The sequence below is a fragment of the Sinohyriopsis cumingii genome, chromosome 14, assembly GCF_028554795.1.
Source record: "Sinohyriopsis cumingii isolate HCF-2022 chromosome 14, ASM2855479v2, whole genome shotgun sequence".
Taxonomy (NCBI): domain Eukaryota; kingdom Metazoa; phylum Mollusca; class Bivalvia; order Unionida; family Unionidae; genus Sinohyriopsis; species Sinohyriopsis cumingii.
In genome coordinates this window covers 51,704,938-51,849,116 of record NC_142974.1, presented here as the reverse complement: position 1 = coordinate 51,849,116, position 144,179 = coordinate 51,704,938, and the positions used below count along the sequence as shown (strand labels likewise).

Sequence of the window (144,179 nt, the reverse complement as noted above, 5' to 3'; positions counted from 1 at the left end):
AATATATCTTCCTTCAAAACAGTATAATCACCAACTGATCGCCAATAGCTCCCCTTGTAACAATACAATTCAATGCTATATGTGAATATTTTAGCATTTTTTTCAAAAGAAGAAAAGTATTTATCTAATTCTTTATCATAGAAAAAGGGTACAAACCATATAATTCCTCTACCATCAAAATCTGAACTTTTTTCAAGAGGACTTGCTGCTTATTATTTAAATGTATATTAAATTGTCCTTTCCTCATTCTTGCTCTCGTGTTGTCTTCTTTTTCTTTTATAGTTAGCTTTCTTCTGTTCTCGCTACGTCTATGTCTCTCCCTTTCCTATCTTAACATTTGCATCCACCGCTTCTGTTCTTCGTTCATCATTTTTTATTACTCCACTTTCTGTATTTATCTTCAATCTTTAATAATCACACATTGGAGCGATTAGCTGTGCGTACATCCGTGCTTAAGGTTCTTACACACACACTAACACGTATATATATATATATATATATATATATATATATATATATATATATATATATATATATATATATATATATATATATATATATATATATATATATATATATATATTTCATAGCCTTGAAAAATGTCTGCCCGAAAAAGCCCAAGACATGCCGGACTATTGGCCCACAAGCTTGCTGAGAGTGCCCTGTTCCGGGACCTCGCTGATCGAGCGTCTCAACTTAGGCTGAAGGCTGAAGTTGAGCCTCTTTCAGAATGTCTTTGGCAGTCAACAAAATCCGAGCAAGAAGATGCGCTTAAGTCCAAATTTATCCAGGGACTTCAATACGGTAAACTTGATCCAGCTGATTTCGGTAAGTAACATAGTAATATCTCGTCCTTTACAATGCGTATTCACTTTTGAAAGCGCTGAACGTACGATAGGTGTACTGATTCGCGTTGAATAAGATATTCTTCTTTTATCTAACTTTGGAAACGTTTCGTTCTAGTCGACTTTTTAAAACTGAACGTGTCTTCATATTTACGTCCGGTAAAACTTAATACATTTTGCGTTTCGGAAATGTATAATGATATATATATATATATATATATATATATATATATATATATATATATATATATATATATATATATATATATATATATATATATATATATATATATATATATATATATATATATATATATATATATATGTTTTCCTGTGTAACTTTACCATTTAACAAAAGATACGTCAATTACTTTTTTAAAGAATAGTTCAGTTTTGAAAAATGTCTTTCATTGAACAGTTCATAACATTTGAGAGCAACTTGATTTATTATAAGAAAAACGCTCAATGACAGATGAGTCAGAATGTTTGTGTAATTTACACGTAATTGGGTCATTCGGTTCGATTAAAACAAGGTTTTGACTTTCAGATATTTAAACATGTACGCCTGCATTTAAGGGGACACTTATGTTTCACTTTTGTTTTCAGGTTACAGAAGTTTGTGGATATAAAATCAATTAGTCACATCAAGGTTTGAATGCATATTTTAGACCAATGAGTATCTACAATAGAAAATTGTATTTTTATGAAAGCAAATAAGCACACGCCATATAGTGTAACGAGTTATCAAATATTGTACATTGTCTCTCCATGTTTTCAAATTGTGTGTTGTACATATGACGAACTTTAGAACTGGTGCACAAACAACGGTGAATGAGTATCTTTGCGACAGTTGATTCTCCTAGGATACAGAGAACACACAATTGCATTTTTCTCGTAATTACTTTTCAGTTATATGCATTCATTCGATCCTTTCTGTTTTAGGCGGTTACATGGTGCAGGATTCTGTTTATTGCTACTACAGTAAGGAATCCATTGACACAGCAGCGGATAAAGCAACCGATCCGAACTTGAAAGATTTTCTGGAGAAACGATCAGACTCATACAAGAAGTAAAGAATAATTAAGAACCATAAAAGGGATTAAATCAATGTCAACGGAAGAAGAAAAAAAGAATATTTAACAAAAAATGGAATTCGAACACCAAATTTTAAAAACGAATTCTCAATGAGACTATATTTGTTTACTTTTAAAAAATTATAGCCAGGATGGATAAGGATAGATTGTCTTATCTTATAAAATACCAAATTATAACACTAGATAACTTTCGGCTAACTATGTTATTAATATAAATACTTATTTGAAAACGCATTTGAATGGTAAGAAATACTTTAATGGTGAGAAACCTCAAGCAGTCCTATTGTTTCTATTTTTGTGAAAGAAAAAGAAAACGAACAAGAATGTATACCCTGGTTTCTTGGTTTAGAAATGCCTTCTTAACTGTATATAATCTAATGAAAAACTTTACTTATCAAAGACTTTAGAGGACGCCCCTTTTTCTCATTCATCAGTTTGGTGCATACACAAACACACAGTGACACACATAAAGATACACATGATCACTGTTTATCAAAATAGTCAAGAGTTATTCCAACTGCAAACAAGAATATATTGCATCTTAGGAACAAGGACTATGTGTTTGAGTGTATGTGTGTGTATGGCTGAAGGTGACAGAAGAATAGTGAATTATTCCATGACATATGTATTCAAACATATGACTGATTTTTTCTAGGTATTATGAAGAGCTGTTCACAACCTGGCATATAAGAGATCCTAAAGGTATTGACCTGAATAAAGCATGCGCGGATTATGCTGCTCTGGAAAAAGAAGTTGCCGAGACGATGGACTCTCTGTATCTAGTAGTAGCTTTAATACCATGTCCCAAACTTTGGCCATGGCTTGGAAAGCAAATATCAGATCCACCGGTAAGCATTTTCTGTAACATCGTTAGCTGATATTACAGAGGAATAGTAATACTCTCAGTACCAAATGTCGACTAGAAATGCAATTTCTCTCCACTTATATAAATAATATGATCTTATTTTTTGATGCTGAGCTTGGGATAAAACTTTGTAAGAAGAAATATCAGTTGTGTTATCGGACATATCGGTAACGAATATTAGGGTACATATTAACATCGATGATGATGGTGAATCGAAATGGTTTTGATAGTAATGGTGTGCCACTTAGATTGTATGTATTGCCTCCAATTATGCCTGTGCCCAGTCTTGCGCAATAAAACTGAAGTATATGCAACATTAAAAGACTAGTAGTTATAGGAGTATTAGTAGTAAAAGTATCAGCAAACCAAAGTTGACTTCAATATGGGTCAGCTGGCAACAATTATCTTGTTACAAGGTGGACTATAATTGTAAAGTGTTTCCTATGTGGTGTCACGTGATGTAAGATGTAAGGGAGGAATCCAATTACAACTTTGGATACCATTTTACACATTCTGATTTGGAAATTATAGAACATCATGTGGAGGACATCTTTATATATATATATTTAAGCTGGTTGGAACAATCAGTTTTGTTATTGTACTTACTTAATTGTAAAACTTGATACAATTGATAAAAACTATGGTAGTTTGGATTGAAAATGCACACTGAACATATCTAAGATTTGGATTACTGTGATTTTAATTTGGACTGTATATTTGTTTTCTGAATTCTCCTAACTTTAAACGAAACTGGCAATATAAGGGAAAACAACTGAAATATAATCAAGCATTGCACATTTTTATGATACATGTCAGATCGAAGCATATGCAAAGTATGAAAACAAAATCCTCGAATACAAGACACCCTACTTCTATAGTGTTTATTTCAGTTGAGCAGATGAATATGCAAGCTATATATTATAATAGTCAACAGCATGGGATCTCGCAAAAAATCATAGATCATCAACGCCTCCATTGATATGCACTAAATACATCAAACAAATACCCATGTTCAAACATCAGAGACAGAAAGGATAGTTGAGAGAATGATATTAATAAAGACAGATTGTGTTTAGATCATTACAGAAGTTAATAGAGCACTCTATGAACTTACAGAACATATATGCACCGATGCAAAACAGACTTGGTCATGCTATTTTGGGGATGACTGATTGGTCCATAAACTGAAGTTAGGTATTGAGGGTCATGCAATGTGCATTATATTACACGAAATATACAATATACCTGCAATGGACCTATGTCCATTTAACTGTACTCATGTCAACCATCTATTGGACGCGTTGCATGATAGGACAAGTTACAAGGATATGATATTAATGATTTGATCTGATATTGTTTTGTATCAGACAAGTTCGAGGTCAAAAATGTCGAGTTCTCGGTATTAAAATTAATATCTCATCTATCGACTGGAGAGAAATTTCCTCTAATGGAAAGGAAAGTATATCCATTGGCAATTTGTTTTTATTTACTTAATGATAGTAAGACGTTTTTTATTTATTTTACGGAAAACCATAAACAAAAATCTCAGTAACAAACGATCATTTATTAGAGGCAAAACAAAGCTTTAATCGTGTATTTGGCCTTGTACTTTGTCCAATGGGATTAACATAATTTATATACAAATACATATCAATTAGGGTTTGGTGTTTGTTTAAATATATGTACATTTACCTCCATCTTGGAAATCTCCCGATGCTTTAATCCCTCATCATTGCCAGCCATACCCCAATATCTCCATACGTTATATGACCTGTACAGTTACAAACAAAAGAAATGAAGTTAGGTGTGTGTTTGTGTGTGTAAATGTTTATACGTATAATATCACCTATCCAACATACTGTTATTAGTTTTACTTTTTCAGCACAATTTTGGTGTATATGAAAGCTGGGTTCAGTCCAATCTTGATCCCAGCTACGACGGTTACAAGAAGCTGGACAAAATTATAGATGATGCATTTCTGATAGGAGCCATTGATAAAGAGAAAGCACTCTGGGTCTACAAAGGGTGCATGACTGGAGAGGCGAATTTTTTCAGCTCTGTCTAATTATAAAAACCTTTTTGCTTTGAACGGTACCTGTTATTGTAATATTTTAGAAATCATTTGAACCAAAAATGACGTGTAACAAACAACTGATATGATACAAAACAAACACATTTCAAATTAAAAAATAAAGGTATATACTTATCATGACCGCAATCTAACATATTACATGCATATAATTATATTCAGTTCATCATGGCAATACCGAAATAATTAATATAGTAACTCATCGCATCTCCCCTTCTGAAAAGAACAAATAATAAATTGCGACTGAAAACGTTGAATGACGACCGTAGTCCTAAGAGTTTGGTTTCAAGTTTGTCTTCAAATGTAAAGATATGTTTATATATTTTACAATTATGGCAATACCGAGAAAACCCTCGATAATATATATATATATATATATATATATATATATATATATATATATATATATATATATATATATATATATATATATATATATATATATATATATATATATATATATATATATATATATTATGTCTGTTTTACTAATGTAAATACATTGCTGTTCGTTGCTGTTTCCTATTTCGCAATTGTTGCCATATTTCTTCTCCGTTCAGATGTGAAATGTATAATGTTTTAGATTTTAGATTGTACTTAATTCGAGTATAAAATTAGCAAAGATGATGTTTAATAATCCCGCCAAATGACACATAGTTTTATTAGTGATATTACTTCTTACTAGATGTCAAGAGATGTGTTCATTCATTATAAATGTTGTAGTGCTTCGTACTCAAGAACAGATTCAGGTACACCTAAAGTGTTCGGCAGATGGTCAGTGCATTAAATTGGTCAAGAATGTTAAGAACGGCAATTGTGCTACATGTACCTGCTTTTTGTGAACCATTATAGCAAACTACGGCAGTATTAGTTATTATTATTGTACCAATATTTCAAGTAGCCCATTCCACTATATTGTAACGTTATATATTGAAATTATACTTAATTTTTATTTTAAAATGTTCACAAACGGATTTGAAATTAGTTGTTTTAAATTCATGCAAAAGAAGGTTTCTTGTAATATAATTCTTAAATTTAATACAATTTTGCAATTTTTTTACGATCGAAAAGCAGTTCAAAATTTCTGCTGATAATATTAATTTTCGAAGTGTTGTACTTTTCATTTACTTGTTTGTAAAAATGCAACCGAAAAACACTATTTGGCTCATATACATTTACTAATAAGTTTAATTATCATTGAATTGCAGCTTATTTACATTATCAAATACTTGCTCTCAATATTGCTTGGAGACTATGTATACATAAAGTCACCATCGATACTACAGATAATTGCCACATGCGTCATGTAACTTCAATAAGATTTGTCAACAGTTTATGTTTACCATCCTGCACGTGCATGAGATCCCGGACCTTGACTAACATGTATATCCTGTACTAAAATAAACCTAAGTTGTTTGTTTGTAAACAGAGGAAAGAATCTGGCATCTTTATTACATCATCAAAGAAATTAAATTGATCGGTTAAAATCTTGATATGATAACAATCATTAAAATAATGTACATGCGCAGTTGTTCGTATACCTGTTATCTTATCAATATTAAAGGAACTGTTCACGCACATTCACTGACTTCTGGAATAGAAAGTTCAATGACATTTTCAAGTTATATGTATCCTGTACTCATTATTATTGTTCGTTTGTACAATGTGTCATACCGATAAGATTTATTCATTTACTCGTTTTTGCTGGAAGAATATCTCATATTTATCTGGCCTTTAAGTGAATTTCAATTTAGGATGCATGCGTATATCTTTGAGAAGGAAGAGGAGGGGATTTCACCTGGTTAGAAGTGAATTCTCCCAATATGTACCTCGTGCAACGTTGAGATCAACATGTTAAACATTTACCTGTTTAGTACAAAAGACTGCATTATTCATGGAGTTACGTTTTTATTTCTCCACGTGGCAACATTAATTTATATGCTTCTAACTGACGTAAAAGGCCATATAGTTTGCTTTTGAAGTGCACATAATCTGGTGATAATTACCTTCTCGCACACATGTATATTTGTATAAAAACATGGACTTCATATGTTGGAATCTTGCCTGTATATGCATTTTTCGTTTCATTATGTTTTTAGTTGAACCTGTGCCTGTAAAATTTAATGATCTGGACAAATCGTGTGGTTTTTAGTGTTGTTAGCACGTTGTAATGGACATATACTGTATCGACTGAATCTAGATCGATATGCGTCAGCTGATTTACTACATATTTATAAGTACATCCTAAAGTACTACATATTTATAAATACATCCTAAAGTACTACATATTTATAAATACATCTTAAAGTGCTACATATTTATATGTAGATCCTAAAGTACTATATATATATATATATATATATATATATATATATATATATATATATATATATATATATATATATATATATATATATATATATATATATATATATATATATATATATATATATATATATATATATATATATATATATATAACACTGGTCAAAATCTAACTCACATAAAACATCGAAAACATGTTTTGTAAGATTAAACAAATAATAATAATAATAATAACAAGAACAAGAAGAAAAAACAATTGTTAGCAATTTTCAGAGAGAAATTATTTGTACTAAGAAACTGTACAATATTTTTGCAACATTTTACATCTTGAAAATGTTAATGGATTCATCATTTCTAAATTCAGAGTAATAGCTTTTTAAAACGGGCAGCTTTTTCTCAGGAAATCCTATTCGCACATATTAATGCCTTGAACTCTAAACGGTAGATGCCTGTACAAAAATAAGAAAAGATCTGATAATTAGTATTACAGATTGAAACTATATAAGAAAACCCCTAATATACACTTACTTAAATCTTGAACAAAATCAGACAGCGTTCTATAATGGTTACCAGTGATGTAATTCATGTCATGATATCAAACTGAGATCCCAGTTGAACTAGATACTAAAAATATATATGTCATATAACCCATTTTAATTCTAAATTATCTGCATGTGACAAAACATGCGAATTTGCAAGTTGCATGGCCTTTAGAACTACCTGCTCGTGAATGAATCTGTCAACACGCTTGTATTATATGTATAAATATGAATCACCTCACCAGCTAGGTTGGTACTGCAATCAGAGTAACACCATACACACTTATACACACACATACCAAGGTTTTATTGTATAATTTTTAACATGAAATCATTCAGAAGATAACGTAATAATCCTTTGTACATATTAGTATCATCACCTACAAAAAACAACCACTGTTCGACTTTGTACCCTGTGCTACTTTATGGATTGCTCCAATCTGAATTAAGTATTGAACTCTATTTGGCAGCCTTTTTCAAGGGCAGCACTTGCATCACTGATGGCAGTTTCTTCCTCAGTAAGTTACTCAGCTTTGTATCTCAATGGCTGAAATCAAGTTGATGTTTGTACTGAATGCACGAAGTGGTCCACCACAATTGTGTTCGATGCAATTGTACTGACACATGGATGTCTCTCTGAAAAAAAAAATTTAAAAAAAATGTCGTCTAGGCTAATGACAGAAAGAGAAGCTGTATTTTGAAACTTTTATAATAAAGTCTTTTACCTCTACCGACCAATAAGAATTTCCAAGAATCTAAGATAAAACCATTTATTATATTTCTCTGCTGAATGCTGAAACAATTTATGATATGCTAGAATATTATGATTATCAAGATGGTCACTGTAGCCATATAATTCACAAGTGTTAAGTGGTGTATTTTGGTGTTTTATTGCACATATTATTTAGTAATTTAGCACTATGGCATTTAAATATAATGCTTTTCCCATGTTGCCATTGATTGGAAATTTGTGGTGGAGGAAATTTTTTTAATTTCAGCTCGTGTTGTGTGCATGTATATATATATATATATATATATATATATATATATATATATATATATATATATATATATATATATATATATGTTGACCTTGTCCAAAATTGAGTTTATTTCTGCTTGACCCAAATTTACTTTTTTTAATTCCGTGTAAGCAACTAATACATAGCTAAATTATTATCTATGTGTATAGGTTTAACATCAGTATTATTATTAATAGAACAAGTATATATGTTTATTTGGGTCTAGGTGTTGGAATTTCCTAAGTGAATTATACATCAACCAGGTTTTTATTTTGTAGACATCAGGATCATTCTAGAAGGTTAATTTCCATTTGGTAATGTGTTTTATTTTTTGTTATAGAAGATGGTAATTGTGACCAAAGGTCAAATAGAGAACTATATAATCTTTTCCATCCGTGATTAATATCTAACACTTTCAAATTGTAGTAATGTTGTGTCCATAACTTCAGTTTTAGACTGGAATCTATTTTGTTCAAATTACTGAATTCAAGTGATTGTTTTCCTTGGAAATACAAATATGCTCTGATATAAATTATTGAATAGATACATTCACTATAATTTATAGTGTATGCAGACCAAGAATTATATTTCTGTGATTCAGTGGCAGACTGTTGACACATGAACACTTTATATGCTACCACAGGGCTTAAATTACTAGGACTTGATTATTATTTGGGGATTTAAAATCGTAATAACGTAGTTATTTTTTCTCATTTTCACTTTGTTTTCTTGCAAATAAAAATATTTTTGAATTTGCAAGGCATGTTGTCTTTCACTCTTTCACTCTTTAATGTTCCTTATTTTAAGATCATAGACTGGTAACAATTAAATATGATGCAGGGGATATAACAGCTTAGCGTGAAGACAACAATTGACTAAATATCTCAGTTGCAATTACGTACTTTCTGACCGCCTTGAAAATCAACTAATTTATATTGAGCAACTGCAAGAGATTATCCATTATCAAGTTTATATTGTTAACACTGGGCAAAGGTCCTATTCAGTTTCAGGCAGTAAAATGTTTTACTATCTAAAACAAAATAAGTTGTAGAAATAGAATTTCATCCAGATATTCCGATATTTTCATTAAACAAGAAAACCAAAAGACGCTGAAACTATTTTGTCTCTTTATTATTACTATTCTAATAAATGGTATTATTCCAGGCTATCTATTTGGAATATATGCAGTCCTTTTTGACCACCTCCCATCTGTTGCATAGTTTACTTTTTTTGCCCGTCCCAGGTGTGTATGTATGCCTTTGATTAATCCCCTTCCCTTTCAAACACTGTCAATTTGTTTTTGCATTTCATATGAAATGTGAGTTTCCTTAATACATATTTGCATGAGTGAGTCTCTGTTTTAATGTAACCGATGTGATCTTTCACTGCACTGTATTTGATGATCTGATTCCGTACATTGGAATTAGATCTCTTTGATCAAATACATACACTAATTCCTCCTTTTCATTTCTTCAACTTTTTTAGAAATATTAAACTGTACATTGCAAATAGTGCAGACAACAGTTTGGACTGTAAAACATCATCTAGGAAACCCAAAAAGGGCACATGGGGTCTTCTCATTGCTTACAATATACCTATCATGTATGTACTATAACAAAAATACAAGGGAGGACAACTCTCTCCATTCTTACAAAAACTTGTATGGTCATGACCGCGCCCACTGAATGAGGAATGATAATGTCGGGGACATGCTGCCAAGCGAAGTGGGCGATTAAATCACCTAAAAAATGAAATATTCGCCTTGTCCTGTAGGGAAAACAAAAATACCTTCGCCCTGACATTTTTTAGATGTGCATTAAGTGACTGTTCGTTTTGAGATGCTCCCTCGCCATAGCTAGTTAATTCCGATGTTGTATGTAGGCGTCAAACATCACATAGCTTGTGTTGACTTCATCTGCACCGACAAACTCTTGCACATTCACAGGCATGCAGTTTTGATGATAAAAACATGCAATGTTTTGTTTCGAAATTTAAACATGCAAATAGCAATTTGTGTTGTAAGAACAGAATTGTTGACCTGCAGATTTTAATTGCAGTGTGTCCTTCATTTTCTTCATAAAATCAGATTGAAACCATAAATGAATATGGCAGTTGGGTTTAACGGTATACATCGCTTAGGCAGATAAAGCAGCCACTCCCTCGTGGTGATAGTATCGTCCATCAGTATCAACAGAGTGTGTGTGTGGGGGGGGGGGAGTATTGTATCACATCGCTGTGCCCGGGAATAACCACTTTGTTAGATTGTATTCATAAACATTTGGGCAAATTTATTAAGGAAAATACTGAACTCAAAAAGCAGAGGCTATTCAAGTTTAGCATTAGGACCCGTGATATTAACAAAGCCATGTTTTAGAATTCGAGAAGCAGCGTAAGGTCAAAACTGTTTTCACTCATTTTTTATTAAATTAAGGGGGAAAAAATCCAGCTAAGCAAACACTGTTATCCAATGCATGTTGTCACTACAAGTAGCAGAGAAATAATAAAACTATAAATTTGCAATCCTATCAATGGACTGTTGCAACAAATGTAGAGTGTTACTGGTAACATCAAGAAATCCCGTTTCTAAAAACAAATGCACTCCGATGTTTGGCTGTTTCATTTCGGTTGGAAAGAAGGTTTTCACTTCATTCATATAGCGATTTTAATGCTTGATTGTATTATCAATGAATAGTTAAGGTAATGTTTTGTATGCAACAAGAAAATTGCGACGAACAAAATGGTACGAAGACAACTGTGCATTTGCTCATGTACATGTCACAGGGTTTTTACAAACAAGTTTACAAATTATTTTCAACTGCCATTTTATAGTGAACTTTCATGAAGTAAACAAAATATGATTAAAGGGTAGATGGTAAAATATTTTTGCTAACTTGCAACTAGAATGCTGTAATCTAGTTACTCCTAAAAGTTACAATTCACTAAAAAGTATATTTTCTACAGTGCTCATAAGTCATGTGGCCAAACTACACTGCATATATAAATATATTCATTTTTATACGAGTACAAAATGTGTTTATAATATACATACAATTCGGAAAGTTTCTACTTGAAAATAAAATATTGCTCATAACCGAAACGAAATGCAGATATGCATAACGATACACAGAGAGCATAATTCAAATAAGAGAATGAAAACACACACACACACACACACACACACACACATATATATATATATATATATATATATATATATATATATATATATATATATATATATATATATATATATATATATATGAGAAACCTATATTGAAGCCAGTGAGTAGGTGGGTGACAGATCATTATTCACTCAATCTTATAGTTATTTATACATAGCAATAAAGCTATCCATACCTAAATAAAAGTAACTTTTAACGTGATCTAAGTGAAAATGTGTTTTTTCATTGAAGTTTCACAGTCTTAAAAGGTAAGTTATTAACAATATGGTGGTCAGTTATAGCTTCTATACTAGCTGATTCTTTTTACAGCTTTCTGCTTAGTATCCTGCCATCTTATTTTCTCTATAAAATTTAAGCACAACAGTCCCATACTACAGAATCAAGTTGAATTAAACATTGTTGACTTGATATGTTTAGATTTTGACTATATAGATGTCAGGTTCTAAACTTGTAGACAGTACACCACTGTTTTGTCATGTTCATAATCTCCAAAATAAAGATGGCCTATTGCATAACTGCTGCTGTACATGCAAGTTTTATTCACTTAACTAATATACATAACGAATGCACTAGACCCTTTGTGAGATGATATGTGTTAGCTTCTGTGTGAATTTTATGCTAGCTTTGGATTAAACTTTGCATTGTTAGGGTCTGTCCATTTAGTACTGTGTGTACACAAGGAAGGGGGAAGGGGTTTGAAGTTTACATATGCGTGCGTGGGTGATGTCTCCAATGTAGCAGTTTATAGTGATGTCTAGCACTGGGGCATCATGCCACAGACATGTAGCATGATGTCACACCCAGTCAGCCCTGCCCATGAAAAATAATTTAATCTGGAGAACACATAGTCTTAGGAAACCTGCAATTTAGATATACTTGGTGACTATTTTGTTTATTTCTGCAATGACACTGACGAAAACATCTAGAAATACACCAATTTAACCAGATAAATATCTCACAGTAAACCTACTGCGGGTAATGTTGGTATATGTATTTGCTTAAGTAAATGCTCATTCATCATTTACAAATACTACAATATTGTTTCCAATAATTGAAATAATTAAATATCACAAGGAAAATATTTATTTTACATCTGAGTTATATATTGACTGGTTATATTGTCATGATTTACATGCCAGATTCTTTCTACCAGGTAACCTTCAGTACAGCGTTGCATGGATGCTGAGTCTCAAAATATGGTTTCTGGTCCAAATGGAGCGAACTAGTATGTTCGACCATAAAAGCAATGTTTTACAATGAGAATACTTCATCTACTTATTTAAGTTAGTATAATGGGACTGTAAACTCTACTTAAATTAACCCAGAAAAAATGACTAAATATACAAACCCATAGAAAATGATCATAATTTATTTTCAAATAAGCCAAAAGAAAGGGACAGGAAATTCTTCTTAGGTCTGTTCTCTTAAAACAGTCATGGTAAGCCAGATTTTGAAAACATATATGACAGTGTAGTTTGGTTTATAAATTGCTTCTCTCCCCGGTTGTCTGTTCAATGGAATCACCCTTATAGGTGGTTGAAATAACTAGCTTTGAAGGCATGTCTGAAAGTGCGAACTAAACGTAATCAAAAACTTCCACTTCACACATCGAATCATCAAATTCGTATTTAATTTGATGCATGTTGTATTGGATTGAAGAGTACTGCCGCTGATCAAGGGTATATCTGTTTCAGTCACTTGCATAGCACATACATTCAGTGACCATACACACTGTGAGGATAGTTATGGTTGGGGAATCGAGGTCAATGACAACCAATGGCAACGAGTCACGAGCGCATTTCCCGTACTGGACCTCAATTACCTCCTCTGCATAGTCCTCATGCTTCACATATGTCTTGTCGACGAAAGCGGGAACGCTAAATCCGTGTCTTACAAGAAGATGGCACCTTCTCCATTGACAGTTGTGGACGCGAGGTTTGCTGGTCTACATGCTTCCTCCGTCTTAGCGACGTCACTCACCTGGGTCTGCCTGCTCTTGGGACAATCTCTTGCAAAATTCCTCGGGTGCTTGCAGTTATAGCGCGTCGAAATCCTGCGCCGTCCTGCAAGGCCTGTTTTCGTGGGTGAGGCCTGTCCGGATCTATGGGTAGCATTCTCACCTGTGTATCCCCTTCTGACAGTAACGGACACCCGGCTCTCCCTCGACCACACGGTGCGACTCAATGAGACGGGGTCGGTCTGTACTCCCGGAAACTCCACCCTTTGAGTGTGCCTGCTCGTATCTCTCAGCCATGCTAGCGATCTCTTCGAGAGTCATATGCTCTGTCTCCGAATGGAATACTGTCAACTTCCGTACGGTAAGTACTCAGGACATGCTCCTTGAGTATAACCTCGCGTAACCCGTCATGTGATCGTTCACTTCTGCCATCTTTAACCACCTCTCAAAATCTGCTCGATCTCGGGTGTAGAAATTGAGAGTGGGTTTCTGTTGTCTTTTCATCGAGTCCCGAAAAAAATTTGCGGTACGTTTCGAAGGTCAGCCGAAAATGGCTAAGAAGGGACTTCTCGATCGCGTTGTAGTTGTAGCTTCTTCTGCGGATAAGTTATGGTAAACTGCACATAGCAAACCTGCCGAGACATTAATCGCTTAATGTTGCTCGGGAAGTTTATGACCGCACGCGAGTTTGTCAAAGTGCGCTAGGATATCGTCATTGGACTCGTCTTTTTGTCGTTGAATCGCGGCATACTTATCTATACCATTCGGTGGTCGATAATCGGTCGTACGTTCCCTCCAGAACTCGTACTGGAGTCGTCTCTATTAGTGGTCCTAGGTTCTCCCCTTACATTCTCCATTTCGAGAGTGTGGGCGAGCTCTCTTTCGCTATTCTGGCCAGCTTTAGCTCTCTTTCGCGGAAGCTGCTATTCTGGCCAGCTTTAGCTCTCTTTCGCCTTCTGTGTCTCTCTGTCCCCTGATATCCGGCCAGTTCTAGCTCTCTTTCGGCTGCTTTTCCGCCCTATGATTCTTTGATTCTCTTCTCTATGAACGCTACTAAGCGATATCCATTGAACCCTAGATCTTAAGTGCCCATGGCGTGAAACTCTTTGATCAATTGTCTTTCTGTAGCCATTTTACGAAAATACTAACAGTATGTGATACGTTGTCTCGACTTACTAAGCAATTGACAGATGTTACAAGCTTCTAACCCAATACTTACATATTGACAATAACTAAGTTCGCTCAGGTAAGATATTTTGCCCGATATTTGCTTCACTATTACTTTAATCTACCAAGCATGCAAATATCAAAACTTAACAAAGACAAGTTGGACAATTATAAAATTCAAAATACACAAGATGGAACATATATCACAAGTGTTCACTAATACTTTCTGATAATTAATACTTTAGGTCGTAAAGATAATATTGATGTCTAATTCAGAACCCCGCCGCTGCCGCCACTGTGAGGATTGTTATGGTTGGGGTGGGGTGCTCCCAGTATTTTATAGAAGTCCCACCCAGGCTCGATTTTGGTTGGAAGTTAAATTATTGAAAGATAGATGTAAAGATCTGATCACCCAGTCAGCAAAGCCGAAGGTTAAATGGTTAAATATACAAAAAGGTTGAAGTTCAATGAATAGCAATTTAATAACAATTCACTAATCAAATGATTGAAATTCACGATTACACTTCTTCAGATCGACCCTTTAATAGCATATTGAGCCAGTTGATTAGCAGTGTGAGATCGATTTCCACCTGTCCTTGTATTCCACTCATCGGTGTTATTCTTCTCTCTCCTATTTCTCCCAATTCCGTCTCCTCTTCCTCACCGACTTTGTCCAAATTCCTTCTCATCCTCCTGGACTTCGCTATACTCCTCCTCGTCCTCCACTCTCACCTCCAGACAACTTTTCCTCCTCATCCACCTTCTCTCCACCGACTAGACTTTCGTCGACTTCGATTGTTTCAGCTGCTCTCACTTCCGTCTCGATCCAACTCATAAAGACTCGGGACTCAATCGAACCCGAAGTTCTGTGTTCTCTGAAAAGCTATTGAATTTTTAGAAGTTTTTCTTTCCTTAGAATTGACCTCTAGAATTTTCCGCCAAATTACGAGTGGCTGTCTCAGAGTAACCCTATCGCTCAGCAATCTTCCCAGGCGAATACATTTCGTTTACAAGTTCTGAAAGTTATTATTCGGACTGGATATGTAATCACACCTTATATATCCATTCCGATTGGAAATCGCTGTGAACTGATCCAATCAAACTTAGACAATGTCCCTCTCGCTGTCAACGTGGGTACGGATAAGAACATGCCTCATTCACCCCGCGGACTTCCACCTGATCTTAGGATTAAACTGTAACATATAGGTGTGATATAGTAAGCCTTTGTCAAATGATGCGAGCGATCGCCTTTCCCAACTCAAGTTTACAGTCTCTGGCGTGTCACGGTAACATTGCATAATAGTTTATTACTAGCCTGCGACAATCTTTAGACATCAAACACGTATCCACATTCATTTTTCCAAGACAGTAAATTATAGCTTATACATGACTTTATAGCTGGGGCTTAGCAAACGTGACACACATGTTTATATATTTGAATAGGTGTTATGATGAGTTAATGTATATAACTGAATAGGTGTGATATGAGGAGATAGTTATGTTCATCCAATGATCACACAATCTTTACTAGTAAACGCGTGTTATGTGAAGAGAAACTACGCTCATTCAATGACCATGAACAATTGATCTTAGTAAAAGTGTGGTAGGTGAAGAGAAATCGGACTAATTTAATGGCTATACACGATTAATAAGGAATGGACGATATGTATAGAGAAAAGGTCACCTATGATCACCCAAACAGTTTTATAGCTGCAACGTATCCCCACATAAAGGCGAACTCTTTTACATTTGTACAGCTGGAACGTGCAAACAAATCTTAAAGAACAGGAACTATATGGCACATACAAAATAACTCAAACTCACTGAAATGGATCCTGGATTAAATATCAGAAGTGAAGAAATCGTTATTTTAGAAATATACGAGATATTGAAGTTCTACTTTAAATACTGAAATTACAGCATCAGCAGTGTTTATCTTAAAATCATTTAACTAGAGAAATTGTTAATGTGATAAAAATAACTGCAAAATAATTACTAAATAAATTACAAAAGTAACTAAAATAAATTCAAATATACACCCATGTCTTGCTATATTGACTCACAAACCTGGCTATTACGTGCTGCTGTACATAACCAACGAATTTGGGATTCGTCGGATGGTCTCTTGCCTCCTTGCTGGTGCACCTGCGTTCTGGCTAACGATTCGAAATTTCCAGGGCCTCAGATACCATATAGTTGGAAATTTACTGGAAAACTTGAAAGTTGGAAACGTGTTGGCTGTTGGAGAAGTTGGAAAAATGGTTGGAAAATCCTAACCAGTCTTGAGGATTTAAATCTGAGCAAAATATAATTATTATTTCCAACTAAAATATATATTGATTGAAATTATCACCAGGAAAAATAATTTATTGATAATTTATCCAAAAACCATTGCTAAACCGCAATTTTGGTGACTTATACCGCCCTCGGTACGGGCATACTATACTCGACCTATCTCGCGCATGCTCAGTGAGCTATCGACAGCAATGACAGCGATCTTCGGAGGTTACACTCTGTGATGGTAAAAAAGAAGTCAGATATCTTCTATAAGGCTCGATGACATTTATTAAGTATCATCTCCCATCATCAAATACGATCTCCGCAATCGCTCCCAATCTTTCAAATGTCTCCTTATCATGTCAAATTTGCAATAGCATCATTCAAAACGTTAGTATGTCAGACTTGCATGTATAAATTGAATGTACCGTAATCAGACGGAAGTTCCAGCAACCATTATAATTTTAAAAGTAACTAATTTTCTTTCTATTTGGAAAATGTACCTGCTGAAAAACAAGAACCAGTTGTGTCGTTTAGTAATTCTGGTGATCTTATATGTCGTTGAATATAGTGTTTCCTGAACTTTCAACAATTACCGTAAAAACTACCAACAAGTACTTGTTCCTTACCATAGATGAATAATTGCGATATTAGGTCGCTGTTTGCTAAAATGGATGACAAACCTCACTAACGGGTACCTACTCCCTTCAATATATCACTAGCCTCCCTAGTAGGTATCTGTTCTTTAATATAGATGACTAATACTTATCACAGATAAATCATTATACCTCAAATATTTTCAGGTATCACAAATGTATTAGTCGCTTCATAACATACCTGTCAACTCTCCTGGCAGGAGGAAAAACTCCTGATGGCTTTGATTAGAGAAAGGCGTGCTAAGATGGTGCAGACTTAGGCATGTCCATGTAGCATAATGGTACATTCAGTCATCATAAGCTATGCTACTGCTTCAAGTTCCAAATGAACCGCTCCGGTGGCCTAGTGGTTAGAGCATCCACCTCGGATGTGGGAGGTCATGGGTTCGATCCCCGGCCGAGTCATACCAAAGACTTACAAAAATGGTACTAACAGCTGCCTCGCTTGGCGCTCAGCATTAAGAGGTTAATGTTAGGACTGGTCGGCGCGGTGTCAGGATAATGTGACTGGGTGTGACATCATGCTACATGTCTGTGGCATGATGCCCCAGTGCTAGACATCACTATAAACTGCCACATTGCAGACATCGTAGCGATATGACTGAAAAATTGTTAAAGCTACGTTAAAAATCCAAATCACATCACATCAAGTTCCAAATGTACATAGCTTGTGTTAAATTAAATTGCCTTATTAATGTGAGATTACTCACTTAAATAGAGCCATATAATCAAATGCACCTTGAACTAATCTTGGTCATTAAGGCGTTTGATGTATTTAAAAAGGCAAGATTAACATCTTGATGTGTATGATTCTGTACCATAGCGTAAGTGTTGTGTTTTGCTACAAGGTAAAAACTATCCAGTTTGTTAAATTCTGCACTAGAGTTCTGACACAGTCTAATTGCCATTGTCTTAATATATAATTACTACTTCTGGTAATGGTGATATAAGGTGGAAAGTTGTATTTTCAGTCATCACATAAGACATAATCACTGCTGCTATACCGGTAATTGGTATATTTTGTTGTATGAATATATTTGTCAGGACACAATCATTTCTACTGTGCCAATAATGGGGGTGTATGACTATTGATACCTTTGTCATATTGCACAATTGCAGCTTCTTTGCAAGTATTGGGAATATTTGGTTGTTAGCTGTGTTTTAAGTCAGTAAAAATTGTAGGACATGCCTTTTTTTACATTTTGTTCTGGTTTACAAACTTAAATTTCTTTTAAAACATAGGAATGGTACTGAATCTCACTCATTGTTAAGGGTTCCCCTGGTCCAAGCTATCCTGGAAAAGTTGTAAATTACAGGAATTCATTTAAAGGGCCTTGGAAAGTTTGAAATTTGTATATGTCTTTTAAAGTTTTGGAAAAAGTCATGGAATTTGTTTATTGTGCGTTATCCGGTTGCATTTTGTGACACAAACATTATACTAATCTACCTAACTTTGATACCGTAATTGATTTCTTAGAGTAGGTCCCCTTGAAACTTTTCAATTGAATCATGTCCAGGTATCAAACTGCCATTCAAAATCATTGCATTTACTAAAAATAGAAGTATGACAACAGATGATGAAACTGGTTTTGCGAAGTAAAATGTTTAAAAGTTTTTGTGTTAAATTTACATTGTAAGTAAGCATTAATAGTTGTATATTTATGGTCTAAGGTAATCTTATAATTGGTAAAAAGGTTTTGGAAAAGTCGTAGAATTAAATTTTGTAAAGGCTGCATTAGGAACCCTAATTGATTGAATTGTATTTTGTCATTACTACTTGTCTTGAATTATGTCAGTTGATATCAGTTCCTGGCTAATAAGAACAAGTTATAATATGATTCACGTTACTAAATACCCAATGACTTGATTTTGAAGGACTTTGATTTCCATCTATATAAGAAATTTACTGGCCTTAAATGTTAGTTTTGTGTGTCAAGTGATACTGCTCAAATGTAGTAAAATCACTAGATCTGGCAATATGTATCTCCCCTGCATGCTTGTTTCACTGATGATTATAATTGAAGTAATAGTAAAAATGATTTTAAATGGTTACCACAAAACCATTATATGTGTTTTTTCAAACATATAAAGAAAATAAACTTTGGAAAATATGAAGATTATTTAAAGCAGTATGTACATCATCGTAATAAGAAAAGCAAAGAGTAATATTTCTAAATGTGTGTTCTTCCATCTAATCGGATGAAAATTAGTATCACTTGCACCATTAGGTACATTTGTGACCATTGGAACTTATATCAATATAATCTTGCTTGTAATTTGGGTCAATTTACCAGAGTTCTGTTGTAAAAAGAAAATATCAGTTTTTATCCTGGTGTTCTTAGAATTTAATATGATGCTCTGATAACACAAAATCTTGTCCTCAAAGTTGTTTTGATAATGATATGGGAAAACAAAATGTCAGATGTGGTCCATAAATATGCCTTGATAATGTTCTGATAGCACACAATCTTGCCCAGAAAGTAGCCTTCCTAATTCAACAACCACGGTGCAAGTTAAACCACTGTTATAATTAATTTCTTTTAAAAAATATATATATTTAAGTGGTATCGAACATTTTTCTTTAAGAAAAATAGATAGAATTTGTTCAGAAGGGTGAGAAAAAGTTTCAGCAGGGTTTTAATTACTGCTAAGGCAGTATTGAAAGTGAGCAGTTCAGAAGCATGTTCCATTTACAACTCAACCATAAGCATTTTTGCACTTGAAAATGCCCTGATTGAAAAACTATCCAAAAATATTCATGGATCATGCAGCAATATATTCAAGAAATTGACACATCCACAATTTAATCAAATAATGAGCTAAAATGACAGATAATCAGAGAAGTTATCTGCTGTATAATGCAAATCTGTTTAAACTAATCAAGGATCAACTACCATATCTACATGGAACAAGTTTGACTACAACTCCAGTATTATTACATAATTGTGCTTTAAAAAAAATAAATTTGCATTAATCTTTGTTGATATTTTACCTTACAAAGTGAAATGTTTTTGCATATTCCACTGCATGTGACCAGTTACTACATACCGTAAGTTACTACGTACTGTATTTATCTTGCAAAACAGATAAAATGCAAAATTGGTGGTATTGTTGAGTGTAGTGTATTGTAGTTCAGATTTAATTGGTTATTTCATTTATTACATTCAACAGACTAGTGTTATCATGGCATTTTGCCTCCACTCCTGTGAATATCAGGCCTGCCAGTAGGTGGATGTGGTGGAGACAATGTTGTTATTTACAACCCGCTATATGCAGTTAGGAGTGACTGTAATACAAAAATCTAAATTATGACCAATCTAATAACCAATATTCACATATACCTATTTTTCTACCATGGTACCCTTGGTAGGCAGAACAGAAAAGTCACTTCACCCTAGAATCTGATTTTACAATGAACTCCATGTCACTGCAACTATTGTATCTATTTAGGAGACATATCTATAACTAGATGGCTGTCATATCCATCAAACTGTATGCATGATTTGCTGCCATTTTCATTAGGAGCAGCATTACATTATAATTAACCTTTTAGTAAAGGACTATTAGATTTAGAAATGTATTAGTGTTACAAAATCTTCACTTGTTCCCACAAAATTGCTGCATGGAGACAACTGAAACTTTACTTACTTTATTAATTTTAAAATAGTGAAACTTATAGTCCTACAAGAAATTTGTTAACGTCAAGCTTGTGGACCTCACCCATCTGGGGCAGACACTCTAACCACTTGGCCACTGAAGCGGTCTGAGAGCATTTTGTGGACTTTTGAAAGTGGATTAACGTAATTCATTGTAAGTGTTTAAGAAGATGAATGGTAATAATAAATGATGCCAGTGAAATTGAAAAAAGAAATGCTTTTATTAGATCTCATTTTTATTTTTTTCATTACCTAGGCTGATGCAAAGAATGTGAACAGCCACCAGAATTTTGTTACGATGGTTTTATGAGGTGATAGAGTGGAATGGAATGGTGATTTTGTTTTATGCATTTCATAGTCATCCCTCCTTAATAAGCCATTTCTGTCAAACATTTCACAATTTAATAAAAACCTTTATTCAGTAAAACTGCTACTAATTATACTTCTCCGGCTTTTCTTAAGTGAATTGATTTCGTGCCCCATGAGTTAGTGTTTTAGTCAGGATGTGTCCTTGCAGGGTTTACATAAAGTAGACACCAAGAATGTGTGACATTACCTTAAATCAAATATTACTGCAGCAGGCAATCATTTAATCTCCATATGCTTAATTGTTGTTTTTATGCATATAAACACAATCCATCATTTTTTTATTGCACTGGTTGGCAGGTTCTGAATATTTTCCCATTTTCCCAATACAATACTAATAACATAAATAATCCTGTCCTATTTCAGATCATAAATCTTGGTATGGGGCTGCATCTTGACGAGTACTACACTCTGGTTTGAATAGTAGGTTACAAGGTGATTACAGATATATATATATATATATATATATATATATATATATATATATATATATATATATATATATATATATATATATATATATATATATATATATATATATATATATATATGAATGTGAGGAAGAAAAACAAAATGTCAACAAGGGGAAGCAACTCTTACAAGTTAGCTCCCCTATCTGCATGATAAGTGACTACCAGTATGTCCATTTTAAACAGATTTTTCACTTTCACTCAAACTACTAGATATTGTTTGGAATATCTTCCAGACAATTCAGATAGTGTTAGGTCTTCAAGTATGTAAAAATCATTTTTCGTATATGTCATATAAAACACCTTTATAAAAACTGGTGAAATTATTTTTGTTTTAAATTATCATGCAGTTCATTTTTATTACATTGAACTTGAAACTGCAACATATATATATATAGTTATTATATGCACTTGCTTGTTTATTATATTCATTACAAAAATGACAACATAATGTAACCAATACAAAAAATTCCAAGCTGCAGAGGATATTGCTCTGCTCTGTACAATTTGCTCTTAATTAAACACTAGTAGAGTGTACACATTGTGAACAGACATGGTCAAATGTTAGAAAATAGCTCTGAAGAGAAAAAGAGAGCAACATATATTTCATGTCAGCATGTTACACTGTGCCATCATCCACTTCAGAATCTCTAAACTGTCCTGGGAGAATTCTCCTCTCCACATGAAGTATCATCTCTTCATGACGAATCAAAAGACAATGCCAGATCTTAATGCGGTTAGAATGGCTGACAATTGTAATCACGTTTCAGAATCATGTATGGTCACTCTAATAAATAAGCTATATTGTCAAGCTCTTTGATGATGTATCAAAGAAATAATAATATTGAGATGTGGAAAATAGTAAATAACAATCGTGTACAACAATTTCCCAACTTGTTGAAACTGGCTAAGCTTGCTATACATATGCCCCTTCAGACAGCGGACTGTGAAAGGGGGTTACGCATACAGTTTAGGAACATATCAAGCTCAGAAGCAATACATACATTGATGCTTATACAACTGGAGGGGACATTGTTTGAAGATTTTGACTTTGATAAAGCCCTAACAGAGTGGAACAGGAAGGAAGAGACAGATATTTTATTGTTAGGAAAATTTTTGTTTCTCTCCATCCAACCCCTTTTGTCAACTCTGTCCATTATTTTGGTGAGGATGTGGAAATCACCCTTTATGATATAATGCTGGGAGCATCTCTGCTACACCACTTTGTTATAAAGTGGATCAGCAAGTCTTCAGGGCTGCATGGAGTATTATAACACGTACCCCTCCCCTTAACTTAGTCTCCTTGTTGATTTTTCCCTTGATGAGAAGGCTGAATGCGATCACATCTGGGATTCATTGAGCTGTATCGCCAAGATCGTAAGTAGGGCTTCTCACTACATCATGACACTAATGTTTTGATGGCCTCCTGCAACATGGACTTAGATGTGAAACACTGTTGTAATCATCCTTCTGCAGTCACACCATGTTGCAGCCTCGCACACCCTCCCATTCAGCTCTTTCTTTTCAGTGATTGAATTGAGAAGGTCAGAAAGTATGCAACACGTGTTGCCACTACATCTGTCAGTACACACACCCTTGTCTGAATGTCCTTCTCAATGATCCTTCCAAAGAAAGGACAGTCATCAACAGGGCTACAGTAAAGGCAATTCCCAAGGATGACAGACTAGCTGTGGCCATGTTCTGTCGGAATGCCTAAGAATCTCATGTATTGGGCCTTGACATAATTTTAGTTCCTTCAATATCCTCCTTCATGAAATAAACTCAAAGTGGTCCCGTGAATATAAACTTACTACAGAAGGAAATAACGTCCAAGATATGAAACTCATTCTTACCCTCTTGCACAATCTAGGGCAGATAACACTCATTGAAATGTTGGACCTTATTCCACCTCAACATTGTATTCATCAAATTTGAAAAAGAAATTTAACAAGGAAAGATGTGGAAAGAAGTTATAAATTTTGCCCAAAATAAACAGTAAAATTACAGCTATCAGAAACAGGTAATATAAATGCTGCTGAAAATCATTTGAATTGTACAAGAAAAAATAAATGTTATTATATCTTATTGATATTTTTATTGAAATGTCAGTGATATTATAATCACAAAATATCACTATATTTTCAGTCATTTAACTTTACAGACACACAGAAGCCAAGTCCTAATTATGCCCTATTTAACTGATGTAAATGACTAAGTTCTTCATTCCACCTAGATGTTGGTTAGAAAATAAACTAAGTCCAGATTCCTCCTTTCATATATTAGATGCCAGTGACTAAGTTCCTAATTCCAACTAGATGGTGGGTGGAAAATCAAAATACAAAATTATGCCTAAAGATTTATTATATAGCAGGAATTTGACAAAAGTCCATCTTAGAGTTAGACGGACTCTAGATGGATTCATCTTTGACTTCTCAAATTTTCCATGCCCGCGTTTGTATTAACCAGACTTTTAACATTTTAGGCAGATTCCGTCTGGAATCTTCTTAAGTTCCAGGTGGAATCCACCTAATTATTTCGTACATGACACGAGCTTCTCAGAAACAGGTCAATCTCATGAGAATCTCGCTGGTGGAAATTCATGTACACTTTCTTTATGCATTTACTCAAATTATAAGTTGTTTTAATATGTGTTTTTCATATGCTTAAATTTCCATAAACATTGTGTTTGAATGTAATGTTTATGTTCTAGACTTAGTTGGATGGCATGACCAGACAACTTTCTCCAACTTTTATCTGTACTGAAACATGGCCTCATAGAAGACAGAACAGAACCTCATTGGGCCAGTGTTAGCTTCACAAACAGTAACCAATCCACACTTTTGTAAGCACAACTTTGTGCCCAGGAAGGATTGGCAACTTGGGATAAATGTTAAAGGTGTGACCAATTGAATGCAGAATCACACAGGGTTCGGCTCATATGTATATAACTTGGGTCTCCGGTTGTGCTAAACTAACATTAGGATAATTTCATTCATTGATAGATTGTGAGTACTCCTCCTGGGTCAAACAGGTATGATGCTCAGAATTTCTTCCTCATATTATTCTCCTGATGTAATGTGATCAGATAGTGCATTTGCAGTAGAAATAAAAAATTTAGTAAATTGTTTCTTACCTGGTCAAATTACAGATATTCCATCTCACCAGTCCCTACAATCCGAGCATCCTATATGGTCTTGTTCAAGCAAAAAAAAAAAGATTTAAAATGGATATACAAGTAACTATCTTGCTGGAATAAAGAGGAGTGAACCTGTGCAAGCAGCTTCCCTTTGTCTATATACCATTCACTATGATCATTTAATGGCTCACTGTGCTCTTTTTGGTTGATACACTCCCCCTAGAACACTGGCCAAGTTAAACTTAGTCCTAAATTCCAATAGGTATATGCGATTCGCAGATAAAGTGGGCAAAACCTTACTATCAGAATGGGACTAGTTATTAAACAGACTTAAATTTATGATTCATGTGGTTTATTAACAGTCACAAAATCATACGGCAGCAATAAAATTCAAAACTCGAATATCAAGTGTGTAACTTCTGATTAATAACGGATTTATTTAATATCATATTGGTACTGTGGCATTGGAAGAAACATGGTTAAATAACTAAAAATTTATTATAATATAAGTTTGCATAAACACTTAAACACATCATTGTTATTGTTCAGATTTATATTTATTAGCAATATATTTAGACACATTTGCTAACATTTAATTATATACTTATGGGTTAACTTCAAACAGAGCTTTGAGAAAAACTCAGTGACTCTAATATTAATAACTAACTAACAACTTATGTATAAAGCCTTGAAAAACACATAGCTTTTACAATATTTTTGAGAATCAAACAACAAATGACTTGCAAAAAAGTCTTGAAAAACTATTAGTGGTTTCTTACTCCAACTTGCTCCTATTTTTCATTATTATTATTATCATTATTATTATTATTATTATTATTGTTATTATTATTATTTGATTTTCTATTTGTTGTTGTTGTTGTAGAGTTTAACGTCATTTCTCAGCACACGATAGGCTATACATGGCGACTAGTATTAATGGTGGAGAAAGAACCTGGAAAAACCTCGGAAAGAACCACCGACCCACAGAAAACTACTGGCAAGCTTTCTCACGTACCCACATTAGCCGAATCCGAGACTCAAACCCACACAGAGGTGCGATGACAGTGATCCATAACGTAGAGCGCTTTCAGCCACTCAGGGCCTTTCGATTTTCTGTATGTCTTGAACAGTAATATATATATTGAACACTAATAGGTATTAATTTTTTTCATAAGGTCTTTAAGAAGCACATGATATGACCTCACAAGATCATGACTAAAATAATGTTTGATTATAGCTTTACTAATTAGGCATATATTTCAGATAATGTTGCTTAAACAAATGAATAAATATTTTGAAAGATAAATGTTATAGGAAGCATATTTCAGAACTTACTTTTAGATTTGTCCCAAATTTACTATTAAAAAGCAAGTATTTATAATGACATTGTGGAATAACTGTAAATTGCTGATTCATGGACAAATAATAAACAAGAGTTACCTTTTCTTTGTGCACTGCCATAACTAGACTCTGGAGTAAAATATCCTCTTGGTATTGGTTTCGGCAGCCCTTAAGATGAAATTGTGTAATAATTCATAAACATTATAAGTTTTGTTAAAAGTTCATTTGCATCTTGAATCATCAGTATACATGCACTGAAATTCAAAACTTAACACTATACATAGCTGCATATATTTATTCCATGACAGTTTATTTATGAGTGCCACCCTTTGATTTTTTCTTTGTAACGATATCTGTTTTGGAACGATTGATCAAAGTGCCACTTGCAGCCATTATTGATATGAGAAAAGAAGTATCAGATTACAGGAAATGGCAAGAATGGCAAATATAACAATAATTAGTCTTAATAAGGATCAATATTTTGTTCTCTTTAACATATATTTACGCTTTTGTTTCAGCTTCTTGGTCATAACAATGATGCAGTTTTCCACCATTATGAGACTGTTCCAGTGGCTTTGTGGTTAGAGCATCCACCTCAAATGTGGGAGGTCACAGGTTTGAACCCCGGCTGAGTGATACCAAAGACTTATACAAATTATACTAGCAGCTGCCACACTCAGTACTCAGTATTAAGAGATTAATGTTAGGACTGTTGGTTAGTGTGGTGTTAGGATACTGTGACTAGGTGTGACATTATGCTCCATGTCTGCAGCATGATGGCCCAGTGCTAGACATCACTGTAAACTGCCACAAAACAGACATCATAGTGATATGACTGAAACATTGGTAAAGCTACATTAAAAATCCTAATCACACACACACACAAATAAGAAATAGAAATAAGTTGTGTTCTGTCTTTCAAGGAGGGCTGTATTTTTTGAGGCAGACAAAAATGTTATGTAATGTGATCTGTTAATAATTATATAAGCAACACAATTTACCAAAATAATTGCTTTCTAAATAACAGTTTAACAGTACTTACAACAGTTTGAGGTGAGGTTTAATCAGCTATCTTTTAATTTCCAAAGATGATAGCATTGTAGGCATAATTTTTAAATATATTTACTCCTGATCCTGCACACCATGCATAACATTGACTTCTCTGACTAGTTTCAGCATGTCTTCCATATCCATTTTATTTAGCTGTACAGTAGCTTTACTTACAATGTTCAAAGTCCCTTCCAAAGATGTTAAAATAGGTGGAGGAATCTCAGTTGCTGCAAGCAGATATCATGCCCAGTTGTTGCCCTCATTATATCCTATAATGCAGCTTGAAACATTATATTTACAGCTGCAGGATTTCGTCCAGGATTATTCCCTTTTATCTCCTCATACGACATATACTCTGGTAACTTAACGCTGCAGCTTTTATCGATAATTGTATGCTTCCAAGCATGTCCCCATTTCTTTTTCATTAGCAATTTGGAAGTCAGTCTCTCACATACCTTGATTGGATTACCTTTGCAATGGATATCATTCCATATTTCAACTTTTTTTGTCATAAAGATCACATGTATTCCATTGTGCTGATTCACTTCTTTCTCTTTCAGTGTCAGTCTTGCATTGGATGATTGATTTAGACTTATTGCAGACAAGGGTGCTCCATTACAGTCTGGAGCCACAACTGACTGGAGCCCCACATTTGTCTGATTCATTACTGCCATGAGAGAGAACTATTCTGTATCTATTCTTTTGGTTACTTGAACAGATGCAGTACTGGAACTTGGTAGAGTATTGTTAGTCAGAAATCTGGCTTATTTGTTAAGTGGAATATTTCCAGGTATAAAAAAGTTTCCTTCTTGGTGAATCCTGCCTTAGTTACTCCCCCTTATTAGTGTGTTCATCAGATGCTGCCAGATTTCATATGCTACCTATTAATGACAGTTCCACGTTTAATTACTTGTATAGGAGTTACATTTAGGTATTCTTGGTATTCGTTTAAAGTTAATTTTCTGGGGGGTGTTATACAGATATTATGAACTTAAGAGAAAGTGACAGGTGCAAGGTGAAGTTGTTTGCATTTACAAGATGCACAATGGAGAGAATGTTGGTATACCTCTTTGTTACTTTAATTCCTTGCAGCTGAAATTTCTTTGGGTATTGTACTTGTTTTTTGGGGAAATTATACATGTTCTAAATACACATCTAACCAATATGACTGATTCCAGGTGCTCGAAAACTTGGCCTAAATTAGTCGAAGGTGCACTATATTTAGCAGTTATTAAAATAGGGAAAAACAATTTTGCCAGACTAGACAATACGAGGTTCTGAAAGTGCAATGAATAAATTACAAAATATATAAAGTTTATTAAATGGTGTCAGCTTATTTTTAATATTACTGCTGAATTTCAGGAAGTGAAAATGATCAAGCAGAGGTTGCAGTTTTTTGATAGGTGCACATCGAAAGTAAAATTAATATTGTATAACCCATGCTATACTCATCAATCTATTTTATATATGTTTTACTGGAACATCAGTCATCAAACATACTCCATAATAAATGGAATTCAATATTTTATTTCAATACCTATGACATACAAGGGCTTTTTAAATAGCCAGTACTAACATGGAGGAAAACTGGTGAAATTCCGTTTCTTTAAAAAATTAAAAGAATAGAAAAGTGTGGAGAGCCAACATATTATATAGAATATAAGCATTATGCTGTGATTGTCTGTGTTTGTTAGTTTGGTAGCAGTGCATGGTGAATAATAAGGCATTGAAGCAGATACAGAAGACAAATATGTGACCTAATGCACATTGTTTTGTTTACAGTCCACCCTGTATGCCTAATGACCAACGACAAGATCTTTTAACATATTTCAGATTAAGATATGACGTATTTTCATTTGGACACAGTGGAAAGTTTCAGTAATGTAGATGCCATATAGAATAAATAATTGTGAGCAAAATTTTATTGAATTTTGTAAAAATGGATTACAACAATCGATATACTTTCAAAATAAAATGGGGCAATATTCCTATTAGAAAGTGTTAATAGCGAGTACAAAACAATAAAGAGGAATACTCAGAGTCTTGGTGAAAAAAGCAAGAGGAGCTCAGTTTATTGGATATGTGTTGATTTGAGTACACCTCAGGATGGAAGATATGATTGCTATCTTCATGTGAAATTTAAAAACACAACAAATAATCGTGTCAAGTTGAGAGATAGCAAGAAGCCATAAGGGTTTGGACTGGATGTAAATATGGTATAAATGTACTTTACAAATTGTACAGTTGAAGGCAATGTTTAATGTCACTGCATTAGTCTCAGATATAACTTATGCACTTTTTATATGTGTTTTCCAACATGGCACTTAATTATACGTTTCTGAAAACAGGCCTAACTTATGCAATACATAGACTGCCTTACTGACCTACTGAGAAGATCTTATTAGAGTTGGCAGGTCTATAGTCTGAATTCATTTTCTGAAGGATAATGTTTACAACCCGTACAGAAATATCTTATGGATTCTGTATGGAATACTTATGGAATCCGTATGGAATAGATATGGACTGAAAAACTTATGGAATCAGACAATTTATTCCATACAATTGCATAAGTACTTCACAGCAAGTGAAAATTCCATATGGAATAAAGTTGCAACTTTAATCCATAAGCTCTTTTTTCCATATTGGAATTCAGGCTCGTGTGTTATAGCATCATGGAAAATACTCTCTGAAGACTTAATAACTAAACTATCTGATTAAAATAGAAATGTTGGTGGGAGTTTGTGTACCTGTATATGTCAGTGTAGCTGATGTGGAAGGATGAATATATACTCATAAATTTTAAGAAACACATGTATGTCAGTTTTCTTTAATTTATTTCCACAGATGTTTAAAAACAAAGACATGACCAAAAAAGTAGGGAAAATGTAAACATGATCGAAATTTATATTAAAATACAAGCATAGATGAATCTTTGGTGCAAGGTGGATTTTGGGCTTGATCTAATGTTTATTCTGAAAAGTAATTTTTTGGGCTTCCTATTAAAATATGCTTTCCAAAAATCATGCCCCAGTGAAAATGTGACTTAAATTTCAGCAAAATCAATGAACATTTCTTGACATTCACTCAAATGTCCGTTTTCACTAAAATCATGGTATTTTAGGAAATTTTACCAAAATTTAAGAAAATATCATTGCAATTTTGTGATTGAAATTTCACTGATTCTGCCAACATTTCTGAAAATATTAGTGGGAATTTTATATTGAAATTTCACTGAGAGTTTGTCAAAAATTCTAAAAAATATAGTGATATTTTGTGATTGCAAAATCACTGAAATTTTAGTTTAGAAAAATATAAATAAGATATAATAAAATGTATTTTTGTTTCTTGTACAAGTTGGTTGATTTTCAGCAGCATTTATATTCCCTGTTTCTAATAGCTGTAATTGTATTGTTTATTTTGGGAACAATAACTTCTTTCCACATCTTTCTGTATTATATTTCTTTATCAAATTTTGTTATTGTTGTTGTTGTATTTTTTTAAACTTAAACTGGATTTAACTGCCCTCAAACAAGTTTTCTTGTTTTCTGTTTTGAATCAGAATTTCGCTTTTCTCCTGACCTGAATCTGATTTTCCTAGATATGGACCCTTTTTTTAATATAGTCTCCGAAACTTTTTTTTAAATAATGCTCTATCCTGTCCCATTCCACAACGGGCTTTCTAACAAGTATTTGTTCCGTTTATTATTTAAAGGATGATCAATGTAAAGAGCTTTCTGATTGGTCAAAATTTTGTATTTGCCCAATAAGTCGTTGCGTAACGGAAACTGACGGGAATGCTAAACATGGCGATTCGAGCGGGTTACGAGTTTGAATAACCATTTGAAAAATGTGCGGCAAAGAGAATAGCTTGAATCAAAGTCAATGGGAGTGTAATTGGTCAGTGTGTATGAAAACTGAACGCCAGGATTAGCATTTCGCTTTCTGTGCCATAACAGATCTACAGTAGCGGCTAACGTGCTAAATCGGACAAGGAATTGAACCAAGATGATTTCGAAGTTATATAACTCAAAACTGATTAACTTCCAGGATGAATTTAAGGAGGACAAAGTATAGATCACTGGTGGAATTCTTGCAAAATACCCATGTCTATGTAAAGATGGTCATATCTTTGCAGAATTTTCTTGGCCCACGTAGAATCATCGTTCAATATCGTGAGGCATTATTGTGTATATTATCTAAATATTCAAGGTGTGTTGGAATTCAATGTAAAATAAGAGTACTTCTATCATGATAAACGTTTGTCACGCTGCTTATTGAACAAGGACTAATTCAAGAGACCACAACAGCATCATAGTTTGTACATTAATCAAAAATCAAGTTGCAGTACAAGTGACATAGCAGGCTTTTAGCATTTCTTTTCATGTCTCAAATGGATGCTTTTCTGTATTATTTTGCATTATTTTCACAGTTGAATTTTTCAATGCAGATTAATATTTTATATATGTTTATGTGTTCACAGATGCCTGTGCTTATATTCTAGGCTTGATACTTTGATTTTTAAAATCACTTAATTATTTAGTGTCAAGCCCGATTCTTCACATCATGTTGTATATACTATAAATATTGTACATAACAGATAGGCCTCAAGGTAGATTAGTTCTGCAGTTAAGTTACCTTCTCTAAATAAAGTCATTATTATTATTAATTTTATTATTATTATTAACTCCCATATATCTTGCCTTGGATGTCATATAATTGCAACATCTGTAAAAGAAATCATGCAAACTTAATATCACCTTGGTTAATAAAGTCCTGTTTAAGTCATATTCATTATTAATATGAAACCTTCTGACATGTATGAAAAACTTCTGAAACTTCAGTAAAATACTATACAATGATCAAAATTGTAGTGAAATATCACAAACGTTTTAGTTAAATATTTGTGAAATCTCACCAGACTTTTCAGTGAAATCAAAAAGACTTAAGTGATGCCATCATGGATTAGGCTTTGTGTGCGAGAAAGAAAATGAGGACAAGAAAAACCTAAATCTTATTTGATAATGTCTGTCAAAATAAAATGTATATCCATTTTAAAAATTATGGTGAAATATTCATCATTGATTCCCAATAATGTCTAAGAATCATTAGGCAGTCTAATAGAAATCTGAAGCCGATTTTTTTTATGGTTTAGACATAAAGTACTTAAAAAAACCTGTCTGAAATCTGCCTTAAGTATGCCTGGAAATTTTTGTACGGGAAGAACTATTACCAAATTCCATATGAACTATTTACAAATTCCATATGGAACATTTACAAATTCCATATGGTATATTTGCCAACTCCATATGGACTATTCACAAATTCCATATGGAGTATTGCCAAATTCCATATGGATTATTGCCAAATTCCATATGGAATTTTAATTTTATTCCATACGGACAACCTACAGATCTCATGGACTAATTAGCATATTCCATAAGATTTTCCATACGGAGTACATACGGAGTCCATAACATTTCCATATGGATACACTGAAATCCATAAGAGTGCTTTAACTATAGAATAGAAATGTCCATATGGATATTTCTGTAAAAGTACGTATGGATTCCATATCCATTCCATGTGGAAAATTTCGTATGGGTAATCATGCTTACTAGGCTATGAACAGATTTGTAATGCACACAAGGTAATTATTGATTACATTCTGGTTAATTTACATTGTAAACTATTCTAGAGTTCTGTTAGTTCCCTTAATGTGAGTGACATAGTCTTCTTCCAATAATTGAGAAGTAGTTTGTAGGCTGGTAAGAAATGAACATAGACCAGATTTAGCTCGTCAGTCTGTCACTATTTTCATAAAAAAGATTTGCATGCTTCAGTATCGTGAATAAATATGGTGTCTTGAAAAAAATGGAATAGGTCTGATCAGTTTTTATTTCCAGTTTCATTACAAATTGATTCTCCCCATCCATCTGTTGCACTCTTATCTATTTAATATTTCCAGAGGCATGTTTGCTATATCTTCGTTACACTTATGCATTCAGGACTGAACACAGTGCCTTGTGTATAAGTGGAGTCTGTCGGATTATCATTTCGGAATATGTCCATCTGTCACACTTTTTTGTAGCTTTTATCTTCATGACTGACCAAGATGTTTGTATGAAACATTGGTATATTTTTGTTGTTGTTACTTTGGGTATAATGGCATTTGTCCAGCTCTTGTTGGCTATACAAAGCGGCCAGTGTGTGTGATGGATGGAGAACCCCTAAAAACTCGGGATAAACCACTGACTCAAATGAAGAGCTGGCAAGCTATCTCATTTGCCCACATTGTCTGAGTCTGTGATCCAAACACATACAGACATAGTTGAAATTTTAATTATCTATAAAGGTGAGTGCCTTGGACCACACGGTTACAGGACCAATGTTATGGGTAGGAGTTTCTTCCAATGGTCTATATATAGATGGGAAAGACAACATTTTCATCTTTTCAGGAGGGCTAAATTTAGGAAAGTAGTGGATTATTTACTTCTAACATTAATGTGATCAGGTGAGTATTCTCGAAGAAACACGATTTACTAACATATTTGCTTTCTTCTGTGTGTACATTATCTGATCACATTATTCAACTCCTCTGTCTGCTCAAAGTAGTTAATAGACTTCCACTGTCTTAGTTTCATGATCTTGACCAAATCAAAGTTATTATACTCCAATATGGTGACATGAGTTTGGATGATCCATTTTCTCATTCTGCTAGTTCTGGTAATGGTGTTGTGATCAGATAATTTACTCAAAAAAGAAAGGAAATTTGATATTAAATTATTTTTCTCATAGATTCATGTTGCCATCAGTTTCTCACATCTATTTTCATATCCTATTTAAGTTTCACTGAAGCTTAAACGGGTAATATTTGGTGTTTTGGGTGACCTTATGTAGATTAGGGGAAATAACCTGTAAGAGTTATGTCCCCTGATATGCAATGTATAGATAGTATCACCTTTTTGTAACATTCAAGGATGGCTCCAATGAAGCGGTGGTTGTTTCTTAATATTTATGTGATTGGATAAGTATTCTCATAATTTACTTTTTTTCTTTTCCAGGTTTCTTTTTAACAATGCTTCAAAATGTTATCTGTGTTCTGATATTGAAAGATCTTAACTTAATGCAACCAATTTGCATCGAAGGCGAAGCTTAAAATTAAACTATATCTCACACCAAAACTGGTATTGATGTGTCCTACTTTCTTATGGCTTTTTAAACACTCTTGACTCATGCCACAATCATGATGATATTTTGCCAGCTCCTACACACTAACTAAAAATAATGAATAATCATTTCAAAGTTACAATTTCAGATAAACCGTGTAGCCTCCATATCTGCCCTGATGAATAAATGAAGCCTTTTAACAGCATATCTGGAATATGATCAGCTGGAAGTACTGAAGTCATGAGACAGATTCAGATGGCGATTACCAATCTCATGTCCATTTGAGACTTTTGACTTCTACTGACCTTAATCAGAGAGGTGCATACAACACTCGCTCTCTGTTTTCAACAATATTGTTCAGATGGTTTCTTAGCTACTGGCATGAAAAGTGGTGGTACATTTGATTGGTCATCTTACAGCTTATTCTTTGTCAGGTATTATCATTACTCTGATTCTGATAGATTTTGGTTTTGCTTTGGGGAGATCAAAAAGCACCAAGACTAACATAAGATGTATTGAATAAAAAATAAAGTAGATTCTACCTTATGTTACACCTGACAACAAATACTGAAATCAGTATCAAAACAAACATCTTTCTGTTGAAAATACCCTACCATTGATTTTAACATGAAAAAATTGAATTTTAAAAAATTTAAATTGCTAACCAAGATTTAATAGCATGTAGCTGTGAATACCACGTCATGCGGATAATTGCTTGTGGTTAACATTACACCAGACTACTTAAAATGATAAATACGTACCTGTCTATACATTATTTAGAGGACAAAATCAATGTATGTCATATATTTTATATGACTAGTTAGATATTTTGCATCCGTTGCAGACTGATAGTCGACTTTCTTTCTCGTTTTTCTTATTTATGTGCATGTGACATGAACATAATACTGGTCTTATTGCACAGGATAAAATAAGTAAGTGCTTCTTACTAAACTTGTTATATGCCCATGGATACCTCACATACCATTACAATCAGTTTTGCTTTTGACTCTGTAAAAGTTCCAAACTGTAAGAGGTCAATCACAATTAAAGACAGTCTCCATATTGTGGAATTGATTGTGGTAATTACCTGTTAAAATATAATGAAGTTTTGGTCTGCCGAGTCATGCAGTTTTCACTTTTATGGCGAGTCAGGGAATTTTAACTTTACTGGAATGTCATAGAATTTTACGAAAAGTTAGGAAAAAATCGAAAGTCAGATGAAGTCGAAGAAATTTGTCAATCCCATTCAGTGAAATATTAATATTAACAGGCATGCAAGAAATTGTATCATGTAAGGTAAAATTTGCTTCAAAGCAAAATGTTTGGAATAACTCATGTTGAATTTCAATTACTTGCAGTTGATTCAAAGTCGGCATTTCTCAGGAAACTAAGAATCATATTGCCCCATGCTCAATGATGAAGGACAGTACATAATGAATTAACAGATTTGCTGTATGGTTATATAATTACCATTGATTAATCCTGGGTATACTCTGATAGTTAATAAACGTTTGCTATATTCATGCTGTGTGTGTGTTACATAAACTAATATGTATGGTGTGATTTATGTTGACTATATGGGAGCTGGAGGACAACTTTATGACAACATTTCCCCCAAGAAAATCCCAGGGGTAAGTCACATACATGATTTTTAAAAGTTTGTGTGGGCTTATCATAGAACAGTACAGTTATGACATAATGATTTATTAAACTTTGTTAAACATGTTAAATTTGAGGCTCAAAAAACAGGCTAATCTTTGGAGATATATGCTCAATTATTGTGCACGATATGTTTAATGATGATAATGTGTCTGCATTTGACATGAAGCTTGTGGACAGGTATAGATTTTGACATGAATCATGTGAACCGTTGAACTTTGCCTTTAGTCAGTTGCTGTTGGTACAGAGTTTAATGCCATATTTAGCACAATATAGGCTACACATGGCGGTCAGTATAAATGGTGGAGGAGGAACCAGGAAAACCACCAAAAAGAACCACCGATCCACATGATGCTTATGGCAACCTTTCTCACATATATCACACTGGCCGATCCTGAGATTCAGTTCCACACAGGCAGAGGTGAGATGTCAGTGATCCATAACGGTGAGCTATTTAGACCACCTGGCCACTCAGGGCCCTGTCTTTATACAGAATACGTAAAGGAGTTTGAAAATGTTGGTTCAAGTACTCGGTGGATACTTTGTGTTGTTAAAATTAATTTGTGCTGCAACTTCATGCCACATTTTGATATATTATGTAGTTCATATGTGTGTGCCATGTTGAATTCGAATGAAGTAAGAAGTAGTTGTTTTATTGAAGCATGTAACTTATATCTCTCATCTGAGAAAGATTAGTCTATATTACATATCACCACACAAGAGATTCTGTCCTTGATTTAGTTATGTATGTGTCATAATAGTTTGTAGTGGTTCCAGACAGTGGGTCTGATTGTTTGATTGCTTATGATAACATAATAGAAAAACAAGATTTCAGACAACAGGTTTGATTGGTTGATTTCACAGGATGGGATAATGGAAAAACAAGTGATATCAGACAGTGGTTCTGATTAGCTGATTGCTCGTGATGGTATAATGTAAGACATAATCTGAGGCAGTGTCTTTGATTGGTTGATTGTCTGTTATAGCATAATGGCAAAACCAGTGATTTCAGGTAGCTGTTTTGATTGGTTGATTTTCTTATGATGACACTATAGTAAAACTGCATGGGTAAAGTGCATTTGCTTAAAATAATATAGGCTGAAGGCCATCCATAATTATCGAATGTTTAATACTAACCTTTGATGATATAAAGAAATGTCATCTGACTTTTTATCATATAATGAAACCATGATTACACGTTAATGAAAGACGTGACTCACAATACCCTGTCTAACAGTAGTAGGATGAACATGAGAAACTCATTTAGTGTTAAGGTTATTTATTAAAAATGACTGTTCAGTTAAAGTACAGATCATTACGGATCACTGCCATGTCAACTTTTGTCTGCGTGGGTTCGAGTCTCAGATTCAGCCAATGTAGGTATGCGAGAAAGCGTGTCATTAGCTTCTCGTGGGTCGGTGGTTATTTCCGTGGTTTTCCTGGGTTCTTCTTCCACAATTAACATTTACCGCCATATGTATCCAATCGTGTGCTGAAAAATGGCATTAAACCACACAACAACAAATCCAAATTGTCTAATAGGAATCCCCTTTACAGACCATATACATCTAACTTCAGTCCACATTTTTTCTACTCCCAACATGAGTAATATGGGTATGTGAGAAACATTGTGGTAGTTTTCTGTGAGACAGTGATTGATCGTGTCGTCTTCCTGGACTTTTCGTTCACCCAACAATTTGACACCATGTATGTCCTATCAAAACAGCAATAAGGCCAAATAGTCTCAAATTAAAAAGAAAGAAGTTACACGGAGTTTACTGCTCGGGTAATAATATAAGAAAAAAGTAATGGAAAAAGTCAAGCGTTGCACATATTTATTTTTTACTACTATGTGAATTGCTGTCTTTTGCCTAGATAATAACTGCACATGTTTATGTGCATATTTACCTTGAATTAAGAACAACAATTGTGTTGCTAGCTATATGTTTCGGTGAAAATACACGCAAAACACAACATATAATGCAAACATTACAGTGCACCATATTTTAAGAAATATTTTGCTTCAGTCTAATATATATATATATATATTGCTATACAATACATATGAATGTGCAAACAATAAAAATTGCTTATTCAATGTCATTAAAACTTGAATAGTCTGTTCATCACTCACATAAATATGCTTATTGTAAGAAATAAAAATTATATGTTCAATTATGTAGTAAAATTTTAACCTGTGATTAAAAGTTCGGTAAAGATATGATGAAATTTCACGGGTCCTGCTTGAGTGGAGTTGAATAAGTACAAGAACCTCATATGGCTTATTAAAATCATTATTTTAGGTTAATGCAATGTAAAAGTAACCATTTAATTAAATGGCAAATCAAATGAGCATGATTTCAGTACTGAATATAATTTTGTTTTTAAATGCAAAACATACAAGCAAAAAGACTAATGTAGTTGATGAAAAAATGATTGGAGATTTGTCCAACAGCTTTGTTGGGAAGGGGCATTTGGGACATAATACAGTGTCCATGCATTCTGGACACACCATCTCTCTACTTGAGACTGACTAAAGGAAATTGATCGCAAACTTAAAAGTATACATAATTAGAAAATATTATATAAGTATTTAATAATAAGTAATTGAAAATAAGTTGAAGAGCCACCCAATGTTCATATTATAATAATAAGTCGAAGAGCCACAAAGTGTTCACACTATAATAATAAGTGACGGAAAATGAGTTAAAGAGCCACACAATTTTCACACAATGAAAATAAATGAAGGAAAATAAATCAAAGAGCACACAATGTTCATATTATAACACTAAGAGTTTTTCCCTCCAGTGGAACTAAAATGAATGCTTACTTGTAGTAAAGTATTGGTTTCAGAGACTTGCATATATGCTTGTCTTTTCTGATGGAAAACCTTATAGCAGGGACTCTGGTATCCATTTTAGGCTCATCATAATCCCTTGATTTGTATACTTTGTCTTTTGCATTAACCATGTCTTGTTTTGTTTGTCTTGTTGTGAGGAGATATGTATTGATCTCTGAAGAAAATACAAATTACTTATGACTCGGACATTGTACATGATAAACATTAGTGTTCCCGAGACGGGATCCCCTGCCTATGCTTTGCTGCTCTCCACAATTCATTTCACCAGCGTATTAACTTACAAGGTATCTACATTATATCAAATATGGCTGCAAAAGCGGCAAATTAGACAGTATTGTACAATTTTCAAGCATATACAGTGCCGTTTAAGCAGTTTAAAAAGAAGACATGGACCTTCTTGAATTGCTGTAAATAATGTGTTAGTTTGAGGGATTTTTGTCTTTTACCAGCTTATCAGAGTGGTAGCCTACAGGTTGAAATAAATCCGTACGTTCATGAAACGAGTAAGGATGATATTGTTTTTCAAATAAAGTAATAGAAGTTCACGAGTGGTAATATAATAATTATAATATATAATAATTATAATACCATTAATATCATGTCATGGAACAAAATTGAGCGTGTGCTGTACATACGTAGCATAACAAATCTCGAATCACATTTGTATTTATTTCATAGTAAACGCTTTGTCCATTTGTGAATACAACTAATATTATTGTCACAGTATATCGAAAATAATACACTGATAAATGCAACTACTTCACAATATATGGATATGTGGGAAACCTCACCTAGTTTTCTTCTTGACAATAAATGAGGTATGATGAGATTCCTAATCAGGGTATAGTATTGGAAAAAAAGTGTTTGAAAACTTCCAAAGATCCTCAAATTTATTGCATGCTTCCCTGTAAAATATAGCCGTTTTACTCCAGTCAAATATTCATATTGCTATCAAAGATGTTGGAATATAAACTTAAACAAATGTGCTTGGTCTGAGTAAAGTAAGGATTGAAAGATAGATAGATGTGTGTGTGTTTGTGTGTGTGTGTGTGTGTGTGTGTGTGTGTGTGTGTGTGTGTTTGTGTGTGTGTGTGTGTGTGTACATCATGTTGGTTATGTTGAAAACATTGATTAGGAATGCTTACTTAGTGGGCAGGATCAATTGGGTATGGGTGCAAATAAAACTTTGATCAAGATTGCTTGGATGTAACATACGTAATATATACGTACATTTCCATATATGTGTATATGCACAGACACACACACACACTGTTTATATTGGAGCATGAACAAATATTACCATGTTTATGTCCTGAAACAAATATTGCTATCATTAATGCAAATCAATGTTATTAATGCATACTGCTTGAACCATTCATTCTAAGCTACTGAAATTTGCATACTGAATAAATATGATGACACTATGCTGGAATATAATAACTAGGTCCTGAGATTTATTTAAGTTCCGGGTACTCTGTCCTTATCTTATAACTTATTTAAAATCTGAAAAAGGACCTAGTTTTTGAGTAAAAGATGCAGGTATAGTAAGCGAGCAATCACGTATCGTTCACATATAACATGTATTAATAATGTTTAGTAGTAATATTTAAATGAACTGAATAGTTTTATGACCATAACAGCGATGATCCCAATTTATACAGATTTGGTAATGTATAGCGTTTGGCTTTGTTTGAAGAGAAATAAATACCAAATACGTTTCCAAAAAAAAGTATTTGATGCAGACAAGATATACATTTTTTCATATGTATGTATGTGGTTTCATTACGTGCATTGTTATTATGTTTTTATACTTTACGTTTCCATCTATGCACCAAGGGATTGACCAGCAAAATCATGGAATTTGTATGCTACACTACAAACAATATTCACTTTACCTTTCTTTCTTAGACTTTACCTTCTCATTTGTCAAGTATGAATTTAACATTATATGGTACATCTTGGGCAACGGAGACACGTTTTTCTTTCATTGAAAATTACTTTTATTATACCAATTGTAAGCACGATGCAATGAATACACTTCAAGTTGAAAATGCATTCCAATACCACGTTTAGATGTGAAACATGTATCTGGATTATACAAGTGATCGTACTGCAAAAAAATGGCATGGGGCAACAAGACCTAACACTTTTATATTATACATTTAGCGGGTGTCAGTGACCCCTGTTCAATCTCCTGCTATATACGCCTTTGATTATCTCAAATGATTTGGTGGTAAACAATATTATAAGACTATTAAAATACACTAATGAGTATTGACTTTCACTCCCCCTTTCTTGATATGTATGAACATAGTGTTGATAAATTTAAATTTCATCCCATGTTCAAGGGAATACAAATGTGCCATCACAAATGTACATGAGAATGTTTCCTAAATTGATGTTTGCAGTTATTTATTGTGTTCCTACGAACTTACATAGTTCGAGGAGATTGGATTTACATTCTAATATTATCCCAAATCATTGGCAATGAACCCGCATTATACATATGTCCCCGATTGCATGAGCCTAACGTTTGTCGGCATTTTGGATGCCAGATGAACCTCTTGAAAGAAGATAAACATACGAGTACAGTCTGATATATATATGTGTGTGTATAGATATGTCTCATTGGGATTTGAATAAAACTTGTTAATGTCTTCCTCTTGAAATCAGCGTCACAATACTCTATGAAAATCGATACTATTAAGGTGCACTGCTCGAACTATTCAGTCTAAGAAACTGAAATTTTGCATACTGTATAAATTTGACGAGAGTATGCTTGACATACATTGCTCAGTTGCTGTAATGATTGTCAATGTTTGTATTCTTACGTCCGTCAATCGACAAAATTATATCGACAAATGATGTGTAAAACCGAAAAAGAAATCACTTAGTTTATAGCCATAGACAAAAGCAAAATTATTTTTTTCGGTTTCATTTCTCGTGTATTGGAGGTCAGGATATGACGCTTTGCATCAATAACTATTGTCTACAGAGCGTAATTCCTTTAGAAAATGGCAATGCGGATGTGTTTCGTTCCATATTAAGTTAGTCCTTTTTAGGAGAGTGGGGGTAAGCATGTTGTTGGATGCATTAAGGAAAATGTATTCTAAGTGAAACATGTTGTGTGCTTCAATTTATAATACCTGAAATGTAGCACTTTCAACGTCTGAACAAGCTACACTATTCCCGTAAATTTGTTTTCATTTCAAAACGATTAATTTGGGGGAATTGTTCAAGGAAAGTATGTCCTTTTCAAAACATTATTTTAGATTGGTGGTGCAAAGTATTCACCTACTAAATCATGGATTTGCAAGCTTCACTGCTAAGAATATTTCCTATCCATAACCGTCTTAGAATTTCCTTTTTGATGTGTCAGGATTGAATATAAAACAATATATAATATAGTGGATGATGGTGATCTGTTTTATAGTTCAACAAAATTGCATTAAATTTGGCCGATGTTTATATATTATGCAATGAATGCACTTCAAGACGAATGCATTCCAATGCCATGGGTAAGTGTGATGCATGTTTCTGGATTGAACAAGTGGTCATCTTTCAAAAATGGATATGGACACGCCCTAACCAAGTACTGTTCTCATATGCTCCTAGTAGGTGCCAGTGACCCCTGTTAAATACGCATTTGTTTATGTTGAATTGTCTGGTTGGAACATTTTTATCAAACTGTTTAAAATATTAGCGTGTATTTAGCGTCATGATCCCAATCTGAAAAGGTTTGAACAGAGTGGTGATTCATTGAAACGTGATCCCACTTCCCAGGGAGTACAAATATATCATCTGAAGTGTGCATAGCTATGTTTCCTGAATTGAAGTTTGCAGAAAACTATTGTGCCCATACGAACATGTAGAGCTCGAGAAGATTACTTTCTAATATTATAACCTTTGAATTTGGAATGCACCGGCATAATGCCTGGGGCCCGATCTGTATTTTGGTGCCAGATTGACTTCATTAAAGAAGACAAATTTAAGATTACAGTCTGATATAGATGTGTCTATATAATTATATATAGCTATCGATCTATATAAATATTGTCTCATTGGGATTTGAAAAAATATGTACCTGCTTTCTTCTTGAAATCAGCTCCCCAATAATCTATTCAAATTTATGTTTCTAACACATTAACGCCTAGTGACGACTTTACGGAGCAGGAGGTAGTAGGCTACTGACGAGCTCTGTAGCGTTATGGTCATATATGATACACTAATGTGAGTGGTATTATTAGAAAGGTAGACAGTTTTAGCTCTATAATGATACCAAATAATCTGGAATATATAGTTGCACTACAAAATACAGATAGAAGAACCCCATTTTTCGGACCCGACTTTTTTTGCCCGAAATTCGCCCGTGGTCGGAATCCGATTTTGTATCCGGATGTTAGACTTTTTGGTCTCAGCTCTAAAGTAAACCGGTATGAACTGCAAACATACATATGAACCTTTGCAAAAAGTAGGATAAGACGGGTATTTGGAATAAAGAATGGTCTCCACACAAAAATAGTGGCTCCGTTTAGCACAAAAAAGAAAGGAAAATTCATCTTTAACCTTTCTGCTCATACGCGAGTCAAATAGCCAATAAAAAAACGATGGTTCTAACACAACTAGGCAGTATGTTATTGAACGATGACCGGGCATTTTGGTGTTTTCGAGTCTATTCAGAAATAGCTTTCAAAATGTGTCTCCTACTCGATTTTCAGTCAAAAATGACAAATAGCTCCACGGGTTAGTGTGCACTGGTCGAACTGTTCATTTTACGTAACAGAAATTTGCATACTGAATATTTGTTTAGATTATGCTAGATATAATTATTGTCAATGTTTGTATTCACATGTTCATCAATCAATAAAAATAACAGACAATTGATATATGAAAATGAGAAAGAAATCATTCAGTGTAAGGCCAGAGACCAAATCAAAGTAAATTCGTTTTTTTCCTTCCGTTACATGTCTATTAGAGGCTATGATATTGATCTCGTGCTTTGCATAGATAACTGTTGTCTACAGTTCGTTGTTCCTTTAGTGAAAGGCTATGCAGACGTGTTTTCGCCTATATGATGTTGTACATGAACTGTATTAAAGCAATATTAAAAAAGATCTATAAACAATTTAAATAAATGTGTTATGCACGGTATTTTCTTTTAGCTGATCGATTTTTGTCCACATTATTGTAACAATGTGACATGCCCATTCATACTAATCAACGTATATATTCAGTATTTGCATATTTGGGACAAGGGTTGCTTTGGATACATCAAAAAGCTGGAATGCATCTCTTTCATCTTCTAAATATGTTACTGTCAGTTGGTAAATTTGTTCTCCTTTCAAAACGCCTAGTTTTGTGCAATTTTTGACAGTGATGTATACCCTTTTCAACACGTTCCGTCAGGAAAAAATTAAAATAGGAAACGGTGGAACATTATTTCTAAATTTCTGCTCATCATTTCTCCAAATAATGCATTTGATATTTATCGGCCATTGTGTTCACATTGGCTACTATATTGTTGGTTTACAAACGTCAATACCTGTCGTAATCATATGTATAAATACGAATGTGGCGCAGTCTAGTAAGGTTCGTTGCTACTTATGCATGTCACGAAGTAGGACGAGACCCAGGCTAGTGTGAAAATCGATATTTGTTGCCACATCAAAAGACGACGAGGCAAATAGATGACATTTTGAGTCTCTGTTGAAACACGAATGCATAACATATCTTACAAAAGAAAAACATAAAAGCTAGTACAAGGACATCTAGGAATAGGAACAGGAAGTGATTGGTAAGTTATGAACATTAATTAAAATAATAGCAGTATAAAGAAGACTTTATTTCAGAAACTGGTGGAACACGCCCTGACCAAACAATTTCCACAAAGAGAAAGTTCATAGTCCTTGTTAATATACAGTTCAGTACAAGGTGGGGAATGGTACTTAGCGGAGAACTGGCTAAAACAAATGGTATTGTTGATATATTATGTCTTTCAGTTAAGCTTCTTTCAACATTTAGCAGTCAGATTGAGAAATAATACATTATAATGCCAAATACTCTCATCTCTTTTTTCCTCAGCTGTTGCTGCAGTGAACACGAATAATGACTTTAGTATGAAACGAAAATGTACAACTACTGACAAATATGAATTTTGTGGCTATGAGAAGTCGAATTTATACTGAGCATGATAAAAAATGTTCATGTTAGTTTCTATCTTCAACCATGTCTTACACATATTCAGCTTTCCAATCTTCTCATACATGGTTATAATTTTGCTAACTGCTGTGCTTTGTTTTCCTTTCTTTCACGATCATGGTATATTACTCATACCAATTTCTTTCAGTTTCCAAGTATGCATTCGTTAGTAGTTAAGTGGGTCACCCTAGGGCAATGGGACTTAGCATTAAAAAAACCCCTGGGTCACTCTAGGGACAATGGAAATTTAACATGGAGGAAAATCGTGGGTCACTCTAGGGACAATGGGAATTTAACATAGAGTTTGGGTCTGTCTAGGGACAAGGGAAATTAACATGGGAATAGAGTTTGGGCTTGTCTAGGGACAAGGGGAATTGAATATGGTTTTTTTTTTTTTTTTTAAATTTTTTTAAAAAAAGGGGTAGGCAATTAAAAGGCTATCTCTTTTCGAGAAATATGGCTGGCCCTGAAAAAGGCCTTTGGGTTTATGTTAATGTATTCATTAACATAAAGGGCACCGCATTGGTCTTCTTGTCCTTAGGCTGCGTCTCACTGTTGGCCCGTAAATCAGCACTCTTTTCAGGCATCCTTGTCTTTCAACGTAGATCCTACGTATCCACAGGCTGGTGTTTGTCCTGTGGACAACGGTCCACTTGGATCGGACATACATGAGCATGTCCGTCCTGAACATCATGGAAGACACAAGCGTAGAAGATTGCACATCGGTCCACATCTTGAAGCGACGAGAACAGGTGAATCAATGCAGTGAACTGCGCTTATTTATAGGTAGAGGTAGGATTGAAACGGATTGAGTTCATTCACCAATCCGAACACGCGTTACAAAATTCAGTCAGCCCGCATCCAATCCGAAGAGAGCAGTCTGTGACGTCAGTTGGTCTATATAGATTCGCTAGACCTTGTGTGCAGTCAATCTATGCGACAGTGATTCAACATGATGGAAACTCAGAAAACGATCCATTGGGGTGCACCAACAGGGGAAACTGCCCAAGGGAACCCGGACTTACTTTCAGAAGAGGTGAATTGGGATTTTATGGATTTTCTCTCCTCGCAAGAATTTGTTCCGGAACCTTCGTTACCTTCTTCATTACCGCAAGTGGAGAATTTTAGACAGAGACAGAAAGAAGAATTGAAGAAATTTATACAACGACAAAAGGAAGCGGAACAAGCTTTTCTCCTACAGCAACAGCAGCAAGAAGAAGAGGTAAGAAAAAAACAACAGCAGCAACAGCAAGAAGAAGTAGCAGCAAAGAAACAAGAGGGTGAAAATCAAACGGTCACGGTACTGTTGGACATTTTAGCGGAGTTAAGAAGTCTGAAACAAATGTATCAGACTTCTTTATTACGACCGAAGAGAATACGACCTTCCCGATCTAAACACGTCAACCCTGTGACTAAGTCTACCATACCACCCTTAGTGATTTCAACCCAATCATCATCAACAGTATGCAGTCCAGAAGTAGGCCTTGGCCGTGCCAAAGGCTTAAGGCAGTTAAAGTTGATTGCTTAAACTCACCCCTACACCATAAAGAAATAAAGGCCATAAAACACCCCCTACCCAGCTGTTTTATACATGTGATGGCATTATCATTGCCTTCGTAATGTACTGCTGATTGTTGAGTTGGAATTCTATCGTACGGAAATGGTTTGGTACGAAAAAGCCCTGCAAAGCGACCCGGTGCCAATTCTTTCATTATCATTTCTTCAGTAATCTGGGCATTAGTTTGAGCTGATTTTAGAGTATGACATACGTGTGTATGTAATGTCCCCTTAAAATCCACATCAAAACCCATCTGAAAACCTAAAAGCAGGTATTCCTTTGTGGTAGGGTCGAAATCGTGGAGCCAATATTGCAAGCGGTAAATTCTGACCGGGGTAGGCAAAAATGTACTACGTGTTAGCGTTATTAGATATCATTTACATCTCTCTGAAATATATTTCTCGTTTATATTTAAGAACATCATATTTAAGTTTACATTACAAAATGCCTAGTGCTTCTGCTCGATAAAGACAAGAGGCGAACTGGCTCTGTGCTGTATGTGGACTTAACTGTGGTGTTGGATTCTTTGCTTGCGATTATTGCAAGAATTGCAAGTGTTGGATGCACGCAAAGTGTGACAGGTTGACATCTGATGATTTAAAAACTATTTCTGGACAATACCCTTATGAGTATCGTGTGTGCATTTGTACAGCCGACGGGTGGAGTGTACAACTATGAAAGTGCAATGAACAGGCTGAATAGGGTCATTCTTCTTCTTTTTCTTCTTCTTCTTCTTCTTCTTCTTCTTCTTCTTCCTCTTCTTCTTCTTCTTCTTCTTCTTCTTCTTCTTCTTCTTCTTCTTATTATTATTATTATTATTATTAACATTATTATTCGGATTATAAAAATCGTTTGACCGCACTGACAGAAACACACTGATTATAAATTAGTAATTGAAAATAGTAGTAAAATGCTTATTATATTAAAACCCATATATGCAAATGTGAAAGTTTATGTGAAAACGCGAAATTGCTCGAGAAACATATTTACCTGCCAGGCCCGGGTGTTTTGTCACCTATTTTATTTTCATTATTTCTAAACTATTTAAAGGCACATATTTCTGACCAGATTAACGGTGTATCGGTTCAGTGAACTATTAAAGAAACGAATATACTGTTTTCATACGGAATGGGAGAAGTTTGAGTTAATTATGCCGTGGGTGATGAGAAACGCTTTTTCATGGACGTTGTATTTTGTTTAATATAGTACGTGATTTCTGTCACGCCCTTTATGCTAACTAACTTCCAAATCCTTTTAGACCAATGAACTGTGTGAAAAATAACCATTTATGTTTATAGTTTATCATATACAGACATTTTAAATCAGTAAACATTGCAATTAATACTGTCAGGCTTTGTATGCCTTTTTTGAGATGCAGTGTATTTGGAATTTGTCTCCCAATTACCGGTCATTCATTATGGCGTGCGTAGTAGATTCAAATAATTTCTTGGAAACTTATGCGGCAAAAAGCACCATACAAAAATACTACAGTTGTATTATCACTTTGTATGACTTGTCAGGGTGTGAATGCCTTTCTTGTGAAACATCGAAAGGTTTGTTGAGTTTGTCAACCTATGTTTCGACAACCAGTGAAGTGAACAGTTTATAAAATAACAAATATTTCAAATATTTTTTCTATGCCTTTATCTGCACTTTATCACTAACTATAATTATGTTGAAAACTAGTCCTTCCGTTTGGTTAAATTATTCGTCAACATAATTTACGATATACATATTTCTAATATGACTTCTCTAGACTTTATTAGGCTTTTTTAGGCTTTGTCGAGGTTTGTATTATTATTAGTAGTTGTAGTATCTGCTGCCAGAAAAACAAATCATTGGCAGTGCTTTTCATACTAAATAAAAACTTAAAATGAAAATAATTATTGTTTACGGAGAGAGAGAGCGAGAGAGAGAGAGATCCATCCCATTCTGCCAGCATTCTATGAAACATTAAGGCTCACGTGTTTTACATTTTTAAAAAAACGAAATCAAATAATAAATTCACGAAAGATGAAATGGTGTTTTCCGCGAAAGAGACCTAATTCGGCATCGTGACGTCAACGGCGGTTACTTCTCTTGTTTTCAGTCTCTAGACTTGTTTACAAATTCAAATCTGCATATAATATACTCAGGCAAGCAAAAGGCAGCCATGGTTTCTAAGAGGTTCCATTTTCAACATTGGACCATCATAATTTGGCTCGTTAATTTTAGAAATTGTTTTGCAAGCAGTATAAATACATGAGCAGAAATATATCATGGAATCCCAAAGACAATTTTGAATTACTGACTTAGCATGTTGGTGAGTAAAATCAAACATTATTGTTTGCATTTTGCCTATCTACTTCACAGGTGCTTGACTCGAACATGATGTTGAGAAGAAAAAAAAACTCCCTTATGACCTGTTCTGACATAGGACCCTCTCTTTATAGTCCTACAACGTAAGACACATCACCAGATATTTTGCTCTGGGCCCCAGTGGCTGTGCTAGCATTAAAATAAAAACAACATGTGCAATGTCTTACATTTTAGAACTAACTCTCTATCGCACTATTTAAGACATATTATGATAGAGAGGGTCCTATGTCAAAACGGGTTAAGGGGGTAATCTAAGGTAGTTTTGTCACTCTTTGTGATCTTTTTTTTCCTTCATATTATTGTGGGTTTTTTTTTTTTTTTTTTTTTTTTTCTTCTTCTCAACATCAAGCTTGCGTCGGGCTCCAGTGGATTATAAGGTGTTATAGTGTTATTGATGCGCAGTGTTCAATAAAATTAATGTAGCATAATTTGAAACAGAACATAGTAGATTCATTCCGCTTCTCAGTGAAGTCACATGACTGATTTATGTTACTAGCCAGTGATGGAATGTGTAGTATGTATATGATGACCTAATGAAAGTTGTATTGCTCTGAGAAAAACGTCTGGGTTTATCAGCTTCTTAAGCAACTGACTAGTATGTCCCCTTCTAGTGGACAATATATCAACAAGCAGTGTTTGCTTAGAATACATTAAATGTCAAAAAGTGACTTTTTAATCTTCCTCCACATAATCATTGAAACGACAACTTTGTAGATCATTATTATTTACTGATGCACTTGTCAAACTGCATATTTCAATGCATTCTTTTCAGTTATCTAAAATACGTTGATGAATTATGAAATTGCATGCAAATATCTTAATCTCATTTCTGTTTTTTAGGGACCTTTTCTTCTTCCATGTCGAATTCGTCAATTGCCTGATTGCAATTAACTTTAAATGAGACAAGTTCAGATGTCACTGCACTGATGTAAATGTTTTAGTTTTTAATTTTCAAAAAAGATGGTAGAGAACCTATTTCAAAGATCCCAAAGTATCAACTGAAAAATTTCATTGATTTTCTATGTTTAAAGATGTCAGGTACCAATCATATGGCAGATGTCATATCCCTTTTAAAATGGATAGTACAACAACTAATATTTATGGATATCTTGAAAGGATGGCCAATTTTTGTATAACACTTATAGAAGTTTCTATACCATGTGATTTAATTTTCTAATCTTGAACGTAAACGTCATTCCTTCGCCAAACAGTTAAATAGTCAAATATTTTGATCAGGTTACATAGGACATGTTGCCTGAATCTATTTCACCTGACTCTTCCGAGAGTATTTATATAGAATACGTGGTTCAGTGTATTCAAATGGCTAACATTTTCGTGTTTCACCTAATATCGTACATTTTTAACAGAAGGCAGGGGAATGTAACCATTTGACAGCATCCTTCCCCAAATGAATTTCTATATAGATATGAAGTAAAAGCGTTCCTGAAGCAATGCAGATATTAGAAAACGGCCGTGAGTGATTCCTCAGACTGAAGAGCTTGCCTATCTGTGTATCAGTCATAATTTCTGGAATGTTCCCGTAATACATTTGATATGATCCTGCTCATGTAATTTTCAGATTTTGTTAGATATTCTTGCTCTTACGAGTTCTACCTAATTTGCGTGTTAAAATGCACACACGACTGACATTTGAGAATCATGTGCAAAAAAGGTAGCCCATTTGGTGTAGCTGTAATTGTATCTAACAATAAAAGTACCCGAGAGTAATTTCTTGTTTAATATGATCTTTATAAACTAGTAATTTAAACCATGCTGATACCACATTTGCAATCTGTACACCAGGATTTTGCATTTCATAAAGTATTATAATTGTATCATTTATGCATTCAAATACAAAACATGAACACACCCATGCTGTTTTAATGTGTCTGGTAAATGCAGTATCTGATGAAAATTTGCTGACATGTACTTTTCATCATATAGTACAGAGAATTAGCAAAACAATTTTATAAGAAGTTCATGTATTCTTAACAACATTTTAAAACTTACTACTTGAAATAAGGCTGTTTTAAAATATCACTATATTTTTGTAAATAAATCTACTTCAGAAATAGTTGAACTTTTTCCATTTATTTCAGATTTATTTTATATATAATCTCTTTTCTAATATAACTAACAATTTTATCATGAACAGTATTTTGAATGTCTGTAATGTCATTGTTACATGCAACATTTTACACCAATGAACTTTGTATAAGCTTCCGCAAACATTTTTGTCTACGCAAGCTTGTTGTTTTTTCATGCAAGCTTGCACACGTTTGTGTTTTGTCCACACACGATTGCACTAGCTTGCTGTTAATCATGCAAGCTTGCACTCACTTGTGTATATTTAGGATTGTGCAAGCTTGCAGCAATATTTTGCAAGCTTGCGAAAGCTTACAATATCTCTTTCATGTGGATTTTGCATGCCTGATGTTTCTTTCAGTACAAACTTCCACAAGCTTGCTGCAATGTTCCAAATACTAACTTGCACGATATAGTTTATGCAAGCATGTGACAAGATTGCATGAAGACCTTGTAATTTCGGTTTGTGATACAAGGTAAAAAACGAAAACAAATTCTAAGTTTCTTGTATTTTTCCTTGAAAACAGCATTATTACAAAAGCATTTGTTGATTAGCAATGTAGAAATGCTATATTAACAAATACTATTATGACAAAGCAGTACATTTTGGACTTGTAGTAATACATGCAGTACCAACTAATGATTATGAAGATCAAAACAATGGTACTGAACTATTACGTTGGAAATATGGAAATATTAATGCAAGTGTTTGATATTAACAAAGATGTAAAGCATCATCAACATGAAATATCACTACAAAATGGGTTTCAGGAGTAACAATGTCATCATGCTACTATATTTACCAGAATATTTAATGTATATCATTAAACGTATCCTTGTAGCAAAGTTATTCCATCAGGTTTATAAAAAGACAAAATCTTTGTTCTGCTCTCGCCTCGAAAATTTTAGGGCAATGCTACTACACTGATGTAATTGTAATTGAGGCAATGAAATATTAATAGTATATCTAGTTTTGGAGATCACATACTCAGTGATACACTGTTAGCATGGAAACACGGTAATCTTACTACATGGGTTATGTGATTACCAATGTAGTGATGTTACTACATCCGGGTTTTGAGCCCACACAATGAGTGATACACGTCCACATAGAAAAAAAGAACTATTACTGCATGATTTTCTTGTTTGCCAATGTAGTATTCTTACTACAGCCTTGTTTAGATGTCACAAAATCAATGTAGCACTATTCCCTGGGAATATATACCCTTTTTGCATGGGTTTCGTAATTAGCAATATAGTATTGTTACTAAGTCAGGTTTTGGTGATCAGAAAAGCATTTTAACACTGTCACCTGGAAATATAGTAATATTACTACATGGGGTTTGGAGATAGCAACATAGTTGTTTTACTTGAGCAGATTTGGGTGATCGCAAATGATATTTTCACTGTCACTTGGAAATAACACGGGAATAGCTATGTAGTATTCAGGTTTTAGTGGTCATAAAATCAGTTTTGCAATGTCATCTGGAAATTGGGTGATGTTACTATAATTGTTTGGAGAATAGCTATATAGTATTGTTACTGCATCAGGTTGTAGTGATTATAAAATCAATTTTACACTGTCATCTGGAAATAGGGTATTATTACTAGATGAGTTTAGGGATCAATTTAACATTACTACTACAACAGGTTTTGAAGATCATAAAATAGCCACTATTTTGGAAAAGAGCAATGTTACTACTGGTACATTGGTTTGGCGATAGACAATGTAGTATTGTTACTATATCATAGTTTAGAGACCACAAAACTAGTGCCTGGAAATAGGGTAATGTTACTTCATGGATTTTGGAGGATGGTTTAGAGTATTGTTACTACATCAGTTGCAATGATCACAAATCAGCGCTTGGAAAAAGAGCAATGTTATTACATGGGTTTGGGGAATAGCTATGTAGTATTGTTACTACATTATGTTGTGAACATTACAAATTCAGTGTTTGGAAATAAGGTAATGTTACTACATGGGATATAGGGATGATTATGTAGTACTGTTACTACATCAAGTTTTGGAGGTCACAAATCAGTGTCTTGAAATAGGGTCATGTTACTACATGGATTTGGGGGATATCATTAGAGCTGTGTAGTATTGTTACTACATCAGTTGTAATATTATTACTACATCAGGTTTTCAAGATTAAAAACTCAATGACTTGAGATAGGGTAATATTACTACATGGCTTCAGGGGATGCTATGTAGTATTGTTGCTTCATCAGGTTTTTGGAAAACACAAAACTTCTGTGCTTGGAAATATAGTAATGTTACTATTTGGGTTTTGAACTATCCATGTAGTAGTGTTACTAGTAAAATTCCTTTAAAATGGACAATCAAGTAATTCCATGGTTTATACTGACAACCATTATATGTTGAATGGTACTAAATTATATCGGTTTCCGCTATCGCCTGTCACTTTGAGTTTGCGATCAGGACATAGATTATACCCTCGGTAAATTATGGCGTGCCTGATATGTTCCATGTTCTTTACCAAACCTTTTGTAATAGAACATATATTGATGAAAACTTAGAATGTTCCAAGATTTAACTTTGCACAGTCATCCTGTTCCTCACCATGTGGCTTAAGTTTAATATAAAGGATAGTTAAATATAAATTCTGTATTGCTATCATATCATTTCGGATTAAATGAATATTTGTAATTATGGTGAATTCATTCAAGGACATTCTGGATTATATCATTGTGATACATCGCAATTTTCGCAAATCAAAACCATTCCATGATGTTAGTACATCAACCCATTTAAATATCGAATTCTTTCGGAAAACCATACAAATTAATTGAGAATACTTTATATGTTAGGACATGTGACATAACTTTCAATAGTATTTAGAATCTAATTGATAATATTGTTAAACTTCCACGATGTATTGTTGGAAAAACAATTCTTCTCGTTTAAATTTTCCTACACTTGAAGGGTTTCGCTCTATTATATTACTTAGTTTCTGAATATATGACGATAATTCTTTTACTTGCTGACCTAATATTTACTGACTTAAATAGAAAGCCTCTGTTGTTATCTTGTGTCGCTTTGGAGAAAGGAGGACTAAAGACTTCATACCTGATCCTCTTTGTGATTTTCACAATTAAAAATCTGGTATATGTGTGTTGTCGTAACGTACTTGTTTTCCAATCACCAATAAGCACTGCTCACCCGTACTGAACAAATATAATGAAACAGAATGAATCTCTAGAGGTATTATTTTACAAGCACATAAGTTCATTGAGTAGTAGACGGTTAATCGGTAAGAGTTGTCACAAATATTCCGTGTTGGCCCAAACCGTTTTGATAATGAATACCTAACCTACCTACATTTTCGTAGCGTCTAACTAACTGTCATTTGTTTTCGTAGCGTCTACTTAAACTGGTCACATTTTGATTTCGACAACCTAACTGTCGTAGATTTTAATAGCATCTATAATAAAGTCCACAATGGACGATTGTCGTACAATAACTGATAAGGCTAGAAGAGCTGAGAAAATATTGAGAAAAGGTTCCCATCATAAACATGTTTTATGAGGCTGTAATTATAATAATAAAAATGTAAATCATTTCAGCACTAAACAAGTTACAATATTTTAATGTATTATGGAATACCTTTATAAAGAATTATTTGATACATTATAACAGTTCTAGCTTATGTGAATTAAAGAAACCATATATTGACAGTGAATAAATCTTTTCGCTGGTTTCACTGTAATTATTGATACCGAATCCTAAGGATTGTATTAGGCAATTATGCTGCCTGCTCAATTACCTTATTTAGATGCATCGCAATATATCGCGATGTATATAACCAATATAAACTAGAGGTTAAGTTATTTCTATGGTAGATATGAATATTAATGTCTTGAAATGAAAATGAATGTATTCAAATAACAGTCTGGTCAACTCGTGACCAGAACAAATCAATATTTGACTCATGTGATGTCACTAAAAATAATTTTAAAGTCAGGAAATACTGAAACAGTCCATGCAACCGATTCCAACAACTTATCGACTACCCATATATATGTTCTTTAACTTTTATACTTGTTCAATGTTACTTACGTTTTTGTGTGTGCATTGCGGTGACTGGTAATCAGATTTTCTTTGTGAATTGCGGTAAGTGGATATGGAGTCAGGAAGTGACACAGTCCTTTATGTGATATGTTTCCTTTGCGGTTTGAGACAATTATTGTGTACATGCACACAATGGGAGGTCCATGTACACTTAAAAGGCGAATTGTTATTAAAATATACTAACTTACAAACACAGAGCGAATAAATTAATCAGAAAAATGTACTTATAACAGACTGCATAAAAGCTAGCATGTATCAAAATTGTAACATGTCAGGTATTTTCAATAGTCCGGATGTTATAAATCATATTTAACGCTAAGAGAAATATAAAATGTCTCAAAGGAAATTAAACCCTCCAAATAAATTTATAAAATGAGATCCGGAATGTAAAACACATAAACGTGATCCACTCTAGCGGTCTAGATATGGATCAAGGATGTCAACATGGCCTCTCGATTATATTTCATCTACAGGAGTGTGTGTGTCGCTCCTAACGCAACATAAAATACAAGATAATGTTGATTTAGGAAAACGAGTATTGCACTGAATAGCACTCCTGAAATATATGCCACACCCATCACGTGATGGCAATATATCTTTGCTTTAAAAAAATGGTCATTTACGCTATTACGATAAATTCAATATATACTATACAGTTGCCTTTCAAATGTATAACAGCAATAATGATCATGTTGGCTTAAACACCTGTTTTATAAATAAAAATATGCTCCGTTGATGTCAATGAAACCATGTAACATTTTTGGCAAATATTTAGTCTCTCTCTCTCTCTCTCTCGTTCTCTCTCTCTCTCTCTCTCTCTCTCTCTCTCTCTCTCTCTCTCGCTAATCTATCTCTTCCTTTAGAATTTCTGAGCATACAATTTAATAGTCATCATGCATCTCTGTTTTTGTTTTTGTTTCAGTTTTGGGTACATTTTTCGCTTTGTTCTCATTTTCTGCAAACGCTATTGACATGTAACATTGATTAATTCAAATGTTCTATCATGTTTCAGTTGACTTAAATCTTCTAAAGCGTGATGCATGTTAAAGTCACAAAAAGCATGAGAATCATATCCCTAATTATTTTTGACAAAGTGTACCCATCATCTTAGTTTTTAGTTTCGTTTAAAAAAAAATTCAAATATTTTGAATAATAAACTCACGGACAAACTAAAGGACGTACTGGAAGAAAGATATATATTCATTACTGAAACCGAGATAGTTGGCGGCAGCTTGACGAGCAGTTCATTGCGAATATGTTTACATCTGTCTTCTATCGTGGGAACACGAGGAAAAGAAAACCCTTGTCAGACAGTTGTCTGTTTGGATTTATTAAAATAATTTTAACAGTTGCACTCTTATGCTTGACTTCAAATTAGTATGACTTAATTACACTTGACATAATTCGCATACATTTTTGTACTTACACATGATCCACAACTCACTTTAAAAATATTGCACTCCCACGGCTAGGTGAAGTGTGTCGAACAGGATGTAGTTAATATTACATGTGTTTATGAGAACAAGTATTATACGCTACTGTCAGTTGGTCCTTTTGCCTTGAGGGATAAACTATATTTTACTGAAGTCAGAAAGGTAAGAGTACACTTTAAAGTATTATCCGACGAAATAATGATGCAGTACAAAATATTCGGTCAAATACGAGTGATTTTGCATGCTAATAATTTTACAAAAGGAATTGTTCGTATTATAGGGAACAGTCATTAACGTTATAGCTATACACATTTTATATGCACAAATTAATATTAGATTCTATACTAATGAAATCACAATATAATTGATAAAGATTTTATAGATTATTAATTAATGCCTTAACACAAACAGGTCATTTGGATACACGACATTTAACTGATGCATTTCCTTGATCAGCCAACTCGTCTCCCATTCACGAAATGGACATACGTGAAACAATAAACGTCATAAAAAGTGAATATTTATATTAGATTGTGTTTAAAGAATTTTTATTGTACTTAAACAATTTTTGAGTCATATGGTTACGACGTCTGCGGTGTTGCAGTTGTTAGTGATGTATAACAGACATGTAGCATCATGTTCCACCCAGACACATTATGATGATACCAAGCCGACCAGTCCGAACACAAACTTCTTCATGCTGAGCGCCTAGTGAAGCAGCTGCTTGTACCATTTTTATAAGTCTTTGTTGTGACTCGGCCGGAGTTTGAACGCACGACCTTTAGCATCTGAGGCAGTCGTTCTCATCACTTGGCCACCGGAGCTTTCAAAACAATTTTAAACATTTTGCATGTATCCTATGTTCTCCGGAAACAATTTTTAAACATTTTCGGCGGAGAACATAGGATCCATACAAAGTGTACGTTAAAACGGTGATTATTAATTGTTGTAGAAACATGATGAAGTGTTTGTCTAGCATATACCATGTTATGGATGTTATCAAATGTATGACATCATTTGCTATTGTTACAACCCACGGTCTTAAAATATGCAACACCAATTGTTAAACCAACAAGTTTAATATAATTAACAAGTTATTTATGACTAAGTTATCGATTTAAGAAACACTTACAATATTGTGGAATAATTAGAAATAATCCTAAATATTCTATCATAAGTCGAAACGTACATAATATTCCAAATAAATTATAATTCTTGAATGTTCATGATGTACCAATAGTTTTGACTATCTTGATATGCTAAAAATATGGAATGTGTTCACAAGTATCCCCAAAAATATGTTGGTGCAAATGTCAATATGCCTTTTATAATTCTAACGAATAATTAAAAAACAAACAGTTCATCTCATATTGTATAAGAATAAATTGGTAAATTATATCACAGACTGATATTAAAACAAACAAATATAAACAATTGATTACAATGACACCTTGATATTCAAAACCCCACTTGATATACGACGCAAATCAGCTCTGGAAAACGAACCAATCAAAAGTAAATTGTGCGGGCCTTCTCTTTTTGTACACAGGAATGACCTTGACCACCTTCCTACTTAATTATCTTGTTTACAAAAATCATGACAAATGTCAACTCATGAAGAAGAAAAAAAATATTATACAATTTACATATATTTTACATATAAGACAAGCATACATAAGATCCGATACTAATTAGGGTTACACATCAAGATGTGTTATAATGTCTCAATAAGGATATAAACTAGCATAGCCATCAGAATGATGTAAAGCTAAGTTGACAGCCAAAAACATTTTTCTACTCTATTGTTTATCTGGTGCTTGTCACTATTTTGTTTAATAACACTATGGATGATCAACACCATTTTTTTCTTTTTGAATCAATACTCGACCTATGCATACATCACTTGCTTCAACACGCACTTGAAACGATTTACTGAAATCTGCAGCTAATAAAATCGAGGCACCTTTAAATATGACCTCTGATTTGTAAAACATATTCCAAATACATGGCAGACTAATAACATACCACACAAAATATACTCGTCAATTATGGGGCAGTTTGTACAAAATGTGCGATATGATCCGGCCATACATCCATTTCCCCTCAAAAATAGGTACTGATAATTCAGAGAAAGTCTTGTCCTTAAATTATACGGCTAATTAATAATAATTAGGACTTTGTATATAGCCTAATCTTTAGAAGCTATAAGCCCTTTACAACATTAGACAACATCTTTAAGATAATAAACATACTAATATTTTTACAAAAACAAACAACATGAAATTATAAAAATATTAAAAAAGGTAGGAAATATTATTAGGTCTTTAAGCTTGTTCTTGCGGTCAAAATACTTTAGTTTTGAGAGCCCTCTTGAATGTGATCACTGTGTCTTTGTGTCTACGTTCAGTGGGCAATTCATTCCACGTTACTGGGCCCTGGTATGCAAAAGAACGCTGTCCATATGACTTTGTTTTCATAGTGGAAATAATGAGTATACGATTGTCAGAAGAGGAGCGTAAGTATCTTGCTGGCGTGTACACATGGGATAGGTCAGATAGGTATGTAGGAATAGAGTCCGACAGTGAAATTATGATCTTGTCCGACACAATGTCCTATAAATTTGACAGAAGTAGGTAGAAGTGTACATCTATTTATACTAACGGTCAGATCTACATCATTGACACGATTAAATAAAGATGAAATGGTTCAGATTCATATGTTCAGATATGTATAGCTATGGATATTGATGATGACATCTTCGATGAATAATTTGTCACAATTATCTAGACAAGATATTATCTTGGTCAGTAAATGCTTAAACGATAACGGATAAATGGCATCACATTATACTAATACAGTCTGGAGTCACAAATGCCGAAAACTCTCCTTTTCGTCTTTAATTGGAATTAGGCAGGATACGTTGAAAAAGTTAAACTTGGTAATCTGCTTTTTAAATTGTGTCGATAAAGTTATTGATTTTTGGCAATGGAATATAATCCATTTTGGTGATACTGTCGACGTTTCGATAATCCGTACACTTGCGGAATGATAATATTAGCTTTAGGCAGAAACATACGCGGTGAACACGAATTGCTTTTACTCCATTATATAAAATAATCCTCCATCAAATAGTGAATTTCTTTTTCCAAATTAATCGTGAAATTTCCATTTAAAAAGTTTATATTTCAATACGTTCAATGGTTCACGGACATTATGTCTGCAAAGGAATTGAAAATGGCCAAAACACAGTTATGTTTCTCGTGATGCACTAACCGCAACCAGCAGTAAATGAATACCATTATCCCAATATTTTCCTTATCTCAACACATATAATGATATTGGTACATCCACACATTTGCGGAGCTGGAATTCGTTCAGAATACTCTATTATTTTAGACTTGTGCTAGCATTATCTACAAGTATTTTGGATATAATGCATCATACTCCAAATTCCTCTTAAATATTCAATTAATGACTTAGACAATTATATTACTTGTTACGTTTTACACAGCGTTTTGGTTTTTGTATATTTCTGTTCATTTGCCTTAGAGTCGTAACTTCTGTGAAAAAAAGAACATTACTTAAATTGTAACCTCTATCAGTCAGGAATGTGATGCGCTTTCCATTTACGTTAAGTGAACATATAAAGAATAACGATTTCTAATGAGTCTCATCAGATATGATATTTCTGAAATTTGTGCCAGGTTGATATTTTGAAAAGACATAAGAGACTGAGATAACGTTTTTCTACCAAACAAAACTGACGAGAGGAAGTCATATTGATCAATGAAACTTGTTCAATCAAGAAAGACTGGTCACCTGTGAGAGGTCTCATATCACTATGCATGCATTACTTAAACTCATCAAATAATGTGAGCTTTCTGGAGCTATCATAATCTTGTTCAACCTTTATTGCTAAGCGCCACCTTTCAAACAGTTGTTCTTTTCTTTACTCCTCATTCTACATGGGTCCTACCAGTTTCTTTTCTGCAGGTCAAAAATCTTAATCATTATAATTCAGACACCAACTCATAGAGTTTAATATATCTTCCTTCAAAACAGTATAATCACCAACTGATCGCCAATAGCTCCCCTTGTAACAATACAATTCAATGCTATATGTGAATATTTTAGCATTTTTTTCAAAAGAAGAAAAGTATTTATCTAATTCTTTATCATAGAAAAAGGGTACAAACCATATAATTCCTCTACCATCAAAATCTGAACTTTTTTCAAGAGGACTTGCTGCTTATTATTTAAATGTATATTAAATTGTCCTTTCCTCATTCTTGCTCTCGTGTTGTCTTCTTTTTCTTTTATAGTTAGCTTTCTTCTGTTCTCGCTACGTCTATGTCTCTCCCTTTCCTATCTTAACATTTGCATCCACCGCTTCTGTTCTTCGTTCATCATTTTTTATTACTCCACTTTCTGTATTTATCTTCAATCTTTAATAATCACACATTGGAGCGATTAGCTGTGCGTACATCCGTGCTTAAGGTTCTTACACACACACTAACACGTATATATATATATATATATATATATATATATATATATATATATATATATATATATATATATATATATATATATATATATATATATATATATTTCATAGCCTTGAAAAATGTCTGCCCGAAAAAGCCCAAGACATGCCGGACTATTGGCCCACAAGCTTGCTGAGAGTGCCCTGTTCCGGGACCTCGCTGATCGAGCGTCTCAACTTAGGCTGAAGGCTGAAGTTGAGCCTCTTTCAGAATGTCTTTGGCAGTCAACAAAATCCGAGCAAGAAGATGCGCTTAAGTCCAAATTTATCCAGGGACTTCAATACGGTAAACTTGATCCAGCTGATTTCGGTAAGTAACATAGTAATATCTCGTCCTTTACAATGCGTATTCACTTTTGAAAGCGCTGAACGTACGATAGGTGTACTGATTCGCGTTGAATAAGATATTCTTCTTTTATCTAACTTTGGAAACGTTTCGTTCTAGTCGACTTTTTAAAACTGAACGTGTCTTCATATTTACGTCCGGTAAAACTTAATACATTTTGCGTTTCGGAAATGTATAATGATATATATATATATATATATATATATATATATATATATATATATATATATATATATATATATATATATGTTTTCCTGTGTAACTTTACCATTTAACAAAAGATACGTCAATTACTTTTTTTAAGAATAGTTCAGTTTTGAAAAATGTCTTTCATTGAACAGTTCATAACATTTGAGAGCAACTTGATTTATTATAAGAAAAACGCTCAATGACAGATGAGTCAGAATGTTTGTGTAATTTACACGTAATTGGGTCATTCGGTTCGATTAAAACAAGGTTTTGACTTTCAGATATTTAAACATGTACGCCTGCATTTAAGGGGACACTTATGTTTCACTTTTGTTTTCAGGTTACAGAAGTTTGTGGATATAAAATCAATTAGTCACATCAAGGTTTGAATGCATATTTTAGACCAATGAGTATCTACAATAGAAAATTGTATTTTTATGAAAGCAAATAAGCACACGCCATATAGTGTAACGAGTTATCAAATATTGTACATTGTCTCTCCATGTTTTCAAATTGTGTGTTGTACATATGACGAACTTTAGAACTGGTGCACAAACAACGGTGAATGAGTATCTTTGCGACAGTTGATTCTCCTAGGATACAGAGAACACACAATTGCATTTTTCTCGTAATTACTTTTCAGTTATATGCATTCATTCGATCCTTTCTGTTTTAGGCGGTTACATGGTGCAGGATTCTGTTTATTGCTACTACAGTAAGGAATCCATTGACACAGCAGCGGATAAAGCAACCGATCCGAACTTGAAAGATTTTCTGGAGAAACGATCAGACTCATACAAGAAGTAAAGAATAATTAAGAACCATAAAAGGGATTAAATCAATGTCAACGGAAGAAGAAAAAAAGAATATTTAACAAAAAATGGAATTCGAACACCAAATTTTAAAAACGAATTCTCAATGAGACTATATTTGTTTACTTTTAAAAAATTATAGCCAGGATGGATAAGGATAGATTGTCTTATCTTATAAAATACCAAATTATAACACTAGATAACTTTCGGCTAACTATGTTATTAATATAAATACTTATTTGAAAACGCATTTGAATGGTAAGAAATACTTTAATGGTGAGAAACCTCAAGCAGTCCTATTGTTTCTATTTTTGTGAAAGAAAAAGAAAACGAACAAGAATGTATACCCTGGTTTCTTGGTTTAGAAATGCCTTCTTAACTGTATATAATCTAATGAAAAACTTTACTTATCAAAGACTTTAGAGGACGCCCCTTTTTCTCATTCATCAGTTTGGTGCATACACAAACACACAGTGACACACATAAAGATACACATGATCACTGTTTATCAAAATAGTCAAGAGTTATTCCAACTGCAAACAAGAATATATTGCATCTTAGGAACAAGGACTATGTGTTTGAGTGTATGTGTGTGTATGGCTGAAGGTGACAGAAGAATAGTGAATTATTCCATGACATATGTATTCAAACATATGACTGATTTTTTCTAGGTATTATGAAGAGCTGTTCACAACCTGGCATATAAGAGATCCTAAAGGTATTGACCTGAATAAAGCATGCGCGGATTATGCTGCTCTGGAAAAAGAAGTTGCCGAGACGATGGACTCTCTGTATCTAGTAGTAGCTTTAATACCATGTTCCAAACTTTGGCCATGGCTTGGAAAGCAAATATCAGATCCACCGGTAAGCATTTTCTGTAACATCGTTAGCTGATATTACAGAGGAATAGTAATACTCTCAGTACCAAATGTCGACTAGAAATGCAATTTCTCTCCACTTATATAAATAATATGATCTTATTTTTTGATGCTGAGCTTGGGATAAAACTTTGTAAGAAGAAATATCAGTTGTGTTATCGGACATATCGGTAACGAATATTAGGGTACATATTAACATCGATGATGATGGTGAATCGAAATGGTTTTGATAGTAATGGTGTGCCACTTAGATTGTATGTATTGCCTCCAATTATGCCTGTGCCCAGTCTTGCGCAATAAAACTGAAGTATATGCAACATTAAAAGACTAGTAGTTATAGGAGTATTAGTAGTAAAAGTATCAGCAAACCAAAGTTGACTTCAATATGGGTCAGCTGGCAACAATTATCTTGTTACAAGGTGGACTATAATTGTAAAGTGTTTCCTATGTGGTGTCACGTGATGTAAGATGTAAGGGAGGAATCCAATTACAACTTTGGATACCATTTTACACATTCTGATTTGGAAATTATAGAACATCATGTGGAGGACATCTTTATATATATATATTTAAGCTGGTTGGAACAATCAGTTTTGTTATTGTACTTACTTAATTGTAAAACTTGATACAATTGATAAAAACTATGGTAGTTTGGATTGAAAATGCACACTGAACATATCTAAGATTTGGATTACTGTGATTTTAATTTGGACTGTATATTTGTTTTCTGAATTCTCCTAACTTTAAACGAAACTGGCAATATAAGGGAAAACAACTGAAATATAATCAAGCATTGCACATTTTTATGATACATGTCAGATCGAAGCATATGCAAAGTATGAAAACAAAATCCTCGAATACAAGACACCCTACTTCTATAGTGTTTATTTCAGTTGAGCAGATGAATATGCAAGCTATATATTATAATAGTCAACAGCATGGGATCTCGCAAAAAATCATAGATCATCAACGCCTCCATTGATATGCACTAAATACATCAAACAAATACCCATGTTCAAACATCAGAGACAGAAAGGATAGTTGAGAGAATGATATTAATAAAGACAGATTGTGTTTAGATCATTACAGAAGTTAATAGAGCACTCTATGAACTTACAGAACATATATGCACCGATGCAAAACAGACTTGGTCATGCTAATTTGGGGATGACTGATTGGTCCATAAACTGAAGTTAGGTATTGAGGGTCATGCAATGTGCATTATATTACACGAAATATACAATATACCTGCAATGGACCTATGTCCATTTAACTGTACTCATGTCAACCATCTATTGGACGCGTTGCATGATAGGACAAGTTACAAGGATATGATATTAATGATTTGATCTGATATTGTTTTGTATCAGACAAGTTCGAGGTCAAAAATGTCGAGTTCTCGGTATTAAAATTAATATCTCATCTATCGACTGGAGAGAAATTTCCTCTAATGGAAAGGAAAGTATATCCATTGGCAATTTGTTTTTATTTACTTAATGATAGTAAGACGTTTTTTATTTATTTTACGGAAAACCATAAACAAAAATCTCAGTAACAAACGATCATTTATTAGAGGCAAAACAAAGCTTTAATCGTGTATTTGGCCTTGTACTTTGTCCAATGGGATTAACATAATTTATATACAAATACATATCAATTAGGGTTTGGTGTTTGTTTAAATATATGTACATTTACCTCCATCTTGGAAATCTCCCGATGCTTTAATCCCTCATCATTGCCAGCCATACCCCAATATCTCCATACGTTATATGACCTGTACAGTTACAAACAAAAGAAATGAAGTTAGGTGTGTGTTTGTGTGTGTAAATGTTTATACGTATAATATCACCTATCCAACATACTGTTATTAGTTTTACTTTTTCAGCACAATTTTGGTGTATATGAAAGCTGGGTTCAGTCCAATCTTGATCCCAGCTACGACGGTTACAAGAAGCTGGACAAAATTATAGATGATGCATTTCTGATAGGAGCCATTGATAAAGAGAAAGCACTCTGGGTCTACAAAGGGTGCATGACTGGAGAGGCGAATTTTTTCAGCTCTGTCTAATTATAAAAACCTTTTTGCTTTGAACGGTACCTGTTATTGTAATATTTTAGAAATCATTTGAACCAAAAATGACGTGTAACAAACAACTGATATGATACAAAACAAACACATTTCAAATTAAAAAATAAAGGTATATACTTATCATGACCGCAATCTAACATATTACATGCATATAATTATATTCAGTTCATCATGGCAATACCGAAATAATTAATATAGTAACTCATCGCATCTCCCCTTCTGAAAAGAACAAATAATAAATTGCGACTGAAAACGTTGAATGACGACCGTAGTCCTAAGAGTTTGGTTTCAAGTTTGTCTTCAAATGTAAAGATATGTTTATATATTTTACAATTATGGCAATACCGAGAAAACCCTCGATAATATATATATATATATATATATATATATATATATATATATATATATATATATATATATATATATATATATATATATATATATATATATATATATATATATATTATGTCTGTTTTACTAATGTAAATACATTGCTGTTCGTTGCTGTTTCCTATTTCGCAATTGTTGCCATATTTCTTCTCCGTTCAGATGTGAAATGTATAATGTTTTAGATTTTAGATTGTACTTAATTCGAGTATAAAATTAGCAAAGATGATGTTTAATAATCCCGCCAAATGACACATAGTTTTATTAGTGATATTACTTCTTACTAGATGTCAAGAGATGTGTTCATTCATTATAAATGTTGTAGTGCTTCGTACTCAAGAACAGATTCAGGTACACCTAAAGTGTTCGGCAGATGGTCAGTGCATTAAATTGGTCAAGAATGTTAAGAACGGCAATTGTGCTACATGTACCTGCTTTTTGTGAACCATTATAGCAAACTACGGCAGTATTAGTTATTATTATTGTACCAATATTTCAAGTAGCCCATTCCACTATATTGTAACGTTATATATTGAAATTATACTTAATTTTTATTTTAAAATGTTCACAAACGGATTTGAAATTAGTTGTTTTAAATTCATGCAAAAGAAGGTTTCTTGTAATATAATTCTTAAATTTAATACAATTTTGCAATTTTTTTACGATCGAAAAGCAGTTCAAAATTTCTGCTGATAATATTAATTTTCGAAGTGTTGTACTTTTCATTTACTTGTTTGTAAAAATGCAACCGAAAAACACTATTTGGCTCATATACATTTACTAATAAGTTTAATTATCATTGAATTGCAGCTTATTTACATTATCAAATACTTGCTCTCAATATTGCTTGGAGACTATGTATACATAAAGTCACCATCGATACTACAGATAATTGCCACATGCGTCATGTAACTTCAATAAGATTTGTCAACAGTTTATGTTTACCATCCTGCACGTGCATGAGATCCCGGACCTTGACTAACATGTATATCCTGTACTAAAATAAACCTAAGTTGTTTGTTTGTAAACAGAGGAAAGAATCTGGCATCTTTATTACATCATCAAAGAAATTAAATTGATCGGTTAAAATCTTGATATGATAACAATCATTAAAATAATGTACATGCGCAGTTGTTCGTATACCTGTTATCTTATCAATATTAAAGGAACTGTTCACGCACATTCACTGACTTCTGGAATAGAAAGTTCAATGACATTTTCAAGTTATATGTATCCTGTACTCATTATTATTGTTCGTTTGTACAATGTGTCATACCGATAAGATTTATTCATTTACTCGTTTTTGCTGGAAGAATATCTCATATTTATCTGGCCTTTAAGTGAATTTCAATTTAGGATGCATGCGTATATCTTTGAGAAGGAAGAGGAGGGGATTTCACCTGGTTAGAAGTGAATTCTCCCAATATGTACCTCGTGCAACGTTGAGATCAACATGTTAAACATTTACCTGTTTAGTACAAAAGACTGCATTATTCATGGAGTTACGTTTTTATTTCTCCACGTGGCAACATTAATTTATATGCTTCTAACTGACGTAAAAGGCCATATAGTTTGCTTTTGAAGTGCACATAATCTGGTGATAATTACCTTCTCGCACACATGTATATTTGTATAAAAACATGGACTTCATATGTTGGAATCTTGCCTGTATATGCATTTTTCGTTTCATTATGTTTTTAGTTGAACCTGTGCCTGTAAAATTTAATGATCTGGACAAATCGTGTGGTTTTTAGTGTTGTTAGCACGTTGTAATGGACATATACTGTATCGACTGAATCTAGATCGATATGCGTCAGCTGATTTACTACATATTTATAAGTACATCCTAAAGTACTACATATTTATAAGTACATCCTAAAGTACTACATATTTATAAATACATCCTAAAGTACTACATATTTATAAATACATCTTAAAGTGCTACATATTTATATGTAGATCCTAAAGTACTATATATATATATATATATATATATATATATATATATATATATATATATATATATATATATATATAACACTGGTCAAAATCTAACTCACATAAAACATCGAAAACATGTTTTGTAAGATTAAACAAATAATAATAATAATAATAACAAGAACAAGAAGAAAAAACAATTGTTAGCAATTTTCAGAGAGAAATTATTTGTACTAAGAAACTGTACAATATTTTTGCAACATTTTACATCTTGAAAATGTTAATGGATTCATCATTTCTAAATTCAGAGTAATAGCTTTTTAAAACGGGCAGCTTTTTCTCAGGAAATCCTATTCGCACATATTAATGCCTTGAACTCTAAACGGTAGATGCCTGTACAAAAATAAGAAAAGATCTGATAATTAGTATTACAGATTGAAACTATATAAGAAAACCCCTAATATACACTTACTTAAATCTTGAACAAAATCAGACAGCGTTCTATAATGGTTACCAGTGATGTAATTCATGTCATGATATCAAACTGAGATCCCAGTTGAACTAGATACTAAAAATATATATGTCATATAACCCATTTTAATTCTAAATTATCTGCATGTGACAAAACATGCGAATTTGCAAGTTGCATGGCCTTTAGAACTACCTGCTCGTGAACGAATCTGTCAACACGCTTGTATTATATGTATAAATATGAATCACCTCACCAGCTAGGTTGGTACTGCAATCAGAGTAACACCATACACACTTATACACACACATACCAAGGTTTTATTGTATAATTTTTAACATGAAATCATTCAGAAGATAACGTAATAATCCTTTGTACATATTAGTATCATCACCTACAAAAAACAACCACTGTTCGACTTTGTACCCTGTGCTACTTTATGGATTGCTCCAATCTGAATTAAGTATTGAACTCTATTTGGCAGCCTTTTTCAAGGGCAGCACTTGCATCACTGATGGCAGTTTCTTCCTCAGTAAGTTACTCAGCTTTGTATCTCAATGGCTGAAATCAAGTTGATGTTTGTACTGAATGCACGAAGTGGTCCACCACAATTTTGTTCGATGCAATTGTACTGACACATGGATGTCTCTCTGAAAAAAAAAATTTAAAAAAAATGTCGTCTAGGCTAATGACAGAAAGAGAAGCTGTATTTTGAAACTTTTATAATAAAGTCTTTTACCTCTACCGACCAATAAGAATTTCCAAGAATCTAAGATAAAACCATTTATTATATTTCTCTGCTGAATGCTGAAACAATTTATGATATGCTAGAATATTATGATTATCAAGATGGTCACTGTAGCCATATAATTCACAAGTGTTAAGTGGTGTATTTTGGTGTTTTATTGCACATATTATTTAGTAATTTAGCACTATGGCATTTAAATATAATGCTTTTCCCATGTTGCCATTGATTGGAAATTTGTGGTGGAGGAAATTTTTTTAATTTCAGCTCGTGTTGTGTGCATGTATATATATATATATATATATATATATATATATATATATATATATATATATATATATATATATATATATATATATATATATATGTTGACCTTGTCCAAAATTGAGTTTATTTCTGCTTGACCCAAATTTACTTTTTTTAATTCCGTGTAAGCAACTAATACATAGCTAAATTATTATCTATGTGTATAGGTTTAACATCAGTATTATTATTAATAGAACAAGTATATATGTTTATTTGGGTCTAGGTGTTGGAATTTCCTAAGTGAATTATACATCAACCAGGTTTTTATTTTGTAGACATCAGGATCATTCTAGAAGGTTAATTTCCATTTGGTAATGTGTTTTATTTTTTGTTATAGAAGATGGTAATTGTGACCAAAGGTCAAATAGAGAACTATATAATCTTTTCCATCCGTGATTAATATCTAACACTTTCAAATTGTAGTAATGTTGTGTCCATAACTTCAGTTTTAGACTGGAATCTATTTTGTTCAAATTACTGAATTCAAGTGATTGTTTTCCTTGGAAATACAAATATGCTCTGATATAAATTATTGAATAGATACATTCACTATAATTTATAGTGTATGCAGACCAAGAATTATATTTCTGTGATTCAGTGGCAGACTGTTGACACATGAACACTTTATATGCTACCACAGGGCTTAAATTACTAGGACTTGATTATTATTTGGGGATTTAAAATCGTAATAACGTAGTTATTTTTTCTCATTTTCACTTTGTTTTCTTGCAAATAAAAATATTTTTGAATTTGCAAGGCATGTTGTCTTTCACTCTTTCACTCTTTAATGTTCCTTATTTTAAGATCATAGACTGGTAACAATTAAATATGATGCAGGGGATATAACAGCTTAGCGTGAAGACAACAATTGACTAAATATCTCAGTTGCAATTACGTACTTTCTGACCGCCTTGAAAATCAACTAATTTATATTGAGCAACTGCAAGAGATTATCCATTATCAAGTTTATATTGTTAACACTGGGCAAAGGTCCTATTCAGTTTCAGGCAGTAAAATGTTTTACTATCTAAAACAAAATAAGTTGTAGAAATAGAATTTCATCCAGATATTCCGATATTTTCATTAAACAAGAAAACCAAAAGACGCTGAAACTATTTTGTCTCTTTATTATTACTATTCTAATAAATGGTATTATTCCAGGCTATCTATTTGGAATATATGCAGTCCTTTTTGACCACCTCCCATCTGTTGCATAGTTTACTTTTTTTGCCCGTCCCAGGTGTGTATGTATGCCTTTGATTAATCCCCTTCCCTTTCAAACACTGTCAATTTGTTTTTGCATTTCATATGAAATGTGAGTTTCCTTAATACATATTTGCATGAGTGAGTCTCTGTTTTAATGTAACCGATGTGATCTTTCACTGCACTGTATTTGATGATCTGATTCCGTACATTGGAATTAGATCTCTTTGATCAAATACATACACTAATTCCTCCTTTTCATTTCTTCAACTTTTTTAGAAATATTAAACTGTACATTGCAAATAGTGCAGACAACAGTTTGGACTGTAAAACATCATCTAGGAAACCCAAAAAGGGCACATGGGGTCTTCTCATTGCTTACAATATACCTATCATGTATGTACTATAACAAAAATACAAGGGAGGACAACTCTCTCCATTCTTACAAAAACTTGTATGGTCATGACCGCGCCCACTGAATGAGGAATGATAATGTCGGGGACATGCTGCCAAGCGAAGTGGGCGATTAAATCACCTAAAAAATGAAATATTCGCCTTGTCCTGTAGGGAAAACAAAAATACCTTCGCCCTGACATTTTTTAGATGTGCATTAAGTGACTGTTCGTTTTGAGATGCTCCCTCGCCATAGCTAGTTAATTCCGATGTTGTATGTAGGCGTCAAACATCACATAGCTTGTGTTGACTTCATCTGCACCGACAAACTCTTGCACATTCACAGGCATGCAGTTTTGATGATAAAAACATGCAATGTTTTGTTTCGAAATTTAAACATGCAAATAGCAATTTGTGTTGTAAGAACAGAATTGTTGACCTGCAGATTTTAATTGCAGTGTGTCCTTCATTTTCTTCATAAAATCAGATTGAAACCATAAATGAATATGGCAGTTGGGTTTAACGGTATACATCGCTTAGGCAGATAAAGCAGCCACTCCCTCGTGGTGATAGTATCGTCCATCAGTATCAACAGAGTGTGTGTGTGGGGGGGGGGAGTATTGTATCACATCGCTGTGCCCGGGAATAACCACTTTGTTAGATTGTATTCATAAACATTTGGGCAAATTTATTAAGGAAAATACTGAACTCAAAAAGCAGAGGCTATTCAAGTTTAGCATTAGGACCCGTGATATTAACAAAGCCATGTTTTAGAATTCGAGAAGCAGCGTAAGGTCAAAACTGTTTTCACTCATTTTTTATTAAATTAAGGGGGAAAAAATCCAGCTAAGCAAACACTGTTATCCAATGCATGTTGTCACTACAAGTAGCAGAGAAATAATAAAACTATAAATTTGCAATCCTATCAATGGACTGTTGCAACAAATGTAGAGTGTTACTGGTAACATCAAGAAATCCCGTTTCTAAAAACAAATGCACTCCGATGTTTGGCTGTTTCATTTCGGTTGGAAAGAAGGTTTTCACTTCATTCATATAGCGATTTTAATGCTTGATTGTATTATCAATGAATAGTTAAGGTAATGTTTTGTATGCAACAAGAAAATTGCGACGAACAAAATGGTACGAAGACAACTGTGCATTTGCTCATGTACATGTCACAGGGTTTTTACAAACAAGTTTACAAATTATTTTCAACTGCCATTTTATAGTGAACTTTCATGAAGTAAACAAAATATGATTAAAGGGTAGATGGTAAAATATTTTTGCTAACTTGCAACTAGAATGCTGTAATCTAGTTACTCCTAAAAGTTACAATTCACTAAAAAGTATATTTTCTACAGTGCTCATAAGTCATGTGGCCAAACTACACTGCATATATAAATATATTCATTTTTATACGAGTACAAAATGTGTTTATAATATACATACAATTCGGAAAGTTTCTACTTGAAAATAAAATATTGCTCATAACCGAAACGAAATGCAGATATGCATAACGATACACAGAGAGCATAATTCAAATAAGAGAATGAAAACACACACACACACACACACACACACACACACATATATATATATATATATATATATATATATATATATATATATATATATATATATATATATATATATATATATATATATATATATATATATATATATATATATATATATATATATATATATGAGAAACCTATATTGAAGCCAGTGAGTAGGTGGGTGACAGATCATTATTCACTCAATCTTATAGTTATTTATACATAGCAATAAAGCTATCCATACCTAAATAAAAGTAACTTTTAACGTGATCTAAGTGAAAATGTGTTTTTTCATTGAAGTTTCACAGTCTTAAAAGGTAAGTTATTAACAATATGGTGGTCAGTTATAGCTTCTATACTAGCTGATTCTTTTTACAGCTTTCTGCTTAGTATCCTGCCATCTTATTTTCTCTATAAAATTTAAGCACAACAGTCCCATACTACAGAATCAAGTTGAATTAAACATTGTTGACTTGATATGTTTAGATTTTGACTATATAGATGTCAGGTTCTAAACTTGTAGACAGTACACCACTGTTTTGTCATGTTCATAATCTCCAAAATAAAGATGGCCTATTGCATAACTGCTGCTGTACATGCAAGTTTTATTCACTTAACTAATATACATAACGAATGCACTAGACCCTTTGTGAGATGATATGTGTTAGCTTCTGTGTGAATTTTATGCTAGCTTTGGATTAAACTTTGCATTGTTAGGGTCTGTCCATTTAGTACTGTGTGTACACAAGGAAGGGGGAAGGGGTTTGAAGTTTACATATGCGTGCGTGGGTGATGTCTCCAATGTAGCAGTTTATAGTGATGTCTAGCACTGGGGCATCATGCCACAGACATGTAGCATGATGTCACACCCAGTCAGCCCTGCCCATGAAAAATAATTTAATCTGGAGAACACATAGTCTTAGGAAACCTGCAATTTAGATATACTTGGTGACTATTTTGTTTATTTCTGCAATGACACTGACGAAAACATCTAGAAATACACCAATTTAACCAGATAAATATCTCACAGTAAACCTACTGCGGGTAATGTTGGTATATGTATTTGCTTAAGTAAATGCTCATTCATCATTTACAAATACTACAATATTGTTTCCAATAATTGAAATAATTAAATATCACAAGGAAAATATTTATTTTACATCTGAGTTATATATTGACTGGTTATATTGTCATGATTTACATGCCAGATTCTTTCTACCAGGTAACCTTCAGTACAGCGTTGCATGGATGCTGAGTCTCAAAATATGGTTTCTGGTCCAAATGGAGCGAACTAGTATGTTCGACCATAAAAGCAATGTTTTACAATGAGAATACTTCATCTACTTATTTAAGTTAGTATAATGGGACTGTAAACTCTACTTAAATTAACCCAGAAAAAATGACTAAATATACAAACCCATAGAAAATGATCATAATTTATTTTCAAATAAGCCAAAAGAAAGGGACAGGAAATTCTTCTTAGGTCTGTTCTCTTAAAACAGTCATGGTAAGCCAGATTTTGAAAACATATATGACAGTGTAGTTTGGTTTATAAATTGCTTCTCTCCCCGGTTGTCTGTTCAATGGAATCACCCTTATAGGTGGTTGAAATAACTAGCTTTGAAGGCATGTCTGAAAGTGCGAACTAAACGTAATCAAAAACTTCCACTTCACACATCGAATCATCAAATTCGTATTTAATTTGATGCATGTTGTATTGGATTGAAGAGTACTGAAGAGTACTGCCGCTGATCAAGGGTATATCTGTTTCAGTCACTTGCATAGCACATACATTCAGTGACCATACACACTGTGAGGATAGTTATGGTTGGGGAATCGAGGTCAATGACAACCAATGGCAACGAGTCACGAGCGCATTTCCCGTACTGGACCTCAATTACCTCCTCTGCATAGTCCTCATGCTTCACATATGTCTTGTCGACGAAAGCGGGAACGCTAAATCCGTGTCTTACAAGAAGATGGCACCTTCTCCATTGACAGTTGTGGACGCGAGGTTTGCTGGTCTACATGCTTCCTCCGTCTTAGCGACGTCACTCACCTGGGTCTGCCTGCTCTTGGGACAATCCCTTGCAAAATTCCTCGGGTGCTTGCAGTTATAGCGCGTCGAAATCCTGCGCCGTCCTGCAAGGCCTGTTTTCGTGGGTGAGGCCTGTCCGGATCTATGGGTAGCATTCTCACCTGTGTATCCCCTTCTGACAGTAACGGACACCCGGCTCTCCCTCGACCACACGGTGCGACTCAATGAGACGGGGTCGGTCTGTACTCCCGGAAACTCCACCCTTTGAGTGTGCCTGCTCGTATCTCTCAGCCATGCTAGCGATCTCTTCGAGAGTCATATGCTCTGTCTCCGAATGGAATACTGTCAACTTCCGTACGGTAAGTACTCAGGACATGCTCCTTGAGTATAACCTCGCGTAACCCGTCATGTGATCGTTCACTTCTGCCATCTTTAACCACCTCTCAAAATCTGCTCGATCTCGGGTGTAGAAATTGAGAGTGGGTTTCTGTTGTCTTTTCATCGAGTCCCGAAAAAAATTTGCGGTACGTTTCGAAGGTCAGCCGAAAATGGCTAAGAAGGGACTTCTCGATCGCGTTGTAGTTGTAGCTTCTTCTGCGGATAAGTTATGGTAAACTGCACATAGCAAACCTGCCGAGACATTAATCGCTTAATGTTGCTCGGGAAGTTTATGACCGCACGCGAGTTTGTCAAAGTGCGCTAGGATATCGTCATTGGACTCGTCTTTTTGTCGTTGAATCGCGGCATACTTATCTATACCATTCGGTGGTCGATAATCGGTCGTACGTTCCCTCCAGAACTCGTACTGGAGTCGTCTCTATTAGTGGTCCTAGGTTCTCCCCTTACATTCTCCATTTCGAGAGTGTGGGCGAGCTCTCTTTCGCTATTCTGGCCAGCTTTAGCTCTCTTTCGCGGAAGCTGCTATTCTGGCCAGCTTTAGCTCTCTTTCGCCTTCTGTGTCTCTCTGTCCCCTGATATCCGGCCAGTTCTAGCTCTCTTTCGGCTGCTTTTCCGCCCTATGATTCTTTGATTCTCTTCTCTATGAACGCTACTAAGCGATATCCATTGAACCCTAGATCTTAAGTGCCCATGGCGTGAAACTCTTTGATCAATTGTCTTTCTGTAGCCATTTTACGAAAATACTAACAGTATGTGATACGTTGTCTCGACTTACTAAGCAATTGACAGATGTTACAAGCTTCTAACCCAATACTTACATATTGACAATAACTAAGTTCGCTCAGGTAAGATATTTTGCCCGATATTTGCTTCACTATTACTTTAATCTACCAAGCATGCAAATATCAAAACTTAACAAAGACAAGTTGGACAATTATAAAATTCAAAATACACAAGATGGAACATATATCACAAGTGTTCACTAATACTTTCTGATAATTAATACTTTAGGTCGTAAAGATAATATTGATGTCTAATTCAGAACCCCGCCGCTGCCGCCACTGTGAGGATTGTTATGGTTGGGGTGGGGTGCTCCCAGTATTTTATAGAAGTCCCACCCAGGCTCGATTTTGGTTGGAAGTTAAATTATTGAAAGATAGATGTAAAGATCTGATCACCCAGTCAGCAAAGCCGAAGGTTAAATGGTTAAATATACAAAAAGGTTGAAGTTCAATGAATAGCAATTTAATAACAATTCACTAATCAAATGATTGAAATTCACGATTACACTTCTTCAGATCGACCCTTTAATAGCATATTGAGCCAGTTGATTAGCAGTGTGAGATCGATTTCCACCTGTCCTTGTATTCCACTCATCGGTGTTATTCTTCTCTCTCCTATTTCTCCCAATTCCGTCTCCTCTTCCTCACCGACTTTGTCCAAATTCCTTCTCATCCTCCTGGACTTCGCTATACTCCTCCTCGTCCTCCACTCTCACCTCCAGACAACTTTTCCTCCTCATCCACCTTCTCTCCACCGACTAGACTTTCGTCGACTTCGATTGTTTCAGCTGCTCTCACTTCCGTCTCGATCCAACTCATAAAGACTCGGGACTCAATCGAACCCGAAGTTCTGTGTTCTCTGAAAAGCTATTGAATTTTTAGAAGTTTTTCTTTCCTTAGAATTGACCTCTAGAATTTTCCGCCAAATTACGAGTGGCTGTCTCAGAGTAACCCTATCGCTCAGCAATCTTCCCAGGCGAATACATTTCGTTTACAAGTTCTGAAAGTTATTATTCGGACTGGATATGTAATCACACCTTATATATCCATTCCGATTGGAAATCGCTGTGAACTGATCCAATCAAACTTAGACAATGTCCCTCTCGCTGTCAACGTGGGTACGGATAAGAACATGCCTCATTCACCCCGCGGACTTCCACCTGATCTTAGGATTAAACTGTAACATATAGGTGTGATATAGTAAGCCTTTGTCAAATGATGCGAGCGATCGCCTTTCCCAACTCAAGTTTACAGTCTCTGGCGTGTCACGGTAACATTGCATAATAGTTTATTACTAGCCTGCGACAATCTTTAGACATCAAACACGTATCCACATTCATTTTTCCAAGACAGTAAATTATAGCTTATACATGACTTTATAGCTGGGGCTTAGCAAACGTGACACACATGTTTATATATTTGAATAGGTGTTATGATGAGTTAATGTATATAACTGAATAGGTGTGATATGAGGAGATAGTTATGTTCATCCAATGATCACACAATCTTTACTAGTAAACGCGTGTTATGTGAAGAGAAACTACGCTCATTCAATGACCATGAACAATTGATCTTAGTAAAAGTGTGGTAGGTGAAGAGAAATCGGACTAATTTAATGGCTACACACGATTAATAAGGAATGGACGATATGTATAGAGAAAAGGTCACCTATGATCACCCAAACAGTTTTATAGCTGCAACGTATCCCCACATAAAGGCGAACTCTTTTACATTTGTACAGCTGGAACGTGCAAACAAATCTTAAAGAACAGGAACTATATGGCACATACAAAATAACTCAAACTCACTGAAATGGATCCTGGATTAAATATCAGAAGTGAAGAAATCGTTATTTTAGAAATATACGAGATATTGAAGTTCTACTTTAAATACTGAAATTACAGTATCAGCAATGTTTATTTTAAAATTATTTAACCAGAGAAATTGTTAATGTGATAAAAATAACTGCAAAATAATTACTAAATAAATTACAAAAGTAACTAAAATACATTCAAATATACACCCATGTCTTGCTATATTGACTCACAAACCTGGCTATTACGTGCTGCTGTACATAACCAACGAATTTGGGATTCGTCGGATGGTCTCTTGCCTCCTTGCTGGTGCGCCTGCGTTCTGGCTAACGATTCGAAATTTCCAGGGCCTCAGATACCATATAGTTGGAAATTTACTGGAAAACTTGAAAGTTGGAAACGTGTTGGCTGTTGGAGAAGTTGGAAAAATGGTTGGAAAATCCTAACCTGGCTTGAGGATTTAAATCTATGCAAAATATAATTATTATTTCCAACTAAAATATATATTGATTGAAATTATCACGAGGAAAAATAATTTATTGATAATTTATCCAAAAACCATTGCTAAACCGCAATTTTGGTGACTTATACCGCCCTCGGTACGGGCATACTATACTCGACCTATCTCGCGCATGCTCAGTGAGCTATCGACAGCAATGACAGCGATCTTCGGAGGTTACACTCTGTGATGGTAAAAAAGAAGTCAGATATCTTCTATAAGGCTCGATGACATTTATTAAGTATCATCTCCCATCATCAAATACGATCTCCGCAATCGCTCCCAATCTTTCAAATGTCTCCTTATCATGTCAAATTTGCAATAGCATTGTTCAAAACGTTAGTATGTCAGACTTGCATGTATAAATTGAATGTACCGTAATCAGACGGAAGTTCCAGCAACCATTATAATTTTAAATGTAACTAATTTTCTTTCTATTTGGAAAATGTACCTGCAGAAAAACAAGAACCAGTTGTGTCGTTTAGTAATTCTGGTGATCTTATATGTCGTTGAATATAGTGTTTCCTGAACTTTCAACAATTACCGTAAAAACTACAAACAAGTACTTGTTCCTTACCATAGATGAATAATTGCGATATTAGGTCGCTGTTTGCTAAAATGGATGACAAACCTCACTAACGGGTACCTACTCCCTTCAATATATCACTAGCCTCCCTAGTAGGTATCTGTTCTTTAATATAGATGACTAATACTTATCACAGATAAATCATTATACCACAGATATTTTCAGGTATCACAAATGTATTAGTTGCTTTATAACATACCTGTCAACTCTCCTGGCAGGAGGAAAAAATCATGATGGCTTTGATTAGAGAAAGGCGAGCTAAGATGGTGCAGACTTAGGCATGTCCATGTAGCATAATGGTACATTCAGTCATCAAAAGCTATGCTACTGCTTCAAGTTCCAAATGAACCGCTCCGGTGGCCTAGTGGTTAGAGCGTCCACCTCGGATGTGGGAGGTCGTGGGTTCGATCCCCGGCCGAGTCATACCAAAGACTTACAAAAATGGTACTAACAGCTGCCTCGCTTGGCGCTCAGCATTAAGAGGTTAATGTTAGGACTGGTTGGCCCGGTGTCAGGATAATGTGACTGGGTGTGACATCATGCTACATGTCTGTGGCATGATGCCCCAGTGCTAGACATCACTATAAACTGCCACATTGCAGACATCGTAGCGATATGACTGAAAAATTATTAAAGCTACGTTAAAAATCCAAATCACATTACATCAAGTTCCAAATGTACATAGCTTGTGTTAAATTAAATTGCCTTATTAATGTGAGATTACTCACTTAAATAGAGCCATATAATCAAATGCACCTTGAACTAATCTTGGTCATTAAGGTATTTGATGTATTTAAAAAGGCAAGATTAACATCTTGATGTGTATGATTCTGTACCATAGCGTAAGTGTTGTGTTTTGCTACAAGGTAAAAAATATCCAGTTTGTTAAATTCTGCACTAGAGTTCTGACACAGTCTAATTGCCATTGTCTTAATATATAATTACTACTTCTGGTAATGGTGATGTAAGGTGGAAAGTTGTATTTTCAGTCATCACATAAGACATAATCACTGCTGCTATACCGGTAATTGGTATATTTTGTTGTATGAATATATTTGTCAGGACACAATCATTTCTACTGTGCCAATAATGGGGGTGTATGACTATTGATACCTTTGTCATATTACACAATTGCAGCTTCTTTGCAAGTATTGGGAATATTTGGTTGTTAGCTGTGTTTTAAGTCAGTAAAAATTGTACAACATGCCTTTTTTTACATTTTGTTCTGCTTTACAAACTTAAATTTATTTTAAAACATAGGAATGGTACTGAATCTCACTCATTGTTAAGGGTTCCCCTGGTCCAAGATATCCTGGAAAAGTTGTAAATTACAGGAATTCATTTAAAGGCCTTGGAAAGTTTGAAATTTGTATATGTCTTTTAAAGTTTTGGAAAAAGTCATGGAATTTGTTTATTGTGCGTTATCCGGTTGCATTTTGTGACACAAACATTATACTAATCTACCTAACTTTGATACCGTAATTGATTTCTTAGATTAGGTCCCCCTGAAACTTTTCAATTGGATCATGTCCAGGTATCAAACTGCCATTCAAAATCATTGCATTTACTAAAAATAGAAGTATGACAACAGATGATGAAACTGGTTTTGCGAAGTAAAATGTTTAAAAGGTTTTGTGTTAAATTTACATTGTAAGTAAGCATTAATAGTTGTATATTTATGGTCTAAGGTAATCTTATAATTGGTAAAAAGGTTTTGGAAAAGTCGTAGAATTAAATTTTGTAAAGGTTGCATTAGGAACCCTGATTGATTGAATTGTATTTTGTCATTACTACTTGTCTTGAATTATGTCAGTTGATATCAGTTCCTGGCTAATAAGAACAAGTTATAATATGATTCACGTTACTAAATTCCCAATGACTTGATTTTGAAGGACTTTGATTTCCATCTATATAAGAAATTTACTGGCCTTAAATGTTAGTTTTATGTGTCAAGTGATACTGCTCAAATGTAGTAAAATCACTAGATCTGGCAATATGTATCTCCCCTGCATGCTTGTTTCACTGATGATTATAATTGAAGTAATAGTAAAAATGATTTTAAATGGTTACCACAAAAACATTATATGTGTTTTTTCAAACATATAAAGAAAATAAACTTTGGAAAATGAGATTATTTAAAGCAGTATGTACATCATCGTAATAAGAAAAACAAAGAGTAATATTTCTAAATGTGTGTTCTTCCATCTAATCTGATGAAAATTAGTATCACTTGCACCATTAGGTACATTTGTGACCATTGGAACGTATATCAATATAATCTTGCTTGTAATTTGGGTCAATTTACCAGAGTTCTGTTGTAAAAAGAAAATATCAGTTTTTATCCTGGTGTTCTTAGAATTTAATATGATGCTCTGATAACACAAAATCTTGTCCTCAAAGTTGTTTTGATAATGATATGGGAAAACAAAATGTCAGATGTGGTCCATAAATATGCCTTGATAATGTTCTGATAGCACACAATCTTGCCCAGAAAGTAGCCTTCCTAATTCAACAACCACGGTGCAAGTTAAACCACTGTTATAATTAATTTCTTTTAAAAAATATATATATTTAAGTGATATCGAACATTTTTCTTTAAGAAAAATGGATAGAATTTATTCAGAAGGGTGAGAACAAGTTTCAGCAGGGTTTTAATTACTGCTAAGGCAGTATTGAAAGTGAGTAGTTCAGAAGCATGTTCCATTTACAACTCAACCATAAGCATTTTTGCACTTGAAAATGCCCTGATTGAAAAACTATCCAAAAATATTCATGGATCAAGCAGCAATATATTCAAGAAATTGACACATCCACAATTTAATCAAATAATGAGCTAAAATGACAGATAATCAGAGAAGTTATCTGCTGTATAAAGCAAATCTGTTTAAACTAATCAAGGATCAACTACCATATCTACATGGAACAAGTCTGACTACAACTCCAGTATTATTACATAATTGTGCTTTTAAAAAAAAAAATTTGCATTAATCTTTGTTGATATTTTACCTTACAAAGTGAAATGTTTTTGCATATTCCACTGCATGTGACCAGTTACTACATACCGTAAGTTACTACATGCTGTATTTATCTTGCAAAACAGATACAATGCAAAATTGGTGGTATTGTTGAGTGTAGTGTATTGTAGTTCAGATTTAATTAGTTATTTCATTTATTACATTCAACAGACTAGTGTTATCATGGCATTTTGCCTCCACTCCTGTGAATATCAGGCCTGCCAGTAGGTGGATGTGGTGGAGACAATGTTGTTATTTACAACCCGCTATATGCAGTTAGGAGTGACTGTAATACAAAAATCTAAATTATGACCAATCTAATAACCAATATTCACATATACCTATTTTTCTACCATGGTACCCTTGGTAGGCAGAACAGAAAAGTCACTTCACCCTAGAATCTGATTTTACAATGAACTCCATGTCACTGCAACTATTGTATCTATTTAGGAGACATATCTATAACTAGATGGCTGTCATATCCATCAAACTGTATGCATGATTTGCTGCCATTTTCATTAGGAGCAGCATTACATTATAATTAACCTTTTAGTAAAGGACTATTAGATTTAGAAATGTATTAGTGTTACAAAATCTTCACTTGTTCCCACAAAATTGCTGCATGGAGACAACTGAAACTTTACTTACTTTATTATTTTTAAAATAGTGAAACTTATAGTCCTACAAGAAATTTGTTAACGTCAAGCTTGTGGACCTCACCCATCTGGGGCAGACACTCTAACCACTTGGCCAATGAAGCGGTCTGAGAGCATTTTGTGCACTTTTGAAAGTGGATTAACGTAATTCATTGTAAGTGTTTAAGAAGATGAATGGTAATACTAAATGATGCCAGTGAAATTGAAAAAAGAAATGCTTTTATTAGATCTCATTTTTATTTTTTTCATTACCTAGGCTGATGCAAAGAATGTGAACAGCCACCAGAATTTTGTTACGATGGTTTTATGAGGTGATAGAGTGGAATGGAAAGGTAATTTTGTTTTATGCATTTCATAGTCATCCCTCCTTAATAAGCCATTTCTGTCAAACATTTCACAATTTAATAAAAACCTTTATTCAGTGAAACTGCTACTAATTATACTTCTCTGGTTTTTCTTAAGTAAATTGATTTCGTGCCCCATGAGTTAGTGTTTTAGTCAGGATGTGTCCTTGCAGGGTTTACATAAAGTAGACACCAAGAATGTGTGACATTACCTTAAATCAAATATTACTGCAGCAAGCAATCATTTAATCTCCATATGCTTAATTATTGTTTTTATGCATATAAACACAATCCATCATGCATTCTGTTTTTTTAATACACTGGTTGGCAGGTTCTGAATATTTTCCCATTTTCCTAATACAATACTAATAACATAAATAATCCTGTCCTATTTCAGATCATAAATCTTGGTATGGGGCTGCATCTTGACGAGTACTGCACTCTGGTTTGAATAGTAGGTCATGAATATGTAGTGCAAGAGTGGACAAGTTGCTGCTGTAGGACATACACAAGGTGATTACAGATATATATATATATATATATATATATATATATATATATATATATATATATATATATATATATATATATATATATATATATATATATATATATGAATGTGAGGAAGAAAACCAAAATGTCAACAAGGGGAAGCAACTCTTACAAGTTAGCTCCCCTATCTGCATGATAAGTGACTACCAGTATGTCCATTTTAAACAGATTTTTCACTTTCACTCAGACTACTAGATATCGTTTGGAATATCTTCCAGACAATTCAGATAGTGTTAGGTCTTCAAGTATGTAAAAGTTATTTTTCGTATATGTCATATAAAACACGTTTATAAAAACTGGTGAAATTATTTTTGTTTTAAATTATCATACAGTTCATTTTTATTACATTGAACTTGAAACTGCAACATATATTTTCACAGGTGTAATTTATGGTATGCTGTCTTTAGGGCTTTACTCTAGTCATAACCTTTTTAATAATGCAAAGATTATGCATTATTATTTATTTCATATATATATATATATATATATATATATATATATATATATATATATATATATATATATATATATATATTATATGCACTTGCTTGTTTATTATATTCATTACAAAAATGACAACATAATGTAACCAATATAAGAAATTCCAAGCTGCAGAGGATATTGCTCTGCTCTGTACAATTTGCTCTTCATTAAACACTAGTAGAGTGTACACATTGTGAACAGAGAAGACATGGTCAAATGTTAGAAAATAGCTCTGAAGAGAAAAAGAGAGCAACATATATTTCATGTCAGCATGTTACACTGTGTCATCATCCACTTCAGAATCTCTAAACTGTCCTGGTAGAATTCTCCTCTCCACATGAAGTATCATCTCTTTATGACGAATCAAAAGACAATGCCAGATCTTAATGCGGTTAGAATGGCTGACAATTGTAATCACGTTTCAGAATCATGTATGGTCACTCTAATAAATAAGCTATATTGTCAAGCTCTTTGATGATGTATCAAAGAAATAATAATATTGAGATGTGGAAAATAGTAAATAACAATCGTGTACAACAATTTCCCAACTTGTTGAAACTGGCTAAGCTTGCTATACATATGCCCCTTCAGACAGCGGACTGTGAAAGGGGGTTACGCATACAGTTTAGGAACATATCAAGCTCAGAAGCAATACATACATTGATGCTTATACAACTGGAGGGGACATTGTTTGAAGATTTTGACTTTGATAAAGCCCTAACAGAGTGGAAAAGGAAGGAAGAGACAGATATTTTATTGTTAGGAAAATTTTTGTTTCTCTCCATCCAACCCCTTTTGTCAACTCTGTCCATTATTTTGGTGAGGATATGGAAATCACCCTTTATGATATAATGCTGGGAGCATCTCTGCTACACCACTTTGTTATAAAGTGGATCAGCAAGTCTTCAGGGCTGCATGGAGTATTATAACACGTACCCCTCCCCTTAACTTAGTCTCCTTGTTGATTTTTCCCTTGATGAGAAGGCTGAATGCGATCACATCTGGGATTCATTGAGCTGTATCGCCAAGATCGTAAGTAGGGCTTCTCACTACATCATGACACTAATGTTTTGATGGCCTCCTGCAACATGGACTTAGATGTGAAACACTGTTGTAATCATACTTCTGCAGTCACACCATGTTGCAGCCTTGCACACCCTCCCATTCAGCTCTTTCTTTTCATTGATTGAATTGAGAAGGTCAGAAAGTATGCAACACGTGTTGCCACTACATCTGTCAGTACACACACCCTTGTCTGAATGTCCTTCTCAATGATCCTTCCAAAGAAGGGACAGTCATCAGCAGGGCTACAGTAAAGGCAATTCCCAAGGATGACAGACTAGCTGTGGCCATGTTTAGTCGGAATGCCTAAGAATCTCATGTATTGGGCCTTGACATAATTTTAGTTCCTTCAATATCCTCCTTCATGAAATAAACTCAAAGTGGTCCCGTGAATATAAACTTACTACAGAAGGAAATAACGTCCAAGATATGAAACTCATTCTTACCCTCTTGCACAATCTAGGGCAGATAATACTCATTGAAATGTTGGACCTTATTCCACCTCAACATTGTATTCATCAAATTTGAAAAAGAAATTTAACAAGGAGAGATGTGGAAAGAAGTTATAAATTTTGCCCAAAATAAACAGTAAAATTACAGCTATCAGAAACAGGTAATATAAATGCTGCTGAAAATCATTTGAATTGTACAAGAAAAAATTAATGTTATTATATCTTATTGATATTTTTATTGAAATGTCAGTGATATTACAATCACAAAATATCACTATATTTTCAGTCATTTAACTTTACAGACACACAGAAGCCAAGTCCTAATTATGCCCTATTTAACTGATGTAAATGACTAAGTTCTTCATTCCGCCTAGATGTTGGTTAGAAAATAAACTAAGTCCAGATTCCTCCTTTTATATATTAGATGCCAGTGACTAAGTTCCTAATTCCAGCTAGATGGTGGGTGGAAAATCAAAATCCAAAATTATGCCTAAAGATTTATTATATAGCAGGAATTTGACAAAAGTCCATCTTAGAGTTAGACGGACTCTAGATGGATTCATCTTTGATTTCTCAAATTTTCCATGCCCGCGTTTGTATTAACCAGACTTTTAACATTTTAGGCAGATTCCGTCTGGAATCTTCTTAAGTTCCAGGTGGAATCCACCTAATTATTTAGTACATGACACGAGCTTCTCAGAAACAGGTCAACCTCATGAGAATCTCGCTGGTGGAAATTCATGTACACTTTCTTTATGCATTTACTCAAATTATAAGTTGTTTTAATATGTGTTTTTCATATGCTTAAATTTCCATAAACATTGTGTTTGAATGTAATGTTTATATTCTAGACTTAGTTGGATGGCATGACCAGACAACTTTCTCCAACTTTTATCTGTACTGAAACATGACCTCATTGAAGACAGAACAGAACCTCATTGGGCCAGTGTTAGCTTCACAAACAGTAACCACTCCACACTTTTGTAAGCACAACTTTGTGTCCAGGAAGGATTGGCAACTTGCGCTGGATTCCCCTGGGATAAATGTTAAAGGTGTGACCAATTGAATGCAGAATCACACAGGGTTCGGCTCATATGTATATAACTTGGGTCTCCGGTTGTGCTAAACTAACATTAGGATAATTTCATTCATTGATAGATTGTGAGTACTCCTCCTGGGTCAAACAGGTATGATGCTCAGAATTTCTTCCTCATATTATTCTCCTGATGTAATGTGATCAGATAGTGCATTTGCAGTAGAAATAAAAAATTTAGTAAATTGTTTCTTACCTGGTCAAATTACAGATATTCCATCTGACCAGTATCTGCAATCCGAGCATCCTATATGGTCTTGTTCAAGCAAAAAATAAAGATTTAAAATGGATATACAAGTAGCTATCTTGCTGGAATAAAGAGGAGTGAACCTGTTCAAGCTGCTTCCCTTTGTCTACATACCATTCACTATGATCATTTAATGGCTCACTGTGCTCTTTTTGGTTGATACACTCCCCGTAGAACACTGGCCAAGTTAAACTTAGTCCTAAATTCCAATAGGTATATGCGATTCGCAGATAAAGTGGGCAAAACCTTACTGTCAGAATGGGACTAGTTATTAAACAGACTTAAATTTATGATTCATGTGGTTTATTAACAGTCACAAAATCATACGGCAGCAATAAAATTCAAAACTCGAATATCAAGTGTGTAACTTCTGATTAATAACGGATTTATTTGATATCATATTGGTACTGTGGCATTGGAAGAAACATGGTTAAATAACTAAAAATTTATTATAATATAAGTTTGCATAAACACTTAAACACATCATTGTTATTGTTCAGATTTATATTTATTATCAATATATTTAGAAACATTTGCTAACATTTAATTATATACTTATGGGTTAACTTCAAACAGAGCTTTGAGAAAAACTCAGTGACTCTAATATTAATAACTAACTAACAGCCTATGTATAAAGCCTTGAAAAACACATAGCTTTACAATATTTTTGAGAATCAAGCAACAAATGACTTGCATATAAAGTCTTGAAAAACCATTAGTGGTTTCTTACTCCAACTTGCTCCTATTTTTCATTATTATTATTATCATTATTATTATTATTATTATTTGATTTTCTATTTGTTGTTGTTGTTGTAGGGTTTAATGTCATTTCTCAGCGCACGATAGGCTATACATGGCGACTAGTATTAATGGTGGAGAAAGAACCTGGAAAAACCTCAGAAAGAACCACCGACCCACAGAAAACTACTGGCAAGCTTTCTCACGTACCCACATTAGCCGAATCCGAGACTCAAACCCACACAGAGGTGCGATGACAGTGATCCGTAACGTAGAGCGCTTTCAGCCACTCAGGGCCTTTCGATTTTCTGTATGTCTTGAACAGTAATATATATATTGAACAATAATAGGTATTAATTTTTTTCATAAGGTCTTTAAGAAGCACATGATATGACCTCAGAAGATCATGACTAAAATAATGTTTGATTATAGTTTTACTAATTAGGCATATATTTCAGATAATGTTGCTTAAACAAATGAATAAATATTTTGAAAGATAAATGTTATAGGAAGAATATTTCAGAACTTACTTTTAGATTTGTCCCATATTTACTATTAAAAAGCAAGTATTTATAATGACATTGTGGAATAACTGTAAATTGCTAATTCATGGACAAATAATAAACAAGAGTTACCTTTTCTTTGTGCACTGCCTTAACTAGACTCTGGAGTAAAATATCCTCTTGGTATTGGTTTCGGCAGCCCTTAAGATGAAATTGTGTAATAATTCATAAACATTATAAGTTTTGTTAAAAGTTCATTTGCATCTTGAATCATCAGTATACATGCACTGAAATTCAAACCTTAACACTATACATAGCTGCATATATTTATTCCATGACAGTTTATTTATGAGTGCCACCTTTCGTTTTTTTCTTTGTAACGATATCTGTTTTGCAACGATTGATCAAAGTGCCACTTGCAGCCATTATTGATATAAGAAAAGAAGTATCAGATTACAGGAAATGGCAAGAATGGCAAATATAACAATAATTAGTCTTAATAAGGATCAATATTTTGTTCTCTTTAACATATATTTACGCTTTTGTTTCAGCTTCTTGGTCATAACAATGATGCAGTTTTCCACCATTATGAGACTGTTCCAGTGGCTTTGTGGTTAGAGCATCCACCTCAAATGTGGGAGGTCGCAGGTTTGAACCCCGGCTGAGTGATACCAGAGACTTATACAAATTATACTAGCAGCTGCCACACTCAGTACTCAGTATTAAGAGATTAATGTTAGGACTGTTGGTTAGTGTGGTGTCAGAATACTGTGACTAGGTGTGACATTATGCTCCATGTCTGCAGCATGATGGCCCAGTGCTAGACATCACTGTAAACTGCCACAATACAGACATCATAGTGATATGACTGAAACATTGGTAAAGCTACATTAAAAATCCTAATCACACACACACACAAATAAGAAATAGAAATAAGTTGTGTTCTGTCTTTCAAGGAGGGCTGTATTTTTTGAGGCAGACAAAAATGTTACGTAATGTGATCTGTTAATTATTATATAAGCAACACAATTTACCAAAATAATTGCTTTCTAAATAATAGTTTAACAGTACTTCCAACAGTTTGAGGTGAGGTTTAATCAGCTATCTTTTAATTTCCAAAGATGACAGCATTGTATGCTTAATTTTTAAATATATTTACTCCTGATCCTGCACACCATGCATAACATTGACTTCTCTGACTAGTTTCAGCATGTTTTCCATATCCATTTTATTTAGCTGTACAGTAGCTTTACTTACAATGTTCAAAGTCCCTTCCAAAGATGTTACAATAGGTGGAGGAATCTCAGTTGCTGCAAGCAGATATCATGCCCAGTTGTTGCCCTCATTGTATCCTATAATGCAGCTTGAAACATTATATTTACAGCTGCAGGATTTCGTCCAGGATTATTCCCTTTTATCTCCTCATACGACATATACTCTGGTAACTTAACGCTGCAGCTTTTATAGATAATTGTATGCTTCCAAGGATGTCCCCATTTCTTTTTCATTAGCAATTTGGAAGTCAGTCTCTCACATACCTTGTTTGGATTACCTTTGCAATGGATATCATTCCATATTGCAACTTTTTTTGTCATAAAGATCACATGTGTTCTGTTGTGCTGATTCACTTCTTTCTCTTTCAGTGTCAGTCTTGCATTGGATGATTGATTTAGACTTATTGCAGACAAGGGTGTTCCATTACAGTCTGGAGCCACAACTGACTGGAGCCCCACATTTGTCAGATTCATCACTGCCATGAGAGAGAACTATTCTGTATCTATTCTTTTGGTTACTTGAACAGATGCAGCACTGGAACTTGGTAGAGTATTGTTAGTCAGAAATCTGGCTTATTTGTTAAGTGGAATATTTCCAGGTATAAAAAAGTTTCCTTCTTGCTGAATCCTGCCTTAGTTACTCCCCCTTATTAGTGTGTTCATCAGATGCTGCCAGATTTCATATGCTACCTATTAATGACAGTTCCACGTTTAATTACTTGTATAGGAGTTACATTTAGGTATTCTTGGTATTCGTTTAAAGGTATTTTTCTGGGGGGTGTTATACAGATATTATGAACTTCAGAGAAAGTGACAGGTGCAAGGTGAAGTTGTTTGCATTTACAACATGCACGATGGAGAGAATGTTGGTATACCTCTTTGTTACTTTAATTCCTTGCAGCTGAAATTTCTTTGGGTATTGTACTTGTTTTTTGTGGAAATTATACATGTTCTAAATACACATCTAACCAATATGACTGATTCCAGGTGCTCGAAAACTTGGCCTAAATTAGTCGAAGGTGAACTATATTTAGCAGTTATTAAAATAGGGAAAAACAATTTTGCCAGACTAGACAATACGAGGTTCTGAAAGTGCAATGAATAAATTACAAAATATATAAAGTTTATAAAATGGTGTTAGCTTATTTTTAATATTACTGCTGAATTTCGGGAAGTGAAAATGGTCAAGCAGAGGTTGCAGTTTTTTGATAGGTGCACATCGAAAGTAAAATTAAGCTGCATAACCCATGCTATACTCATCAATCTATTTTATATATGTTTTACTGGAACATCAGTCATCAAACATACTCCATAATAAATGGAATTCAATATTTTATTTCAATACCTATGACATACAAGGCCTTTTTAAATAGCCAGTACTAACATGGAGGAAAACTGGTGAAATTCCGTTTCTTTAAAAAATTAAAAGAATAGAAAAGTGTGGAGAGCCAACATATTATATAGAATATAAGCATTATGCTGTGATTGTCTGTGTTTGTTAGTTTGGTAGGAGTGCATGGTGAATAATAAGGCATAGATGCAGATACAGAAGACAGATATGTGACCTAATGCACATTGTTTTGTTTACAGTCCACCCTTTATGCCTAATGACCAAGGACAAGATCTTTTAACATATTTCAGATTAAGATATGATGTATTTTCATTTGGACACAGTGGAAAGTTTCAGTAATGTAGATGCCATATAGAATAAATAATTGTGAGCAAAATTGTATTGAATTTTGAAAAAATGGATTACAACAATCGATATACTTTCAAAATAAAAAGGAGCAATATTCCTATTAGAAAGTGTTAATAGCGAGTACAAAACAATAAAGAGGAATACTCAGAGTCTTGGTGAAAAAAGCAAGAGGGGCTCAGTTTATTGGATATGTGTTGATTTGAGTACACCTCAGGATGGAAGATATGATTGCTATCTTCATGTGAGATTTAAAAACACAACAAATAATCGTGTCAAGTTGAGAGATAGCAAGAAGCCATAAGGGTATATATGGTATAAATGTACTTTACAAATTGTACAGTTGAAGGCAATGTTTAATGTCACTGCATTAGATATAACTTATGCACTTTTTATATGTTTTCCAACATGGCACTTAATTATACGTTTCTGAAAACAGGCCTAACTTATGCAATACATAGACTGCCTTACTGACCTACTGAGAAGATCTTATTAGAGTTGGCAGGTCTATAGTCTGAATTCATTTTCTGAAGGATAATGTTTACAACCCGTACAGAAATATCTTATGGATTCTGTATGGAATACTTATGGAATCCGTATGGAATAGATATGGACTGAAAAACTTATGGAATCAGACAATTTATTCCATATCAATTCCATAAGTACTTCACAGCAAGTGAAAATTCCATATGGAATAAAGTTGCAACTTGAATCCATAAGCACTTTTTTCCATATGGAAATCAGGCTCGTGTGTTATAGCATCATGGAAAATACTCTCTGAAGACTTAATAACTAAACTATCTGATTAAAATAGAAATGTTGGTGGGAGTTTGTGTACCTGTATATGTCAGTGTAGTTGATGTGGAAGGATGAATATATACTCATAAATTTTAAGAAACACATGTATGTCAGTTTTCTTTAATTTATTTCCACAGATGTTTAAAAACAAAGACATGACCAAAAAAGTAGGGAAAATGTAAACATGATCAGAAATTTAATATTAAAATACAAACATAGATGAATCTTTGATGCAAGGTGGATTTTGGGCTTGATCTAATGTTTATTCTGAAAAGTAATTTTTTTGGCTTCCTATTAAAATATGCTCTCCAAAAATCATGCCCCAGTGAAAATGTGACTTAAATTTCAGCAAAATCAATGAACATTTCTTGACATTCACTCAAATGTCCGTTTTCACTAAAATCATGGTATTTTAGGAGATTTTATCAAAATTTAAGAAAATATCAGTGAAATTTTGTGATTGAAATTTCACTGATTCTGCCAACATTTCTGAAAATATTAGTGGGAATTTTTTATTGAAATTTCACTGAGAGTTTGTCAAAAATTCTAAAAAATATAGTGATATTTTGTGATTGCAAAATCACTGAAATTTTAGTTTAAAAAAATATAAATAAGATATAATAAAATTTATTTTTGTTTCTTGTACAATTTGATTGATTTTCAGCAGTATTTATATTCCCTGTTTCTAATAGCTGTAATTGTATTGTTTATTTTGGGAACAATAACTTCTTTCCACATCTTTCTGTATTATATTTCTTTATCAAATTTTGTTATTGTTGTTGTTGTACTTTTTTAAACTTAAACTGGATTTAACTGCCCTCAAACAAGTTTTCTTGTTTTCTGTTTTGAATCAGAATTTCGCTTTTCTCCTGACCTGAATCTGATTTTCCTCGATATGGACCCTTTTTTTAATATAGTCTCCGAAACTTTTTTTAAATAATGCTCTATCCGGTCCCATTCCGCAACGGGCTCTCTAACAAGCATTTGTTCCGTTTATTATTTAAAGGATGATCAATGTAAAGAGCTTTCTGATTGGTCAAAATTTTGTATTTGTCCAATAAGTCATTGCGTAACGGAAACTGACGGGAATGCTAAACATGGCGATTCGAGCGGGTTACGAGTTTGAATAACCATTTGAAAAATGTGCGGCAAAGAGAATAGCTTGAATCAAAGTCGATGGGAGCGTAATTGGTCAGTGTGTATGAAAACTGAACGCCAGGATTAGCTTTCGCTTTTTGTGCCATAACAGCTCTACAGTAGCGGCTAACGTGCTAAATAGGACAAGGAATTGAACCAGGATGATTTCGAAGTTATATAACTCAAAACTGATTAACTTCCAGGATGAATTTAAGGAGGACAAAGTATAGATCACTGGTGGAATTCTTGCAAAATACCCATGTCTGTGTAAAGATGGTTATATCTTTGCGGAATTTTCCTGGCCCACGTAGAATCATCGTTCAGTATCGTGAGGCATTATTGTGTATATTATCTAAATATTCCAGGTGTGTTGGAATTCAGTGTAAAATAAGAGTACTTCTATCATGATAAACGTTTGTCACGCTGCTTATTGAACAAGGACTAATTCAAGAGACCACAACAGCATCATAGTTTGTACATTAATCAAAAGTCAAGTTGCAGTACAAGTGACATAGCAGGCTTTTAGCATTTCTTTTCATGTCTCAAATGGATGCTTTTCTGTATTATTTTGCATTATTTTCACAGTTGAATTTTTCAATGCAGACTAATATTTTATATATGTTTATGTGTTCACAGATGCCTGTGCATATATTCTAGGCTTGATACTTTGATTTTTAAAATCACTTAATTATTTAGTGTCAAGCCAGATTCTTCACATCATGTTGTATATACTATAAATATTGTACATAACAGATAGACCTCAAGGTAGATTAGTTCTGCAGTTAAGTTACCTTCTCTAAATAAAATCATTATTATTATTAATTTTATTATTATTATTAACTCCCATATCTCTTGCCTTGGATGTCATATAATTACAACATCTGTAAAAGAAATCATGCAAACTTAATATCACCTTGGTTAATAAAGTCCTGTTTAAGTCATATTCATTATTAATCTGAAACCTTCTGAAATGTATGAAAAACTTCTGAAACTTCAGTAAAATACTATACAATGATCAAATTGTAGTGAAATCTCACAAACGTTTTAGTTAAATATTTGTGAAATCTCACCAGACTTTTCAGTGAAATGAAAAAGACTTAAGTGATGCCATCATGGATTAGGCTTTGTATGCGAGAAAGAAAATGAGGACAAGAAAAACCTAAATCTTATTTGATAATGTCTGTCAAAATAAAATTTATATCCATTTTAAAAATTATGGTGAAATATTCATCATTGATTCCCAATAATGTCTAAGAATCATTAGGCAGTTTAATAGAAATCTGAAGCAGATTTTTTTATGGTTTAGACATAAAGTACTTAAAAAACCTGTCTGAAATCTGCCTTAAGTATGCCTGGAAATTTTTGTACGGGAAGAACTATTACCAAATTCCATATGAACTATTTACAAATTCCATATGGAACATTTACAAATTCCATATGGTATATTTGCCAACTCCATATGGACTATTCACAAATTCCATATGGAGTATTGCCAAATTCCATATGGATTATTCACAAATTCCATATGGATTATTGCCAAATTCCATGTGGAATTTTAATTTTATTCCATATGGACAACCTACAGATCTCATGGACTAATTAGCATATTCCATAAGATTTTCCATACGGAGTACGTACGGAGTCCATAACATTTCCATATGGATACACTGAAATCCATAAGAGTGCTTTAACTATAGAATAGAAATGTCCATATGGATATTTCTGTAAAAGTACGTATGGATTCCATGTCCATTCCATGTGGAAAATTTCGTATGGGTAATCATGCTTACTAGGCTATGAACAAATTTGTAATGCACACAAGGTAATTATTGATTACATTCTGGTTAATTTACATTGTAAACTAGTCAGAGTTCTGTTAGTTCCCTTAATGTGAGTGACATAGTCTTCTTCCAATAATTGAGAAGTAGTTTGTAGGCTGGTAAGAAATGAACATAGACCAGATTTAGCTCGTCAGTCTGTCACTATTTTCATAAAAAAGATTTGCATGCTTCAGTATCGTGAATAAATATGGTGTCTTGAAAAAAATGGAATAGGTCTGATCAGTTTTTATTTCCAGTTTCATTACAAATTGATTCTTCCCATCCATCTGTTGCACTCTTATCTGGTTAATATTTCCAGAAGCATGTTTGCTATATCTTCGTTACACTTATGCATTCAGGACTGAACACAGTGCCTTGTGTATAAGTGGAGTCTGTCGGATTATCATTTCAGAATATGTCCATCTGTCACACTTTTTTGTAGCTTTTATCTTCATGACTGACCAAGATGTTTGTATGAAACATTGGTATATTTTTGTTGTTGTTACTTTGGGTAGAATGGCATTTGTCCAACTCTTGTTGGCTATACAAAGCGGCCAGTATGTGTGATGGATGGAGAACCCCTAAAAACTCGGGATAAACCACTGACCCAAATGAAGAGCTGGCAAGCTATCTCATTTGCTCACCTTGTCTGAGCCTGTGATCCAAACACATACAGACATGGTTGAAATGTTAATTATCTGTAAAGGTGAGTGCCTTGGACCACACGGTTACAGGGCCAATGTTATGAGTAGGAGTTTCTTCCAATGGTCTATATAGTATATAGATGGGAAAGACTACATTTTCATCTTTTCAGGAGGGCTAAATTTAGGAAAGTAGTGGATTATTTACTTCTAACATTAATGTGATCGGGTGTGTATTCTCGAAGAAACACGATTTACTAACACATTTGCTTTCTTCTGTGTGTACATTATCTGATCACATTATTCAACTCCTCTGTCTGCTCAAAGTAGTTATAGACTTCCACTGTCTTAGTTTCATTTACATGTGCCTTTGGCTCAATGACATCCCATCTCAGGTTGTTTAGATATACAAATCATGATCTTGACCAAATCAAAGTTATTATACTCCAATATGGTAACGTGAGTTTGGATGATCCATTTTCTCATTCTGCTAGTTCTGGTAATGGTGTTGTGATCAGATAATTATTAAATTATTTTTCTCATAGAATCATGTTGCCATTAGTTTCTCACATCTATGTCCACATCCTATTTAAGTTTCACGGAAGCTTAAACTGGTAATATTTGGTGCTTTGGGTGACCCTATGGAGATTAGGGGAGATAACCTGTACGAGTTATGTCCCTGATATGTAATGTATAGATAGAATCACTTTTTTGTAACATTCAAGGACGGCTCCAATGAAGCGGTGTTTGTTTTTTAATATTTATGTGATTGGATAAGTATTCTCATAATTTACTTTTTTCTTTTCCAGGTTTCTTTTTAACAATACTTCTAAATGTTATCTGATGTGTTCTGATATTGAAAGATCTTAACTTATTGCAACCACATTTGCATTGAAGGCGAAGCTTAAAATTAAACTATATCTCACACCAAAACTGGTTTTGATGTGTCCTACTTTCTTAGGGCTTTTTAAACACTCTGAAAATCTTAACTCATGCCACAATCATGATGATATTTTGCTAGCTCCTACACACTAACTAAAAAGAATGAATAATCAATTCAAAATTATAATTTCAGATCTACCGTATAACCTCCATATCTGCCCTGATAAATAAATGAAGCCTTTTAACAGCATATCCGGAATGTGATCAATTGGAAGTACTGAAGTCATGAGACAGATTCAGATGGCGATTACAAATCTCATGTCCACGTTAGACTTTTGACTTCTACTGACCTTAATCAGAGAGGTGCATAAAACACTCGCTCTCTGTTTTCAACAATATTGTTCAGATGTTTTCGTAGCTACTGGCATGAGGAGTGGTGGTACATTCTATTGATCATCTTACAGCTTATTCATTGTGATGTATTACCACTACTCTGATTGTTACAGATTTTGGTTTTGCTTTGGGGAGATCAAAAAGCACCAAGACTAACATAAGATGTATTGAATAAAAAAGAAAGTATATTCTACCTTATGTTACACCTGACAACAAATACTGAAATCAGTATCAAAACAAACATCTTTCTATTGAAAATACCCTACCATTGATTTTAACATGAAAAATTAAATTTTAAAAAAAATCAATTGCTGACCCAGATGTAATAGCATGTAGCTGTGAATACCACGTCATACGGATAATTGCTTGTGGTTAACATTACGCCAGATTATTTAAAATGATAAATACGTACCTGTCTATGCATTATTTAGAGGACAAAATCAATGTATTTCATATATTTTATATGACTAGTTAGATATGTTGCATCCATTGCAGACTGATAGACCACTTTTTTCTCGCTTTTCTTATGTATGTGCATGTGACATGAACGTGATATTGGCTTTATTGCACATGATAAAACAAGCAAGTCCTTTTTACTAAAATTGTTATATCCCCATTCATACCTCACAAACCATTACAACCAATTTTGCTTTTGACTCTGTAAAAGTTATAAACTGTAAGAGGTTAATCATGGTTAAAGACAGTCTCCATTTTGTGGAATTGATTGTGGTAATTACCTGTTAAAATATAATGAAGTTTTGGCCTGCCGAGTCATGCAATTTTCACTTTTCTGGCGAGTCAGGGAAATTTAACTTTGCTGGAAAGTCATAGAATTTTATGAAAGGTCAGGAAAAATGGAAAGTTAGATGAAGTCGAAGAAATTTGTCAATCCTATTCAGTGAATTATTAATATTAACAGGCATGCAAGAAATTGTATCGTGTAAGGTAAAATTTGCTTCAAAGCAAAATGTTTGGAATAACTCATGTTGACTTTTAATTACTTGCACTTGATTCAAAGTCAGCATTTCTCAGAAAACTAAGAATCATATTGGCCCATGCTTAATGATGAAGGACAGTACATAATGAATTAACAGATTTGCTGTATGGTTAAATAATTACCATTGATTAATCCTAGGTATAGTCTGATAGTTGCTAAACGTTTGATATATGCAGTTATGCCATTCATGATGTGTATGTGGTACATAAACTAGTATGTATGGTTTGATTTATGCTGACTATATGGGAGCTGGAGGACAACTTTATGACAACATTTCCCCCAAGAAAATCCCTGGGGTAAGTCACATACATGATTTTTAAACGTTTGTGTGGGCTTATCATAGAACATTATAGTTATGACATAATGATTTATTAAACTTTGTTAAACATGTTAAATTTAAGGCTCAAAAACAGGCTGATTATTGGAGATATATGCTCAATTATTGTGCATGATATGTGTAATGATGATAATGTGTCTGCATGAAGCTTGTGGACAGGTATATATTTTGACATGAATCATGTGAACAGTTAAACTTTGCCTTTAGTCAGTTGTTGTTGGTACAGAGTTTAATGCCATTTTTAGCGCAAGATAGGCTACACATGGCGGTTAGTATAAATGGTGGAGGAGGAACCAGGAAAACCACCGGAAAGAACCATGGATCCATATGATGCTTGTGGCAACCTTTCTCACATATCACACTGGCCGATCCTGAGATTCAGTTTCACGCAGGCAGAGGTGCGATGTCAGTGATCCATAACGGTGAGTGATTTAGACCACCTGGCCACTCAGGGCCCTGTCTTTATACAGAATACGTAAAAGAGGTCTGAAAATGTTGGTTCAAGCACTCGGTGGATACCTTTGTGTTGTTAAAATTAATTTGTGCTGCAACTTCATGCCACATTTTGATATATTATGCAGCTCATATGTGTGTGCCATGTTGAATTCGAATGATTAAGAAGTAGTTGTTTTATAGAAGAATGTAACTTATATCTCTCATTTGAGAAAGAGTAGTCTATATTACAAGTATATTACAAATCGCCACACAGTATATTATGTCCTTGATTTAGTTATGTATGTGGCATAATAGTTTGTAGTGGTTCCAGACAGTGGCTCTGATTGTTTGATTGCTTATGGTAACATAATAGAAAAACAAGATTTCAGACAACAGGTTTGATTGGTTGATTTCACAGGAAATGATAATGGAAAAACAAGTGATATCAGACAGTGGTTCTGATTAGCTGATTGATCATGATATAATGTATATATGATCTTAGGCAGTGTCTTTGATTGGTTGATTGTTTGTTATAGCATAATGGCAAAACAAGTGATTTCAGATAGCGGTTTTGATTGGTTGATTTCTTTATGATGACACTATAGTTAAACTGCATGGGTAAAGTGCAGTTGCTTAAAATAATATAGGCTGAAGGCCATCCATAATTATCGAATGTTTAAAACTAACCTTTGATGATATAAAGAAATGTCATCTAACTTTTTATCATATAATGAAACCATGATTACAAGTTGATGAAAGATTTGACTCAATACCCTGCCTAACAGTAGTAGGATGAACATGAGAAACTCATTTTGTGTTAAGGTTATTTGTTAAAAATGCCTGTTCAGTTAAAGTACAGATCATTACAGATCACTGCCATGTCACCTTTGTCTGCGTGGGTTCGAGTCTTAAGTTTCAGCCAATGTAGGTATGCGAGACAGCATGCCAGTAGCTTATCGTAGGTCGGTGGTTATTTCCGTGGTTTTCCCGGGTTTTTCTTCCACAATTAACACTAACCGCCATGTATATCCAATCGTGTGCTGAAAAATGGCGTTAAACCACACAACAACAACAACAACAACAAAACCAAATGGTCTAATAGGAATCCACTTTACAGACCATAAGGCCCAACATGACTAATATGGGTATGTGATAAACATTGTGGTAGTTTTCTTTGAGACAGTGATTGATCGTGTGGTTTTTCTCGACTGTTCGTTCACCCAACAGTTTGACACCATGTATGTCCTATCCTGTGCCAAAACAGCAGTAAGGCCAAATAGTCTCAAATTACAAAGAAAGAAGGTACACGGAGTCTACTGCTCGGGTAATAATGTAAGAAAAAAGTACTGGAAAAAGTCAAGCGTTGCACATATTTATTTTTAACTACTCTGTGAATTGCTGTATTTTGCATAGATAATAACTGCACATGTTTATGTGCATATTTACCTTGAATTAAGAACAACAATTGTGTTGCTATCTATATGTTTTGGTGAAAATACACGCAAAATACAACAGATAATACAAACATTACAATGCACCATATTTTAAGAAATATTCTGCTTCAACCTAAAATACATATTGCTATACAATACATTTGAATATGCAAACAATAAAAATTGCTTATTCAATGTCATTAAAAATTGAATAGTCAGTACATCACTCACATACATATGCTTATTGTAAGAAATAAAAATTATATGTTCAGTTATGTAGTAAAATTTTAACCTGTGATTAAAAGTTCGGTAAAGATATGATGAAATTTCACCGGTCCTGCTTGAGTGGAGTTGAATGAGTACAAGAACCTCATATGGTTTATTAAAATCATTATTTTAGGTTAATGCAATGTAAAAGTAACCAATTAATTAAATGGCAAATCAAATGATTATGGTTTCAGTACTGAATATAATTTTTTAAAATACAAAACATACAAGCAAAAAGACTAATGTACATGATGACAAATGATTGGAGTTTTTTCCAACAGCTTTGTTGGGGGGGGGGGGCATTTGGGACACAATATAGTGTCCATGCATTCTGGACACACCATCTCTCTACTTGAGACTGACTAAAGGAAATTGATCGCAAACTTAAAATTATACATAATTAGAAAATATTATTTAATAATAAGTGACTGAAAATAAGTTGAAGAGCCACCCAATGTTCATATTATAATAATAAGTGATTGAAAATAAGTCAAAGAGCCACAAAAAGTGTTCACACTATAATAATAAGTGACGGAAACTGAGTTAAACAGCCACACAATTTTCACACAATGATAATAAATCAAGGAAAATAAATCAAAGGGCACACAATGCTCATATTATAACGCTAAGAATATTTCCCTCTGGCGGAACTAAAATGAATGCTTATTTGTAGGAAAGTATTGGTTTCAGAGACTTGCATATCTGCTTGTCTTTTCTGATGGAAAACCTTATGGCAGGGACTCTGGTATCCATTTTGGGCACAGCATAATTCCTTAAATTGTATCTTTTGTCTTTTGCATTAACCATATCTTGTTTTGTTTGTCTTGTTGTGAGGAGATATGTATTGATCTCTAAAGAAAATACAAAAATACTTATAACTCGGGTATTGTACATGATAAACATTAGTGTTCCCGAGACGGTATCCCCTGACTATGCTTTACTGCTCTCCACAATTAATTTCACCAGCGTATTAAATTGAAAGGCAACTACATTATGTCGAATATGGCTGAAAAAGAGGCAAACTAGACAGTATTGTACAATTTTCAAGCATATACAGTGCCGTTTAAGCTATTGGCAGTTTGAAAAGAAGACATAGACCTTGTTGAATTGCTGTAAATAATGTGTTAGTTTGAGGGATTTTTGTCTTTTACCAGCTTATCAGAGTGGTAGCCTACAGGTTGAAATAAATCCGTACGTTCATGAAACGAGTAAGGATGATATTGTTTTTCAAATAAAGTAATAGGAAGTTCACGAGTGGTAATATAATAATTATAATATATAATAATTATAATGCCATTAATATCATGTCATGGAACAAAATTGAGCGTGTGCTGTACATACGTAGCATAAAAAATCTCGAATCACATTTGTATTTATTTCATAGTAAACACTTTGTCCATTTGTGAATACAACTATTATTGTCTCAGTTTATCGAAAACAATACACTGATAAATGCAAATACTTCACAATATATGGATATGTGGGAAACCTCACCTAGATTTCTTCTTGACAATAAATGAGGTACTATGAGATATTCCTAATTGGGTTATAGTATTGGAAAAAAGTATTTGAAAACTTCCAAAGATCCTCAAATTTATAGTATGCTTCCCTGTAAAATATAGCAGTGGTACTCCAGTTAAATATTCATATTGCTATCAAAGACGTTGGAATATAAACTTTAAAAAATGTGCTTGGTCTGAGTAAAGTAAGGACTGAAAGATATATAGATGTGTGTGTGTGTGTGTGCGTGTGTGTATATATATCATGTTGGTTATGTTGAAAACATTGATTAAGAATGCCTACATAGTGTGCAGGATCAATTGGGTATGGGTGCAAATAAAACTTTGATCAAGATTGCTTGGATGTAACATACGTAATATATACTTATATTTCCATCTATGTGTATACACCCGGCTGTAGAATGTCCATCATATTCCATGAAAAACGATGGAAAACGCTGGAAAATTCTAGCATGGAAAACGCTGGAGTATTTGGACTAATATTCCAGCCTCTGTCCAGGGTAGGCTGGAAAACCCTGAACAATTCTTGCATGGAAAACGCTGGACAATTCTAGCATGGAAAACGCTGGAGTATTTGGACTATTATTCCAGGCTATGTCCAGGGTAGGCTGGAAAACCCTGGACAATTCTAGCATGGAAAACGCTGGAAAATTCTATCATGGAAAACGCTGGAGTATTTGGACTAATATTCCAGCCTATGTCCAGGGTAGGCTGGAAAACCCTGGACAATTCTGGCATGGAAAACGCTGGAAAATTCTAGCATGGAAAACGCTGGAGTATTTGGACTAATATTCCAGCCTCTGTCCAGGGTAGGCTGGAAAACCCTGGACAATTCTTGCATGGAGAACGCTGGAAAATTCTAGCATGGAAAACGCTGGAAAATTCTAGCATGGAAAACGCTGGAGTATTTGGACTATATTCCAGGCTATGTCCAGGGTAGGCTGGAAAACCCTGGACAATTCTAGCATGGAAAACGATGGAAAACCCTGGACAATTCTAGCATGGTAAATGCTGGAGCATTTGGACTAATATTCCAGTCTTTATCCAGGGTAGGCTAGAAAACCCTGGACAACACTAAAATTTAGCTGAAAATTGTTGAAATATTTTATGAAAACGAGATTTTTAACAGTGATGCAACTTTTATTTGATGATAATTTCAAGAAGAACATGATCCAAATTACCCCAACCAACTCCTTGTATTGACTGTGATGTTTAGTAACTTTTAAACAAGGAAACAAAAATTAAAAACTATACTTGTCACTGGTAGCTTAATAGGTTGTGCACTAGTATTCAGTAGACAACATGGCTTAAGTTGTCATAAATATCGCTACACTTCTACTGGTGTGTCATAAAATCCAGATTACTGGCTCCTTAACATCATCCAAGTTTCTAAAAATATGTTCTCTTACTCTAGTTATAGTTTGAATTTATTCTGAAGCAATCTTAACAACAAAATAACAGAAATTCACGTTAATTTCTATCTCAATTTTAATTAAAAAAATTTAAAATATTTTTTTTACACGTGTTGTTTCATAGTTCATTCACCACATTTCTTATTTTTCTGTTGTCACCACTGGAGTCTGTGGAAGTGATGGTACTCTTGATGGTTTAACCAAATCGCAAAGCTTCTATCTCACCATCACCTCCCCAATGTTATACTTCTCCTTCATGATTTCTGAAATACAAATCATTGTATATTAATGAATAGAATCAAGCAAGATTTCAAATTTATTTCAATCCCATATATATATATATATATATATATATATATATATATATATATATATATATATATATATAGAGAGAGAGAGAGAGAGAGAGAGAGAGAGAGAGAGAGAGAGAGAGAGAGAGAGAGAGAGAGAGGGGAGTGAGAGAATGAGAGTTATGCCTGAAACATTTCATGCAATTACAGTACTTTTACAATACCTGAGGTTGGTAATTGTAATGAGGCACTTGGCTTGATGACTAACTTGATAGGCTTAAAAACCTGTAGTTTCCATCACAAATTAAACTGGCTACCTAACTGCTCCTGTGGCCTAAGTCTAAGTGGTTAGAGCGCCTGCTACTGGTGTGAGAGGTCACAGGTTTGAACCCTTAACCGAGTCATACCAAAGACTTATTAAAAAAATGGTACTATTAGCTGCCTTGCCTGGTGCTCAGCATTAACCCTTTACCTCATGCAAGCGTCTTTTGACACCTCTACTCCATTCACGTGGAAGCGCCTTTTGACGCCTGCTGTAAACATCAGCCATTTTAAGCTGGTTTTCATAGCGCCACCTTCGGGGAAAACCCCCATTTAGATACTACATTCATTTCTGTGAATGACAATTACATCGGATCACGTGGTCACTGTTTATGCCCTGGTCGATATCTGCTATTTAAAGTAACTGGGTCATAATCTCCACTCTCCAAAATGGAGGTCGCGGATTTCATTCAGTACTTAGGAAGTTTTCACGATTAGAATCAGAACTACGAAAGATTCAATAACTTAGGTAAAGGCTCTGATATTGATGCAGGCAGCAATTAGTTTTCATAAATTATCAAATTCAGATGACTTAGTGATGTAGATGCAGACGACAAATTGTAAATTTCAAGTATGAGAAATGGCAGCTACGATTGGTCACGCGGCCTCACTGACATGACAGTGAATGAGTCCTCTCAAGATTTTAAAGCACGTAAAAAATTCTTCAGTGAAAAACATTTACGCAGCTATAACAATCAGACTTTTAATCTTAAATTTTTCCACACATAATAGATGTGTACCAAAAATGTAAAATGGTTACAATTGCTGTTTAACATAAAATACACTACAATGCTTAACAGTTAACAGGCAGGCCTATGCGTATGGAGTCGTATAGGTAACAGGTGCTCTATTTATAGCATGCTGCACTTTGTAATTATGCTCTATAATTTAAACGGTTAAACGGTTAGTGTTAGGACTGGTCAACCTGGTGTCAAGATAATGTGACTGGGTAGAAGACATTATGCTACACGTCTGTGGCATGATATCCCAGTGCTAGACATCACTATAAATTGCCACACTGCAGACATCGTAGCGATGTGACTAAACATTTGTTAAAGCTACGTTACTAAACATCTGAATCACGCACACACAAACTGGCTACCATATACATGCAGTTGTGATTATACCATTTAAACTGAAAGTAGATTTACATTGTCCATTTGAATATTGCCTGTCTACACTATAATGTTTCAAGTAGTAGTTGTGGATACGTTTAAATTTCATAATAATGTTCCAGCCTTAGTTCATAAAAAATTTTGTTACAATTTGGCATATATTTTGTCATAGGTTAACAAAGTTTAAAATGCATGGTTAATAATTTAAAATATACCATAAATTATTTGAATTCTGGACTGGTCTTGGAGAGGTGGCCTTGTGTGTGCTTATTATTGGCTCTTGCCCCAGTTAGTGTCTTGCCAATATATTCAACAGAGCTGTACAGCATTCTGAATATTTATCTAGCAGCTTTGTTAAAATCCAAAATCTGACATATTTCTGCCTCATGCTGGGTGTGAAAAAAAAATTAATCCAAATTTTCACCATGATGATTCATATGCACTAAGTTTCTGATATATTTACTTATCTATATACACAAGTCCAGGTTACAGCTAATGTTCTAGACATTTGAATTTGAAACAAACGTGGTATTACCTCTCGCTTGCTTAATTCAAAATTAAAAGATCGAAGAATTTCAATGAAGCTGTCGCCATCAAGTTGTTTACATAACTGTGCCTTGCCACTTTTTTCTGAAATTAAAGGACACAAACTAAACAAGTATTTTTGGTGAGGAAAATTGATAATCATTTCCAACAGTTTACAACTGTACATTCTTATTAATTATACAATAAGTTACTATTAAATATTACTGAAATGGCTGAATATAAATTGGATAGACAGAAACAAGCCATAATCTGAATTGAAGATTAATTGGAAAAGAGATCTACCGGTATATTTCCGAGTCACAGTCTAAAATTAATTAAAACAAATATAACTTATTGCTACAAATAGCACACTGTCTGGAGAATAATAACGAAAATGTAAAAAATACAAATACCAGTCAGATCATTAATAATATCAAGGGTGAATAAAATTTAAAGTGAAACTTACAATTTGGAAATATATATTCGCAAGGCCGGCACGTACCAACTTTTTTGAAAGACAGACACGAGATGACTGGTCATTGTGCATTAGGATAAGTAAAAAATGTTGCCAATTATGTAAACAAAGCTTAAAACATAACATATACCTTTCAATATCCTTACAAGTTTGACGTTTAATTTATCAGTCTTCAAACAGCATAAAAAAAGAAATTGTTCCATAGGATATATTTCGTAATAGCTTTCCGTAAATTTACGTCACGCGAAGTCTTTCGCAGCTAAGATACTTGGCGGCCGTGCAAATAATTTTGCTACAACTGGACTGAGTAATGACATACCTGCTATTTTCGCAATAATACACTCATGGTATCCATTGAATCCACGACAAACCGCCATCACTTTCTCTCCCGTGCGATATTCCTTCATTTCTTTTCGTGGCGAGTGTACATTAGCCATACAGATTATGCCTCATTCACCCATATAACCAGTGATATTTCTGGTTCAGTGGTCATCTTAAAATCCTGGGATATTTTATATTTTACAATTTCAATGACACTCCAATCGAAAATTGCGCCCAAATTCTAGACTGGTTATCCAAAGCGTTTTACGGTGCCAAATTTGGAACCAAACTTTACAGAAACCGTTTTTTTTTTGTTTTTTTTTTTTTACAGAAAATTTGGTTCTAATGCATGAAATCGAAATATGCCGGCTTTTTCAATGTAGTAATTGGTTAAAAAAAATAAGTACATAATTTTATATCCCATCATAGTCAGCTTCATCAGCCATCATCATACGGAACAACCTCGGCTATTTCTGCGTGACAAAAACGTGACTCCGATACGTGAAGGCGAATACTTGACAGAAAAATCAGACATTTTGTTCTCTTTTGATTTATGATTTATCTAAAGAGTTAATATCTATACATCGGATACCAACGCCGTGATTTGGATATGTTGGGGAATGATTGGTTTACAGTAAAGTGGTTTTAGAAGACAAAGTTTACGACCAAGAGGCAATATCGTGTCGAGGTGTGGAACACAAATAGAAAGACAACACAAATTGGACACCCAAATATTATAGGTGAGTATGAAATAAACGGAGTCTCGACTTTATCTCGTTTGCCCAAGTATAAACTGACTATATGATTAACCGCCCAACACTATATATGTATGACTGATAATTAAATTGTAAGCAAGTATTTAAATAAATGTGAAAAGATATACAAGGTCAAAAACAAGTTTCCTTTTGCACCAGTTTTAAAATTAGAGTAGGTCTTTTTGTTTTTCAATATATATGTATATATAACTTTCAAAGCAACCTAATTTGTGGAATTTTATTTTAACAGCCATAACCTTGTAATTGTCAGTCTTGGAAATGTTAACTCCAGTGATACATGTAAGCCCAAACAGGATTTGCTCTGGTATTATGATAAAGTTGTGAATTTCTTGAGTATTTATAGATCTAGTCCAAATAGGTCTTTAGGTTACTGCTAAATTTTCAGACTGCTACATATATAAGTAAAATCATAACTTAAGTAACTTAAGTCCTGGAAAAAGACATTTTGAAAAATTTCACATTAATCTTAGCAAGATTAAAATGCACACAAGTTTTACCATGAAGATGATATTTGAACGATATGTTAATGTTTTAATCAGTCTGACTGTACAGTCTGTAAACATTTTAATGCTGTTTGTGTATTACAGGTACTGGTGTTCAGGACAAAATATATAAGCAGCTTGAAGTTAATTCCACAAAGTCCATTCCTAAAAGCACCATGTACTGGAGGAAGAGAAAACAATGGTAATTCCAGGAGTAATAGAGAGGTTTTTTTTACATTTTAAATAATGTCTGCAGCTGTCTCCCACAGCAGTGTTTATTTGTGTGAAGATAAGCATTATTCTGTATACATTTGTTCTTACCTAGTACATTCACAGCTTAACATGGCTCATATCTTAAACACAGTTTCATTACCATATCAATAATTTAAGGAATAAACAAATTAACTAAGTGGAATTTTCAGAGTTCAACAAATTCTGAGTATATGGTGAAATCATTCAGTATTTACAAACAGAATATTCAATGTACGTGTTTGAACAGAACATTCACTCTGTATGGGTTATCCAACACACCATACACAATATATGCACAATGTACACCATATTTAACCAAATCAGCCAATTACAGAAATTCCAGGAAATATCTGATCAGTATTGATTCTTGCAGAACAAGATATAATAATTTATTGTTATGCATTGTCATACTTCAGTTTTTAATTATTTAAAATGTTAAATATAATTTTTACTTTCATTTTTCTTATAATGCTCTAAAACGTTATGAAACTTGAGTTGTTTTTCTGAAAACATCACATACATTTATGAAGTGTATGTTGTATCACATGTACTTTGTATGATTGAGTATATTATTGGGTATCAATTACTTGTCATTTACATGCATTCATTGTGCATCATATTTGCATTACCCATGTTTAAATGATGCATGCATTAACATTGGATTTGTCAAACTAAACTACTGTAACAGTGTAATATTAACTGTACATATTCAATTCCCACAACAAAACAATAATGTTTGAATGTTAAGATTTTAATATGAATTATACATGTTCACTAAAATTTGTATTTCTCATTACAGTGTTGTTGATCTAGGTGAATCCAGTTCTGTTGGTCTTGGATATTATGAAATTGGTGACAGTACGTAATACTAATCTTCAAATATAATGAGAATATCAACAGATGAACCAACTAGATATGGTGACAGTGACATGAGTTTTTCATCTGACTCAGAAGAAAGTATAGAGTTTTAATCAAGTTCAGATGATGAACAGTATCATCAGGTGAATGAAGCAACTCAGTCTTACCCACCCCATGTCACAGATCCCCCACTTTATGTCATAGCCCCATAACAAGATATATATTGTAGTGAAATCACAAAGTCTGAACATGTTATTGTCCTTGGGGCTTTGCCAACAAGACATAATTTGTCAGATGCTAAATATGTGACTTTTTGGACTTAATTCAGTTGCATCTTCCTTCAGCAAACACAGGATTGACAATTGTCAAAGATTTGAAGGAAAAATGTGAATTCAGTAAGGAGTATCTCAAGTACAATTTTTATTGTGGGATCTGCAAAAAATTGTACTCCGATAAAGAAGAAATGTGTGAAACTGGGGGCTGTACAGGTGTACATAACTAATAATCATGAGCAAACATCTCTTTGGAATGAAGTTGGCTCTGACAAGAAAGAAGACTTCCTTTCATCATCAAAAATAGGATCAAGTGTCTTCGAGAACCTATTATTGTTGTTGAAATTGGAAATGCCATTTATGGTACTGTTCTCCCCAATCATCATGAAAAGGACTAAAATGGCTTTCACCACTGCACAGCAGAATTTCATACTTATACACTGTAGTGTCAAGCTCATGTGGTGAACAGATTTGGACATATTTATGATTTTATATGCACCAGATATTTTCTGGTCAGGATTTAACTAATTTTTCAGGATATCTTTTCATACATGTATAGTTTGTGTTACACCAACATTTTTGTATAGTGATGTTCTTTTGATAATGAACATTTAATTACATATGTGGTACATACAATAAATGATGTACTACTTCAACACTTGTAGTTTGTTTTTTTAAAGCAGGGGTCAAGTGTGTGTGTGTGTATGGTTTAGTTTGTTTATTTGACTTGTGTCCTCTTTTTCTCAGTATATATTTATCATAGGTTTGAAATAATAGTTTAGTTTCAAGTTCAAAAATCTGTGTTACAGCGCAGTTTAGTCATGATTGCTCTTTCTTTAGGTAATTCAAAATAATTCTTTGTACCAATCTTGAAAATTGACTAAGTTCTTTTCCAGGGTTTTCCATGCTGAAATTTATCCCAAAAATTCTAAGTCCAAACTGTCCATCCTTTTCCAGGGTTTTCCATGCTGAAAAAAATCAAAGTGCAAAATGTCCATCGTTTTACAGGGTTTTCCATGCTGAAAAATTTCAAAGTCCTAAATGTCCAGCATTTTCCAGGCATGTCCAGCATTTTCCATGCACAATGTCCAGGCTTTCCATGCTAAATTCTGCAGAATATTTCATTTTTCCATCATTTTCCAGGGTTTTCCATGTTTTTCCATCGTATTCCATCCTTTTCCAGAGTATACGATGGAAAAAGTACAGCCGGGCTGACACAGACACACACACACTGTTTATATTTGGACATGAACAAATATTACCATGCTTATGTCATGAAACAAATATTGCACTTATTAATGCAAATCAATGTTATTAATGTATACTGATTGAACCATTCATTCTAAGCTACTGAAATTTGCATACTGAAAATAAATTATACTGTGCTGGAATATAATAACCAGGACCTAAGATTTATTTAGGTTCTGGGTACTCTGTCCTTATCTTGAAACCAGTTTAAAATTTGGAAAACGACCTAGTTCTTTAGTAAAAGATGCTGGTATAGTTAACAAGCAATCACGTATCGTTGACATATAACATGTATTAATAATGTCGCAGAATTGTAACCGAGTGGGTTTTTGGACGAAATGAACAAGCCAAACAATGTAAGAAAGATGGAAATTTATGAATGAGTTAATAATGATAAATATATGATGTAAAAATACAATTGAAAATAAACAAAACAAATATTGAATAAAATGAAGTGCAGATCCAAGAACCCTCATGGGCTGCACATACCCCTTAAACAGTATGTTGTTCAACAAGAACAAAATTATAAAGATTCAAAAAAATAGTCTTTGAAACAACTTAAGATTCAAAATAATCTTTGACACACCTAATGATTCTCAATAATCTTTGACACAACTAAAGATTCACAATAATCTTTGACACAACTAAAGATTCAAAATAATCTTATCATGACTAAGATTCACAATAATCTTATCACGACTAAGATTCACAATAATCTTATCACGACTAAGATTCACAATAATCTTATCACAACAGACAGCGTTGTTCTGGAAGCTGCAGATGACTCCAAGAAACTTTAGACTGCTTCGTACAGCTTCGGACCGCTCTAGTTATATTCACAATAACATTTCATATACATTCACGGCTACAGACACGGTCAGCTACCATAATAGACAGCTACTATAACAGTCAGCTACAAAGAGTCAGAATCATCTTCAAACACAGTCACAGCTTCCAACACAGACACAGCTGCCAACACAGACACACAGATGCAGACGTAGCTACAGATTCACATACGCAGCTATAATAAAACCAAATGGGACATAATAGTTTATGCATAATTTCTATATATATGATATTACTTTTAAAACTCTGCGTTGTAATAAACAATATTACGCGATAACACAGTACAAACCGAATAAGCTTCGCCTATCAAATAAATAGAATGTAAATTTAACACTTACCCCCATGGCTGGAGAATAAAGGAGAGTGTATACTTCTTGACGTGATCCAAAAATGACCAGTGTGGTTTTTCAGGATTTGCCGTACTTAAATCCATAGGAGAGTGAGTACAAGTCGGGGTAGAATACCCGTGCACTTCATGTTAGTCATGATACCCGACACAAGTAATCTGTGGCTAGGTACATGTTAATACAGTCGCTTACCTGGAAAAACACATTCACCCTATATAACGTTGTACGCATGTACAATGAGAAATAGTCTAATTGTTTTCAGGCAAAACCAAGTTATTTCTTTGCCTAATTCTGTGACAAATAATATTTAGTAGTAAATGAACTGAATAGTTTTATGGCCATAACAACGATGATCCCAATTTATACAGATTTGGTAATGTATAGCGTTTGGCTTTGTTTGAAGAGAAATAAATACCAGATACATTTCCAATAAAAAGTATTTGATGCAGACAAGATATACATTTTTGCATATGTATGTATGTGGTTTCATTACGTGCATTGTTATTATGTTATTTATACTTTACGTTTCCATCTATGCACCAAGGGATTGACCAGCAAAATCATGGAATTTGTTTGCTGCACTACAAACAATATTCACTTTACTTTTCTTTCTTAGACTTTTCCTTCTCATTTGTCAAGCATGAATTTAACATTATATGGTACATCTTGGGCGACGGAGACACGTTTCTCTTTCATTGAAAATTACTTTTATTATACCAATTGTAAGCACAATGCAATGAATACACTTAAAGTTGAATCCATTCCAATACCACGTTTAGATGTGAAACATGTATATGGATTATACAAGTGATCGTATTGCAAAATAATGGACATGGGGGCAACAAGACCTAACACTTTTACCTTATACATTTAGCGGGTGTCAGTGACCCTTGTTCAATCTCCTGCTATATATGCCTTTGATTATCTTTAATGCTTTGGTGGTAAACAATATTATAAGACTATTAAAAGACACTGATAAGTATTGACTTTCACTCCCCCTCTCTTGATACGTATGAACATAGTGTTGATACATTTAAATCTCATCAAGGGAATACAAATGTGCCATCACAAATGTACATGAGAATGTTTCCTAAATTGATGTTTGCAGTTATTTATTGTGTTCCTACGAACTTACATAGTTCGAGGAGATTGGATTTACATTCTAATATTATCCCCAATCATTTGCAATGAACCCGCATTATACATATGGCCCCGATTGCATGAGCCTAATGTTTGTCGGTATTTGGATGCCAGATGAACCTCTTTAAAGAAGACAAACATACCAGTACAATTCGATACACACACACACACACACACACACACATATATATATATATATATATATCCATGTATCTAAATATATAACTGTCTATCTATCTATATGTTTACATGTTTGCATGAGCCTAATGTTTGTCGGCATTTAGATGCCAGATGAATCTCTTAAAAGAAGACAAACACACGAGTACAGTCTGATATATATATATATATATATATATATATATATATATATATATATATATATATATATATATATATATATATATATATATATATATATATATCCATGTATCTAAATATATAACTGTCTATCTTTCTCTATGTTTACATTATATATATATATATGTGTGTGCGTGTGTCTCATTATCTATCGTTGAATGTATGTAAATATATATATATATATATATATATATATATATATATATATATATATATATATATATATGTCTCATTGAGATTTGAATAAAACATGTTCATGTCTTTCTCTTGAAATCTGCGTCGCAATACTCTATGAAAATCGATATTATTAAGGTGCATTGCTCGAACTATTCAGTCTAAGAAACTGAAATTTTGCATACTGTATAAATTTGACGAGAGTATGCTTGACATACATTGCTCAGTTGCTATAATGATTGTCAATGTTTGTATTCTTACGTCCGTCAATCGACAAAATTATACCGACAAATGATGTGTACAACCGAAAAAGAAATCACTTTGTTTATAGCCAAAGACAAAAGCAAAATTATTTTTTTCGGCTTCATTTCTCGTGAATTGGAGGTCGGGATATTGATATGACGCTTTGCATCAATAATTATTGTCTACAGAGCGTAATTCCTTTAGAAAATTGCAATGCGGATGTCTTTCGTTCCATATTAAGTTAGTCCTTATTAGGAACCTTGGGGCAAGCGTGTTGTTGGATGCATTAAGGAAAATGTATTCTAAGTGAAACATGTTGTGTGCTTCAATTTAGAATACCTGAAATGTAGCACTTTCAACGTCTGAACAAGCTACACTCATCTCGTAAATTTGTTTTCATTTCTAAACGCATTCATTTGTGTGAAGTGTTCAAGGCAAAACATTACTTTAGATTGGTGATGCAAAGTATGCACCTACTAAATCAGGGATTTGCAAGCTTCACTGCTAAGAACATTCCCTGCCCATAACCGTCTTAGAATTTCCTTTTTGATGTGTCAGGACTGAATATAAAATAATATAGAATATAATGGATGATGGAGATCTGTTTTATAGCTCAACAAAATTGCTTTTAATTTTGCCGATGTTTATATATTATGCAACGAATGCACTTCAAGACGAATGCATTCCAATGCCATAGGTAAGTGTGATGCATGTTTCTGGATTGAACAATTGGTCATCTTTCAAAAATGGACATGGATACGCCCTAACCAAGTACTTTTCTCATATGCTCCTAGTAGGTGCCAGTGACCCCTGTTGTTTATTTTGAAATGTCTGGTAGGAACATTTTTATCAAACTGTTTAAAACATTAGCGTGTATTTAGTGTCATGATCCCAGTCTGAAAAGGTTTGAACAGAGTGGTGATTCATTGAAACATGACCCCACTTCCCAAGGAGTACAAATATATCATCTGAAGTGTGCATGGCTATGTTTCCTGAATTGAAGTTTGCAGAAAACTATTGTGCCCATACGAACATGTAGAGCTCGAGAAGATTACATTCTAATATTATCCCCTTTGAATTTGGAATGCACTGGCATGATACCTGAGGCCCGATCTGTATTTTGGTGCCAGACGTCATTAAAGAAGACAAATTTAAGATTACAGTCTGATAAATATGTATCTATATAGTTATATATAGCTATCGATCTATATAAATATTGTCTCATTGGGATTTGAAAAAATATGTACCTGGTTTCTTCTTGAAATCAGCTCCCCAATAATCTATTCAAATCTATGTTTCTAACACATTAACGCCTAGTGACGACTTTACGGGGCAGGAGGTAGTACCCTACTGACGAGCTCTGTAGCGTTATGGTCATACATGATACACTAACGTGAGTGGTATTATTAGAAAGGTAGATAGTTTTAGCTCTACAATGATACCAAATAATCTGGAATATATAGTTGCACTACAAAATACAGATAGAAGAACCTCATTTTTTGGACCCGACTTTTCTTTACCTAAAATTCGCCCGTGGTCGGAATCCGATTTTGTATCCGGATGTTAGACTTTTTGGTCTCAGCTCTAAAGTAAACCGGCATGAACTGCAAACATACATATGAACCTCTGCAGAAAGTAGGATAAGATGGGTATTTGGAATAAAGAATGGTCTCCACACAAAAATAGTGGCTCCGTTTAGCACAAAAAAGAAAGGAAAATTCATCTTTTACCGTTCTGCTCATACGCGAGTCAAATAGCCACAGAAAAAACGATGTTTCTAACACAACTAGGCAGTATGTTATTGAACGATGACCGGGCATTTTGGAGTTTTCGAGTCTATTCAGAAATAGCTTTCAAAATGTGTCTCCTACTCGATTTTCAGTCAAAAATGACAAATAGCACCACGGGTTAATGTACACTGCTCTAACTGTTCATTTTACGTAACTGAAATTTGCATACTGAATATTTGTTTAGTTTATGCTAGATATAATTAGTGTCAATGTTTGTATTCACATGTTCGTCAATCAATACAAATAACGGACAATTGATATATGAAAATGAGAAAGAAATCATTCAGTGTAAGGCCATAGACCAATCAAAGTCAATTCGTTTTTTCCTTCCGTTACATGTTTATTAGAGGCTATGATATTGATCTCGTGCTTTGCATAGATAACTGTTGTAGTTCGTTGTTCCTTTAGTGAAAGGCTATGCAGACCTGTTTTCGCCTATATATGATGTTGTAAATGAACTGTATTAAAGCAAGATTAAAAAAGATCATCTATAAACAATTTAAACAAATGTGTTATGCACGGTATTTTCTTTTAGGTGATCGATTTTTGTCCACATTATTGTAACAATGTGACATGTCCATTCATGCTAATCAACATATATATTCAGTATCTGCATATTTGTGACAAGGGTTGCTTTGGATGCTTTAAGGAGATTTTATCCTAATTCATCTTGTGTGCTGCAACATCAAAAAGCTGGAATGCATCTCTTTCATCTTCTAAATATGTTACTGTCAGTTGGTAAATTTGTTCTTCTTTCGAAACGCCTAGTTTTGTGCAATTTTTGCCAGTAATGTATATCCTTTTCAACACGTTCCATCAGGAAAAAAATTAAAATAGGAAACGGTGGAACATTATTTCTAAATTTCTGCTCAACATTTATCCAAATAATGCATTTGATTTATATCGGCCATTGTGTTCACATTGGCTACTATATTGTTGGTTTACAAATGTCAATGCCTGTCGTAATCATATGTATAAATACGAATGTGGCGCAGTCTAGTAAGATTCCTTGCTACTTATGCATGTCACGAAGTAGGACGAGACCCAGGCTAGTGTGAAAATAGATAGTTGTTGCCACATCAAAAGACGACGAGGCAAATAGACGACATTTTGGGTCTCTGTTGAAACACGAATGCATAACATATCTCACGAAAGAAAAACATAAAAGCTAGTACAAGGACATATAGGAATAGGAACAGGAAGCGATTGGTAAGTTATGAACATTAATTAAAATAATAGCAGTATAAAGAAGACTTTATTTCAGAAACTGGTGGAACAGGCCCTGACCAAACAATTTCCACAAAGAGAAAGCTCATAGTCATTGTTAATATACAGTTCAGTACAAGTGGGTGGGGAATGGTACTTAGCGGAGAACTGGCTAAAACAAATGGTATTGTTGATATATTATGTCTTTCAGTTAAGCTTCATTCAACATTTAGCAGTCAGAGTGAGAAATAATACATTATAATGCCAAATACTCTCATCTCTTTTTTCCTCAACTGTTGCTGCAGTGTACAAGAATAATGACGTTAGTATGAAACGAAAATGTACAACTACTGACAAATATGAATTTTGTGGCTATGAGAAGTCGAATTTATACTGAGCATGAGAAAAAATGTTTATGTTAGTTTCTATCTTCAACCACGTCTTACACATGTTCAGCTTTCCAATCTTCTCATACATGGTTATAATTTTGCTAACTGTTGTGCTTTGTTTTCCTTTCTTTCACGATCATGGTTTATTACTCATACCAGTTTCTTTCAGTTTCCAATTATGCATTCGTTCGTTGTTGCTAAAGGTTGATCTTTTATAAATTTGGGAACTTTTGAGACTTTGAACTGTATGGCATAAACCTTGAAAGGAAGATCAAAATATAATCAATTGAGTGAAATAGGCAGATGAAATACATTTGTAATATCTAGATGATGCGCTTAGAATTGTAAAGCAGCAGCAGAGAGACTGGGCCCACCAACTTTTTCGTCCAACAGGACCATCTATCAAAAACTCTTCTGATAGAAGGTCTTATTTCACAAAATAAACCCTTCCAGCCAGAAACTATGATGACTAAATCCTCTTTTCTGGCTAACGGGGTTATTTCGACAGCGGTAACTCGCTATAAAAAATAGTTTCTTCACGGGGTGACGTCGACGACGACGTTGGTGGCGTAGTCTCTCTGCTGCTAATCATTTTAGGATTTTTAGTTGTGAATTAAAAATTTAAGTTAATAATATTGGCCAACATTGGAGAAGCACGTTCTGCTAGACTAGCTCGAGAGCGACTAAAAGCAATAAAAAATTTTCTTCCTGTGCGAGATAGTGTCAGAGAAAAATTACAGGAGCGGCAGCAAGCACAATTTGAATTCATGGAAGGTGCAGAACAATTATTTAAACCTGTTACAACAACTACTAAAAAAGCTGCTAAAAAGACTGCGATGGTTACTGAGCGAGCTTTACTGGGAGAGCCTAAGACTTTTGAGGAGGTGGTGGATGTGGAAGAGCGACAGCGGAGAATGAGGGAACAACGAGAACAACGAAGAAAAGGTATTCTTCCAACACTAACGGAAACAAGAGAGATTTTACGAACGCTTCCAGCTGATATAGCTGCAGCTCAACCTCCGCCCGTCGCTGCAGTCGCCGAAGCTACTGCGCCCAAAGTACAGAAGGAAACTGTTGAACTAACTGCAAAATTTAATCCGAAGTTTATTAAATTCCTTAAAAACACGCCATAAGGAGAATTGCCTGAATTGATATTAGAGGGTTTATACAACAAAGAAAAATTTTTAGCCAAGAAATATATGTACACGACTGATGACAATTTTGTTAAATGGGTGTATCGTGTATATTACAACAAGAAAACGGTTAAATCTAACGATTCGAAATACTCAGCACTTATAGGCGCAATAAAGAAACTTGACAAAAGTAGACAACAAGGATCTCCTCCTCCCTATTCACCGCCACCAGAGGAGGAACGTCCAGATGAGGGCGGTGATATTTTAGAAGATCTAGGGTTGATATCTCCTAAAGGACCCGAAAAAAACGGAGATGGTCTAAAAACGGGAAGCGGTTTTATTGCTTGTCCTAATAATATCATCGATGATGTATCTCGGTTAGAAGTGCTCATCGGAGGAAAACGTGCCGGAAATAACTCTCCGGAAATAATTAATGAAGCTGCTGATATCTGTCAACGACTATTTCAGCGTGGTATCATGGATATCGGCATCTACCGTGAACTTGTTAATGAACTCGCAGATGGTTATTACAGCGACTGAAGGTCACAGTAATTTTATTTAGAGAAACAGCAATTGAATAACATGATTATACACGATACTCGACCCAGCCCAGTCAGAGTAGTGAATTCACGATTACCGGTCTATCAAGTAACATACGGAGATGGTCTCGGTGATGTTGTTACGGGTTTCTTTTCAAGGATGGCCCCTAGGGCGTTACCGATTGCGAAACAATTGGCGATGAAAGCGGTTGATGTTGTTAAGGATAAAGCCCTTGGAGCTGTTGGTAATCTTGCCGGAAGGGCATTTACGTCAGTTAAGGGTAGACTGTCACGGTTAGCACGCAGACCTAGCGGGGTTAAACCATCGCCAGTAAAATTGCCGAGCACTGAACTTATGCCCGCGGATGTCAGTAAAGTAATAAATGAGGCCGCAAATCAAAAACTCGTATCTCTTGTGACTCAACAACCCGAACAAATAAATACGAGCCTGATATCAGGAAGTGGTCTTCGTTTTAGACGTCGATAATTTATATAAAATGTTCAAACGAGTATCAGATCCAGCGTTCGATATGGATGCACCAATACTCAAAGATGAGTCTGTGCGTGATTATCAGTATTATTCTTATGAAGCAAGATCAGCCAATCAGCGGGGGCGAATTGAATTACAAGTACATGATACAAACAGATATTTCTTACCCGCTGCAGCATTCCTTGAAGTCACGGGTGAAGTTGTAACAGATGTTGTCGCTAATACAGCATATGGAGATAATGTCCGAGTTGGACTTGTCAACAACGGCATCATGGCACTATTCAGAAGTGCTTCATATAGCATCGATGGAAAGGAAATTGAAACGATTCAGGATAACGTTGACGTTGCCACAACAATCGTGGGATTAGCACGATACTCAGATGATTACACTAGATCGGCTGGTCCGACTATGATGTTCGCTAAGGATAATGCTGATCGTCCTGAACACAGATCTGTTATTCCGGTACAAACAGCACGAGACACTGCTGCGGACCCACAACCAGCTGAATTTGGAGCTAGACCAGGTGCTGCGTTTCCAATATTAAGACCTAGTCCAAATTACAATCTTGATTTTGCTACGCGTAAATTAATGCTATCAGGTGATCGTAGAAAATTTTCGTGTGCAATTCCGCTGTCTCACATCTTTGGTTTCTGCAGAAATGTCAGAAAGGTTATTTTTGGAGCCAAGCATACAGTTGTACTTGTTAGAAAGGGTGACGACAACGACGCTATCTGGCGAGAGGATACTGCTGGTGTCGCTGCCGGCAAGGTAGTATTATCCAAGCTTGCTTTGTGGATGCCAGTAATGTCACCATCGTTAGCTGAAGAGCAACGGTTGCTCTCTTTCATGGACACAGGTGGCAAATCATTGATATCGTGGCTGACAACATCTACAAATTCCATTCAGGGTGCCAGTGAACAATTCACGTGGCACATAGCATCACAGCAGGGAGCATCAGCACCACGACATATTTTCGTGGCACTCCAGGATCCCGCAAGATTAAATAGTCAAATACGCTCGCACATGATATTTGACAAACTTGCTGTCTCTGAAGTTTCGCTGCGAATAAATGGGCATCAAGAACCATCCGAGGATATAACGATAGATTTTGAAAATAATCAGGTTGCACGTGCGTATCATCGTCTGATGACATTTATGGGACGTGATCAAAATATTGATACCGGCTTGCAGATATCACAGTTGGATTTCACAACGTTGTATCCGATTTATTACTTTTCACTGGAACATCTTGATCTAACCAAACAATCTGTCGTTGATATACACTTCAAGGCTAAAGTTGGCGAGGTTCTCGCTGGTCCACCTGTTGGTTTTAGAGCAATCGCTGTCATACTCTCCGATAAAGCAATGTTGCTTGAGGGTGTTGGCGGCCGAATGAGAGTCATCGATGCTCCAGTGGAAAATATGTAACATTGCTAGCAGCACGTGTAAACAATTAGATCAACATCATATTAAATAAAATGTCATACAGTTACGTTAATGTGTCACTGACTCCTGGTCAGGTGAAGAAATTACAATCGAAAAACGCAAGCACATGCGGGACATCAATAACGTTAAAGCACGATCAGCTAGCGGGCGGCCCAAACAAACTGTCGCTGACTAAAACTCAGCTAAAACATTTCAATAGCGCGAAGCAGGGCACGACTGGAGTTCGAATTGATCTCTCTCCGGCCGCGGTCAAAGATATGGTCAAAAAGACCGGTGGAATACTTCCATTTCTCCCAATAATTGCCGCCGCGTTAGCACCAGCATCAGCCGCCGCGGCAAAGGCAGCCGCGTTAGGAGCAGTTGGAACCGCTGCTGGAATGGCACTAAAGAAAGTAACCGGAAAAGGAATTTTACACAAGGAAAGTCTAAAAAAAAAGACAAACAAGAACACAAAAACCAACAAGACGCCCCCGAAAGACAACTATGCCTCAGCCCAATCGTTTAAAACTTCCAGTGGAACAATACGGAGCGGGTCTAAGACTACCGGGAACTCCGGCGTCATGGTACCCAAAAAGGTTTTGAAAACACTTCCAGCATTGAAGCTTCCAGCGAGTAATTTTGATTTACTTAATGCTGCTAAACAATTACGCATAAAATCCTTCAAAGGTGTATTTATGCGAGATGAATTACCAGCACGACCGAATAATCCAGAAACAGGAATTATTAATCTTGACAACAAGGAAGGCCCTGGGACTCATTGGGTTGCTTACGCGATCGATCCGCGTGGAATTATCTATTTCGATTCGTACGGGCTAGCACCGCCAGTTGAATTTTTCAGGTTCGTCCAAGGATTTTCAATTCCAGTTTGGCAGTCAACGTTACCAACACAAACACTAACCGATCCTCCGATATGTGGTCAAGAGGTTTTGAATGTTCTTGACGCGATAACAAAACATCCAGCGATTCCTCCTCATAAAGTCGTGCATGAATACACGTTGAAAAATCATCTCCAAATTTAAACAACCCCATAACAGATAATGGTTGATATTTACGGAAGATCAAGCAGATCCAAGGAACGCCACGAAGACGTCGATTTATCGAAGTATGCGACCAAAGATGAAATTGACGATCTTTTAAATCTAACCGGGATAGACCCAGATGAGGTTGTTATTTTTCAGGACAGGCACGGCAAGCTAAGAACCAGTGACATTAAGTGGAATGACATAATTCGCAGAGTTGCTGTAGCTGTCGCGGACAACATCGTTGTATTTACTGACGGCGGCAGAATCAGAGATTCACTGATATCAATTGCGATGCTGCGAGATGGTGCACGAAAAGTCGCAGCGACGCGTGTAGCAAAATCCGGCGACATGATGACAGGCGAACTCAGCATGAACGGCAACAAAATAACCGTTCTAAAAAATCCGGAAGGTCCCGAAGATGCCGCAAACAAACAATACGTAGACACCGTCGACGGTAAACTAACTACGTTGCGGGCAGAGTATGATGTTCACGTGGGCGAGTTTGCAAGATTTCGAAGAAACTATCAAAAAACTGGTGAGACCGTGGATAAGTTCTTTGGGGTTCCTCCAGTCGTCGACGTGAAACTCGTTGATATCAAGACCGACATTGACACGATCAAACAAACACAGCAGGATATCGTATCGGGAATTCCTGAGATCGTTAACAAAACCAGCTTGATTAATGTCCTCGTTACCGTTACTCCAATATCGTATTCACGGTATCATCGGGATTCGCAACATGGTCCCGACAAAATAATACTATCAAATACACAGCAACGGTCACTGGCGTGTACAGGTTGTCTGTGTTTTCAGCCGCTAAATTTGAAATCTTCACAACATATCCTTGGAGACATTCCACCGATAAGTATTCCGGGGTTGTAACTATAATACTAAACAGCGGAACCGAAGAAATATTTATACTTGAAGCCGCAGACAAGAAATTAACCGCAACATCCTACTGGTGGTGTTTGGAATTCGTCGCAGAAACGCCTCAATTGGTTACCGCGTAATTGAAAATCGCCAGCGATTTTAAATAATGTCAACGACAACGTTGAAATCCGAAACATTTCCAGATGCTCAGCAATACCGGTATGATCAGGTACGCGAATGGCAATCAACGTTGAAAAACACCATTGACAGTTGCGCAACAAAAATAAAAAAATACAAACGCCGTGTGACCGTGCTGGACATAACAGTGTACTCGGTATCCGCGGTAGTTGCATCCACTGGTGTGCTATTGTCTGCGCTGACACCAGTAACTGCTGCAATCGCTATCCCCATCGCGATTTCGGCCTCAACGACATTGCGGGAGTCGCCAACATCATCGCGAAAAAAATATCCTCGTGTGCGATAACAAAATTACACGAGTATCAGCAACTAGCCAACGCGGCCAACAGCGCCTACTCGAAATTGTCCTCGTTGATATCATCCAGTGTAGACGACAACAACATATCAGATTCTGAATTCACGCTGATGTCCGGTATATATAACGACTATGAGCGCGGGGTCGGTTTTCATTTGAAAACCAACAATAACAATAACGATGGAAATAATTCAGCGCCAAGCGTTGCTCGACATAGCCGCGAATACAACTCCGACAAGGACCACAATGATATCAGTGTCCTCGACGCAACCAGAGTTCAGCATTAATTTTCCAACTGCAATTCCAGTTACCGAAATCGCGTTGGCACAATTACGAGTATATCACAGTTGGCCCAATATCAGGTCGACATCATTTCACGGACAATCGCCGAATAACTCATTTGTATTTTCATATCAGAATAACGCTGATGGAACCCCAGATTGGAACGTCATTGCGTTACCCACTGGGAGTTATCAGATAGAGGAAATCAACAAAGAAATACAGCGTCAAATAAAACGTATCACCGGAAAGGAAGCAAAAATATCAATCACTGCACACGAGCCAACGCTGTCCACGATCATCGAAATCTCAACGCCGGGTTACGCCGTGGATATCTATAACAGCTCAATAAGAACAGTGCTAGGGTGGCCTCGAAATTCACCACTGACACCACCGATACCACCTGCACCAGAAAAGTCTGATTACATGACTGACGCGCAGTCATATCACACAATTACACCGCTACACCGAGAACGTCTTGATGAGATCCGCAAGGATAATTTACAGGGTAAGATTTTTCCTGTCGCGCGCGGTGTCGATATTGTGTTTAATTTTACTCCTGAACCCGAAGATGGATGGGTGCGTGTTGGAGTTGTTATGAATCTGAACGACATCGTTGAGTACCTGAAGGGTATCAGTGATGCGCATGGAACGCACCGAGGGTATCTACGGCAACACTTCCAAGAACATATCGCCGCGATGACATGTTCACGCGAAGAAATTATTAAACAAATTGAGATATTAAATCAACTTGCCGCAGATATGGAGTATATCAACAAGCAAGTGGTTCAGGCGGTAATCACCAGCACATCCCCCGATAAACAAAAATTTCTGAGCAAGTACTCGCTGACGGAAGCTGAACTACCGAATTTTCAATTACCAGGATATATTTCCCCGGGCACGTTACAAAAATACGTCACTGATATCGTCGATGAATACTTCGATGACATACTTGCACAGCACAAACGAATGCTACCAGAACCCGTTATCTTGGCACATGATAATTCCACAGCGAGCGATGGCCGGCATATTTCTCCGGGCATCGTAGCAATCACTGATGTCGTCGCGGTCAGTCTTGTATGTGATGTCATCGATGGCAGTTACAACATAGACACAACAATATCAAATCAAGCCCAGCAAGGGTTTATACTGTATTCGTTTACTCCTACACAACCGCCTGGATTTTTGATTGTGCAGGAGCCAATCAATCCGGTATCGTTGCGGTGTCATAATCCGACGCTGACAAGGATGAATTTTAAAGTCACTGACCAACAACATAGACTGTTGGACCTGCGTGGGGAGACCGTTAGTATTAATCTGCTGGTGAAATCCTAAAGGATTTTCGTCCTAAGGACTTTCATCGTGAAACGATTTCCATCGTAAAAATACAAAGTATTTTTCAAGGACTTTCAATTCGCGATATCATATCATAATAATGTCCAAAAAATCTTCGAATTACCAACAGTATGATGATGATGATGAAAATCTCTCTGACAGTGAAACACAAAGTGTTTCCGACGCTAGCGTGGAAACACAAAGTGTTTGTGAATCACAGCGTGATTCTGACAGTGATTTTGTTGTCAGTGATGAAGATGTCTCTGACAGTGATTTCGCTGACAACGACGACGACGACAATGATAGCACTGTGGGAAACGCTAACGACATCACCATCAGCGACAGCACTGTCATAATAAATTATATTAAATGAACGCGAAAATAATAGTATGTATCAACACGTGAAATGTTCCATCGTTGACAAAAGCGCGCTTGAAGAATTCGTCCGAAAAATATTTACCGGAAATCATTCCCCGGGCGTTGTTAAAATAATCATCGATAAACACGGCAATGATGACTTTTTACTGACAGATTTTCAGCTGAAGCAACTCCGCGAAAACAATATCACGATGATTACTTGTGATGCAGACCAAATCCTCAATGTTGCTCACTCGTGCATTTCACGGGATCATCTTGATAAAATACTGCAGTGAAAATCCTTTAGGATTTTTAAAAATATCTTCGACATTTCCATCCTTTAGGATTTTTAAAAATGTCAAAGACATTTCCATCCTGAAATTCGAAGAATTTCAAAAATATTTTACTTTATACACATTTTTTTTACCACTGACAATTTCGCTGATTTTCATAGGGTATTTCACACAGTCACTGCAGAGTTATCTCCGTTGGAAAATTATCTCGATTAGAGTAAATTACCTAACAATAACGAAATATAATTTTCTGATTATTATATGTTTTTGACAACGCCGATTTGGTAATATTTTCTGCAACTTTTCCTACTGAAGCCACACAAATACCAAAATACTTGCCAGCTGCATATATCGATTGAAATATTATTTCTTCATTTGTATCTAAATTTATAGATATAACTCTCCTGGCGATCTTATTACCATGACCAGTATTACCAGCCTTACAATTTTCGCTCTGCGTCACAGCTCTCAAATTGGATAAATTATTATTAAGTTTCTGTCCATCAATATGATCAATTACAAGACCTTTTTTGATCTCTCCGCGGAAACACTCGAACACGAACTTGTGAATATAATAGTTTTTACCCCCAGCAACCTTAAATCGGAGATAACCAGTATTATTAACAACACCAACTGGTTTTTTCAATCTACAGTGTCTGACTATTCTCTCGCGAGATGCTTCGTAATTCTTGATTGTGGGATGTGAGACAAATTCTTGGCTCATTTATATAATAATGTATTTGTCTAATTTATAATTTGTCTGAAAACCTAGTTATATAATCACTCTCGGATTTTAGCGCGTCTCCGTTATTTTTTTTATTGTAATATCGCTTGAGTTCCCGGTATCGTTTCTCCCCACACCCCGCACATAATTGTGTTTTACCCCTGACACCAATGCCACATCGCAGGCAACGAATAGGTCCTGTGCTTCCTCGTTTGATGCTCTGTATATGTTCACCGCAGAATTCCTTCCTACAGGGCTTACCACAGACTGTTACAGATCCAACTTTTAACCATCTGCAGTTGTTCATTTGTATATAATATTTTCTTATTTAAATATTTGTCTTAAATATAACAATGGAGGAGTTTTCTAGGATAACCGCAGTTGGCGCCGGGAGATTCGATCTTGACAGGCTAAACCCGGATCCACGACGACGGCATCTAACTGATCTGTTTGATATTATCAACGAGGGTAAAAAAGAATTCAGCGACGACGGCGCATCTCATGTATGGTCGACATTTAAAATTATCCGCGACGAGGACATCATCGATGCTACAATGACTGATGCCCGAGCAAAAACAATTATTGATTATATTAATCAACGCGACAAGAAATATTTTTTCAGAATAAAATTTATTGTCAACGTTGAAGACGATACGTGGATTATCCGTGACAAACTCGACCCTGTTCTTGCTAACGGAAAGACCGCTCTGTTAAGCAGCAATTGTAAACCAGGAATGCTGACCGGGATTGATATGCCATATTACGCTCGAGCGTATCCTGTAACCGCAGTCATTTATGGAATATACCCGGTAAAAAAACCAAAAATTGATAAACTCGCTCCGATGCGAATGACTGCGTCATTTACTTCGACGGTGTTGAATTGTGTAGCCGAGCGAGTAATGGAACATTTTAAAAACACCAAACGAGGAAACGGTTTAACCGACCTGCGACGTGAAAAAATAACAGCCTGGGGCGATTCGGTAAAGAATACCGGGGCAACAATAAATGATGTTGCTGCGCTATCAAGTAAATTAAAATACTCAATAACAGTAAAAACACTAACCGGGGAAATATTATACAGTTCGAAGCATTATAAAAAGTCAGGGACACCGATTGAAATTATTGATCATAATTCGCACGCGTGGACTGATGCGGTTACAATATTTCCACGAGACCGTGTTGTCAAGTTTTATCGTGGAAACATATACGAGGTTATTTACGCGCTGAGTAAAACCGACCCTGTGTCGGTGTGGTTATTTAGGAGCTCAGAAGATTCCGAGTATGATCAATTTGTGAGACCCAACGGAGAATTATACAGAACAGAATCGTTGCACCAACAAATGAAAAAAACTCGCAAAAACGTATATTAGAGATGCCAGCGATGAGCAGTTATTGGTTAATTGTTTTACAGTTCCAAATGTTGCCGCTCACGCCGCCAGAGAAAGAAATTCGTGGAGACCAACCCGAAGTCAGTTTCTTTCAGATATACAGTTAAGTTGTGTCGAGTATGGTCATGGCGGGTTGTGGAATACCCGATATGACTACCGGGATATGATTTCCGTGGATATGATTGCCTGCTACCCAGGAAGCTTTCTCGGAAACGGCGAGTGCCGCGAATACTTTGCGCGGTTTGGACACCCCACGAACTCGATGACACGAGTCGCCGTAAACGGCAGTTTACCCGACGCTGACCTGACAGGATTTGCTCGTGTGACTTCGTTTGAATTTGCTGCGGGACTTCATCCGTGCTGTTATGTTTGGTTTGGCAGATACTTCGTTGAAAAGCGCTGGGTACCAATATTGTTATTGCGATACATGCTTGACAGCGGCATACTGGTATCGTTGACTGTCAGTGAAGCAATCATATGTTATCGACCGCAGACATCAGTTTGGTTACCAACACCAGAACGTGTAACTCTCGATGAAGTTATCGGCGAGTATGCACGAGAGTGTCCAAATACCCCAATGGATGTCATTGTCAGTGAGGCTCCTAAAATTCTCAAAATCAAACTCAAAAAAAGTGAAATCACAGCGAAAGATCTTGGACGAAGAATAATCGGTAAATTTACTCAGGGTGCAGCATTTGATCATAAAATGCATCACACGCGGTTGATTATCGACGAAGCTGAATTGGATTTTATAATCGCCGACGCGGTTGCCAGAGACATATTTTGTAACAGGGAGGATGTGTTCTTGTCCGACGGGAAAAAGTTGGGCACAGTTGTAAGTTATATCGACGGAGAATCGCCTCAATACACACATTTGAGATCTTCAATGCTGGCTTATGTTTCTATAAATTTGTTATCGATGGTAAATCGATTTCCTGGCCGTTACCATACTGGTATGGCAGTCAGAGTTGCCACGGATTCATTTTACATCGACAAGAAATATTCAGAATCACTGACCGATATAATGAAATTCTGCGGCGGAGATGAATGGGGTTCGTGGAGAATAAAAGCCGAGATGTTACACGAGTATTGTGAATCCGCTGATGTTGCAACAGAGGACGATTATTATAAGTCAACAATGCCAGAAATTTCTTCCGCACCGTCTGTGGATGATCCAATCACCAGACATAAAACTGTTTATTTGAACGGGCCGGGCGGGTCTGGTAAAACAACTCGAGCGATTGAATTATTTCGGAATTCAGATATGATTGTGCTAACACCCACACACAGACTTGCCAGAGAGATGAAACAGCGAGGAGTCAATTCTTGTACTTATCACAGCCTTTTCAAATACAGCGGCGGTACGTGGACGCCAGATCGAATGGGCACAAAATATATCAATGATATAATAATTTGGGATGAGATATGTACGGTGCCGCTGGAAACGTTAAAAACATTTCTTGATTGGCTGCTAACGAAAAATACCGCAGTGATTATGTGCGGCGATCACGGTCAACCACCTCCGTTTGTCGGCGCATCTCCGCATGATTGGTTGAGGAATTTTGTTGATTATCACGAAGAAGTGTCTGATGATTACCGAGCACTTGATGCAACGCTGAAAGAATTTAAAACACTAATCAGGCTACAACCGAATAAAATTCAATGTAAAATTATGCGCGAGATGATTCCTGAAACTTCGATGAGTGACTTTATACGAGTGTGGAAACCAGACGATTTGATAGTGGCAAGTAGAAAGATAGTCAGAGACACACTTCAACAACAGCTATTTCGGTTGCAACAAGAAAAGTTTCCAATGCTGCCAACGCCGTTATGTTATAGACCAACTGATACGCGGTTACAAAATATAGATGTTGATATTCCAGGAAAGACAGAGAAACAGAATTTAGTATTGAATGATATTGTGTTAGTTGACATCGATGCTGTTGAGGATGCACTAGCGATGAATAAATCCCCGTGGACGCTAGGATACGCAATGACCATTCATTGTTCTCAAGGACTGACTATCTCTGATACAACTGTCTGGATCATTGATGATCGAATCGAATGGTCCAACTTAGTCTACTTGGCGGTGTCCAGAGTCAGAAGAATATCTCAACTGCGAAGAATTGTCTTGGAAAATCCTTCGGATTTTGAATCAAACAATGAAAACAACAGCGATGGTAATGTAATAAGAAAAAAACTCGCCGGTTACAAACAGAGTGACAAAAAATATAATCGCGATTTTGATCTTGATGTTGACTTCGTTGTTGCGCTGAAACAACAGCAGAATAATCACTGTGCGAGCTGTAATTGTATAATGCTATGGCAGTATTCGAATAAAAATTCAAGACAATTTACCGTAGATAGAAAAGATAACAGTCGCGGTCATACACGTGATAATGTCATGTTGACCTGTCTTGAGTGTAATCGACGTCGGGGTGCCAGCGCTAGTTAAGTCACTTCAGTGATTTTGGCGGCAATTGTGTGTCCTCGGGAATTACCTGAAGTTGCTCACGGGTGAATCCGCGTTGAGGAGCAGTTGAATCCAACCTATAGATTGCTGGTCTGCCAGTGGATCTTGTCACGGTGGATATCTTATGTGTGGTAACACTCCAAATGGGATCAGTCGCTCTTCGTTTACCACCTTCAAGTTCACCTGGTTCATATAAATATCTTACAGTAACATTACCCAGTATTTGCTGTTTTTCTTTCTTTCGTTGTAGTGGTATATTTTTTTTCGTGATCGCGATGGAAGGTTTCATGTTGGTTGTTCGGGTAATTTCATTATTTAGCGCAGTTATCACGCTTGGTAATCTTGCAACCCATTCGCGCGATCTCGTATCCTGAATGAATTTCCTCGCGTATTGATATCCAAATAACCGCTCAGCAAGTGTTCGATTGAATCGCTCAACAATTGCCTGATCACGGTGAATTTCAGTGTGTCCTCGTCGTATGGTGACGTTATGTTGTTTCATCAACGATGATACTGCACCTTGAAATTCTTTGCCAGGATCAACTTGTAATAAATTTGGCCATCGCAGAGGTCCTCGCCGATAAATTCTTTCAAACGCAGAAGCAACCTCAGATGCTGTTTTAGTTGTTAACGGTTCCGCATCCTTGTATCTACTGGCAACATCAACTATGGTTAACGCGTACTTGTATGTGCGTCTTCGGATAGTATCATGTGGCAGAAATAATATATCAGCCTGATGAACCTCATTTGGTACACTAACATCGAAATGCGCAAAGTGAATTTGTTTAGGGCGCGGTAGATAAATTTGCCATATTGCCTGTCGTGATAACCAATTTTTGGCAACCGCGCATGTTACTGATGCCGCGCTGGCAAGTTTATCAATTGCTGCGTTACCTCTCCAGTATCCGCTTGGGGAATAATAAATCGACTCCATTATATACCAATACCTAACGCTAATTTACCCTTCATTGCAGTTTTTATCAACCAGGATGCTAACCTTTCTTTGAAAGGTTTATCAGGGATGGCATTTAACGCGTGAATTAATTTCACGTCCGCGAGATGGCGCTGTTGCAAATCCTTGCTTCGGTAAGCTACATCATGAGCATGGCACGCTGCATCGATAGCGTTTATCGGGTACTCACCGGGTTTTGGTTGATCCTGAGCATCAAGTCTGATATCAAGTCGGGTTCCTGGACCACAGTAATTATATCCTGGAAGATGTTTTTCTCCTGGGTATTTAGCCCACGGAGCTCCTGGCAGCGCTGTTAACTTGGCTGCGATATCACCTCCGCTTTTTTTTTAATAAATCTAAATTTTTTTGTGCCACATCGTTCACACTTACCCGTGAGCGCTTGTCGATTTTTTTTTGTTGTAATTGTTGTCGTATCCGTAGTTGGGGTACGTGCTCGGCATTTCACACAATATAAATTCATATTATTTTATGATATATCTAATGGAAATCACTGACTTTTCCGCGACAAAGCGACGAGAGCCAATCAAGCATAACTCAGTGCTACCAAATTCTGTTCGAATGATTATCATAGGCCCATCTGGGTCGGGTAAAACACAGCTGTTGTTGAATTTGATAATGAAGTGGATGAAGTGGGATAAATTATATTTGATTGCCCCGTCTGTGGACGATCAGCGATGTTATCAAGTGCTAAAAGATTTTAACGAGAGTGCAAAAACAATCATTGGAAATGCAAGCATTTCTGAGACCGACGAAAACGTAGTTGAATTCATAACTGACATAAATGATGCACCCGGCATTGATGACATCGATGGATCAATTAATAATCTAGTAGTGTACGATGATGTCATGCTGGATAAACAAACAAACCCTGCGAGAATATTTTCCCGTGGGCGTCATAAAAACACTGATGTCATTTATGTGACTCAACGGTATACACAAATTCCAAAAGTGATCAGAGATAATTGTAACGTTCTTGCAGTGTTTAACGGAGTTGACGCACACACGCTGAGTAATATTCATCAGACTTGGTGCAGTGGTGACATGGACCTCAATAAATTTAAAAATTTCTTTAGTCATGCTCAACGAAAACCACACAGGTTTGTGACGATAAATTTACATGATCCTCGGACACGATACCGAGTTGGGTTAGATACATTTTTTAACTAAAAATCCTAAAATGATTAGCAGCAGAGAGACTACGCCACCAACGTCGTCGTCGACGTCACCCCGTGAAGAAACTATTTTTTATAGCGAGTTATCGCTGTCGAAATAACCCCGTTAGCCAGAAAAGAGGATTTAGTCATCATAGTTTCTGGCTGGAAGGGTTTATTTTGTGAAATAAGACCTTCTATCAGAAGAGTTTTTGATAGATGGTCCTGTTGGACGAAAAAATTGGTGGGCCCAGTCTCTCTGCTGCTAAAGCGTTACAGCAAGTTGTTCAGTTTATAAAATGTACGTTTGACAATTGTGTCAAAACTTTCTTTATATTTACATTATAAGCAAAGTGTAAATCTTACAAAGACGATTAAATATATTTCGCCTAATAATAATTATAATAATAATGATAATAATAATATTAATGAGGACTATGTATAGTGCCAATCTTTAGAAGTTCTATGTTCATTACAACATTAGACAACACCTATAAGATAAAAAAGAAAAAACATATAATGATATGATTAGAAAAACAAACACCATGAAATTAGAAAGCATACAAAAACATGCTGAGAATATTTAAGGTAGGAAACATTATTAGGTCTATATGTTTGTTCTTGCAGTCGAAATAAGTAAGTCTTGAGAGCACTCTTGAATGGGAACATTGTGCCTTTGTGTCTAAGTTCAGTGGGTAATTCGTTCCAAGTTGCTGGGCCCTGGTATGCAAAACAAACGGTGTCCATATGACTTTGTTTTCATAGTGAGAATAACGAGTATACGATTGTTAGAAGAGGAGCGCAGGTATATTGCTGGTGTCTACACATGGATGAGGTCGGATAGGTATGTTGGACTAAAGTCCGACAGTGAAACGTAACACAGAGAACAAATTGTGTGTTTGATTCTGGATCGAATGGATAGACAGTGTAGGGTACAAAGCAGCGGGAATGTGTGCTCTGGTCATGGTACTCTAAGTTTGGTCCGAGTAGCTGTGTTTTGAACTTTATGAAGTTTTTAGAGTAGACATTGAGATGAAGCTGATGCGTCTCAGCTCAAGATATGCAGTCTTGCATATGTTCATGACATGGTGGTGCAATGTGAGAGTACAGTCCGGAGTAACACCTAGATTTTGTACTGATTGCGTGAATGTAATGTTGGTGTTGCTGATATTTATTGTTTTGAGGTAAAGGATGTGAATGAGAACGACTTTGTGTTGTGATCAGAATGGCTTGAGTCGTATCATCATTCATATGCAGGTTGTTACATGTCATCCATGATTTTGCATCAGAAATGCACCTCTCAACACATAATATGGTAGCATCAACTTCAGTTGGGTGGCTAGATTTTTATATTTGGATGTCATCAGCGTACAACTGGTGAGACACTGGATGATTGTATATGACACTTGACAGCAATTGAGTGTATAGAATGAAGGGAACAGGTCCAAGAACAGACCCATGTGGAACACCACAATATAGATCAACTGGGCTGGCGTGTATTTCAGTTGCAGACACACGTTGTGTCCTGTTGACCAAGTAGGACTTGAACCACAGTAAGACTGTATCATGAATGCCAAATACATGCTGGAGACGGTGAAGCCATATATCGCGGTCTATTGTGTCAAATGCTACAAACAAATCAGTGAGGTTAAGGACTGTATTCTTTCCGATGTTCAGACACAGAGATAATGACATTAATTACATTTACATGAGTAGTTTCAGTAATGTGTCAAGGGCGATATGCAGATTGTACAATGCTACAAAGATTTTGTATATGAATGGGAGATTAGATACTGGGTGGTAGTTCTTTAAATCGTTATGGTCTAGTGTTGGTTTCATCAGCATAGGCTTTACAATGGCAGTTTTGAAAGATGATGGGAATTTCCTTGATGAGAGAGAGGTATTAATAACATTAGTTAGTGAAGGTAATACTGGATCAAAGCACTCAATTAGAAGTGATGTTGGAATCGGATCACGTTTACATTACTTTGGTGAACTCTTCATCAGGATTGTACGTACGAAATGCATAGAGACATGTTCAAATGCTGCCAGTGATTGCCGCTCAAAGTATGTATCCCAACTGTATGGTGACGACGATTCAATTGGAATTGTGGTGTCAAGCTTATATCTAATGGTTTGTACTTTGTCGACTGGAGAGAAGGTAAATGGAAGTGGTGTTGATTTGTTCCTTGCATTAGCTTGTTAGTAATCTCGAAGAGCTCTTTGCGGCTGGAACTTTCCATGATCTTAGTAGTGTAGTGGGCTGATTCGCTGCATGGACTATATTTGTGACATTATTCTTAGCAGTTTCATAGATTTGCCAAAGCTTTACGGCTATACCAAGGAAAACACTTTTGAATTGATACTCTGCGCTTGGTAGCTGGGGGCATGTTTGTCGAGCAATGAACACGGAAAGTTATCGAGTTGTTCTGATGAAGGGGGCAGGCAAGTTTTTAGGTTTGCTTGGATGTCTTGCATTAGTGTGGTTCTATTTATCATACAGAGATTTCGTTTAGTAGCAGATATAGGTGGACGGTTAAGGGCTGATACGTCAATATGGCATATAATGCAGAGGTCATCTGATGCACATTGATGGGATACCAGGGAGGACCGTATAATGTTTTCATCAGGTCTATGCAGAATCCAGTCTAAAATGTGACCATATTTATGGGTGGGTTGGTTAACTGACTGTTTGAGGCTGAACACATTAATGGAATCTAGGACGTGTTTGGGTTTCCGGGACAGTCGAAGTGAAAGTTGAAATCTCCAAGAATAATCAAGTTGCCACCTATCGAATTTCCTTACTCCAGGAGATTCGGAAACCGCTCCAAAAAGAAAGATTCAATCAGCTTGTTGTTTTGTTTTTTTTTTCTACTAGGAGGAGGGCGGTATAGGCGGAACAAATGGACTGACCTTTGATACGTCAGCTCTTATGATATGCGTTCATTTATCCACCCTTTCCTTGAGCTTGTATTCTCTCTTTCTCTCTGTTTCAATACCGGTGTATGTCTGTTAAGTGATGAGAGATAGAAATAGAGAACTCGCGAGAGAAGAGCTTGGGGATGGTCGGGTTGAAAGGTAAATTTCAGCTTCATTGCATTCACACGTGACTAATGTGTACACGACACCAGGAATATGATATATGTCTAGACTCAAGGTCATACTATGACAATTTAAAGGACGGATCGATGTCCATTTTGCTACTCTGACATCATTAATTCAGTAAGAAAGATGATGCTATTATTAATGTGTAGTAGTCGACTTTTCTATTGCACGTGAGCTTTTATTACGGTCTCCTAAAAACATATTATTTGGGTAAATAGCTTGGTTTCGTGTTTAAACGTAATAAAGGTTATATAAAGCTCAATTGTTTGGAGTAAAATGTCTATAAAACATACCAACAACTGCGGGTTTGTGATATAATTGAACAAGTAAATAGTACATTAGCCACCAAGCAAGCACAGTTTCATCGAAAGATAAAACTAGCATATGCCTGTTTTGAGAGAGAGAGGCGAACTGTTGAACAGACATAAATACTAATAATAAGTATTCTAGTCAGCGAGATAAGGATAAATAAACCAGCAGGAAGAAAACAATTTAATTAATTAGTAGCAAAAATCAAGATCCATGGATGAAAAGCAGATGCAGGTTAATTTATTTGCTTACCATTATTTAAACATTTTCTTTAACACGTCAATGGGGACGATATATTTCCAATCTTTTCTCAGTCTTACTATATTCTGATGATTTAAATCGATACTATATATATATATATATATATATATATATATATATATATATATATATATATATAACAGAGTTATTGTGAGAAAATGAAAGAAAGAACGAGAAAATAATTTGAAAAGTAAGTAGTCTAGGAGATATGAGGTATTGAGAAAAAGATAATAAAAATGAAGACAAACTGAATAAAACATCATTATGGATTCTCCGTGTTGGTGAAATATTACATATTTAAAAAGAAGATTGGCCAGTTATTACGTACAGCTCATATACTGTGCAGTTTTGGAGAGATATTATGGAAGCACAAATTATTTCTATAAAACTGAATATGTTACTTTTATTAATAAAATGATTTGCTAGGAAATTTTCACCGACCGATACAATTATGTGTCGGGAAACTGGACAAAAGCGCTAAAGTTTGAATATATTGCTACTGATATTATCTCAACTTTCTGTGTTGATGTAAGCCAGCAAACTAGCACGGCCACTCAGGTTGCGAAATGTTCAAATCTGATGTCCGACATCATATAATTTATACAGAATGGTAAACATGCGCGACAACGGAAGTATTTAAACCATCTTCCTAACATCTAGCTGAAATTAAAGAGACCTGGCCCGCCTTAATTATTTTTCTCACTGGCAATTATCGTTATACATACTGATGTATTAAAATGAAACAACCATGATTTTCGTTTTCCTACCGGTATCATCTGATATGCATTGTTTGTACAGTAATTGTACAAATGCACATGATTCAATATTAATTATAGAATGCCTATCAAATACAATAATTGCATTCATAGTTTGTATGATGTAAGGCATATGCAAAAGGTTCTAATCATAATTGTATTGATAATGTACATTGGTTCTTTTATAGTACATAAATGATTATACATATTCGAAAGTGAATGAAAATATTTTCTTCCAGTGCTGTATTCAATTCTGCCAATGTCTAGTAAACATTTATATTTACAAACGTAACATACGTTGGCGGGTACAGTTACTTGTTTTCAATGTGTGTGAAATAGCTCAGCTCACTAGACGTTCAACGTTTTTCAGCATGATGCTGAAAGGTGGATGGTTGTTTTACACCATAGGAGATTAGCTATGTAATGTCGTTACGCTAAGTAATTCAAGTTATAGGAAGTGTTACAGATAAACTATTTAGCGATTACAGTACATTGTTGTTTGCAAGTATGTGTGAGGAAGTCCAGTGAGCCTATTGTTCGGAGCAAACAATGAAACAGCCTCAAAGCATCCTGATCAATGCATACAAGAAGTCCCTTTTTGGAAGAGAGGAAACACGGACAATAATGTCAGCAATGTATGATTTACTACATATGGTCTGATTTTGTTATGAGTGCTACAATAACTGCGTTACACATGCTATTAAACTTGTCTTGTTATACACAAGGTCCTAAAGTCAGTATATTAAAATGTATATTCGTTATCAAGCGTTCACTCTATCATTAAATATTGAATGCTAGACAAAGTAGACCAGCATCTTTCTCATTTCAGACGAATTGTAAGTCTTCCTTAATGCATTTACGATACGATGGCCAATTAAAAGCCTGATTCACCTTATCAAATAATGTTTGAGGAAAATGATAGTTCCAATATTAGTCGTAATCTGTTTTCTAATAACGCTAGAAAAAGAAACACATTAATAATAATTTTGGAAAAAATAAACAGTTCATTTGAAAGTTAACTTTTCCATAATTAAAAAATGGTATTCTTCCCAGTTAGATACTTTACAATATTATATCATAAACAGTTCATATCGCAAAACTTAGAAACTGTGTGTGTGGTTTGAATCTTTAACGTAGAGTTTTCATTCATATCCCTACGACGTCGTCGGTGTGGCAGTTTATAGTGATATCTAGCACTGAAACTTCATGCAACTGCCTTGTAGCATCATGCCCCACCGTGTCATATTATCGTCACACCAAGACTACGAGTCATATCACTTTCATCTTAAAATTGTGACATATAGCGTAATGTCCAACTCAGTCACATTATCCTGAAAACAGGCTTACTAGTCCTAACACTAACTTCTTTATACTGAGCGCCAAGCGATACAGCTCATAGTGCTATTTATATGAGTCTTTGTATGACACGGCCATAGTTACAACACGGGACGTGCCGCATCATCGTGTATTTGATTTATACAGATAAACATCCAATGTCTTTCATTTCACCATCACACACTGCATTTATAAAGATAAGCTGCCCATGCCTCTAGTTTCGTCTTCGAATAGTTGTAAATAACAGCTTGCTTTTCTCATTTCATTATCATACTTTGTATTTCAAAAGATAACCAGCTTGGTTTCTCATTCCATAATCACGCACATAGTGTCTACGTATAAACAGCCCGTGTCACTCATTCCATCATCATGCATTGAATTATACATATAAACAGCATGGGTCTCTCATTTCATCATCTAGCATTGAATTTCTGCAGATAAAATGTCCAACGAATAAAAACGAGACTAATAATCTAACTATAAGTCTCATGATTAATAATATTTTATTAAACGGGGCTTCCACACATATATGTTCATTGAGTTAGTATTGTTAGTTATCTATCCACACACACACACACACACACACACACAAGTCCACGTGTAACGATTGAAACTGAAATGATTCCATATGTACAGAAAAAAGATTCGCAAAACAGTATATGTTGAACATGGATTATATTTACATCTACGACAAACGTTGACATCTCGCGTACCAACCATGCTTAATTAATTTATATAGGAGCGTTATTCGTTATGACCTGTTCAAATTTATAAAGTTTCTATTGAATGGTTACTTACTGAGATACGTATGGGTCTGAGTAAGAAACCATGTGATATAAACTATAGGGTTTGAACAGATGCTGAATCAATGTCAAAACCCTCCTGCATTTACATGGTGGATTATTTGTTTGACGCATGCATACCTACATACCTACACACACACACACACACACACACACACACACACACACACACGCGCACACATACATACATTTCCCCCCGAGAATAAACAAAAACGGCCTAACTGTCAAAATGTCCAAAAGACAATGTTAGTGTAGAACTTAAACATACTCTCTCTCTCTCTCTCTCTCTCTCTCTCTCTCTCTCTCTCTCTCTCTCTCTCTCTCTGGTGACTTGCGTATCATGTCAATAAAATCGATAATGCCCTTTCAGAGAAATAATATTATACCCACGTTGAACTTAGTGTCCGTGAAAGGGTGCACAGTTAAGAACAGACAATTAAAATATATTACGAAAATTGGATATTTATTTATTATTCAGATTTTTAAAAAAAAAATTTTGGCAAAAGGTCATTTACTACAGAAATGCAACAACTCCTTAATTACGTGTAAGTACGTTAATTGACTTAAACTTGGAGTAACTGTATCTAGCAGGAATAAAGAAGGTTTTCCTTTAATATATTCAAACACATTTTAATATACAGTTATGTTGGTTGTATCTCTGAATATGATTAGCTTTAAATTAATGTTACCCCGTGCTACCCTCGTTTTACTAATTACTTCCAAATATTCGTATTTATTCATTGTTAGATGAGAGAGAGAGAGACAGACAGACAGACAGACAGATGCATTGTTGTTATTGTTGTTGTTGTAGGGTTTAACGCCATTTTTTCAGAACACAATAGGCTATACATGACAGCCAGTATTAGGCTAATGGTGGAGGAAGTACCCAGGAAAACCCTGGAAAGAACCACCGACCCACGAGAAGTTACTGGCATGCTTTCTCACATACCTACACTGGCTGAATCCGAGACTCAAACCCACGCATACAGAGGTGAGATGGCAGAGATCCGTAACGGAGAGCGCTTTAGACCACTCGGCCACTCGGGGCCCCGAGAGAGAGAGAGAGAGAAAGAGAGAGAGGTGCGAGACGTAGTTTTTGATTGACACAATGCATTAGTTTCATTACAGTATGAACACGATCATTATTAAAAATCTTCTTAATAGTATTTTTCCCGTTCATTTCAAAATGTTGTATAAAATTAGTGATCAAAAATATACATATTTGTCCCCAAAATTAATGTATTTCAGTGGTTGTTCTTGTTGTAGGTTTAATGTGAGTCATAACCACACTAGGAAAAAACATGTCCTAACAGAAACAGAGAGAGAGAGAGAGAGGGAATACAAGTTCAGGATAGCAAACAATAAAACATTGTTATGGATAGTCCATGTTGGGGAAATTTTACACAAACAGAGTGATTCCTCAGTTAATAAGAACAGACCGTATAAGGTTCATTTTTGGAGAGATGTTATGGTAGCAAGATTATTTCTGTAAAATGTATCCTGTCAAATTTCTTAGTATAGAATATTGCTCGGTATGTTCACGTACCGATATAATTATGTGCCGCAAAAGTGTACAAATGCGCTAAAATTTGCAAACTGTTGTCGATAAGAGAACTTGCTCAGCTGATTGTATGTGAAAGTTCAGCAAACTCGGATGGTCACTAAACTTGAGAAGGGTTAAATGTCAGGACCAGCATCATACAATTTGTAAAGAATTGTACACATTCGCGGCAAAGCACTAATATAATATTATGTATTTCTTCTTTTTTTCTAAGAGGCATCTATCGTTATACATTATGAAGTCTGGTAATTTTGTTCCCTTTTAGAAATCCGACATTTATTTTTGCAATTTCATAATGTCATACTATCGTGACACCAAGACCCCGAGCCCTGTCAGTAACATCGTAAAAACGAAAGCAAGTCGAGGAAGTTGCTAGTGCCATTTCTATATTAATCGGTATGACTCACCTGGGATTTTTGAACCTGCAAACACCCGCACCCGAGGCAAAAGATCTAACCAGTTAGTTCACTGGATCGGTCAAGTACGTTCTAAGAAACATGATACATAAATTAAACATTGGAGGAAAGTCTACAACAAGAAAATCTTCATTTTTTTTGTAAAGGCGATGATGATCAAACTATTTTGTTTAACTTGATTTCAATTATTTAACTTTCTAATATGAATAGTGACTACTAAAATCTGTAATGATATTGGGATGATAAACACTTGATACTGCGTTAGATAAAGAACAAACCAAATTGTATAAAATTCAAGTGCTGTTATTTTAAAAACATGTCATTAGGATTTACATGTATATTTGGGAGACATATAGTAAAATAATGTTCCATCTCTCCATTATAATGTCCGTCCAGCCTTATTGTATTTCTTGCAGCCATCTTAACTTTGTTTAGATGCATTTGATGTTATTAGTCTATTTTAAGTTTCATTGTATTCAATAAATTTAAACAGTGTAGGTCAAACTCAGCGATCAGCCAACCTTATCTGACCCAATTTCTTGTGTGCTTAATTTCACATAGCTAGATTTGCCGCTGATATGTTTTCTAGCCATTTCGATTTGCGGCTATATTCAATTTGCCATCATCACAGATGATGTTAGTTGCAACCCAAACATATCAAGTACTATCAAACATACATATAAATGGGTTTTGTCATGTTAACATCATTTTGAGCATAGACAATAATTTCATATTGTACTTGGCACTCACACATACATGTAAACCATACGAATATTGCGGTTCTTACCTTTCGTATTCTTGTTACATTCTCCTCGAAACACTGCAAAACGATTTATTTCATTGGACAATAATGTATTGCATTGTATTAATTCAAACATTTAATCAATAGCTGAATATTGGGCACACACTATACGCCCATACCGTCCAAAACGATCAGTTGCCAGGATGAAGAGCAGCTTGAAGGTACAAAGGTGGATATAGCATGCGTATAAAGCACGGATCATGTCCTGTCGTTATGCAAGACTGTTGGATCAACAGACGGTTTATATTCTTATTTCGTGTTCAAAACATTGAACAGCAGAAACCGGTATTGTACCACAGTTATGTCTCTGGTTGTTTACACACATTATAAACGTCGACAATAAAGCTTTGAAAGTTTGTATTTGTCTGTCTGTTTGAAAACCCAGTAAGCTAACCTTAGTTTAGCCTCCTTCCATATGCAATATTATGTTCCTTTTACGTTTATAAAATATTTTCACAAATTCCATGAACATACTTCATGAAGGGATTTCGGCTTCTGTATATAGTTAACAGATTTTAATAAATTATGCGGACATACAATTTGATTAATTTTGTCAACATCATTCAACATTATGTCCAATGCGAAGCATCTGAACTATAAATGGGAAATGGCAATAATTATGTCATCCGCGTTTCATTAGTTTACTATAGGAACCTCTCATTTGTTTTGAATGAACACGAATAAACTACTCATTCTGTATACAGACTTGTTATCGAATAATACATGTGTACCTTGTTGACAATTTAACCAAGATAAGGAATTGGAGACTTAAAAAAACTATAATCGTGTGGAATTTACCGTATAATACACCGTTAATTACTTTGTATTTTTATCAGTTAAGTTCAAAGAGCTAAAAGCAGCTCAGACTAATGAAAATGGTGAAGCTGCTGTAATTACTGTTTTATAACAGTATGACTCTGTGAGGTTGCCACAGAAGTATATTTGAAAAGTGACAACAATATAAAGCAATGTACCCCAACTTGCAAATAAATGAGGTTTCAAATTACGTATTGGTGTATATTTCATCTTTGTGCATGAGCTAACACATTAAGGTTATAAAAACGTTATACTTGATTTTTGGATGAAAATAAACTTATCTTCTGGGCAAATGTTGTCGAGCAAAAATATAATGTTTGGTAACTAACGGTATCATTTGCTCTAGTATATAAAATTGTCAATGTAATTCACACACCTTATTGCTGACTACTCTTGCTCTGAAAGTTGCATAATGTACACATAACACCGAATTTAATTATATTGAAACGAAATTGTAGAAAACTGCATAACCCAAAAATTCATCTGTTTCCAATTACTTGAATTTGTGCAAATCGATTTGGGAGACAAATATAAATACGATTTGCTATATTTTATGTCTATCGATTCGGAAGTAGATGAACAAAGCAAACGTCTCGCATCCAACAAAGTCTATCATCACTTATACATATTGGCATGACACTTGTTATTTGTATTGATTTGATAGACCTACATTTACTTTATGATTTTACACTTTTTACATGCAGCTCTTGTAGTTGTTGTAAGTATACATGGTGGCTGGTATAAATGATGGGGGAAGAACCCGGGGAAACCCTAAAATGAACCACCGACCCACGGGAAGCTACTGGTAAGCTTTCTCACGTACCCACATTGGCCGAACTCGAGACTCTATCCCAACCAGACAGGTGAGATGACACCGATCCTTAACAGTGAGCTCTTTAGAACTTACGGTCATTCGTAGCCCCTCACTTTTGGCATAGTATGCCATCTCAAGGTTCTGTCTAGCATACACACATGCACATGTAAACCATACGAACAGACAAGGTCTTATGATTCGAATTATTTTAAATATTCTTGGAATACATTGTGAAACCTTTTATTGCAATAGAGCATTATATATTACATTTTATTGATCAAAACATGTAATCAATAGCTGTAAATTGGCCACACACTAGAAACAAATCTCACGTCCGTGTATACCATGATGACGATGTATCAGAGATTGAAACACTTTACTTAGACTGTGTACTACATTTACAAAAAATGTTTTGAAAAGTTTATATTCATGCTCTAAAAGTATTGACAATTATTGACAGATTTGCATGACACAAACAATTAATGCCTTGTCAAAGACCCCATTCTAAATGATAAAAATCATTTTCAAACTGTTGTCATTAGTTTTGCAAGAGGGCGAAAACTTTCGCTCGTTCTCCATGAATATGTAACCTATGCATTTGTTGTTGTTCATATGTAGGATTCAGATATTCATTTATGATATCTTATGCGAATACTGCTAATGTATATTGCGTTTTGTAATTGTGTCATATAAACATTAATCTAAATAATTTATTTTTATATAAATTGTCGTGTTTCTAAACACAATTTCATTTTTTACACGAACCGTTGAGATGCCATCAGCGACTCTGATTGCAACGTGTTTAGCAGTACCTGTGTTTATAATTTTTTAATGCTAATTTTAACTTGCAATCTTTACGGTCGGGGGGTGGGGGTGGGGTGTGTTAAGAGAGGCATACACATGATATCTGAACGATCTCATGAGCAGCAAGCCTCTTTGAAGTATTGAGCCGGTGTATTCAGCTGTGATGCGGATTGACGCCATATGCGATTACACCAACGCCATATCGTTTTCTGTTTGCTCATATTGTCTGATTGCTGATGTCAAACATCATCTCAGATCTGCGTTTGCTCTCGTAACTTTTGTAACATGAGTGGAATGTCCTCAACACATTCCGCATTATTCACAACTGTGTTTATATTTTCGTTTGCTGGTTTGATCAAGCGCGCAAATATTTGTTCGAAGCTCTCCTTTAC

The 144,179-nt window shown here is 34.8% G+C and overlaps 3 protein-coding genes and 2 long non-coding RNA genes across 6 annotated transcripts in view; 4 read left to right on the top strand and 1 right to left on the bottom strand.

The window, feature by feature from the left end:
* Positions 1-6,943, top strand: part of LOC149783797 (uncharacterized) — a 10,979-nt gene extending 4,036 nt beyond the window's left edge. Inside the window, exons 2-5 of the mRNA XM_089932008.1 lie at positions 591-828; positions 1,788-1,914; positions 2,595-2,787; positions 4,687-6,943. Coding sequence (XP_089788134.1) covers positions 600-828; positions 1,788-1,914; positions 2,595-2,787; positions 4,687-4,869 — 732 coding nt within the window. The 5' untranslated portion in view covers positions 591-599 and the 3' untranslated portion in view covers positions 4,870-6,943. The remainder of the gene's footprint in view (positions 1-590; positions 829-1,787; positions 1,915-2,594; positions 2,788-4,686) is intronic.
* Positions 6,944-57,452: 50,509 nt separating this feature from the next.
* On the top strand, positions 57,453-70,909 carry LOC149783796 (uncharacterized). Its single transcript, XM_089932007.1, has 5 exons — positions 57,453-57,610; positions 62,067-62,304; positions 63,206-63,332; positions 64,013-64,205; positions 66,105-70,909. The coding sequence occupies exons 2-5, from the start codon at positions 62,076-62,078 to the stop codon at positions 66,285-66,287; spliced, it is 732 nt and encodes a 243-aa protein (XP_089788133.1). The 5' UTR covers positions 57,453-57,610; positions 62,067-62,075; the 3' UTR covers positions 66,288-70,909.
* Positions 70,910-78,987: 8,078 nt separating this feature from the next.
* On the top strand, positions 78,988-97,394 carry LOC149783795 (uncharacterized). 2 transcript variants are annotated; one of them, XM_089932006.1, is made up of 7 exons: positions 78,988-79,032; positions 83,353-83,428; positions 83,838-83,953; positions 86,841-87,041; positions 89,122-89,218; positions 90,214-90,389; positions 97,012-97,394. In XM_089932006.1, the coding sequence occupies exons 4-6, from the start codon at positions 87,033-87,035 to the stop codon at positions 90,327-90,329; spliced, it is 222 nt and encodes a 73-aa protein (XP_089788132.1). In that variant the 5' UTR covers positions 78,988-79,032; positions 83,353-83,428; positions 83,838-83,953; positions 86,841-87,032; the 3' UTR covers positions 90,330-90,389; positions 97,012-97,394. The 2 variants fall into 2 exon arrangements, with proteins under 2 accessions (XP_089788132.1, XP_089788131.1); XM_089932005.1 differs by having other exon boundaries at positions 86,841-88,315.
* A 5,925-nt stretch (positions 97,395-103,319) lies between these two features.
* LOC149783794 (uncharacterized) lies at positions 103,320-107,157 on the bottom strand. The gene is made up of 3 exons (XR_016413669.1): positions 106,658-107,157; positions 105,874-105,968; positions 103,320-103,875 (listed from the first exon to the last, which is right to left on the bottom strand). It is a non-coding gene; the product is annotated as an uncharacterized LOC149783794 (long non-coding RNA).
* LOC149783793 (uncharacterized) lies at positions 106,869-109,955 on the top strand. The gene is made up of 4 exons (XR_016413974.1): positions 106,869-106,889; positions 107,309-107,399; positions 108,023-108,119; positions 108,969-109,955. It is a non-coding gene; the product is annotated as an uncharacterized LOC149783793 (long non-coding RNA).
* Positions 109,956-144,179: the final 34,224 nt, after the last annotated feature.

What these genes read in the sequence shown, in the direction of transcription:
- LOC149783796 (XM_089932007.1), top strand. Translation starts at nt 62,076, where the DNA reads ATGTCTGCCCGAAAAAGCCCAAGACATGCCGGACTATTGGCCCACAAG. An exon ending in ACTTGATCCAGCTGATTTCG is followed by an intron (nt 62,305 to 63,205) that starts GTAAGTAACATA and finishes TTTCTGTTTTAG; the next exon opens with GCGGTTACATGGTGCAGGAT. An exon ending in CGATCAGACTCATACAAGAA is followed by an intron (nt 63,333 to 64,012) that starts GTAAAGAATAAT and finishes GATTTTTTCTAG; the next exon opens with GTATTATGAAGAGCTGTTCA.
- LOC149783795 (XM_089932005.1), top strand. Translation starts at nt 88,199, where the DNA reads ATGGTGGAGAAAGAACCTGGAAAAACCTCAGAAAGAACCACCGACCCA. An exon ending in AGACTCAAACCCACACAGAG is followed by an intron (nt 88,316 to 89,121) that starts GTGCGATGACAG and finishes CTTTTGTTTCAG; the next exon opens with CTTCTTGGTCATAACAATGA. An exon ending in TCAAATGTGGGAGGTCGCAG is followed by an intron (nt 89,219 to 90,213) that starts GTTTGAACCCCG and finishes TTTCTCTTTCAG; the next exon opens with TGTCAGTCTTGCATTGGATG.